Source organism: Lonchura striata, chromosome 18 (assembly GCF_050655825.1).
Source record: "Lonchura striata isolate lonStrDom1 chromosome 18, ASM5065582v1, whole genome shotgun sequence".
Classification (NCBI taxonomy): Eukaryota; Metazoa; Chordata; class Aves; order Passeriformes; family Estrildidae; genus Lonchura; species Lonchura striata.
In genome coordinates, this window is record NC_140720.1 from 2,362,571 (window position 1) to 2,493,079 (window position 130,509).

The 130,509-nt window shown below is 62.1% G+C and overlaps 15 protein-coding genes and 3 long non-coding RNA genes across 27 annotated transcripts in view; 7 read left to right on the plus strand and 11 right to left on the minus strand.

Moving 5' to 3' along the window:
* Positions 1-1,926: 1,926 nt before the first annotated feature.
* On the plus strand, positions 1,927-5,219 carry FSCN2 (fascin actin-bundling protein 2, retinal). Of its 2 annotated transcripts, XM_021534209.4 has the most exons (5): positions 1,975-2,906; positions 4,145-4,301; positions 4,385-4,506; positions 4,575-4,742; positions 4,823-5,166. In XM_021534209.4, exons 1-5 carry the CDS (start codon positions 2,084-2,086, stop codon positions 5,026-5,028), a joined length of 1,476 nt encoding a protein of 491 aa, XP_021389884.1. In that variant the 5' UTR covers positions 1,975-2,083; the 3' UTR covers positions 5,029-5,166. The 2 variants fall into 2 exon arrangements, with proteins under 2 accessions (XP_085412750.1, XP_021389884.1); XM_085556624.1 differs by having other exon boundaries at positions 1,927-2,906; positions 4,575-5,219.
* A 584-nt stretch (positions 5,220-5,803) lies between these two features.
* Positions 5,804-13,137, minus strand: FAAP100 (FA core complex associated protein 100). The gene is made up of 10 exons (XM_077787406.2): positions 13,080-13,137; positions 11,946-12,119; positions 11,195-11,313; positions 10,039-10,994; positions 9,393-9,543; positions 7,735-8,489; positions 7,330-7,466; positions 6,619-6,735; positions 6,152-6,238; positions 5,804-6,079 (listed from the first exon to the last, which is right to left on the minus strand). The coding sequence occupies exons 2-10, from the start codon at positions 12,108-12,110 to the stop codon at positions 5,945-5,947; spliced, it is 2,622 nt and encodes an 873-aa protein (XP_077643532.2). The 5' UTR covers positions 12,111-12,119; positions 13,080-13,137; the 3' UTR covers positions 5,804-5,944.
* A 910-nt stretch (positions 13,138-14,047) lies between these two features.
* Positions 14,048-15,443, minus strand: LOC146765806 (uncharacterized). The gene is made up of 3 exons (XM_085556627.1): positions 14,710-15,443; positions 14,446-14,575; positions 14,048-14,369 (listed from the first exon to the last, which is right to left on the minus strand). The coding sequence occupies exons 1-3, from the start codon at positions 15,239-15,241 to the stop codon at positions 14,168-14,170; spliced, it is 864 nt and encodes a 287-aa protein (XP_085412753.1). The 5' UTR covers positions 15,242-15,443; the 3' UTR covers positions 14,048-14,167.
* NPLOC4 (NPL4 homolog, ubiquitin recognition factor) lies at positions 15,435-41,215 on the minus strand. The gene is made up of 17 exons (XM_021534175.4): positions 41,055-41,215; positions 40,154-40,234; positions 37,238-37,350; positions 36,409-36,588; positions 34,464-34,512; positions 33,439-33,533; positions 32,564-32,687; positions 31,844-32,023; positions 30,902-30,988; positions 29,362-29,433; positions 28,348-28,474; positions 26,085-26,245; positions 19,913-19,984; positions 18,784-18,879; positions 17,999-18,115; positions 17,074-17,176; positions 15,435-16,750 (listed from the first exon to the last, which is right to left on the minus strand). Exons 1-17 carry the CDS (start codon positions 41,067-41,069, stop codon positions 16,593-16,595), a joined length of 1,830 nt encoding a protein of 609 aa, XP_021389850.1. The 5' UTR covers positions 41,070-41,215; the 3' UTR covers positions 15,435-16,592.
* A 405-nt stretch (positions 41,216-41,620) lies between these two features.
* TSPAN10 (tetraspanin 10) lies at positions 41,621-43,476 on the plus strand. The gene is made up of 3 exons (XM_031506391.3): positions 41,621-41,802; positions 42,096-42,643; positions 43,123-43,476. Exons 1-3 carry the CDS (start codon positions 41,740-41,742, stop codon positions 43,454-43,456), a joined length of 945 nt encoding a protein of 314 aa, XP_031362251.3. The 5' UTR covers positions 41,621-41,739; the 3' UTR covers positions 43,457-43,476.
* A 221-nt stretch (positions 43,477-43,697) lies between these two features.
* On the minus strand, positions 43,698-44,362 carry PDE6G (phosphodiesterase 6G). Its single transcript, XM_021534211.4, has 3 exons — positions 44,086-44,362; positions 43,970-44,010; positions 43,698-43,884 (listed from the first exon to the last, which is right to left on the minus strand). Exons 1-3 carry the CDS (start codon positions 44,229-44,231, stop codon positions 43,808-43,810), a joined length of 264 nt encoding a protein of 87 aa, XP_021389886.1. The 5' UTR covers positions 44,232-44,362; the 3' UTR covers positions 43,698-43,807.
* Positions 44,363-45,587: 1,225 nt separating this feature from the next.
* Positions 45,588-47,560, minus strand: OXLD1 (oxidoreductase like domain containing 1). The gene is made up of 2 exons (XM_077787447.2): positions 47,443-47,560; positions 45,588-46,782 (listed from the first exon to the last, which is right to left on the minus strand). Exons 1-2 carry the CDS (start codon positions 47,476-47,478, stop codon positions 46,423-46,425), a joined length of 396 nt encoding a protein of 131 aa, XP_077643573.2. The 5' UTR covers positions 47,479-47,560; the 3' UTR covers positions 45,588-46,422.
* A 59-nt stretch (positions 47,561-47,619) lies between these two features.
* On the plus strand, positions 47,620-49,792 carry CCDC137 (coiled-coil domain containing 137). 2 transcript variants are annotated; one of them, XM_085556626.1, is made up of 6 exons: positions 47,620-47,977; positions 48,293-48,420; positions 48,523-48,787; positions 49,051-49,133; positions 49,248-49,327; positions 49,468-49,792. In XM_085556626.1, exons 1-6 carry the CDS (start codon positions 47,637-47,639, stop codon positions 49,663-49,665), a joined length of 1,095 nt encoding a protein of 364 aa, XP_085412752.1. In that variant the 5' UTR covers positions 47,620-47,636; the 3' UTR covers positions 49,666-49,792. The 2 variants fall into 2 exon arrangements, with proteins under 2 accessions (XP_085412752.1, XP_021389887.3); XM_021534212.3 differs by having other exon boundaries at positions 48,577-48,787.
* LOC146765807 (uncharacterized) lies at positions 49,722-50,386 on the minus strand. Its single transcript, XR_014949281.1, has 2 exons — positions 50,265-50,386; positions 49,722-49,897 (listed from the first exon to the last, which is right to left on the minus strand). It is a non-coding gene; the product is annotated as an uncharacterized LOC146765807 (long non-coding RNA).
* Positions 50,387-51,222: 836 nt separating this feature from the next.
* On the minus strand, positions 51,223-57,925 carry GPRC5C (G protein-coupled receptor class C group 5 member C). Of its 2 annotated transcripts, none has more exons than XM_077787402.2 (5): positions 57,513-57,925; positions 53,091-54,111; positions 52,428-52,522; positions 52,081-52,224; positions 51,223-51,934 (listed from the first exon to the last, which is right to left on the minus strand). In XM_077787402.2, the coding sequence occupies exons 2-5, from the start codon at positions 54,100-54,102 to the stop codon at positions 51,902-51,904; spliced, it is 1,284 nt and encodes a 427-aa protein (XP_077643528.1). In that variant the 5' UTR covers positions 54,103-54,111; positions 57,513-57,925; the 3' UTR covers positions 51,223-51,901. The 2 variants fall into 2 exon arrangements, with proteins under 2 accessions (XP_077643528.1, XP_021389892.2); XM_021534217.3 differs by lacking the exon at positions 57,513-57,925 and adding an exon at positions 55,409-55,508.
* A 1,131-nt stretch (positions 57,926-59,056) lies between these two features.
* GPR142 (G protein-coupled receptor 142) lies at positions 59,057-60,645 on the minus strand. The gene is made up of 2 exons (XM_077787446.2): positions 60,375-60,645; positions 59,057-60,045 (listed from the first exon to the last, which is right to left on the minus strand). Exons 1-2 carry the CDS (start codon positions 60,505-60,507, stop codon positions 59,192-59,194), a joined length of 987 nt encoding a protein of 328 aa, XP_077643572.2. The 5' UTR covers positions 60,508-60,645; the 3' UTR covers positions 59,057-59,191.
* A 4,301-nt stretch (positions 60,646-64,946) lies between these two features.
* On the plus strand, positions 64,947-68,777 carry BTBD17 (BTB domain containing 17). Of its 2 annotated transcripts, none has more exons than XM_085556623.1 (3): positions 64,947-65,391; positions 66,362-66,685; positions 67,197-68,777. In XM_085556623.1, the coding sequence occupies exons 1-3, from the start codon at positions 64,991-64,993 to the stop codon at positions 68,275-68,277; spliced, it is 1,806 nt and encodes a 601-aa protein (XP_085412749.1). In that variant the 5' UTR covers positions 64,947-64,990; the 3' UTR covers positions 68,278-68,777. The 2 variants fall into 2 exon arrangements, with proteins under 2 accessions (XP_085412749.1, XP_021389893.2); XM_021534218.3 differs by having other exon boundaries at positions 65,036-65,391; positions 66,409-66,685.
* A 204-nt stretch (positions 68,778-68,981) lies between these two features.
* DNAI2 (dynein axonemal intermediate chain 2) lies at positions 68,982-75,190 on the minus strand. Of its 4 annotated transcripts, none has more exons than XM_085556621.1 (12): positions 74,255-75,190; positions 73,736-73,897; positions 73,534-73,655; positions 72,871-73,013; positions 72,248-72,361; positions 71,252-71,391; positions 70,941-71,063; positions 70,528-70,754; positions 70,261-70,396; positions 70,041-70,187; positions 69,735-69,949; positions 68,982-69,654 (listed from the first exon to the last, which is right to left on the minus strand). In XM_085556621.1, the coding sequence occupies exons 1-12, from the start codon at positions 74,435-74,437 to the stop codon at positions 69,087-69,089; spliced, it is 2,280 nt and encodes a 759-aa protein (XP_085412747.1). In that variant the 5' UTR covers positions 74,438-75,190; the 3' UTR covers positions 68,982-69,086. The 4 variants fall into 4 exon arrangements, with proteins under 4 accessions (XP_085412747.1, XP_085412746.1, XP_021389894.2 ...); XM_021534219.4 differs by having other exon boundaries at positions 69,425-69,654; positions 69,735-69,932; XM_085556620.1 differs by having other exon boundaries at positions 68,984-69,932.
* Positions 75,191-75,408: 218 nt separating this feature from the next.
* Positions 75,409-82,704, minus strand: TTYH2 (tweety family member 2). 2 transcript variants are annotated; one of them, XR_014949282.1, is made up of 14 exons: positions 82,557-82,704; positions 81,826-81,998; positions 80,528-80,639; positions 79,396-79,616; positions 79,222-79,317; positions 79,067-79,139; positions 78,913-78,982; positions 78,714-78,769; positions 78,542-78,634; positions 78,376-78,468; positions 78,153-78,295; positions 77,872-78,057; positions 77,291-77,792; positions 75,409-76,483 (listed from the first exon to the last, which is right to left on the minus strand). XR_014949282.1 is itself a non-coding variant. In XM_077787401.2 (14 exons), the coding sequence occupies exons 1-14, from the start codon at positions 82,683-82,685 to the stop codon at positions 76,406-76,408; spliced, it is 1,602 nt and encodes a 533-aa protein (XP_077643527.1). In that variant the 5' UTR covers positions 82,686-82,704; the 3' UTR covers positions 75,409-76,405. The 2 variants fall into 2 exon arrangements, 1 of the variants encoding a protein (XP_077643527.1); XM_077787401.2 differs by having other exon boundaries at positions 77,714-77,792.
* A 627-nt stretch (positions 82,705-83,331) lies between these two features.
* Positions 83,332-85,176, minus strand: RPL38 (ribosomal protein L38). Its single transcript, XM_077787400.2, has 5 exons — positions 84,872-85,176; positions 84,623-84,654; positions 84,322-84,382; positions 83,620-83,742; positions 83,332-83,429 (listed from the first exon to the last, which is right to left on the minus strand). The coding sequence occupies exons 1-5, from the start codon at positions 84,930-84,932 to the stop codon at positions 83,404-83,406; spliced, it is 303 nt and encodes a 100-aa protein (XP_077643526.1). The 5' UTR covers positions 84,933-85,176; the 3' UTR covers positions 83,332-83,403.
* A 4,068-nt stretch (positions 85,177-89,244) lies between these two features.
* On the plus strand, positions 89,245-90,817 carry LOC146765808 (uncharacterized). The gene is made up of 2 exons (XR_014949283.1): positions 89,245-89,555; positions 90,511-90,817. It is a non-coding gene; the product is annotated as an uncharacterized LOC146765808 (long non-coding RNA).
* Positions 90,818-91,849: 1,032 nt separating this feature from the next.
* On the plus strand, positions 91,850-94,515 carry LOC110472499 (uncharacterized). Of its 2 annotated transcripts, XR_013340960.2 has the most exons (3): positions 91,850-91,971; positions 92,691-92,759; positions 94,341-94,515. It is a non-coding gene; the product is annotated as an uncharacterized LOC110472499 (long non-coding RNA). The 2 variants fall into 2 exon arrangements; XR_014949284.1 differs by lacking the exon at positions 91,850-91,971 and having other exon boundaries at positions 92,647-92,759.
* Positions 94,516-127,405: 32,890 nt separating this feature from the next.
* Positions 127,406-130,509, plus strand: part of SDK2 (sidekick cell adhesion molecule 2) — a 47,411-nt gene continuing 44,307 nt past the window's right edge. The window contains exon 1 of the mRNA XM_021534176.4: positions 127,406-127,739. Within this exon, the coding sequence (XP_021389851.3) occupies positions 127,661-127,739 (79 nt within the window). The 5' untranslated portion in view covers positions 127,406-127,660. The remainder of the gene's footprint in view (positions 127,740-130,509) is intronic.

Consider the following 130,509-nt stretch of genomic DNA (forward strand, 5'->3'; position numbering starts at 1 on the left):
CCCGCGTGGGCCGCCCCCACCCGTGACTCAGGGAGGGCAGGGAGAGGCAGGGGCGGGAGGACGAGGAGGAGGAGGAGGAGGAAAAGGAGGAGGAAGAGGAGGAGGAGGAGGAGGAAGAGGAGGAGGAAGGCACCACCCCCGTCCCGCCCCGCCTCTCAGTGTCCGTCCGTCCGTCCCCGCCGCCCGTTCGCAGGGGCGGAGTGATGGGATGGTGATGAGGGGGTCCCACCTCGTAGGGCCCCGATACCCTTCCCGGTGCCCCAGCGGACCCCCCGAGCCCCTGCCGTGACACCCCCGGGCTGCTGGGGCACAGCTGAGCGCCCCCCATCCCTCTGCCAGTTCCCTGCCAGGGATCGGGGCCCCGGGTAGCGCAACAGCCCCACACCCCTCGCTGCACGGAAACCAGGAGGGGCTCCCCCAGCAGCACCCCGACACCCTCCTGACCCCGACCTCGACCCCCACCCCAAGACCCTGCCTGACCCCCGCGGGCGTGTGGGGCACAGCTGAACTCCCCCCTTCCCTTCTGCCAGCCCCCCACCAGTGCAGCGAACTGGGGACCCCCCTGGCAGCCCAGCACGCCCATTTTTCTCCTGGCAAGGGTGTGGGGTGGAAATCGGGGGGTCACCCACCCCAGCCCCCTGCGGTGCTCCGGCCAGAGGGGTTGTCACGAGCATGTCGGGTCTCCGCAGCCCTCAGTGGGGAGGGGTCTGGCTGTCCCCAGCCCGGGGGGGACGCAGGGACACGCTGTTCCTGTGGGACAGCGCCCAGGGCCCCCCCGAGGGGAACCCGACCCCGCCGGGGGCCGAGGGGGGGCCGGGATGTATAAATGCCGCTCCCGGCTGCGCTGCCGGGCAGGTGCCGGCGGGCACCCACCGAGAGCCACGCGGGCACCCCACCACCCACGGCCCCCCCCAGGACCCTGACCCACTTATTCCCCCCGCGGCGTGGCCCGAAAGCCGACCCGGCTCCGTTTCGGGGGTCGGTTACAGCGGCCGGGCGGGCGCGGCTCGGGTGTCGCGGCTCGGGGGGCCTCGGCACCTCCCGGCGCGGGCAGAGCCAGCCCGGCATGAAAAAGTCATGAGCAACCAAAGCTGGGGCTGTGTGCGGGAACAATAACCGGGCCCCGCGCTGACACCGGAGCCGCGGGGCCGGGGGGATGGCGGCGGGAGCCGGCACGGCATCGCCGCGGCACGGCCAGACCCCGGCACGGCCAGACCCCGGCTCGGGGGGTCGGGGCTCTTCGGGGGGCCCGGCGGTGATGGAGCCCGTCCCCGCCTGTCCCCAGGTGTCCCCAGCGGAGCATGGCCGAGGCCGGGGGTCCCAGTGGCAGCGCCTGCCCCGGCTGGGGGTCCCAGCAGGATTGGGGTTGGAGTGGGAACTGTCCCTTCACCGCTGTCCCCTCCTGCCCCACACGCCCCCATCTCTCCTGTCCCCCGCCAAGGGGCCGAGCTCTCATCTCTGTCATGAGTTCAGGCGGCCTCAGCCGAGGAGCCCACGCCCAAGGAGTTGGCTCTGGGGGCTTGGGGTCGTCCGTGACCCCGATCCCCAGCTGCAGGAGGGATTTGGGGCCACAGGACAGATGGAGGCCAAGGGCCCCAAAGCAGGATAAAAGGTTTACACTAATCAAAATGCCTGGCTAATTGGAAAAGGCGCTTAGGGGCTGGCCGGGAGGCGGCGCGGCTGGAGGTGACCCGCTGCTGAATCAGAGGGGCCGGTAACCTTAACCCGCCGGGATCGGAACGGATACGCCGGCCCGGATCGGGTTCCCACCCAAGTTTTCCACCCGCGGCTCCGCCACAGCAGGACGGGGCCGCGGCGAGGGACGGTGGCGTGGCCGGGGGCTGCCGCGGTGCCCCCTCGCCCGGGCGCCCCCGGTGCCCATCGCAACCCGGCGGGGCTCTAGTCCCACCCGCGGTTAATCGAACGGGTCGCAGCCCCCCGGGCCCCCGTCCCGCTCCCTGGGTCCGGGGCAGCGCAGCCGCCCCTGCCGCGGGCGCTCCGTCCGGCCCCGCCGCGACGCCCGGGCTCGGCAGCGCCGGGGAGCCCCCGCCGGCCCCCGGGGGCCGCCCCGCCTCGGCGGAAGATGCCAACGAATGGGATCCACCAGGTGCTGAAGATCCAGTTCGGGTTGATCAACTGCGAGAGCCGGTACCTGACGGCGGAGAGCTTCGGCTACAAGGTGAACGCCTCGGCGCCCAGCCTCAAGCGCAAGCAGATCTGGACGCTGGAGCAGGATGAAGCCGACAGCTCCATCGTCTTCCTCAAGAGCCACCTGGGCCGGTACCTGGGCGCCGACAAGGACGGGAAGGTGCGCTGCGAGGCGGAGCAGCCGGGCCGGGACGAAGGCTTCAGCATCATCACGCAGTCGGACGGGCGCTGGGCGCTGCAGTCGGCCCCGCACCGGCGCTTCTTCGGGGGCCGCGAGGACCGGCTGTCCTGCTTCGCCCCCAGCGTGACCGAGGGCGAGCTCTGGACCGTGCACCTGGCCATGCACCCCCAGGCCAACCTGCTGAGCGTCAGCCGCCGCCGCTACGCCCACCTGAGCGCCCACGAGGACGAGATCGCCACCGACAGCAACCTGCCCTGGGGGGTGGACGCGCTCATCACCCTCTGCTTCCAGGACAAGAAGTACAGCCTGCGCACGGCCGACGAGCGCTACCTGCGCTGCGATGGCACCCTGGTGCCCGAGCCCGGCGCTGGCACCGGCTACACCCTCGAGTTCAAGGCCGGCAAGTTGGCGTTCAAAGACTGCGACGGGAAATACCTGGCGCCCACCGGGCCCACCGGCACCCTCAAATCCGGCCGCAGCTCCAAGCCGGGCAAAGATGAACTCTTTGACCTGGAGGAGAGTCACCCCCAGGTGGTGTTCACGGCAGCCAATGGCAGATACGTCTCCATCCGGCAGGGTAAGAGCTCTCCACACCCCCCGCCCGCTCCCTGCCCACCCAGGGACCCCCCACACCCACAGCTCCGTGGGAGCACCCCTGGAACCCCCACCCCGGGGCAGACCCCACAGTAGCAACCCCACAGCGCTGTGCCTGCCTGGGGGGGATCCAACAGTCATCCTGGGGACATGGGGGACCCCAACCTGGCTGCTGGAGAGAGACACGGGGGTCCTGTCTGCCTGGGGGGGCTGAGGTCGGTGAGGATGGAGTGGGAGCAGCTGTGGGGTGGGCAGGGCTGGGGGGGAAGGCGTGGGTACGTGTGTACACACATGTGTGCATGTGCAGGGCTCTGTGGGCGTGCACAGGGCTGTGTTGTGAACACGTGCAAGGCTGTGGGTGTGCACAGGTGTGTACGTGCACACGCACACACACAGGTGTGCCATGCTCTGTGTGTGCACAGGTCCACACGCGTGCCTGTGCACAGCACGCATGATGCCCTGTGTGCGCACACGTGTGTAGAGCCAGCGGGCGTGCCCACAGGTGAGCAGAACCCCTTGTTCGAGACCCAAAGGACCCCACTCGCCCACAGGTGCCCCCCAGGGACAGTGCCACCCCTGTGCCAAGCAGCTTAGTGCCCGGTGACGAGGGGGACCAGCTATAAATAGGGGTTTGTGACCAGATGGACACGGTGGTGACAAGCTGATTAACCAGCCCAATTAGCACAATTGTTCGCAGGAGGATTTGGGGGAAGGGGGAGGGCGGCCGTGGGGCAGCAGAGGTGATGGTTGGAGTGGGACAATGGCTGGAATGGGATTGGTCCTGATGGCCAGAGCAGGATCACTGCCAATGGCCACAGCGGGATCAGTGAGCACGGACAGAGCGGTTTTGGTGACAGTGGCCAACAGAGTGGAACCGATACCCATGGCTGGAATGGGACGGGGACAATGGGCTGGACTGGAACTGATGGCCCGAGTAGGACTGGTGACAATGGCTGTAGTTGGATCAGTGCCTGTGGCTGGATTGGGGTTGTTGACAATGGCCAGAGTGGGGTCACTCAGGATGACTGGAGTAGGATTAGTGCCAAAGTGGGATCAGTGACCATGGCCAGACTGAGGCTGCTGCTCAGTGCCAGGGCAGGACCGGTGCTGGCAGAGAGGGACCAGTGCCGGCTGCTGGACCAGGAGTGGCGCTGATGGCTGGAGCGTGACCAGTGCTCATGTCCAGTGCAGGACCAGCACCAACATCCACTCTCCCCCCAGGCGTGAATGTTTCGGCAAACCAGGATGAGGAGCTGAACCACGAAACCTTCCAGCTGCAGATCGACCGCGACACCAACAAGTGCAGCCTCCACACCAACACCGGCAGCTACTGGACCCTGGTGGCCCATGGGGGCATCCAGGCCGTGGCCACCGAAATGTGAGTGAGGCTGCAGCGTGGGCTGGAGAGATGGTTTGGGGGGACACAGGCACCCCCAATTCACGGTGTGTCTCTGTCACCAGCGCTGCCAACACCATGTTTGACATCGAGTGGCGCGGGCGGCGCGTGGCCCTGCGCGCCAGCAACGGCCGCTACGTCTGCACCAAGAGGAACGGGCAGCTGGCGGCCGTCAGCGACACCGTGGGTGAGTGCTGGGGGGGGACAGGGAGGCCGGGGGGCGCCCCGGGGTGCTGAGGGCCACGTGCTGTGCAGGGGAGGACGAGGAGTTCACTCTGAAGCTGATCAACCGCCCGATGCTGGTGCTGCGGGGCGAGCACGGCTTCGTCTGCTACCACCGGGGCTCCAACCTGCTCGACTCCAACCGCTCGGTCTACGACGTCTTCCACATCAGCTTCAGCGACGGCGCCTACCAGATCCAAGGTGGGCGGGGTGGGCTATGGGGTGGGGTGGCTTGGGGGGTCCGTCCAGTCTGCACTGACCCCCCCCGGGGCTCCCTGCAGGCCAGGGGGGCAAGTACTGGTACGTGGCGAGCAGCGGGTCGGTGTGCAGCGACGGGGACCTGTCTGAGGATTTCTTCTTCGAGTTCCGAGAGCGGGGCCGCGTGGCCATCAAAGGGAAGAACGGGCGGTACCTGCGCGGGGACCCCGCGGGGACCCTGCGTGCCGACAGCGAGTCCGTGCTGCGGGCCACGCTCTGGGAGTACTGAGCCCCGGGGCACCCCCCGCCTGTCCCTGGCAGCTCTGCCCCCACCCCGCGACTCATGGCATTAAAGTCACCTGGATCACACCGGGGCAGCGTCGCCTTCCTCCTTCCCATCGAGATGCAGCTCTGTTTTCCTCCCAGGAGCGCCCAAACCTCATGGAAAGGGTGATCCGGGGGCCAGTGGGATGCAGGGAACCCCAGGGGTGCACATGGGATGGGGGGGGTCAGCAAAGCAAAGCCACTGCAGGAGCCCGAGGGGGTTGCTCCTCTGCCAGGCTGGGGGAGCAGAGGGGTGGCAGTGCGAGACCCCCCACCCCGAGAGCTGCCAGGACCCTCGGGGAGGATGGAAAGGAACAGAGCCAGGCACGGGGTGAGCAACAGGATCGTTTTCATGGCAGACGACAGAGTTACAGACAGTGGAGAGGTGCGGGGGGGGCTGGGGCCGGACCACGCCGCACCAGCATGGAGATACGAGATCATTTATAGAAACAACGGGGGAGCGGAGGCCCCCTCCCCTGCCCAGCAGAAAACGGGGCTCCCCCGGGCACAGCACCCTGTTTGTCCTGATCCTGAAGGCGGCTCGGGGGGGGCTCAGCCCACGGCCGGCCCGGCTCGGCACGGCCACTACACTACCACGGATCCACAAGACAGCGCAGCCCCGGGGGGCTGCCCCGGCCTGGCCGGGCTGGGGGGCGGCGGGGCAGGGCTGGGCCAGCCCAGGAGCCCCCGCTCCGCCACCGGAGCCCCGAGACCCCCCCGGTGCTGCCGACAACACGACCACGAAACACGCACAGACACACCCCCCGCCCAGACCGCCGCCGGCCCAGCTCCTGCTCGGTTGGGGTGGGGTGGGGTGGGGGGCTCTCCCGTGGGCCCCCACCCCGGCCGGCGGGGTTTGGGGCGGGCTGGCCGCCCCCCGCTCACAGCAGGACCAGGCTGGGGTTCCGCAGCTGCCGGTAGATGTTCAGGAGCTTCTCGGCCGTGGCAGAGCCCTCAGCCCCCTCCTCACGCGGGGGTGGCTGGTCCCGGAGGGTCTGCGCCTCCTTCAGCAGCATCTGCGGGAGGGGGCGGGGGGTGAGGGACAGGCTGGTGGTGGGGTCCCCTCGGGGAGGGGATGGGGGGCTCACCTCGTGGTTGGCCTGGATCTGACGCAGGTACTGCATGCGGAGGTCGGGGGGTCCCGAGCCCTGCGCCGCCTGCTCCAGCACCAGCGCCTGTGCGAGGGAGGCAGGGAGGGAGGGAGGGTGCTGGGGAGCTGCAACACCCACCCTCAGGGACCCCAACCCCAGGAGCCCCAGCCCCAAGGACCCCCAGCTCTGGGAGTCCCAGCCTCAGGAGCCACAGCTCCAGCAGCCCTCAGCTGTGGGGAGCCCCAACCTTGGAAATTCCCAGTCTCAGGGAGTCTGAGACCTGGGGAGCCCCAGCCTCAGGGCAGCCCAAGCCCTCAACCTGGGACCCCCAGGTCTGGGGACCCCCAGCCCCAGTGGTGCTGGTCTGTCACACCACACTGCCACAGAAACGCTCCCCACTATACCCCAGGCTCCATTCCAGGGGGTTTGGGGCCACTTTGGGGTGCCCCTGCCCCAGGGAGTACCTGTATGCGCCGGATGACGGCGTGGTGTGTCCTGCACATGTGGGCCAGGGACGGGCTCTCCATCAGGATCTCCACAGCCTGGATGGGACCTGCAGGGCTCAGGTCATTCATGGCCACCTGGACAGCGAGAGCAGTGTCACTGCCACCCTCGATGGCAGTGGGGGGTCAGAACCCCTTCCCACAGGCACCAGGTTCCCCAGAAGGCTCCAGACACCCCCAGTCCCTCCCACTCCTCCCAGGAGCAGCTGCCTCCAGCCCGGTGCTACCAGGTGAGCCCTGGCAGAATTAACACTGTCACTCATCACCCTGGGGACATCTGAGCTCTCAGGTGCAAATCCACCTGTGCCAGGTACCCGGGGGCCCCTCAGGTGGGGTCAGGCAGGACAGCTGGGCAGAAATCCCTGTTTTCCCTGTGCCTTTAGAGGGGAATTTTGCATGGGGTGGATTTACAAACCAAATCCAAGTGCATTTTCTAGAACCAAAGAAATGGGAACCTGTGGAGAGGGAGGGAAATGACCACAGCCTTTGAGAAGCCCAGGACTGGGAGAATGGACTGGGAATGCCGCCTGTCCAGCCCAGAGGAGAGGGTCAGAATGGCGTGGCCATGCACCCGCTTGTCTCCCTGGCTCCAGGAAGGAGCTGGCTTTGTGGGACAGGGAGCTTCCCCGCAGGCTGACCCATTCCTTGGCTCAGGGCTAACCCATTCCTTGCCTCTCGGACGAGCAGCTGGACGTGGCCACCGTCGGGTGCCATGCCACACACCGATGCCACCTCCGTGCTGCTCAGCGCCTCGGCCCCGGGGTTCTCAGCCAGCAGCCAGCGCAGGGTGGCACAGCAAAGTGGGACATCTGGGGACCAAAGGACAGAGCAGAGATGTGACACTGCTGACAGCGTGTGCCCGAGGCAGCCCCTGAGGAGGCAGGGGTAGCACAGGCTGGACCCCCCCCACGCTGGGACATGCTGAGCTCAGTCGTGCCACTGCCACATGTGCCAAGGCTGTGGTGGGGGCAGTGGGGTCAAACAGCCCTCCTCGCCCAAGAGAGGGGCTGTGACAGTGCCACCCTTGCCCCAGGAACCTCTCTGTCACTCCTGGGATCCTCCTCTGCAGGGACCCACCTGTTTCCGAGGTTTTGAGAGCGTTTTTCAGCAGCTCTGAGGACACCCGGATGGATGCTGCCGAGGTGGGCAGGTTCTCCTCTGCCGGGGTTTTCCCCTCCTCGGGTTCAGTCTGTTCCCGGGACACTTTGAGGAAGGTCTCCACAGGGTCTGAGGGGGCAGGGGGGGCGTTGGGCCCGGGGGGGCTGCTCCCGAAACGGAGGCACTGGAGCATGTCAATGGTGCATTGGCTGAGGGGCAGGCAGATCCCCTCTCTGTCCGGGGACAGCAGGGGCGAGTCGTCGGGCAGGAAGTCATCCAGGTCCTCGGAGGAGTCGGAGCCGCTGCCCAAAATATCCCGTAAACTGTAGTAGAGGGCACAGGAGATGGTCAGAGGCAGGTCCAGCTTGGTGTCCGCAGCGGGGCCGAGGGGCAGCGTCAGCTCCCGCTTGTTCCCAGGGAGCAGCTGGTCAATGGGGAAGGTGAAGGTGGTGGCCGAATCCATGGATTCCTCCTCTAAGGCACAGGGGCTGGCCAGGAGCTGGACACAGAGGGTCCAGCCCTCCTCCAGGCTGTACTCGCTGCAGTTTTCCAGCAAGCAGGAGATGGTGACGGTGTCCTGGAGCAGGAGGCAGCTCCAGTTGGCAGTGACGGTGCAGGCGATGGGCTTGTGGCCCTCCTGGCTGGAGAGCAGCGCTGCGCTCACGTTCATCACCTGGTTCAGGCTGGCCAGGGCTCGATTCCTCTGGTCCACGGCCTTCTTCAGGAAGGACACTCTGCAAGGACAATGTGACAGGGATGAAACAACAGGAGGGACGCCAGGATGGCGCTGTGCTGCCAAGCTGAGCTGCTCCTGGTATGATCCCTCCACAGGAAACCCCCAGCTTCTCTGCCATGGCAGCCACAGATCCATGTTCCCATCAGAGCTGACCCTCTGGACAGCCACACTTCAGGAATCCCCCTGTGGATGGAGGTGGGGGCTCGCTCACAGCCCCTCCCCACACACAGCCAGCCATGGAGGATGGAGGCATGTGCCTGCCCTGCCTGTTACTGCCGGCTTGGCACGCGTGGCAGGCGCCTGGCACCCTGCCTGTGCCACCTTCTGCTGCCATGGCTGCCGCTGCCAGCCCGCCCACAGCGCTGGGGGTGGCTGTGCCATGGGAGGGGGCTGCCCTCAAACACTGGTTTTATATTATCGAGGTTGGGGGGCCTTCCCAGCCAGGAAAGGTAAATGCTGGAGCAGTTTTCCAAGAGAAAAGCTTGAGGAGAGATGGGGGTGTTCAGCCTGGAGAAAAAAAGGCTCCAGAGAGACATTAGGGTCCCTTCCAGGGCCTAAAGGGGCTCCAAGGGAGCTGGAGAGGTACTTTGGACAAGGGCCTGGAGTGAAAGATAAAGAGGAACGGCTTCCCACTGCCAGAAAGCAGGATTAGTAGGGATATTGGGAAAGAATTTTTCCCTGGGAGGGTGGTGAGGCCCTGGCACAGGGTGCCCAGAGAAGCTATGGATGTCCCTGGATCCCTAGAAGTGTTCCAGGCCAGGTTGGATGGGGCTTAAATCAACCTGGGATAGTGGAAGCTGTGCCTGCCCATGGGGGTCTCTCTTATCCAAACCACTCTGTGATTCCATAAATAATTACTGGCAAGGACCTGTACAACCCCCAGCTTTGGTGCCACCTTTACCTCTCTGAAGTGTCCCCTATTCCCGACAGCAGCTCCTTGATCCTCCGGCCGATCTCAGCAGGGGTCAGCTCCACGTCTGGCTCCTCAGGGCTGCAGAGGCCACAGGACACGAGGCGGCCCTTGGCCGACAGGGCCAGGAGCTCCGACTCCCCTGCAGGCACAGACAGGGTGGGTCAGGGGCCAGGAAGGGAGCAGGGACTTCCTGCATGGCTGAGGTTGGGGGGACAGGGAGCGATGGCACTGCCTCCCCAAGGCAGTGGGATATGATGGAGACAGACATGGATCACCACAGCACACCCCACTCATGCACAGACCCCTGAGAGGGGACACCACCCTGTGCCTGCCACTCCCCAGCCAAGGCCAGCAGCACCCAGCTGTCACACAGGGGACCTGCTGGTGGCTCTGTGGGAAGCCAGTCCAGAGGCCCATTGGACACCCCCTTTTTGGAGGGAGCCCACAGCTGACCACTTCCTGCTATGCCAAGTTGAGGGACTGGGAACGGGCAGGGAAGAGCAGGAATCACAACGGACAGGACCAACTTACAAAACCAAGGGGAGCCAACAAGGATGAAAGACGGAGCCCCACCCAACCCACACGGAGCTGCAGAGAGAGGAGAGGCAGGATCCCACTCCGCTGCCCCCAGTACCTTCCGAGGCCCGAGAGGACAAGGAAAGAGCCACGACGCTACAGATACTCAGGCTGGCCGGGGACAGCACGGGGGGCAGCACGCCGGCGCCGCTCTCCGTGTCCTCGGGGTCCGAGGAGTCGCCCGCCCAGTCCAGGTCGACGGCGGAGATGTCCGAGTGGGTGCTGTAGTACATGCGGGAGCCGCTGCCGCAGGCCGCGCACAGGATGGGTCCCCGCAGGTAATATTCCCTGAGCTCCGGCACCGTGGCCTCCTCCCGCTGATCCGCCTTCACGGCCACCATCTTCCCGTAGTGGCCCACGGCCACCACGCAGTCACAGCCGGGCTCGCCCGCGGGCGGCTCGCCGTCCTCGTCGTCGTCGGCCGCGCGGCGCTCGGTGCGCAGCGCCCCGATGAACACGATGGGCTCCTCCAGGTGGTGCAGGATCTTCACGGGCGGCGCCGGCGTGGACACGTCGCGGCAGCCGTCGGTGGCGGGCGAGGAGCTGAGGGCTTTGAGGGGCACGGAGCAGAGCTGCCCGTCCGGGAAGCCGCACAGGATCATGGGCGACTCCAGCATGGCCACGTCGATGCCAAAGAGGAGGCTGAAGAGGGGCTCCTCCAGCACGAAGCCCCCCGAGCACCAGAGCCCCTGGGTGCCGGGCGCGGCCGCGCAGCACAGCACGGGCAGGAAGCAGGAGGGCGGCGCGTCCCCCGGCTCCCCGGGCGGGCTCCCGGGGCAGAATTCCACCTGGCTGACCTGCCGGTACGGGGGCCCGTCCTGCTCCGGGCGCGGCAGCTCGTGCAGCCGCATCCACCACTTGCCCTCGTCCTGGGCCAGCGTGATGACGAAGGTGCTGAGCAGGGTGAACATGCTCAGGCTGGCGTCGGGGAAGATGCAGGCGTCCGCTTCCACCGGGAAGACGCCGGAAGGGCCGTTGCTTTCTTGGCCGTCGCCGTCCGTCTGCTCCATTAACCTTTGGGAAAACAGGGAAGAGCTCTGAGCCAAGCCGTGGGGAGAAGCCAGCGTGTCCCTTGGCCGCCTCTCTGCCTGGCCCTGGGAAGTGAACTCCTGCAGGAGAGCTTTTAGCATGGCAGAGTTGGATCCACAGCCTCACGTTTCCCATGGCAGACAGGGCAATCCCGGGAGCCCAGGGATGGGGTCACCCCTACTCACCTGCTCTGCTGCTCCAGGGACACGCAGTAGATCCCGCTGTGGGCACACAGGATGTAGAGCTGCCGGGGCTGGGGCAGCAGCTCCACGTGCCACACCTGGTCGGGGCAGCGGAACACAGCCTGGCAGGGGGGACACAAGCAAATGTCACCTCCCACGCAGCCGCAGGGGTGGCAGGGACAAGGTGGCTCCCTGCAGAGGGGATCTGAAGCGATTTCCAGGGACAAATGGATCCCTGGGCAGCACCCAGCTGGGTGTTCCCGGGCGGGGGGTGGGACAGGGGCTGAGGCAGCCTGTCGTTCCCGCTCCCTGAGGGGAAGGAAAACAGGGAGCAGGGTACGTGCTCTACTTTGCTGAGCGGGAGCATAGTGTGGGAGGCAGATCCCGCTCTTACAGCGGTGGATTTCTTAGAAATGATAATCAGAACAAATTAACAAAGCAGCAGCATGTCAGTCAGGGCGCTGTGACAGCAGGGACAGCAGCCAGGCTTGGGGGGAGAGGGGAGAGAAGCCCTTGTGCTGGGGGAGACGAGCCTGTGGAGTCTGATCCAACGTGTGTCCCACAGGATTGGGAAAGGGGCCAGCTGGCAACACCCCCAAACCCCAACAAAGCCCAAAGCAAAGGGTGCTGCTTGTAGGGCTTGTTTGTTGGATGCTGACGGAGGGAATCCAGGGATGGGCAGTGGGGACATGTCTAGGGGGTGTCCCCATGGGATGGGGGACACCGTGAACCCCCACCCCGCCAAGCTCCTCACCTTGAGCACTTTGCCCTCCTGGTCGTACACATAGACGAACTCGGTGCCGTTGGAGAGGTAGATCTCGTTCTCGTGGCACAGCACCCGCGGCTTGCCCGCCACCAGCCCCCCCACCGGGCAGCAGAATCCGGCCAGGTAATCCACCCTGTGCCCCACCTGTGCCATGGTGCTGGCCTGGGGATGTGGGGAGGGGGCACTGAGGGTGTGAGGGGCTGAGCCGGGACCCCTGAGCGGTGGCAGCGTGTGGTGACACAGCCCTGCAGACCCCTGCGCCCCACAGCCCCTTCCCCCCCAGATGAGACCCTCAGACCCAGCCCCACAAGCAGCCCCCTCCCAAGCATCAACCTCAGCTCCTCCACAGCCCCCAGACCCCCCCACACCACAAGCCTTGTACCCCAGACCCTCCAGACCCACGCCCGACCCCCCACACCACAGGCCTTGTACCCCAAACTCTCCAGACCCACCCCAGAACCCCCCCACACCTCAGACCTTGTACCCCAGACCCTCCAGACCCACCCCCGACCCTCCACACCTGAGACCTTGTACCCCAGAACCACCCCCGACCCCCCACACCTCAGACCTTGTACCCCAGACCCACCCCCGACCCCCCACACCTCAGACCTTGTACCCCAGACCCACCCCAGACCCCCCATACCACAGACCTTGTACCCCAAACCCTCCAGACCCACCCCCAGCCCCCCACACCTCAGACCTTGTACCCCAGAACCACCCCAGAACCCCCCCACACCTCAGACCTTGTATCCCAAACCCTCCAGACCCACCCCAGAACCCCCCCACACCTCAGACCTTGTATCCCAAACCCTCCAGACCCACCCCCGACCCCCCACACCTCAGACCTTGTACCCCAGAACCACCCCCGACCCCCCACACCTCAGACCTTGTACCCCAGACCCTCCAGACCCACCCCCGGCCCCCCACACCTCAGACCTTGTACCTCAGACCTTGTACCCCAGACCCTGTCCCACAGCCCCCCCCACACTGAGACCCCCAGCCCCCCCCAGGTCCAGCTGCACCGGCAGCCCCCGCCCCAGCCCCGCCCCCGGCCCCCCCCCAAGCCCCCGGCCCCGTCCCCCCATCCCGCCCCCCCGTCCCTCCCGGAGGGGCCGCGGGTACCGGGCGGGGGGCGCGGGCGGCTCCGCTTTACGGCTGCGCGGCGGCCGCCGCAATGGGCGGGGGGGAGTTTACGACAGGCCGTAAAGCGGCGCGGGCGGGGGGCGGCTCCCGGGGTCGGTACCGGCACGGGAGGAGCCCCCGCCCCGCGAGTGACCCCCCCATCCCGGCACGGGGAGAAAGGAGCGAGGCGTGCTGGCGGCAGCGGCTTTATTGATAGAAAGAGGGGCCGGGTGCGACCACCGAGGGGGGCAGAGACCCCCCGAGCTGACCCTGACCCACGAGGATGGACCCCCAAAAGTCTGGCTGAGACCCCCAAGTGATAACCCTGAGCCCCCCGGTTTGAGACCCCCAAGTGGTAACCCTGAGCCCCCCGGTTGAGACCCCCAAGTGATGGCCCTGAGTCTCTCGGCTTGAAACCCCCAAGTGATGGCCCTGAGTCTCCCGGTATGAGACCCCCAAGTGATAACCCTGAGACCCCCAAGTGATGTCCCTATGTCCCCCAGCCTGAGCCTCTTCAGGTCTTTCCGCAGCCCGGCAAAGTGATGCCTCTTTGGCCCGCAGCCTGAGCGCCCCAAGCCATGTGCGTGCCCCCATGCTGAGCCCCCCAAGCCATGCCCGTGACCCCCGCCTGGCTGAGCCCCCCAGGCCATGCCTGTACCCCCAGGCTGAGCCCCCCAGGCCATGCCCGTGCCCCCAGGCTGAGCCCCCCAAGCCATGCCCGTGACCCCAGGCTGAGCCCCCGAGGCCATGCCCATGCCCCCAGGCTGAGCCCCCCAAGCCATGCCCGTGTCCCCGGGCTGAGCCCCCCAGGCCATGCCCGTGCCCGCAGCCCCAGCCCCCCAGGCCATGCCCGTGCCCCCAGGCTGAGCCCCCCAAGCCATGCCCCCGTGCCCCCAGCCCGAGCCCCCCAGGCCATGCCCGTGCCCCCGGGCTGAGCCCCCCAAGCCATGCCCGTGCCCCCAGCCTGGCTGAGCCCCCCAAGCCATGCCCCCGTACCTCCATGCTGAGCACCCCAGGCCGTGCCGTGCCCCCAGCCCGTGCCCCCAGCCCGAGCCCCGCCGCCCCGCCGCGGGCCGGGCTCGGCTCGCTCACTGCGGGGTCCCGCGGGCCCTGCGGGGGCTCGGGGCGATCCCTCCCCGGCGCGGGGCGGCTGCAGCGCCCCGGGCCCGGCTCAGCTGCTCCACGGAGGCTTCGATGTGGGCGAAGCGGTCCGAGAGCCGGCCCAGCTGCTCCTTCAGGCCGCGGAAGTCCCGGTACAGCTCGTCCAGGGCCCCCGACAGCGCCGGGATCCTGCGGGCGCGGCGGGGTGAGGACAGGGAGCCCCGGATATCCCCGAGGTGCCCAGCTATCCCCGCAGGGACCTCACCGGCCGTAGTCGGGCAGCACGCTCTGGTGGTCCGACAGCAGCAGGTTCCGCAGCTGGGACGTGATGGCGAATTTCCAGTTGTCCAGGACCAGCGTCAGGTTGGCGCAGCCCCTCGCCGCGGCTCTCTGGGCTGGAGGGGCCGGGCTGGGACCAGGAGCAGCCGCCAGCAGCAGGAGGCTCACCCGGCACCGCCCGGCCCCGCACCGGGCCAGCTGCCCGGTCAGCGCCCGCCCCGAGGGAAGGGGTCCCGCGGGTGGCAATTACCGTCCGCTCCATCGTGCCCCGCCGCAGGCCGCCGGCCCGGCCGGGCGGCGCAGCCCAGGGCGGCGAGCAGCAGCAGCGGCAGCAGCCGGGCCATGGCGGGGCCGTGTCCCCGCGTCCCCGGGCGCTGCTGTGCCCCGGGCAGGGCAGGGCAGCCGCCGCCTCCCCGGTCCCGCGGCCGCTCGCCGGGCTGCGCTCCCCGGCTCTGCCTCCCGCCGCTCCCGCTCCCCCTTTTCCAGGCTGCGGCTGGCACCGGGCCCGGCCTCACGCGGCTCCGGGGCTGATTGCAAACAGACCGCGGACACGAGCCCGGACCACAGTCCCGGCGGGAGCGCGGAGATGGAGTGCAGGTGGCACGGCCCCGGGGAGCAGGGTCCCGGCAGGTGACAAAGCACAGGAGGCACGGTGCTGTGTCCCCCTGTTCCAGTTGGGAACACGGGGCGTCCTGGTCCCATCCTGGCACAGATGACAGAGCAGAGGTGGCACCGTGCTGAGGCACAGCGTCCCACCCATTCCCATCGGGAACACAGAGCATCCCAGCCCCACCCGAGGTGACAGAGTGCACAAGACAGCAGTGGGACACAGGGTCCCCCAGATTCCACTGGGAACACAGAGTATCCCAGCCCCATCCTGGCCCAGATGAGGGAGGCAAACACTGGAGTGCAGCGTTCCCCAGTTCCTGTTGGGAATGTGGAGCACCCCGGGACAGGTGACAGAGTGCAGGAGGCTCTGGTTTGAGGTGCTTTTATTCCACGTTACTTGCAGCCCCCGTGCCTGGGTCAGCCCAGCCCGGCCCGGGCACCCCCAGCGCTGCACCCCCAAACCCCAGCACACCCAGGGGAAAAGCAACCGCAGCCCGGAGCCGGGCCTTGGGATGAAGCCTTTGGAAAGCCCTGGCGAGGGGCAGGGGATTCCTGCCCCACTGGGGTCTGGGCAGTGCTGTCCTGGAGCAGGACAGGCCCTCCGGACCCCTCCCATGAGGGGACTTGGGGCAGTGCTGGAACTGGTGTCCCCGGGATTGAACCAGAGCCGGTGGAGCCAGGGCTGGGGAGCTCCAGGGTGGGCCTGGGGGTCAGAAGCCCTCTGGGAGAGGAGGCCTGAGCCCCTCCAGCATCCGCCTGCCCCTCTCCCCTGCCCAGCAGTGCCCAGGGCAGCCCCAGCTGGGGGCTGAAGGGAGGCTGAGGGCAAGACCCCCGAGCCCCAGCTCCGGCCAGGACACGCTCCAGAGGGATGGGAAGGCACCAACTGAAGGACTGGCTCCCAGGGCACTATGGAGGCGAGGTGGGTGCCTGAGTTACGTGGCTGCCCCGCAACCCTTCCCTGGGAGCCCAACCATGCACACCCAGAGGGGACACGGCACCCGGAGGGGACACCCCTCCCACAGCGCCCACGGGGTGCCAAAGCTCACCAAGCAATGCCAAGCCACGAGCTGGCACGTGCCCACCCCATGCTCGGTGTCCAGGGGTGCCTGTCCTGCTCTGGGAACGTGACAGCCACCTGCCCGTGCCACCGGGGCCGGCCAGCGCCGGAGCTGTCGGGATCCAGGCACTCAGGCGGGCAGGGAATGAGAGCAAAGCTGTGGGCAGGGAGATGCCAAAGCCTCCCTCTCCCCTTGGGTAGGAAGCGGGCACAGGCAGCTCCCTAAGCCTCCCAGCTCCCCCAGGGCAGGCTGGCAGCAGCTGAGGGTGGTGGGGGGCCAGCCCAGGCACGGGCTGAGGAAAGCGTTGGTTCTCCGGGCTGGGAGCCCCCAAAAGGGAGCGAGGAGTAACTGGGGGGCTGGAGCCACCCGTGCCTGGCTCCGCAGCCCGGGCTGGAAGCTGAAGGGAGGAGCGGGAAGGGACGGGCGCCACGCCGGCCGCTGCGGGTGGCCCCCGACAGGAGCGGGGCTAGGAACGGGGCAGGCTGCACATCTCGCAGTGGTCCGTGCCCGGCTGGTTCATGAAGGTGCAGTGCTGGCAGGGCCACATGGCCGCGGCCACGGCGTGCGACGAGCCCCCCATGGCGCCGTACTCCTGCAGTCCCGGGAGCGGGACACCCACCGTGCCTGCGGGAGAGAGCCCGGGGCAGTGCTGGGATCCTGCTGCACATCCCACCCTGCAGCCCTGCCCCAGCCCTGGGAATGCTCCAGGCCAGCTTGGATGGGGCTTGGAACAAGCTGGTCAGGTGGAAGATGGCAGGGGGGTGGGATGAGCTTCAAGATCCCTTCCAACCCAAACTATTCCAGGATCCTGTGACCAAGGAACAGCCTCCTCCACGTGAGCCTGCAGTTGCCTCTTTGGCAGCTTGGGAGCAGCTCCCAAGCCAGCTCAGCCAAGGGACACCCCTCCCTGAGGGACACCCTGCCCCAGGGAACTCTCCCCCTCTTACTGCAGAGCTGCTCGATGGTCGCCCACTGCTCCGATTTTTTCCAGGTCTGTGCAAGCTCCTCATTTTTAGTCCTCACGGCTTCCAGCAACAAGCTGATGCTGTCCTGGAAGTCACAGGTAGGAAATGAGCACTGGGGACCCCTCCAGTGCAAGGCAGGACCCTGAATCTGAGCTGTTCCCCCTTTCCCAACATCCCTGGGGTGCCCCAGTTTATCCCTCTGCTCCCCAGCATTCAGACAGATCCCAACACCCCAGAAGCTCCTTTCCTCTGCTTCCAGAACGTCTTCCCTACCCCTGTGGGCCAGTGTCCCAGCACTGCGGGCCAGTCCCAACTTCCAGAGATGCAATCCTTCTGTGCTGGAGTGCTCCAGCCCCCATCCCTGTTCCCATCCTGATCTCCAGCTGCCCACGGTCATCCTGGCTGCCTCGCACATGCGCAGCCTCTGGCAAGCCCGGCCCAGCTGCATCTCACTGGGAAGCTCCGGCGGTGCCGGGGCAGCCACCGGGGCCCCGGTGCCCAGCCAAGGGCAGCAGAGCTGCACAGCCAGGACCTCGCTGGCCTTGAGCTCTGGGGGCTCTGATCTCCTTATTGTTCCCACCAAATTCCTGATTCTGAGATAATTTTTAAAACATTTCCAGCTCTGGAAGCTGCAGCCAAGTTGGCTCTGGGATCATGTGGACAACCACCCCCCACAGTGCTCCCAGCAGCTCAGGGGCTTTGTGTTTAGAGTTCAAAAAAGCTTTTAAAACTCTTTAAACCTTCTCCCAACAGCTTGGTTGGGAAAAGCCAGCACGAGGCCCTGAGCAGGGTCATGGGATGGCAGGAACAGTCACCTCCACCCTCTTGAGGGACTCCTGGAGTGGCTGAGGGCCCCGGCATGGGGGGAATGGTGTGGGGACAGGACCCTCCCAGCCCCGTTACATACCCGCAGAGGCATGACCTCGTTTGTGACCAGGAAGAGGAGCAGATGGAAATCGGAAATGATGTCTAAGAAAATGGAGGAAGTATTTTGGGACAGGTACGTGGCCAAACTGTGGAAGTCCTGGGGAGAGGGGAGAGTAATGAAGAGAAGTCAATTCCTGTTTGGCCACTAACAGATATTCCTGTCCCTCTGGATAATGTCTGCAATTGTCTGCAGGGACATTCCCAAAATCAGGTCTCTGCCTGGCTGACTGAATCCCAGCTAACAACTTTCAGGGAAATCTCTGGACCCACAGGAGCTCCTCTTGACCAACTCCAGCACCCACAGAGCTGATCACAGATCCAAGAGGTGCTGAGGGGGAGCCAGGCAACTCCAGCCTTGTTCCTACAGAAAAGAGGGAGAAGAGGACATCCCATCCCACCCCCTGCCTTGGCCTCTTGCAGGAACCGCTTTCTGTGCTTAAAGATTCCATCCAGGAAGAGAAGACAGGAACAGACCCCAGTCTCTGCAGGTCTGTGCTGTCACCATGGGGCTGGAGCCCCCTGGTCCCTCTGGAGCTGCCTGGCAGGTGCAGGGAGCCCGGATCCCATCGTGGATGTGGCAGGAGCTCAGCACTGGCCGGCAGTCGGCATTGGCATGCAGACACTGCTCCGTGCAGGAAGGAACTTGGCAGGCTGAGCCGGGAAGGGGTGACTTGAGGGCACAGCTGTCCCTCTGCAGATGTCTGAGCACGAGGGAAGCAGAGCCCATCCCCAGGGAACCCAGCTCCGTCAGGAATTGCCCCTCACCTGAGTTTCACCCAGCACATCGCGGTTCTCGATGGGAAATGGGTTTTGAGAAATAGAAAAAGTGTAGACTGGATCCTTGGGGAAAGTTGTAGTAATCTAAAAAAAAAAAAAAATCCAAGGAAGGATGATCAGAATCCAGTGGGATAAGGGAAGCCAGTCCAGATAGCTGAGAACAGCCACAGCCATGATCCCAGCTCAGCCAAATAGTGAGGCATCCTGCAGGGATCTGATGGCTTTTAATTGAATTTGAAGTGATATTCCATCACCACACCTCTTGGCTCCCTTTCTAAGGAAGCTGGAGGGACATGATGGGTTTGGTCTTGACAGTTGCCATGGAGAGCATCCCTCTTTGCACAGGTCACAGCAATTCTGGCACAGCTGTGCCCTGTGCCAGGCAGCTGCTGCTTCAGGCAGGTCCTGGGGGGATCCTAATGCATGTTCCACCCCTCTGTTTTCATCCCAGTGACACCCCAGGTATCCCAGGAACAAGTGCCTTCATTCCTGCAGGAATTCCTTTGCTCTGGCACTGCCTATGCCAAGGGCAGCTGGACCTGAGAGGTTGCTCCAGGTGGATCTAATGGTTGTTGGCACAACCCCCAACTCCAGCAATATCATCTGGCATCCCAATTATTTGCTTTCCTGCCTTCCACGCCGTAACTCTGTTTCCCAGCCCCAGGGCTGAACTGTGCCGTGCCTGGCAGCAGCTCTGCTCCGGCCAAGCTGTGCCAGAGAGCAAATTCCCTCCTCCAAGAAAAGGCATTTCTGGACGACCTGCTGAGTCACTCAAAGGAGATGGATCCCTAATTGCTGCTCTGGAGTTTCCTCATTAGGCAGTCCCCGGGACACGGGTCTGTGGGGCTGCTGCTTCCCGGCCATGTGGCTCTGGGCCAGCTCAGAGCCCTGATAAGGCACCAGGCAGTGCTTTCCTGGAAAACAAATGTGTTCCTGGCACCACACCGACCCCACAGAGCAGGGCAGCCACCTCCCTGCTAGGAATGCTTGGCAGCAGCAGGCAGAGGAGGATAATCTGTCTCAGGAATCCCTTCCACTGGGAGTTTCAGAGGTGGGTTAGGAGTTTGCTCCCCTGTGGCCATCTCCTGTGGGAAGCAAACGTGCAGGGAATACTCACATCTATGATGAGGTACTCGACCGGCAGCGGACGAGCTAGCTGGGTGATCTCGTTCCCAAACTTGTCTATGTCCTGAAAGAAAAAAAGTTGGGTTATTCCTGAGCATGGAAGTGGTGTGAAACCCAAAAGATGCTCATGCAGAATCCTGTGCTCTGGCACATCACTGAGGGTGTGGAAAAGCACGTGGATGGGTGGTGCAGGGCTGCCAAATTCCCTGCTGCTCCCTGGGGCTGGAGATCTTGTCTCCTTGTGAGCCAAGAGAGTGTGGAGTCACAAACCACCTTGGCTTGTCTCCCACTAGAGAGAGGCTTGGAATTATCCACGGAGTGTAAAGGTGGGATTCCTGGGGTTGTTGGACTCTGTGATCCTTGTGCATCCCTTCCAACTGCAGATATCCTGTGATTCCCTGATTTTAAATGCCTTTTAGGCAGCAGCTCCATCTTCAAGAGAGGAACAGGTCACCTCTGCCTCCTCAGCCCAAGCAAACCTGCCTTTCTGCAAATCCAGGAGTGCCTCAACCAACTCTCCATCTGGGAATTGGGAATCCAGGCCCTTTCTCACACCCAGACCCTTGGAACCAGCACATCCCATGGCGTAAACTTGTTTTGCTTTGCCAGACGAAGGGAACATAAAGTTTAATTAGGCAGACAAACGGCCGGCATATGTTCATTAATCATAACCTGACAATTAGACGTGATTGATGTCAAACACGACGGGTTCAAACGCCGCTTCGGAAATAAATCCCGGAGAACTGACACTTTTCATTAAAGATTCCGTACAAGGGGGTTGTGTTTTCTCCCTAAATCATCACTTAACGTGGCATAAATCATTCATGGAGCCCCACATAAATCATACACCCGTAATTCCCAGTCAGGGACGTTGTACTGGACGATCCAGGGGCTCTCAGTGGTGGAAGCTGGATCCGGAGCTGTCACCCCCACAAAGGTGACAAAGCCCCGCTCTTCCCGTGTGGGATGGGAGCAGCATTCCATGGGCTGAGCCAGGGAGCACCATGCAGGGCTCCGCTGCCCACGGCTGACTCCAGGACTCCCTCCCCTTTCTCCCAGCCGTGTTTTCTCCCGGAGAGCACCACTCCCCCGCTCTCCCTGGTGTTTACACAGCACAGCTATGCGGAGCAGCAGCCAGCACCATGCCTCTCCCAGTCAGACCTCGCCCCAGCAGGCTCCAGCACGCTGCTCCCCTCCAGGCACAGCCCCCCTTCCCGACCCCCTCCCCAAGCAGCCCCTGTCCCCAGGAACTGTTCCCCCTATAAAAAAATCTCCCTTCCAGTCTTTGAAGCGCCTTTGAAAGGCAATCCTGATAAGGATCTTTGCTCCTCGCACATGACAGGTTGTGGCCTCAGATCTCTCTGGCTCTGACAGGAGCTGGAGGAGCTGTGGAGCCTTTTTTTGGGAGATCACAAGACCCCAGAGCCAACCTGCTTCTAGATCTCAGTGATACCACAAGAGACAGGAATCAGATCCAATCAGCTTCCCAAACACAATCCTGCCCCTGCATGAAGGGACCTGCAACAACTCATGCATAATTAGCCCATCTGGAATTTATTTTCCAATCTAATTAAGTTCTAATATGCAGAAACATTTTCCCAGCACCTGTTGGCTTTAATCTCCCACCATGGGGATTTCCATGTTAAATGCCTGCTTTTTCATGGCATGCTGCTGAGGCCTCCAAGACATCCACAGACTGGAACCTCGCTCTCCCCGAGCTGAGGACATGCCCTGATCCTGACAGGACAGTCTCCCCCAAACCCCAACATCCCTTTCCCACCACCACGATTATTTAATTATATTTTAAAGGCCTTAATGAACATCAAGTTGGGATTGTTGAGAGAAAGATGCTTCTCCTGAACTTGGCATCACCAGGACCCTCCCAGCATCCTGTTATTGCTGCAGCCTGAGACCTTCAAAGCCCAGTGGCACCAGCTCTGGGAAGCCAGGAAGAGGTTAATGGAGTGAGAAGCATTTGGCTTCAGGACAAAAATCCAGCATCAAGGCCTGGAGGGTCTGGACAATGTCTCATCCCAGTGGAGACTGCATCAAGGCTGGGGTTAGAGCCCTTCAACCCACTGTTTGGAGGCAGGAGCTGCACAAGGATGAGGGAGAACGGGGAAAAGGGTAGGAACACAGACACCTTGGCAGGATGGAAAAACATCTGGGTGGCCCCAGGATTATCCACGGAGGATGAGGGTAACAGCCAAGTGAGGAGGCAGGGGAGCTGCCAGCCAGGAGGGAGGCTCGGGATCCGCATCCCAGGACAGCTGTGAGCGTCCCACGCTGTCACCATCCCACGCTGTCACCATCCCGTGCCGGGAGCATCCCGCATCCCACGCCGTTATTCCCGACCTGCTCCCTCTGCTGAAGGCACGGCGGAGCTCGGCAGCCATCTGTCCTTCCCATGTGTGAGTAAATCCCAGCTTTGCTCTTCCCTCTGCTGGATCCAGGCGCCTTCCCGGGCAGTCCTGCCCCTCGCACGCGCAGCGCGGCTGAGGCGCAGAAACGGAGCGACTTCTCCAAGAGCAAGTGACAGGTCAGGGAGGGTTGAAACCCTCCCCAGGAGACTCCTGCTGAGCTAATCCAGCGTCCTCCTCCCAGGAGCATCTGGGACATTTGAGGCTAAGGCGGCTCATGAGCCGGTGGGAGGGCAGCCAGGGAAGTCCTTCCCCGTCAGTGAACACTCCCCGCAGCCTGGCTCTCCCTGGGAAGAGGATTTCCAATGCCATGGTAGGACAGCCTGCCTCAGAGGTCCTGCTGGGCTCTCACAAAAGCAGGGCCTTTGGCTTGGGCTGTCCCAGGGAGGGATGGGACACATGCCACTGGTGCCAGGCCACGGCTCAGCCATGGCTCAGCCGCAGGAGACTCAGAGCACGTGCAGGACTCGAGGGCAAAGGGCTCTTGCAAAACGCTTGTAAAAGGCTTTTGTCTTACACCATCCCAAAGAAACTCTGGGGCAATGTTAAACCATCCCATCCCAAAGAAACTCTGGAGGCACATTAAACCATCCTAAAGAAACTCTGGGGGGATCTTAAGGCAGCTGGAAAATGCCATTCACTGCGAGGATGACGATGACATTGTATTTGCACTGAGCTGTCACAAATACCTGTCATAAGTGACAAAGCCCGCCAGCCCCCAAATCCAATTATCCAGGAGTTTTAAAGTGTCTGTAAAACACCAGGAATCTCTTCCCACAGTTGATGAAGTTAATGCTGGAGCAGTTCAGCACTGCAGAGTTCCAGTGGACTGGGAGGAGGTGACAGCTGGGATGTGGTGCAGCAACACCACATCCCAGGGAGGGATCCCCCAGCTGCACCCTGAGCACTCCCTCAGTGTTGAATATCAACCCAAGGTACATTCTCAATGAAATCCAAATCAATCCAGCTGCTTCCTAAAACCAGATGGACAGAGGAGGCTGCTCAAGGACAGAAGACAGGATGGAAAATCGTGTGGAATATTCAGCCAGGCTCACCCTCATCCAGCTCAGAAACTGGGTGAAGTGGCTGTTGCAACATCATCATCTTCACTCACAGGGTCTTTATCCCAGCCTGTGTCTGTCTGCACATCATGGACTCGTCCCTGAGCTCTGTGTGCTGAGCTGGCCAAGCAGCACGTGCTGGTTTTGCCCCGCTCCAGCTGGAACCAGTGCTGGGCCATGATGCTTCCCAGACACCCCTGGAGGTCAGCAGGGATCCGTTTTTCCTCCTGGCTAATCTTACCTGGGAGGAGGCACCTCAGAGCAAAGGAACTTGTTTTCACAGTGCCCAAACCCCTCGAGATCCCCACTAGAGCAGAGCTCTCCCTTCCTGAGCCAGGACAGCAACGGCTGCATGTCCAAAGCCAATTCCATGGGGGCGGCTCCTTGGAGCAGCAGGCCAGGAGCCAATGTAAAGGGAATGGTAAAGAAATACAGAAACAACCCAGATGCAGGCTCAGGAAAACCACAGGACAATGCCAGTGCCATCAGCTTTCCCATTTCCATGGAAGAAAAGCAGCTCCTTTTCCCATTTGTAAGCTGGAGGTGAATCCACTGTGCTGCCCTCGGACAGATCTGAGTTCCACGGATCCTGCCTCACATCTGGCTGTTCTATAAATATATCCACATGCCACAAACATCAGTCTCCTGGTCCTCATCCAATCAGAATTAATTTGTAGAGCTCCTTTCATCCTAAAGGGCTTTTCAGAAGAATATTTGGATATTGTATGGGAACGCACATGGACTTTTCTCTGCACAGTCCCAAAGAAAACAGGAACTACTCCAAAGTGCAGCTTTCTCCCCAAAACTTGCTGCTGGGGGGGGCAGCACAGAGGGGAACTCCACATCTGGGGACAAAGGGAGAGCAAGGTACTGGACCCCAAAGATTCCATCCTGTGCCGCCAGATTCCTGCTCCTCCTGGAGCTCACTGGGGCTCGGACACGGCTGTCACCATCCCAGGATGAGGCAGTTTCTCTGATCTCAACCCCTGCACATTTAATGGGACCCCAAAGGTTTCCCAAGCCAGGAGTGACAAAGCTTTCCACAGAATTAAGAACATTCAAAAATAATTGAAGGATCCTAGAGCCAAATCTGCTGGAGGCTGAGGGAGAATCCCACCCGGCAGGGCCATCCTCGAGCACTCCTGAAAAGCGCAGTCAGGGAGAGAAGCTCTGAAACATGAAATCAGCTGCAGCCTGACCCAGTGAATCAGTGGATGATGGAAATTTCCACGGAAGGCTGGAGCCATCCATTCCCATTTTGTTTATCTCCCTGCTTTAGATTAGAGATGGGAGTGAAGCCCTTCTGGGAACACCCCCCGGCTTCCTGCTGCTCCCAGCACCCCGGGTGGGCCACATGTGGGCCACAGAGCTGCGGGACCTCCTGTGAGGCTGCCCGAGTGTGGCACAGCCCGGGCTGCTCCTGAGCAGGATCAGGGCACGCCAGGAGATGATCTCACCCTCCTCAGGTTCAGGGCCAACCTCTGCACACCCAGCTCTGCTTGGTTGTGATCAGCCCTGGCTTATCAGCTCCTAGGAGGAAGCTGCCTGCTCCAGAGAGAGCAGGATTCCATCTGCTCTCCCTCTCCAGTGCTGGAATCAGCCCAGAGGTGTTCCCTGTTTCCAGGTGGGGCCAAGGCAAGCCAGCAGTCTGGCACCAAGGAGTGGAAGGCTCAGAGGGAAAGCAGCACTTCCCAGTTCCACATTCAGGGCATGCAGGAACACCCTGATCAGCTCTATTCCCATTGCTGAAGCACAGTCCCCTCATTCCACTCCTTCCAAACAAAGGCAGCTTTCCTTGTCCTGTGCTCCTTAAAGGACAGCATTACCACAGGCAGCAGGAGCAGACAGGACAGGAAGGAGATAACTAACGGGGTGATGGATGGCTAATTAGCCAGCCAGCAGTGCCATTAATTAACTCTCTGTCCCTGCTCATGGGGCACCAGGAGCCCTGGGCTGGAGCAGCAGCGCTATCGGCATAGGCAGGGAGCCTGATCTAGAGCTCCCAACTCGGCCATGCAGGCACAGGAGGGGCTGAAGGGCTCCAGGAACAACTGGCAAGAGAATAATGTCATTCCATCCATCACCAACAACCCCCAAGTGCAGCAGGCAGGGACAGCAGTGACACCTCATGTCCTTCCAAGACCCCTCCTGCAGAGCTGCTCCAGCTCTGGGCTCCTCAGCACTGGGAGGATGTGGAGGGGGTATTCACCTGGAGATACTTACTTGGAGAAGTCTCCAGGGAGACCTGAGAGTCCCAGTGCCTAAAGAAGCTCCAAGAAATCTGGAGAGGGACAAGGGGTGGAGTGACAGGACAGGGGGAATGCTTTCCCACTGCCAGAGGGCAGGGTTAGATGGGATATTGGAAAGAAATTCTTCCCTGTAAGGGGGATGAGGCCCTGGCACTTTACCCACTATACCACTTTACACATCCCTGGAAGTGTCCAAGGCCAGGTTGGATGGGGCTTGGAGCAACCTGGGATAGTGGAAGGTGTCCCTGCTCACGGCAGGGGTGGAACAGGATGAGCTTTAAGGTCCTTCCCAACCCAAACCATTCCACGACTCGAGGACACCGAGTTATTCTGGCCCTGCTCTGGATGCACATTCTCCCTGCTGCTCCTCAGGATCAGTGCTTGGATGCAGGGGCACATCCTGGAGCTGCAGAAGCTCAGGCCTCAGCGCTCACCTTGTAGAAGACATCAGGCACGTACTGCTCGCTGCTGGACTCCTTGGCGTAGCCCAGCTCCGGCGCGTCCCGGCAGGGCAGCAGGCACTCGTCCCGCACCAGGGCCATGCACTGGTTCGACACCTGGTACCCCTCAAAGTGCACCTGGTTGTCAGGACCACCTGGAGGAGGACAGGATGGTTAAAGATCCCAGGATCACCGAGGTTAGAGAACAGCTCCAAGACTCATGTGTGACTGATCCGCACACTGTCACCCAGGCAGACATCCTTGGGCACCCCCAGGGGTGGGGACTCCATCTCCCAACCCTTCCCATGAAGAAATTCTTCCTGAAAATCCTGCACAGGGGTGATTTCCCTGGTGTAACTCCAACTGAAACAACTGGAAGAGCAGCACAAAGGTTGGACTCGATGATTTTGGAATTCTTTTCCAACATTAATTCAAAGAGTCCATGATTAAGCACAAAGCTAACAGTGATGAATACTGAGATGAAGCTGCTGGTGCTGCTGCATGGCAAGAATCTTTGGCAAGAATTCCCTCTTAACTCCGTATTTTTATAGCCACACACATTTCCACAATTATCCCAAGAGCACAGAGCCCAGGGAACAGCAGGGATGCTCTGCCAGGAGCTCCAAGGAAGAGGAGCTGCTTTTGGGGGCTCTGACATAATCTTCCACTACCCTGCAGGTATCTCCTCCTCTTCCAAACAAAACTCAGGCATGCAGCTCCTGTGGGCCTGTTTCACTGCCAAGGATCCCTGAGCTGCAGATCACCTGGTCATGCCAGGCCTGAACAGTGTTTTCTCAGCCTGTACTGGATGGTTTGGTGGAAATCTGACATGGAAAGTGGGAATTAAGAGCCTGGCTCATGGAAGGATCACATGCTTGGCGCTTTCATCTGGATAATGTAAGCAACATCAGGTCATGTGTCACTGGAATACAACTGGAAAGAGAGGAGGGAGGCAGATGGCAGGAAAACATTACTATTTCCAAAGCTAGGAATTCAGGAGGGAATAGGAATGAATCCATGTGGAGGATTTAAAGGCAAAGTTGAGGCAAACTATCCAAATACATTTCTGCAGCACAAAAAGAGGGACTTGAGTGTTTAAATAGAACCTGCTGGGCTGATTGAACAGAGGAGAATTAAATTAGCTGGAACAGCAAAGAGGAAATATTTCTTTTCTACCCTTTGATCTGTAACCTCAATCACTCACTGCTCCAGAACAAACACTCCTAGAAATTAAACATAGACCAGGATGGAGGAAAGCCTGAACGCAGTGTTTGCTCAGTAAAACACCTTGTTTTTTTAAAAAAAAATTAAATAAATAAATATATAAGAAAGAGAGATACAGATCTATATTTAATGAGAGATGGATGTGTTTTGCAGTCTGGAACATAATGAAACTAAACTAAAAAAAGAACTTTTTCACTGAAAAAAGGCCCTGGGAACCCTTACAAAGCCAGGCTCAGGGCAGGCAATGTCCCATCCCACTTTCACTTTTCACTCTGGATGTTATTTGGAAGTCATGAGGGTTTTTTCATTGTGTTAAACAGAGCCAGAACCAGCGATTCCGCTCCAGGGAAGGTTTAAATGAAGACATGTGTCATCCCATGGAGAAGAACAGAGTGAACTGGGAACACTCCAGCCCTCCCAGCACATGCCAGTGTCCCCCCTCCCAGCCCAGCCCATCTACAGTGCCTCTGGAGACTCCCTGAAAACAGCTAAAACCAGAGGATTTAACCATAAGCATTTTGCAGGAGCTTCTGTTTTACTCAGCCAAAAAAATGTTTCCAAACATTTTTTTTTTACCCCTGACAGACTTTTTTTCCCCTGTCAGGTTTCCCTGACAGCAACATGAGGGAGGTAAAGATCCCTCCTGAAGGAGGAACTAATCCATAACTCTGGAGTGTTGTGGTTCTGCACTGCTGCTTCCAGGCAACAGAATTTGGAGCTTAAGGATTTGAAATAAAAAGTGAGCAACAGTTGTTGCCCTGGCTGCAGGCAGAGAGTGATTTCTGGGTCACAGAGGTGGGGCTGAGCCTCAAATAAGTCTCTTTAAACAGTTGTAGAGTAAAAACCAGGCAAATAAATAATGAGTGAGTATTGTAGAGAGGATAAAACAAAGAATGAGGAAGTATTTCAGTTGATAGAGCAAACCCCTTGTTGAATAGGACAGATGGGGAGCAGGACATGTGATTTTTGACATATTTTTCTACTGACAAGAGGTAATTCAGGTGAAGCCTGGAGAGCTGAGGCCAATTTGTACCTGTAGCCACAACTGTGACAAACTTGGATCCAAAGTGCCCATCGGGAGAGAGGCGACAGATGTTGGGCTGCTGGTTCTGGAAGTTGCCAGCTGTGATGCACTCCTCTGCACTCAGGAAATACGTGTCCTGAGGGGAGAGCATGGACTCCAATCAGCCAAAGGACAAGGTGACGTAGCCCAGACCTATTTCCCTGAGCTGCAGCCAAGGAAAACGACCAACACCCCAGGAAAACAGGCTTTCGTGGAAAGCTGCTGTGGAGCCCGGGACAAGAATGTGACCTATCAGCTCTCCAGCTCTGGGCTGGCTCAGGACTGTCCCATGTTGAGTCCCACCCACCTCTACACACCTTTTTTTTTTTTTTTTTAAATCAAGTTTCACTTTCCAAATATGGGTATCACTGGGTTTACAAGGACAGGAAGCTGAGGAGGTTGAAGTTTGAGGCATGTATGTGTCACAAAGCCCAGCCCATGGGAACATTCTCTGAGTCACTCTGCCTCACTGGGTTTGTCCCTCACATCCCACTCCACTCCCTGGAGTTTTCTTAGCCCTAAAAAGGGCAGGGATAGATGAGATTTCGGGGAGAAATTCTTCCCTGTGAGCAGGGTGAGGCCCCGGCTTAAGGTGCCCAGAGAAGCTGTGGTTGCCCCTGGATCCCTGGAAACGTCCAAGGCCAGGTTGGACAGGGCTTGGAGCACCCTGTGAGCACACAGTGAAGTTATCCCTGCCCATGGTGGCACTGTATGGGCTTTAAGGTCTCTTCCCACCTGAACTATTCCATGCTTTCATGAGCACCATTTCCTCAAAGCAGGAGTGTGAAGGGCTCCAGCAGCCCTACTTCCCAAACAGCTCAATCCCTAACATTTCCAAGGGTTCCAGCTCCTTTTCCTTCTGAAGTGCCTGGAAAACCCCTTCTCCCAAGAATTCCAGTGCCACCTGCAGCCATGGCTCAGCTCTCTGCCTGGCTCAGGAGCTGGAATTCATTGGGAATTTGCTGGGTCACACCTGGATCTCACCTTGTTCCTGCTGTATCGAACGGTGCCTTTCCGTGTGTCTTCCGAGACCAGGTCAGTAAATATCCAGCCAACCTACAAAGGGGATGGAGAACGTTGCTTTGAGGGAAAAAGGACAAAAAAAAAGAAGAGGAAACCAGAAGAGCTCAGACATTTTCTGTTCACAGGACACGATGTTCTTGGCTCCTCTCGGCCCTGTGCACACTGCCTGCAGGAATGGCTCTCCCAGCTGTGCCGGGCTCCTTGGAATCCCATTTCCAGGAGCAGCAGCATGCCAGCTGGCCAGCCAGGGCACCTGCAGCATTGGGTTTCACTATGGAATATTTTTTCATGGAAAGATCTGGAGGCTGCGAGAGGCCTCTGTGCCACCAGCCGCTCCCACCCCCAGCATTTCCTACGGAGAGTTTGGAGCGGGATCCGGCACCTGGGGCTGACAGAGCACTCATGTGGCCCCAGTGTGAACCTCTCACACAGTCCCACTCTGAACCCTGCATGCACTGGTTAAGAGAAAGCTCGTACTGGAGTGTGCCTTGTTCCAAACTGGAGTTGGCACTGACCCCAGAAAGCACACTCCTGCTTTTTGTGGTACAAACACACCTCGGAGTGAATCCTTTCACACGTGTGTGACGTGTGTCCAAACACCTTGGGATCAATCCTTCCACAGAGCTGTGACATGGGCACACACCTAGGGATGATCCTTCTCCACCCAGGTGCCAATCCCAACTCCCACAGCATTAACCCTTCTAAGGCAGAACTGATCCCAACTCCCCCAGAGCCCAGGCAGACCAAACCCTGCAGCCAGCACTTGGTGACATGCTAAGTCCCATGGATTAAAAATATCTGATGGGAGAACATGGAAATAAATAACACTCTGAGTTTTGCTCCAGCCTCTGGCGAGGGGTGGGATCTTATCTGAGAGAACAAAGCTCTCCCCAGATGTTTACAGTCTGCACTGAGCCTTCTGCCAGGCGGGTTTTCTCCAGCAAGTCAAATCTTGTTTGTGTACATCCCATTCCTGGCATTCCCACCATACCAGCGCTGCTCCCAAACCGGAAAACATCAGCGCAGGTCGGAGGGCTCTCAAGAAATCAGGGAATTCTGATGGGATCACTGCAGCTGAGGGGGACCTGCACCCCTAACCCCACACAGCACTGACTCCCTGCAGCACCAAGGAGGGGAACACAATCCAAGGGCAGCCTCTGCTCCTGGAAATGGAGCACACAGGCATCTCCAGCTCCATCTGGGCCAAATTAGCACTTGCCAGGGAGATGCTTCCAGGAATGACTCCTGTTGGAGGGGAAAGAATGGGAAGATAGAGTTTGTGCTGTTTTGTCCCTGCTACTGCAGCCACACAGCCCTTTGAGGGGCCTGTGCTCAGGAAAACCCACTGGATTTGGGTTTCAGACCTAAATATTTACCAGCCGATGACACCTTAGCAAGATTTAGGTAGCCTAAAGGGTCTTGGATAAATCCATGGAGCTGGAGAGAATTGCTGACCACCTCCCTGTCCCACACAGACACACGAGATCCGACACATCCTGACCTTTCTCAGGCCGAGCTTTGCTGCGATCTCATCCACAACCTCGGCTTTGGGATCCTCCAGGATCTCCAGGCTGTTCTGGGTGCCAATCTGCAGCAAAGAGACACAGGTTAGTGACACAGAACTGGGGAAAAACCAGAGCAGCCACTGTGGGCAGTGAGGCAGAGGCTGGGAGCAGAGATCTGGGCTTCCCCTCAAGCATCACCATAGACTGGTGTCACCCCAGAGACCTCCCTGTGCCACTCTGCTCTCAAGCCACACTCCCAAGGATCCATTTGTTCCTTTTCCACTGACAATCTGTTGGATTTTACTTGGCAGCCGTGCAGAAACCATGAGGAGGGAAATACATGAGGAGCACTTGGCTGAGGAGTGGTGCCGTGCCCCACCTAGTGGGGATTCTGGCTGCTCCAGCCAAACTCATCAGCTTCTCCATCATTTTGTCTTCAAATCATTTAGACTTCATTCTATCTGATTAAGCTGCTTCAGTTTTCCCAGAGAGCTGGTAAGGAACTGAAAGAAGGGATGCAACTGTTTTTTCCTAACACAGAATCTGCTGGAAAACCAGGAATCAAGAAAAGATTAGAAGTGAAATCCGACATTACAGTCACCATGGATTTCAATCATCTGAGGGTAAAAAACAATAAAAAGCAAAATAAGAGTTTAAAATTCATTCTGTGGCTGCAATGGATGGTGATGTTAAGGACATAAATCATGTCCTTTTTTCCTCAGGACAGTTTTCCTTGGGGAGCTGCAGCTGGAAATACCAAACTTAAAAGCAGTTTGTGTGCTCCCTGATCCTGAGTCAGCACTGAGGGCCCTGGGTCTCACCTTTTCTCAGAACAGTTTTCCTTGTGGACCTGCAGCTGGAAATACTGTGGGAAGTTTTCCAAATTAAAAAGGTGTGTTCCCCAATTCCCAGTGGCCCCCAAGGGCCCTGCCTCTCACCTGGGGGGGTTCATAGATGGCCGCCACCTCCGCCCGGATTCCCAGCGGGATGTCTTTGTGCTCCGTGTACCGGCCGTACAGATATCCCAGATGCTGGTTCCCTGTCTTCCTCCAGAAGTCTAGGAAGCGATCTGCAATTGTGTGGTTCTCAAACATGATGTTGTCAACATGCCTGTATTTCTGTTTGACAAAGTTCAAGCGTCAGGCCGTCCTCCGCTGGCTCCGGTCCCTTCCCAGGACACACGCCACCCTCCGGAGCTGGATCCTGCACAGCAGGGCTGGGGGAGGCTGGGGACTCCCTCCCTCTTCCCTCTGCTCAGCTCCCACCCTCAGCACTGCTCCCTGCTCAGCCTGGGGCGTGGGATGTGCTCAGCACCCCCAGCGCCTCGGGGGTTTCACTGGGACCAAGAGCCTCTGCAGGGAAAAGGACACGGAAATTTAGGAGGAAACCAGCAGGACCTGAGTGGCCTTTTGGATGATCCCGTGAGGAAAACCAGCGGGATTAACCAGCAGGATTCATCACCAGTGCTGCTAGCTCAGTCCTCACGCTGGGAGGAAATTCTGACCCAGGACATTTTGAAGCCCATTTAGCAAGGTCTGAAGACCTGGAGAGGATTGCCCTGACACCTGGAGGCTTTGTGCTCCTGGCTGGCTTTTTTGGAAGTCACCTTTCCCAAACCAAAAGCCAGGTCCCCTGGCAGGTGCCCAAGCTCCTCTCACCTGTCGGTTGAGGGTGATGGCGCTGGGCTGGCACTTGGTGCAGATCCCCTCGGGCCAGGGAGGGTGTCCCTCACACCCCGACTTGATCTTACAGCTGATGTTCTCCAGGGCTACAAACTTCCCTCTGGGAGAGGAGGGAGGAGAAACAGGGAAGAGAAACAGGGAACAGAAAGAAAGAAATAAGGATGAGAAGGGGGAGAAGAGAAGGAAGAGGGGGAAGAGAAACAGAGAACAGAAAGAAATAAATAAGGATGAGAAGGGGTAGAAGCAAGAGGGTGAAGAAAATGAGGAGGGTGAAGAGAAGGCTGCTGTTAGCACAGTAAATGCTTTTGGAGCAATCATTTATGGAGCCTGTGGGAAGTAAGAGATCGTAGCACCACAGCAAATCCTCCTTTCATGTGCACAAGGCTTCCTGGAAAGGGAAATTCCCTTCAAATGGAAGTCTCATGGACTTGAGCTGCATCTCCCAAAGAGATTTTAAAAGTCTCAATGGTATTGAGGAATGGCAGGGAGAAGATTACACCTCTGTGTAACTTATGTCCACCAAGTCTGAGAAACAGGCTTGGAGCTTGGTGTAATTAGGGAACTTCTTTCCTTCCATCTGGCCTTCCCTCCCATCAGGAGTGTTTCCTGGAAGGAATCATATTGCCACAGGAAAAGAATAAACTGAAATAAAATTGGGACATAAAATAAAAAGACAGACTTAAGTTTTCCCTCCTGCCTTTTCCTTTTAACTTCAACTTTTTAATGTGTTTTTTCCTCCTCCGTTTGCCATTCAATCCTCGTGTCCAACACTGAGATCTGTCTGTACTTCCATTTGTGCTAAAAAAACCAAAGCTCCAACCAGATTCTCTTAAACCCAGAGATTTCCTTACTTGTCTGCCCCTCCAGTCAGCTTCCTGATGTAGGCATGGAATGACATGTGCTTCACAGGAGGCTCCAGATGGTTCAAATAATCCTCATCGAAGGGCTGCCAAAAACACCACACAGAGCAGAGCCAGGTCACACACCTGTCTGATAACACCCTGATCCCTCAGCAAATGCATGTTCCACACTCAACCCTACCAATGTGGAAGCAATCAAGGAAATTCAGGCTCATTTGCAAGGCAGCTACTACTGGGATGCAAACAGTGGAGCTTTACAACAGGGAGTTTTATGGTGGCCTCCTGCTCCGGGAACAGATTGGCCCCACAAATCAGAATCTCAAAGGCAAAAGGCTTTTTCCTTTCAATATCTAACAACAAACAACAGACCCAGCTGTTCCAACACGGTCAAGGACTCCCACAGCATTTCCAGCAGAGGGGAAGAGCCATCCTGGCACAGCAGGATCCCCTCTGGAGGGGTGGCTGCTGCTTCGTGGCATAAATTACACAGCCCAGAACGTCTGGAGGCGTGACTAAAGCTGCTAAACCATGGAATGGTTTGGGTTGGGAGGGGCTTTAAAGCCCATCCCTTCCACCCCCTGCCACGGCAGGGACACCTTTCCCTATCCCAGGGTGCTCCAAGCCCCATCCAGCCTGGGCTTGGGCACTTCCAGGGATTCAGGGGCAGCCACAGCTGCTCTGGGCAATCTGTGCCAGGTGGGAAGTGCTGGGATCCAGGAGACAGGGGACAAAACAAGAAAATCCAGGGCAAAGTGAGGACTGAGGGAGAATGGAGCTTTTTTGAAGCACTTTCGGATAAACTCATTACTGCAGAAAACCAGCTTTTAACCAGGATCAACCCAGGGCCACAAAGATCTCAAACTTCAATGATCCCAGAACCCAGGAGTGCAGCTGTGGCAGTGGAGGACAGGATTCCAGCCTGGAGCTGCCACCTCCTGGCAGGCACCATTCCTAGGAAAAGTGTTCCTACTGGGAGGAACTGGGGTGAGTCTGTAGCACCTTCCTGGGGCTCTTACCTCCAGTGGGACACAGTGCACACATTTGCCCAAGGGGCCGTGGCGACACCTGGGCAGAGAGAGAGAACTGGGGTTAAATCTCATTTCACCTGGAAACTGAAGGAGGAATAAATCTTATTTAAAGGCTGAAAAATCAGCCTGTAAAAGTGTCTCTGGAGTAAGTTTGGTGTGGAAGATCTACACAAGCTCTGAGCAGTTCTCCAGTCCCAGCGTGTCAGGGTGATTTTAACAAAAAGCCACCCAAAATGTTCCTCCTTTATCAGGCAGGGCAGGAACAACCAGGGAAGTGTGTGTTTAACAGGCAGATAAAGTCCTGATGGGTAGAGTTACAGAGGGGAAAACATCTCCTTTTGTGGTGACTGCTTTAAAAAAACCCCTAAACTAACGCCAGGTCGGTGCTGGTTTCCAAAGGAAGGGCCCAGGAGAGGAGCAGTGAGCTTGGGCTGTGAAACAATGGATGGGATCCAGTTGCAGGAGTTCTTTTAAGGATGTTTTGTGGCAGATAATGTACAGAAAGGAGAGTTAAATGCTGCTGAAGCACTCAGCATCCTTCACTGGAGATTGATCCACACTCCCAAAGGCAGGAACCAGCCCAGACAACTCCTTTTATCCTCAACACCCTCCCCTGGGCCTCGGCTCCCTGCTAGGAATAACTCCATCAATTCCTCTGGAAAATGTGGGCAAGTTGAAGGCAATATTTCTTCCACAGAGTGCTGGGGTTGCCTTTTTGCTCCAGTGATGTGACAGCCCATCACTTACACTCAGCTGGGAAGGTCAGGGAGGATTCTCCACAAACTTCCTCATTGCTGCAGCACTGAGGATAAACCACATGGAGCACAACCCCAAGGGGAAGGACAAACCATCCTGTTTTAGCAGGAATTCCTGACTTTAAAAGTTTCCCTCCAAATTTTCAGGAGTTTTAGTCCAGAGGGTTCCAGCCCCAAGGCCACAACCAGTGCAGATATCAGGCCAGGACCCAACTGGGTCATTAACACTGAGCAATAAAAGACCCCTCCCAGCAGAGGATGTTTTAGCAGCACCAGAGCAGATTTTGGGTGGGTTTAGCTCGTTGTTGTGTTATTTTTTGCATAAAGAGAAGCTGCTTTGTTTCCCTAAGCCTCTTGCAAGGAAGAGCTTTGAGGAAGTTGGACTTTGGTGCATTTTTGTGAGCAAAGGGGACTCCCTGGTTTCCTGGAGAGGTCAGGCAGACATGATGAAGGGAAGCCAGAGCAGGCAGAGACCCAAGTCCCACTCCCAAACCTCTGCCATTGGATACCTCCACTCCTTCCCCTCAATTCCATGTGTTCCCTTATGAGGAGTGGCTGAGTCTGAAGGCAGAGTCCTCCTGCTTGGGACAGCAAATCCTGGAATGCTTTGGGTTGGGAGGGACCTTAAAGCTCCTCCTATTCCACCCCTGCCATGGGCTGGGACACCTTCCCCTAGCCCAGGGTGTTCCCAGCCCCATCCAACCTGGCCTGGGGCACTGCCAGGGATGCAGGGGCAGCCACAGCTGCTCTGGGCACCCTGTGCCAGGGCCTCACACCCTTACAGGAAGAATTTCTTCCAAATCTCATCTACCTCTGCCCAGGAAAAATGCAGAATGTTCATTCCAATCTAGAGAATTCCGGTGCTTTATGAGCACAAAATCCAGGAGCACAAGAACCAGGGTCTCCTCCATCAGAGCAATGGTTGCTCTGAGCAAGTCCTTCCTGCCAAAAACCCTGGGATTTGGGCATCTGCTTCCTCCCTGGGCTCACCAGGACTCCACTGAACCTCCTGGGACAACAGCAGGGGCTGTTTTCCCTTGAGAAGGTCCCCAGAGCAGTCAGGATGGAGCCAAGGGCAGCACCCACAGGAATTTCCTGACTGCTGGGCTGGGCTGTGACACTCCAGGCTCTGGTGAGCCCCAGCTCCATGGGCAGGACCACGACCCAGCCCCACTTACAGCTGCTGGTCTCGGTTCCGGTAAATCTTCCCATCCTGTTTGATCAGGTACTGGTCAATCTCATCTTCCACTACCTGGGGAGCCCCCCCAGGCCGGGAATTTTGGGAGACAGAGGTGTCCATGGTCTCTGAGGAGGAGCCAGCTGGGCTGGAGGGATACAGGAACAGCATATCCCCGTGCCTGCAGGGTGGGAAACAGCACATGGGAACTGTGGGAGACAACAGCCAGGAAGCTGGAGGTGCTTCCCAGCAGGCAGCCAACTTCCATGGAAGAGCAGGGAATGTGGCACAGGTTCTAACCAGGCCAGCACAGGTGGCACTTGGGAGCTGAGCCACCTCTTCCTGCTTTTATTTGCCATAAATGCAAATCCTTCCAGCAGGAAACAAAGCTGAGGGAAAAATACGGAGGAGGGAGTGGAGATGAAGGAGTGAAAACAAGGATGTGGGAGAGAAAGCTGGGATGAGGTAGGGAAAGAAGGGTGAGGGAGGGAAAGTGTGTGAGGGAAGGCAGGGGTGAAAGGGTGAAAACTGGGATACAGGAGGGCAGTGGGGGAATAAGGCAGGGAAAGCTGGGGATGAGAGAGGCAAAGTGGGGATGAGGCTGGGAAAACTAGGACAAAGAGGTGAAAGCAGGGATTAGGGAGGGAAACTGGGATGAAGCCTCCCCACAGCAAACACACCCCAAGGAGTGACCCAAGGAACAGCCACCACCTCTCCCGTGTCCCTGTGACCCCCAAGGCCCAGGAGTGACACTGGAAGCTGGGAACTCCTGGGATGTGACTTCTCCCATTCTGGAAGCTCCAAGCAGAGCCTGTGTGGTGAGGACTCACTTGATCTTGAGCAGGTTGAGGGATTTGTTCTGTGCCGCCGTGATCTCGCCGGTCCTGTTGCGGTTGGTGTACACGGAAAAGCCATTATTCCTGAACCCAAACTCCTTGGCCACCTGCAACACGGGGAAAAGAGACAAGGTGTGAGGTGTGAGCCTCCTGAAAGGGGCTCAGAGCCACAGCTAGCCCCAGAGACCTTCTCCTCCAGCAACTCAGCTCAATTCACCCCCATTCCTGAGCTCGGGATAACAAGAGATGGAAACACCAGGAAAAACGAGCAATGGATTAAACAGGAGCTGAAACAACTTCACCAGAACTGTCCCTGCCTCACACAACACAAAGGCAGAGTTTCAGCTGCAGCCAGGCAAGCACTGCACTGTGGGAACCCAGAGCTTCCCTCTGGCTGCCCTGGCAGGGGTCAGGAACCCCCCTGGACAGAGCCCCCAGAGACACTGTCTGTGATCTCTGTCTGTGGAAAAGAGTTTTCCATCTTACAGGATGAATTACCAGCTCTGAGTGTTTGATATAAGTAATAATTAAGTGTGGCACGGGCGCAGAAGTAAAATTTTAAGTTTCTAGATTAGGGGTTCAAAGAGGACAAGATGGAGGAAATTGGGTGTGCCTTGTCCTTTTTCTCCTCCTTCATGCCCTCCATGTCTCACTGTGGTGTTGGCATTTTTCTGTTGGTTCAGGCTGGGGACACACTGCCCAACGTAGGTGACAGATATTGGCACGTTATTGTAAATGCAGCCCAGGGAGTTTCTGGTATTGAATGTTTGTCACATCCCACTGAGGGCAGAGCCCCACACGCTGCCCTGCAGGACAGAGCTGGGCAGGGCAGCAGAACATGTGAGAGATAAACAGAATAAACAACCTGGAAACCAGCACAGACCAATTATGGCTTCTGCTTTGGCAGGGGGCTGACAGAGACTTTCTACAATCTCAGGATCATCAATACCTCAGATTCCAACACTACACAGCAGCAGGGGGAAACTTCTCCACTATCCCAGTGTTCTTGCTCCAGCTGCACAACACACACCTCCAATCACTCCCATCCTCCTGCCACCAGAATTCCACAATCCACACCTCCACCTCTGTGGATCTTCTGCCCTCAGCTCCATTCCCACCTCCCAGCTGCTTCACTCAACCTCTTCCTGCTGTTCTGTCTGGTTTTCCCCCCTTTTCTCCTCTCTCCCATGGAATTCACTCCCACAACAGCCACCCCTCAGTCCCCAGGCAGGTTCTCCCAGCTCAGATTAAGTCTCATTTACTTGGAATCACTCCAACATCTCTTCCCAGCAAATAATTGGCAGATTTAGCTCCTTGAGAACTTCATCAAGTGGTGTTTAAAGTTTGTCCATTTGCCGGGTTTTGCCCTAAATTCTGAAGGGAAAGGCCTTTATTTTTATTAACAAAACCAATCCCCTTGCCTTTGCTCCGAGTCAGGGACGGGATCCTGCCCACAGGACAAATCTGATGAGCCACAAAGAGCTGTCACATGAGCACAGCCATGAAAAGCAGTTTTTTTTTCCTGTCAGCTGTGATTTGCAGCACTGAGAGATCCCTTAGAATGGGATCCTTTCACAGGGATCAGCTCCTGTTCCCCAGGCCACAGAATTCCATTTTTGGGGGCAGACAAATCTCACAACACACTACCAGCAGGTTGGAGCTGGTTCCTGATCCTGAGCACAGCCAGAGTGACTTTTTTTGGTGCTTTTCCCTGGGATGTGCCACAGGAGACAGGGAAGATTCTCCAGCCCTTTATTCCTTGAGCACTTCTGGAGCAGATCCAGGTTAATTCCTGGTATGGAAGCAGCAATCTGACACCTCTCTAATTACAGCTGTCCCCCTAAACACCAAACCCAGCCCCTGGCCGAACAGTCCAGCATTAAAATCCACAGTACAGGTAGGAGAGACCCGGATTAAGATAAAACACAGACCTCAGGTGGGAAAATTTGCCACTTTCCTCTTTGCAAGCAAACCCTGTGGCAGGAAATAAACCCCAACATGTGTGTGCTGCAGCTCAGCCAGAGGCCAGAGCCCTCCCCAGGTGAACAGGCAATTCCAGGTGCCTTTGTCCTGGCAGGAAATGTTTTCCAGCCCGAGTAACCCGAGCTCTGGAAAGCAGCAGCTCGTTCTGCACAGGCTCCAGAGGTCCTGGAAGCTCCTCTTGCCTTGGCTGAGGCTGCAGGGAGTGTCCCTGAGCCAGCCCTGGAAAAGAGCAGGATTTTCCTGGCCAGGTGGGAACGCTGTCCTGTCTGGGCCACAGCTCCAGCCCAAGCTGTGACTCACAAAGGGAAGGTTCCCACTGCTGCCATTCCCTTCCCTGCAGGAATACACATCATGGAGCAAAGAACCCCCAGGCGAGGGCTCCAGAGGAACTCCAGCAGGGGAGCAAAGGGACAGCTGCTCCCTCCTGCAGAGCACAGAGCAGCTGCACCACAGCAGGCCCAGCCCCATCCCCAGAGCTCCCACCTGCCGTGCTCCCCTCCCAGGAGCTCCTGGGGGCTCACTGCATCCCTCCCCTGCTCTCTCCAAGCCCAGACTGGAATCCCAGGAGAGCACACAGCCCACCCAAACGATATTCCAAGCCCCAACCCAGCAGCTGAGCCAGCCTGGAGCAGCAGGTCTGACCATCCCACAGCTCCCCTTCTGCTTCCCAGCTGCCACTTCTTTGGGAAAACCCCAAAAAGTCCTTCCCAGGAAAGTTCCCATCCTGGGAAGCTGCAACAAAGAAGCTGAGGGAGTTTTTTCTTTAAATTTGTCATTTTCCCTCTGGAGCAACACAAGGTACACCACCCAAAGTGTGGTTTTCCACATGGAATGCTGCTGCCAGGGGGGTTAAACACGGATCTGCCAAGGGACAGAGGCAGGGGAGCCCTGCCCCATCCCTGGGGAGGCACTGTGCACCCGGGGTACCTTTTTGAGGAACGTTCCCACCGTTTCTCTCTTGGTGGCCGTGATTCTCTTCACTCCCTCAGGCGACTGCACACGGATAATCTGGGAACGAGGGAACAGCGGGTCAGGAACGGGGACTGAGCCCACCCTGAGCCCCCAGCCTGCTGTCCCCTGCTCCTCCCTCCTGCTTCCCTCTTCCACAGGGCCTGGAAACACCAGGCAGCAGCTCTGGGGCAGCTCTGGGAGATGTCTGTGAGCACGGGGGGAATCATTCCAACGCTCCAGGCTCTGGGCACGAGCTGGCACCAAGGAAAGCACCTTTGGCCAAAGCTCTGACCTCAGAGATGGAACGAGACCTTCAGGAGGCTGGATCTGACCTTCTCAAGGGAGTTTTCCACACAGGCACCGGCCCAGCGGGTGTTCCTGGGCACTGCCCCGGTCGTGGCTGAGCCCCGGTAGCGAGGGAGGAGGGAGAGACTCCAGCGGCCCCCGGGAAACCGGAGCTGCTGGTCGGGGGAAACAGGGAGGGGAATCCTCCGGGGACAGGTAGGGAAGGGACAAATTAAATCTCGGTGTCCCCGGAGCGCTGAGGAGCAGCGCTGGGACTCGGGCGGTTCTAGAAGGGACGCTCAACCGCGGCTGGGTGACACGGGGACACGGGCAAGGCACAGGCACGGGAGGGGCCACGGCGAGCTGCCCGTGTCCCGCCGTCACCCCTTTCACTCCGCCGCTCCCTCCCGGGCACCAGCCCGCCGGGATTCCCTCACCGGAGCGAGCAGCCCCGAGCCCCCCGCCGCAGCCCCGCGCCCGCGGCGCCGCTCGGGGCCTGCCCGGCCCGGCCAGCGCCGGCCCCGGCCCCGGGCCCCCGTCCCGGCCCCACAGGAATCTGCTGCCTCATCGCCCCTCCCCCGGCCGCACTCACAATCGTCTCGGCCATGGCGCTGCCCGCGGGCCGGGGCTCGCCGCGCCGCACTGCCACGGCCCGCTCCGCTCCGCTCCTCCCGGCTCCTCCCGGTCCCTCCCGGCCCCTCCCGGCCCTTCCCGGCTCCTCCGGCCCGGCCGCCGCCTCCCGGGACCGGCCCGCCCTCGCGCCCGCCCCCCCGGCCCCGCGCCCCGCGCCCGCGTTCCGCCGCACCAAGGTTCCTACCCGGCGTCACCGCCAGTCGTGCCCCCCGTGCCGCCTCGGTGTCACCGACACAATGGTCCCCCATGCTGCCTCGGTGCTACAGACACAAGTGTCCCCTCCCAGCCCAGCGCTCGCTCTTTAGTTCCGCCCGCAGCCAGCGCCCCCGGTGGCCTCGGAGGGGTCGCGCGGTGTTGGAGGGAGGGAGCGGGGCCAGCTGTGGGGCAGGGGGGATCGGGGCCAGCTGTGGGGCAGGGGGGATCGGGGCCAGCTGTGGGGCAGGGGGGGATCGGGGCCAGCTGTGGGGCAGGGGGGATCGGGGCCAGCTGTGGGCGTGGGTGGGTGCGGGATCGTTCCCAGCTGTGGGCGTGGGTGGGTGCGGGATCGTGCCCAGCTGTGGGGCGGCACGCACAGCCCCATTTAAGCCCGCCCGCAGCCCCTCACATGATGGGAGTGTGACGGGTCCGGGCACGAGGTAGCGGCGATGGCGCTGAGCAGAGTCCGCCTGTTCCAGCCCCACGGGGAGGGCGCCCGGCTGCTGCCCCAGGTAACCCCGGGGTCCCGCTGCTCTGCCCACGGGACCCCTTACCGGGCACCCCACGTTCCCCCACCCCTGGGTAGCAGCGTGCTGCATCCCTGGGGGTCTCCATAGGGGTGGGTCTGGGGGTCCCTTAGGGTCAGAGTCCTTGGGGTGCTCCCCTGCAGACCCCCGTGATGAGCGGGGTGGGTTTGGGGCGAAGCAGGGCTGTGTAGGGTGGCTCCAGGAGGCTGTGACAGTGTCTGGCTGTGGGATGGAGGAACATTTCCGTGGGGCTGTGAGTGGCTCCTCTGTCCGTGCAGGCATCCAGGCTGGTGGAGCTGCGCTACTCCTCCTTTGATGACGATGATGATGATGACATGGCTGAGCAGGACCCCCCCAAACCCTTCAGCCGCTGCGTGCGCTACCTGGCCTTCCTCTGGAACCTCCTCTTCCTCCTGCTGGGGCTGCTGACCCTTGCCGTGGGGGTCTGGGGGCTGCTGACCAAGAGCCCCCTGCTCGGGGGGGAGCGTGGGGTGTCCCTGGGCTCGGACCCCATGCTGCTGTTCGTGCTGGCGGGGCTGGGGGCCAGCACCGTGTCCCTGGCTGGCTGCCTGGGCGCCTTGCGAGCCAGCCCCTGCCTGCTGCGCTTCTTCCTGGGCGCCGTGCTGGCTTTTGGGGGGCTGGAGCTGCTGGGGGGGCTCCTGCTGCTGCTGCTGCGGCGGCGGCTGCGGGACGCGCTGCGGGACCTGCTGCTGCTCTGCCTCCTGCGCTACCAGGAGGATCCCGACCTGCAGTTCCTGGTGGATGAGGTGCAGCAGAGTCTCCAGTGCTGCGGCCTCGAGTCCTACCGCGACTGGGAGAGCAACCCGTGAGTCGGGGTCAGGGGGGTGTAGGGGGGACCCCATCCCCACCACGGGGCTGAAAGCCTCCTCTGTGGGACCCCATCACCACAATGGGGCTGAAAACCTCCTCTGCGGGACCCCAAGCCCACCACAGGGCTGAAAGCCTCGTTTTTGGGACCCCAAGCCCAACACGGGGCTGAAAACCTCCTCTGTGGGACCCCATCCCCACAATGGAGGTTAAAGCCTCCTTTTTGGGACCCCAAGCCCACCACAGGGCTGAAAGCCTCATTTTTGGGACCCCCAAGCCCACCACAGGGCTGAAAACCAACCTTTCCCTTGTGGGGTGTGTGCTGGGGACTCGTGTTCGGGGCGGTGGGAGCCCCAGAACGGAGAGGGACGAGCCAGAACCCACAGTTGGTGTCTGGCTGTGTGGCTGGAGGGGTGGGAGCCCCCATCCCCAGACCCCAAATGTGCGTGCCCCCACATCTCCGTGTCCCTCCCGCAGGTACTTCAACTGCAGCGGCGCGGGCGCGTGCGGCGTGCCAGCCTCCTGCTGCCGGGCGCCGCCGCGGGCCGGCTCCGTGCCCGATGCCCGGTGCGGGTTCGGGGCGCTGGCGCCGGGCGCGGCGGCCGGGGCCCTGCTGCACACCGGGGGCTGCGGGGCCGCGCTGGCTGCCTGGCTGCGGGGCCAGGCCGGGGCCATCGCCGCCGGCGCCACCGCCCTGGTGCTGCTGGAGGCCGTGGGAGCCCTCCTGGCTCTGAGGGTGCTCGGGGAGGTGACGGCCGTGAGGGCACCGCAGGGATTGGGATGTGCACGGGGCGGGTTTGGTCCCAAATAAACCTTGTTGGAAATACTGAACCCCTCTGCGTCTCGTCTGTGCCACCGTCATCGCCGTGGGTGCTGCTGCTGAGGGTGTGCAGGGACAGTGCAGCTGTCTGGGTGGGGATTTGGGGGTGTCTGGGGTGCTGGTCCACCCCAAATAAACCTTGTCAGAATCCTGAACCCGTTGGTGTCCTGCCTGTCCCACCCCAGGCCCTGGGGAGCCGCTTTCCCTCCTCCCCAGCTCACAACATTGACTCCTGTGCTCGTTAGGGTTTAATGAGGATTTTTCCAAACTGAGCCCCCTGACAGCATGGGCAGGGGGGCCTCGACCTACATAGCACTACAGGGCTGGTGAGCTGCCCAAATCCTAAATGATTCCGTACTGAGCCAGCTCGTGCAGCTCCAGGTGGCTGAAGGCTTCCCAGGGACAGATGACGGTGATGTCTGCGGAGAGAGAGGACAGAGCTTGTGGCAGTGTGAGCCCTCCCCAGCCCTGCCCCTCGCTGCCACAGGGATGCCATTCCCATACCTGTTCCCAGCCCCTCCATGCCCGGGATGTCGTCACCAAACCTGCAAGGAGAGAGGAATTGTCTGGCCTGACCCCAGGCAGGGCCCACCCCCTTCCCGGGGCCCTTCCCCACTCACCCCTGCACCCCCTTTTTGGGGGGTTTGCTCTTGAACTGCCTCGTCTGCCTCTGCTTGAACTTGGGGGGTCCCTTGCGGGGGGTGGCAGGACCCCCGCTCACCCTCGTGGCCGATTTGACCTCCAGCTTGGGAGGCTCCAGGCTCATGGCTGGGGGGAGGCTGACAGCCCCGGGGCTCTCACGGCGTTCCCCCAGAGCTCACGGTGTTCCCCTGGAGCTCACGGTGTTCCCTGTGGATCACAGTGTTCCCCGGAGCTCACGGTGTTCCCTGTGGATCACGGTGTTCCCTGGAGCTCACGGTGTTCCCTGTGGATCACGGTGTTCCCTGTGGATCACGGTGTCCCCCTGGAGCTCACGGTGTCCCCCAGAGCTTATAGTGTCCCCTGTGGATCACAGTGTTCCCTGGAGCTCACAGTGTCCCCCTGTGGATCACGGTATTCCCTGTGGGTCACGGTGTCCTGTGGAGCTCACGGTATTCCCTGTGGATCACGGTGTCCCGTGAAGCTCACGGTGTTCCCTGTGGATCACGGTGTCCTGTGGAGCTCACGGTATTCCCTGTGGATCACGGTGTCCCCCGGAGCTCACGGCGTTCCCTGCAGATCAGCGCTGCCACGGGACAGCTCCTCACCCCCCTGGAGGGAAATGTGGCCACCAGCTTCTCCTCCACCCGCCCCAGGTGGGCTCTGTAGAGCCCCCTCCCCACAAGGCTGGCTCAGCCTGACCCCCCAAAGGCAGGAAGGGCACCCCGAGGTGCTGCTGCTCCTCCCTCCTGTTCCCCACCCCACCTGGGACCCCTCGGGCACTGCCAGGACCCTGCAGGGTGTGCCCTGGTCTGTGTGGGGGTGTGGTGGGTACCCCGGGCTGGGAAGGGGGAGCAGGGATGGCCCCTGGCACCAGGAGTGGGAATTTTGTGGCCAGAGCCCCGCTCTGGGATGGGTTTGGGGGATCTGGCCCTGCTGCAGAGCAGGACACGACCCTGGGAAGGAGGATCTGAGGCAGGGAGGTGCTCCTGGATGTTCCTGGGCGCAGGAGGAGCAGCAAACAACCCCAGGTCCCCTCCCGGAGAGCCCCGACTCACGGAGTGCCACGATTCCCGATCCCAGAGCTGCTCCCTCCGCCCGGCCCGGCTCCCTCCGGCCCAGAGATGCTCCGGGACTTTGTGGGGAGGGAGATTTATCCTGCCTGGGGGTAATAGGATTATTTACCTCCCTGCTTTCCCCAGGGGTAATCCCGTGTCCTTCCCCTGCTCTGGGGGGGAGGAGGTGTCAGGATTAGCTCTGCCCGTGCCGGTGGGCAGCAGATCCCACGTGGGGGAATCCTGCTTCCCATTCCCAAAGAGATTCCCCCAGTGTCCCCTGATCCCAGAGGGAGCAATGGGACCCCCATTCCAGGCTCCAGCCCAGCCTGGGTGGGGGTCCTGATACCAGAGAGCGTCCAGCAGCCCCTGCTCGTGGCTGGTGTTGCTCCAAAGCTTCCCTAATCCAGCAGTAAAGCAATTAAAAATGGACTAATCTCGGCACACTTTAATTGAACTTCAGCCCCTACCACTAATTGCAATTAGTTGGGCTCCAACAAATAGGATTAAAGGGATCCAGGAGCGTTTTCCATGGAGAAACACCTACTTCTCTGGCAGAGAGCAGAGCCTGGCTGTTAATTGGGGTTCATTAGTGACACCCGAGGGCTGGGTGGCTTCCTGGGGACTTTGTCCTGGGATGACGTGCAGGGGTCTGTGTGGGTCTCAACAGCTGCGAGTCCCCCAGGATTGGAGGGGGGAATTTGGGACAAGTTTCTGGGGATTGAAGACGGAGGCAGAAAAGGCACCTTGCAGAGCAGCCCGGCAGGATGTGACACCAGGGACAGGGCCGGTGTCCTTGACAGGAGGCTGCTGCTGCCCACGTGCTCGGTGCCACACGCTGCCCTCCAAGCCCCCACGGAGAGGCCCCTAAGAGGCTTTGTGGTGCCAGTGGGGAGGGGTCTGGCACAGCCCTCCCCATCACCAGGGCATGGCCAAGGTGCTGAAAATCCCCCCAAGGTGCTTAAATTCCAGCTGGGAGCACAGGAGGAGGAGGGCTGGGGGACCGCCCAGCCTGCCCTTGGCAGGGATTTGCCATGCTGGGGAGGGCACAGCATCCAGCTCCTGGGAAATCCGGGGCTCAGGACAGCCCTGAGTCACCGCCTGTCCCCAAGGACAGCTCCCTGTGAGACAGGAGGTGACCTGGCCTCGTGTGACACCCCCGGGATGCCGTGCTCAGCACACAGCAAACACTACAGACAACCCAGGCCCGGATCCTGCCACCCCAGGGATGTCCCCCCCAGGGCTGGGGAGCCCGGGGGAGGCTCAGTCCTTCCTGGCACGCAGCCTGATCTCCATCCTGAGGATCATCTTGATGTTCTCGTCCTCCACGTGCTGCTCCACGGCCACCAAGGCCTGGGCGCCGCCGTCCCGGTGCCGCTCCAGCAGCTCCTCCACGTATCCCACCCAGACGCAGTTGGGGCAGCCGGTCCCGCAGCAGTGGGTGGGCGGGGGGGGCATCGGGGGCGCTGCAGGAGGGTCCCCCCTGTCCCCATGAGGGGTGGCTGTCCTGCTGTCCCTTCCCGGCGTGCCCGAGGTGCCCCCGGCCTCTGCTGCGGTGTCCGAGCGCTGCCGGGGGCTGCAGGCGGTGGTGGGCTGGGGGGTCCCCCTGGGGCCGCCTGGGGGCTGCAGGAACCGAGACCCCCGTGCTGGTGCCAGCCTGGGGGGCACGGCGGGGCTGCTGCACCCCCAGCTCAGCCACAGGAACCCCTGCTCCTAGGGTACCCCCACTGCCACCTCCAGCACTGCCCTGTCCCCTTCCAGCACCCCAATTCCTGCCCCCCACCCCATTCCCTGCTCCCAGTGTATTCCCACTGTCAGCACTGCCCTGTCCCCTTCCAGCACCCCAATTCCTGCCCCCCACCCCATTCCCTGCTCCCAGTGTACCCCCAGTGTCAGCACTGCCCTGTCCCCTTCCAGCACCCCAATTCCTGCCCCCCACCCCATTCCCTGCTCCCAGTGTATTCCCACTGTCAGCACTGCCCTGTCCCCTTCCAGCACCCCAATTCCTGCCCCCCACCCCATTCCTTGCACCCCCATCCCCATCCCCCTTGTTTTCTCCACATCCCCCAGCCCCAAAGCCCCCCTTGTCCCCTCATGTCCCCCACATCCCCCCTCGTCCCCCGCCATCCCCAGCACCCCCCCTGACGCCCCAGTACCCTCACGTCCCCCGGTCCTCGCTCACATCTCACGCCCAGCACCTCTTTGTCCCTCCCGAGGACTCCCCCCGTGTCCCCCGTGTCCCCCGTGTCCCCCGTGTCCCCCCGTGTCCCCGGTCCCGCTCACCCCCCGGCGCGGCCCCGCCAGCCCCCGCAGCAGCATCCGGCCGCAGCGCCCTGGCCCCGCCCCCGCCTCGACTGACAGCTCTCACAGCCAATGGCAGCCCGGCGCGCTCAGCTGCGCGGGAGTGGCGGGGAAGGCGGGGCCAATAAGCAGCAGGGGGCGGGGCCTGGAGCCGGAAGTGGCGGCGGAACGGGCACATGAGGGGTGGCGGAGCCATGGCCCGGGGACCGGCCCGGGGCCCGCGGCGAAAACCGGGACCGGGACAGAGACAGAGACCGGGACCGGGACCGAAACAGGGACAGAGACCGGGACCGAAGCAGGGACAGAGACCGGGACAGGGACAGAGATCAGGACCGGGACCGAAACAGGGACAAAGACCGGGACAAGGACAGAGACCGGGACCGAAACAGGGACAGAGACCGGGACCGGGACAGAAACCGGCCCGGGGGCCGGGACAGAAAGCGAGACCGGGACCAGGACAGGGACGGAAAGCGGGGCCGAGATCGGAGCATGGCCCGGGCGTCCCGCTGCGCAGCAGGTCAGTGCCCGCGGGATCCACTCGGGGCCGCTCCCGGTTGGGACCCGCACCCACGCGCGGGGGCCCTGGCGGGGGTCCCGCTCTCGGCGTCTGCGTCCCGGTCTCTGCCCGGGCCCCGGTGCCGATGCCTGCCCGTGCTGACCCCGATGCCTCGGTCCCGGTGTTCAGCCATGCCCAAGTCTCAGTTTCCCACCGTGCTCAAATCCCAGCATCCTTCCGTACCTGGATCCCGCTGTCCCGGTGCCTGGGTCCCGCGGTCCCGGTCTCCAGGTTGTGGCGCTTCCCTGGAGTCCTCTGACTGTGCTTTTTCCCCAGGAAGGAGAAGAAGGACAACATGAAGCCCAAGCACCCCGAGGAGCAGGAGATCCCGTTCCGCCTGCGGGAGCTCATGCGGAGCCGCGAGGCCCTGAAGCGCCCGGAGCCTGGCAGGAGGCAGGCGGCAGGTGGGACCCGGAGGTGGCCCGAGCAGGTGGCCAGGAGCCTGTGGCATGGCCAGATCCTGCCGTGGGACATCCTCTGGTGACGTCCCACCCGCGCTCTGCCAGCCGGAGGGACCCCCGCCGTGTCACCACTGCAGAAATGTCACCCGTCTCTCCTAGAGAAGAAGCAGCAGCAGAAGTCCAAGGGCCCCAAGGCCCCGGGGGACATCCCCGTGCCCAGGTTCCGGAGGGGCCGGGGCGAGTCGGAGCGTTCCTACATCTGCCGCATGGAGCAGGAGGTGCAGCGCGTCCTCTTCCTCGCGGAGAACCAGCTCCAGAGGGAGCCTGAGAAGGAGGCAACAGCTCCAGAGAAGTCCAAAAGGAAAAAAGAGTGAGAGCAAGGCCCTGGGGCCAGATGGGGCCACTCCATGCCTGTGGCCTGTCCCCTTGCCCAGTTCTGCAGGGCACATCTGGGGTGCAGGCGGGGGGGCAGTGGGGCCCCTGGAAAGGGAATGAATCCCTGGGAACAGAGCCACAAGCCTGCTTCACCTTCCTGGGGGAAAAGCTGTTTGATTTGGGGGGCTCCCTTGAGGTGGGGACTCATTGCTTGCTCCTTGTTCACCCCTGAGCCCCAACTGTAACGTGGCTCTTCAGGTTTCAGAAAAGGAAGCTGGAAAGGGCTCGGAAGAAAAAGGAGGAGAAGAAGGAGGACATGCTGGAGAAGAGCCTGTTGCAAGGTGAGGATGGAGCGGGGCTGAAGTGACCCCAGCCCTGGGGGCAGCACATGGAGGGGTGGGGGGACCTGCACTGGGCATCCCGGGGGTCTCCCGCTGATCCCGGCTCCCTTGCAGACACGGTGCCTTTCGGAGAAGTGGTGACACAGCCACCCACCATCACCTCACGGCCCAGGGGACAGGGTCCTGTCGAGCAGGTGAGCTCTGGGGACAATGCCACCCACCCCTCGGGTACCTGGCAGGGCAGCGGTGGCCTCAGTGAGCTGGTGACAGCTCCTTGGAGCGCAGTCCCGGTGTCTCACCCTTCGCCCCTGAGCTCCCCCGTCTCTGCCTGCAGGCTGGACGGAAGCAGCTCCTCCTGACACCCCGCCTGGGCCAGAGCCAGGCGTCCCCCATGTCCCCCGTGTCCCCCGTGATATCGATGGCTCGCCGGCGCATCCTGGAGGAGGAGCGGGCGCGCGTCATCCGGGCCTACCGGGACATCCAGCGGCGCAAACAGCTGGAGCGGGAGCGCGCCCGGGCCGGCCCGGGCTGAGGACTCTTGGGGACATTGTCCTGGTGGTCTTGTGTCACTGCTGAGCCCCAGGGCTTCCCACAGCTCAGCACTGGAGTGGGGTCCCTGCGGTGCCACGGAACTGCTTGGAGTAAAAACGCCCGTGGGAGCCGGTGGTGTGAGTGTGTCTGTGCTCCCAGCTCCTGAGGGATTCCTGAGGGACGCTGCTGTGCTGGCAGATGGCATCCCAGGCATGTCACTGTCACCACAGGCTCTGCTGGGGGCAAATTCCTCGTTCCTCAGCTGTGAGAAGACCCCAATGCCTGGCCAGCTCAGCACCGGGTGGGAGGAAAGTGAGGCAGTGCTGGGGACATGGAGCATGCCACATGGTGTCACTGCCTTCATTGTCCCTATTGGTGACCCTGCTTGAGCCCCGGGGCTGCAGCCACACACAGCCCTGCCCTTGGCACCCCTGCCCAGCCCTGGTCACGGTGACCCCGGTGCCGGGTGTGCTGCCACGTCCCCGCCGCTGCGCCCGCACCACCCCGGTGCCACCTGCCACCGCCCTGCGACCACCCCCGGGCAGCCCCCGGCTCCGGGGAGGCCCCGGGGCTGCTCCCGGCGCGGCGCAGCCGCCTCACCTGGCCGGACAAAGGCTCTGCTGTTCGCGGCCCCGCCGGCACAAAGCGTTCCCTGTTGGAGCGGGGCCGCCCCGCGCCGCGGCCGGCGCTGGCGGGGCCGGTGGGATCCCGCGCTTCCGGAGGGGCTGGGCACTGCCCCCTGCCACCCCTGCCCGCGGCGGGCTTGGCACCTTGTTTTTCGGGTGGCTCTGCCGTCCCCGCAGTGTCGCCTCTGTGTCCCCGGGAAGGTGGAGGTGCCCTAGGGGGGGTCACGCGCTGTGCCATGCGGTGCGGTGAGAGGGAGGGCGTGCTGTGGTGACAGTGGCCCTGGTGACACCGAGTGCCTGGTGCTGCTGGGCAATGTCCCCGCTGCCGCTCGGCACCAGGTAAACACAGGTGACAGGTAAACACGGCTGGGGGCACGGCCACATCCTGCTGTGACACCCACGGCCGTGTCCCCGGAGCCGGGAGCGTGGGCTTGTGCCAGCTAAAGCACAGGCGGGACGTGCCGAGTGCCACCCTCCCGCCGCGTGTCCCTTGTGCGGGCACCGGGCAGGGCACGCGTGCCCACCGGCAGCCCCAGCGCCGCCATCCCGGCTCCGGCTCAAGGAGAGTCGGTCACCCGCTGCCCCCACGGAGCCATTCCAGCCCTGAATAATTCATGGCACTGCTGGCCGCAGGCTTCCTGCCCGGAGGAGGAGGAATGGCTCTGGAGGGGAAGGCAATCCGAGCAGGAAAACCACCACGACCTTGGCACGTCCTCCGTGCTGTGCCACCTCCTGCCCGGCAGCCCATCTGCCCGCGGGATCCCTGCCCAGCAGCCCCGGCTGGGGGATGGGGGTGCCGTGGAACCTTCCCGAAGCCCCCCCGTGCTCCCTGTCCCTCCCCTAAATGGGGACACGGGGCTGAGCCCGTGGGAGCAGCCGGTGGGATTGGGAACACCTGGGACCCCCACCACAGGCCACCTGTGACAGCATCATAGGAAAAACCACCTTTATTGGGCTGTCCTGAAAAAAATGAAACCTGACACAAGGAGGGCGAGGGGCCCAGCTCCCTCCCCACTCCCTGCAGGGGTCCCCGAGCTCCGAGGGGGGAAGGCACCGAGAAGGCGGCCAGAGCTGTGGGGGCCCGTCCCCAGCCCCAGCAAGGCACTGATCCCCTGAGCCCCAGCAACGGGGAAACAGAGGCACAGAAGGAGGCAGAGCTGGGGACAGCTTGGCGTCCCCCTGTGCTCTGCGGTGGGATGGGGCCAGCTCGGCGTCCCCAGGGCTGGTAGGGGTCAGTGTGGGGCCAGGGGCTCGGCGCTGAGGGTGCCCTGGGTGGGGTCCCAGGGCTGCCCAGCTTTGGAGGGTCCATGGCCTGGGGAAGGCGGGGGGTCTGTGCATCACGAAGGCAGTGAGGCGACAACCGGGGGTGTCCTCACGGGAACCAGTCCTTGAGGCAGGGATGGGGGGCTCCATGGCCAGGTGGGCCGGGCAGGTGGGAGTGCTGGCTCTGGGACCGTGTCCAGGCGTCCCACGGGCAGGAAGCAGCTCTGGCTGCCAGCCGGGGTGGGACTCGCACGTCAGTCAGGGTGGGATGAGGCTTGGCGAGCCCTGGGGCAGCAGGACAGGACGGAGGGGCTGTGCCGGCGCTGCGGGAGCTGCGTCACCGGGGCTTCACCACCGGTTCCTGCTGTACGGGGACTGCACCTGTGGGCACGGCGAGGTGGCACCGCGGTGGCACCAGGACCACGGACGTGTACCCTGACCTACCGGGGGGGGGCTCTGGGTGCTGGGCAGAGCCGTCACCATGGCAGAGACGAACTTTGCCCCTGCTGCAGGCACCGCTCACCCACCTGGCAGCTCCGGGTGTCCCTCGGGATGCTGCAGTGCCGGGCCTGCGCCGCGAAGGCGTCCTCGGCTCGCAGCGTGGAGCTGGCGCTGCCGGGCACGGGGCTGGTGGAGGCGCGGGGCAGGATCACGTCGTAGGGACCTTCGCTCTGAGGGACAGACATGGGGCTGGAAGGTCATGGCACCAGGAACACCCCAGCCCCATGGGGTCCCGGGGATGGAAGGCTGGGAAGGTCCCCACCGTGTTTGAGCAGCCATTGGGACACAGGGGTCCCAGAACACCCCACCCACAGCCTGTCCCCCGTACCCATCGCTCCTGGCAGGGTGTGGCCGCCCCTGGTGTCACACTCACCGTCCCCTTGTGCATCAGAGCCATCTCGGTGGGCTGGTAGACACTGGTCAGCAGCTGCCCGTTGTAGCCACTGTATGGGGACACCGGCTTCTTGGCTGTTGAGACACGGGGACAGTCACCATGGAGCCACTGCCACCCCACTGGGGCTCCCCGTACCTCGTTAGCAGGTTTAACGAGCTGACTCAGCAGCTGCGTGCCTTTCCCGCGGGACACTGCTGTCCCCAGGGATGGCATCGCTGCTGCCTGGCCGTGGCTTGTTATTGTAGGGTCTCTCGGGTGCAGGTGCTGCTCAGGGGACCCTCCCTCCCCCCATGGGGAGCAGACACCTGCCATGCCCGCCCACGATACCCACTGGGACTGTCACCACCCCGTGTTATTGCAGGGTCTCTGGGCCTGGGGCGGAGGGGCAGGAGCCGCGGGCACCCCATGCCGGGGAGGGAGCTCCCTGTGGCTGCTGGGCTCAGCCCAAACTGGTACACCCAGCCCGGCCAGTTCTCGGGAGCCACAGGAGCAGCAGGCGCCAGTGCCGGGCAGGTCACTGCCAGACGTCTCGTCACCCACCCACCGCTGCCATCCCCGCTGGGGACATCCCCCAGGGTCCCCAAGAGGATGGTGCCCGCCGGCAGCCCCGCCATGGGGTGAGAAGGTCCCTGGCAAACCCACCGAAGGACGGCTCGTCCATGGAGAAGGCCTTGTTCTCCACGAACATGCTCTGCGACTTCTGCTCCTTGAGGATGGTCTCGTAGCCCACCCCACGTGTGGGGTAGCCGTCGTCCTCAAAGGCCTGCTCGGGGCTGCGCCGCGTCACGTGCGTCACCTCGGGGATGGCGTAGAGCAGGAGGAAGGCGGCGGCGTTAGAGACCAGCGCGACGGCCAGCGTGGGGTCATCCCAGCCGGGCTTGTGGCCAGCACGCTGGTTCCCGTACAGGTACATGATGGTCCACGCCAGCCAGATGGCCACGGAGAGGCCGGTGGTGGCCAAGATGAAGGCGCCGTGCTTGCGCCAGCGGCCGTAGCGGCCGCAGAGGGTCGGGCAGGCCGCGCCCAAGGCGGCCGCCAGCAGGGCCATGACGTAGATGAGCGCCATGACGAAGTCAGCGTCCGCCAGCTGGCAGGGGTCCGCGGGGCCGCCCTCGCGCCGGGCCACCGTGATGATGAGCCACTCGGTGTTGATGATGACCTCCACCGAGGCGAGGGACAGGGCCACCGCCAGCGTCACCCAGCCCCGCGGGGCCCGGTTGCGTCGCGCCAGGAAGTTGAGGGCCACGGCGTGGGCCAGCAGGCAGGAGAAGCAGATGCCAAAGAGGACGCCGAAGAGGAAGCGGCGGGAGGTGCAGGTGGAGAAATCCGGCCCCACGATGAAGTCGAAGGTCAGGCAGAAGAGCCCGAAGGTGCCCAGGAGGAAGAAGACCTGCGTGGCCACCAGGCTCTTCTTCTGGTGGTCCTGCACAAAGGGCAGGCTGGCCACCAGGACGATGGTGAGCACGAAGGTGGTCACCACGCCGAGGCTGGCCACTGCTTCCACCCCGATGCCCCAGCCGGCTGAGAGGTCGCAGAGGTTGTAGTAGAGGGAGGAGAGGTCGTGGCCGCAGCCCGGGGGCGGCGTGGGCTGCGCGGCGGCCGTGGGGAGCAGGGCCAGCAGCATGGCCCTGGTGCCCATCCTGCACCCTGGCATCCAGGGACCCTGCGGGACACAGCGGGGTCAGGGCACAGGGGCTGGAGATCAGCTCCTGGCTCAGAGCATCCCGACCTGTGGTCCCCACTGGATGTGCCACGGTGAGCAGCAGGGGAGCCCTGCCCTGCTGGCACAGCTGAGCTCACCCAACACAGAGCTCGCCCCTTGGAGCTCCAGATGGGACCAGGCAGCCACGTGTCCCCCACTGGCTCCTTGCCTGGAGGTTGGTGGCAGCTGAGGAGGGGCTCAGCCCCTCCGTGCCCCATACGATCCCTCCCAGCATGAGGATTCTCTGGGAATTCTCCTGATCCTTCCTGCAGTGTCAGGAGCAGCACTGTGCCTGACGGTTTCTGGGCAACACTGAATGTGTGCCCACACCAGATGGCAGAGGGGATACTGGGGGACGGGGCTGTCCCCTTGCCTTGTCCCTGAGTGCCACCACGTTCCTCTTTCCACTTCTCCTGTCCCACTTCCCTCTGGCTTTGGGCACTGGCCCAGTGCAGGTCGCATGTCCAGCCTGCTGGCACGTAGGCAGCCGCAGCCTGGCACAGCACAGCACAGCATGGCACAGCACGGCACGGAGTCCCAAGTCCCTGTCCCCACCGTTGCCACCCCATTCCTGCCACCTCATGGTGGGCACGGGGAAGAGAAGGCAGCGAGGACAGCGCAGCCTCACTGCTGGGGGAGGAAACCGGGAGGAGACCCCAGCAAGGACATGCCGGGGTCGGGACCCCCGGTTCCCCGAGGGGCACCCCGAACCGGGCCCCCCTAGACCCGGGACGGGGACAGGGACCCCCAGCACCACGCTGGGACGAAGTCCCTGTGCCCGCAGGTTCCAGGAATTCCGCCGCCTCCGGTTCCCACCGCGTCCCCCAGCCCGGTTTCCCCCCCACCTCCAGCCCGGTTCCTCCGCACCCTCCGCCCGGTTTCCCCCGCGCCGCGGGCGGCTGCACCCGCGTCCCCATGTCTGCTCCTCCTGCAACCCCGCCCGGTCCCTCGCATCGCCCGTTGGCTTCCGCCGCTCCCCCGGCCCGGTGCGGCCGCAGCACTCCCGTCCCGCGTCCCCTGCCCCTCCGCCGGTGCCCGCCGCCCGCTCCTCCCGCACCCCCGTCCCGCACCGTCCCGGTGCTTCCCGGCGCTCCCGCCAGCTCCTGGCCCCGAAACTCCGCCGGAGCCGCCCCCAAATCTCCGGCCGGAGGAGCCGCGGGGGCGGACGGCTCTCGGTCCCGGTCCCGGTCCCTTCCCGTCGGCGTTGCCGGTGCCCCCCGGTCCCGCAGGGCTCGCCCCCCCACCCCGCCCCGCTCACCGGCCGCAGCCCCCGGTGCCCGGCGCTCCGCTCCCCCCGTGCCCAGCCGAGCCAGCCCCGGTGCCGCCGCACCGTGCGCCTGCCCGGCCCGGCCCCTCCCCGAGGTGCGGCTCAGCCCCGGGAGCGCGATTGGGGCCGGCCGGGACCTGCCCCGCCGCACCGGGCGGGGACACCGGGGTCCCGCACCGGCGGGGGTACCGCACCGGGGCACGGAGGGGGCTGAGGGGGGGAAGAGCCCGCACTGGGGGGCGGAACGGGGGGGAGCCCACCCGGTCATCGGTGCGATGAGTCAGTGGGGCCTCGCCATCGGTGTGATGGCCTGGGGGGCTCAGCCTGGCTCTGCCGAGCGCTGGCCCCCGGGAACGACTCTCGGGGGACAGGGGACGGAGCGGGAGCTGCCCCGGGGCATGGGCAGGGCCGAGGGGGGCTGGGGGCGAGGCAGGGGCGAGCCCACCTGGCCATCGGTGTGATGAGTCTGGGGGTCTCAGCCTGGCCCTGCTGAGCACTGCACGTCAGGAAAGACCCTTAGAGGACAAGGGAAGAAGCAGCGGGGTCTGTGTCACCACACCGTCGGTGTCACCCACACGGTCGGTGTCACCCACACGGCATCTCCCAGCTCCGGCGGGCTCGGGGATGGGAGCCGGGAGCGGCGCTCCACAGGCGGCCCCACCGTGTAAGGATCGTCCGGCCTGGAGCGGCCTCCCGGAGGAATGTCAGCTGATGGATAAAGCCGGAGCCCTTGGCAGGGCAGCGGGACCCAAAAACCCCCAGAAAACCCCAGAAAAGCCGTTTCTGCAGAGGGCTATGGACCAGGGCAGCCCCAGCCCGGGGCACTGGCAGGATTTGGTGGTCCCTGTCCTGATGGGGGTGACCGCGACCCTGGAGTTGGGATGGGCACCCCACAATCACCCCATTCATCCCTGGGGAAGGGGAAAAGCCCTGGGAGATTTGGGGCACCCCGGGGGCCCCGCCAGCCCTGGGAGAGGTTTCCAGGCGGGCGCTGCTATTTCGGGAGGGTGAAGCAAGAGGGTGAAGGATGCAGAGGAAAGTTCAGTGTGCCTCCGGCGGGGGCTGCCCCGATCCAGGCCGGGATGAAAACAATCCGGGGAGAAAGGGCGGCAGAGCCTCCAGCGGCAGGACCGGCTCCCACCGGAACCGGCGGCACCCGTGGCACAAGGACCGGCGCCCGCCAGAGCCCCCGGGGACAGGACGGTGTGTCCGGGCTCAGCGCTGCGGCACCGCCACCTCCCGCCCTCTTCCTAAGGATCGTTCGGCTCCGGGATGGTGTTTGGGACTGGATCATCCCTGTCCTCGCACGGGGCAGCGCGGGGCAGGCGAGGGGCTCTGCAGCGGCCCTCGTGCCTCAGTTTCCCCAGCGATCCGGCTCCAGGATTGGACAGCCCTCGCTCTCCGGGAAAGGCTCAGCCTTGGTAAGCGGTGCCGGGAGCGGAGGCCGCTTGTCCTGCCGCCCCCACACCGCAGCCCGGCCTCTCCACCGGCCGCTTCCTTCCGCCGGAGGCTTTCCCGGCTGCTGACTCAGCACGAGACCCCCGTGACCCCCGTGGGGCCACCGGCAGGCGCCCGTCCCGCCGAGGCTGCGCCGCGGCCGCGCAGCCTTTGCTTTTGTGTCGCCCTCCTTGGCGGGAGATTTCCTCATCCCCTTCCCATGGGAACCCCCCCATCCCCCCACGGCGGGTGATTTCGGCCCCCTCCCCACGGAGACCCTCGTGTTCCACCCCCTGTGGATTCCATCGGGACCCTGCCCGCCTCTCCAGCCCCATCTCCTGCTCCCGGCGCTCTTGCAGCTCCTACAGCAAGACCCCAGCAGGCTGCGGGGTCACTGGGGGGTGATGCCCACCGTGTGCTGCCCTCGGTTTCCCCCCGGGCCGGTGGATCCCTGAGCTCCGGGCACGGGCAGAGTCCGATCCCAGCTGCCGGTGCTCTGGGTGGGCTTGGGGCCGCGATCCCAGCGGTGGAACTGGGCAGGACTGGTCCTCCCAGCACAGAGGCCACACTGGGGGGCTGCGGTGTCGCTCAGCACCGGCACCTGGACCCTGGCCAGGCTCTAGCCGAAAACACCAGCACGCATTTTTTCCAGGCTTACCTTTCCTGGGGAGCCGCAGGGACGGGCGGCTGGCACGGCTGGCACGGTGGCACGGCTGGCTGAGCCCCGTCTCCGCGGCGGCTCCCTCGGGAAGGCGAGAGCCGTACCGGGAGCCGGGGGTCCCTGCTGCCCTCCCGGAGCCTCCCGCCGCTCCGGCCGGGGCTCGGAGCCGTTCCCAGCGGAGCCCCTCGCTCCGGCGGACGCCGTCAGCACATTTCCACCTCCTTTGCCAAGTAAATACGCACCGGCTGGCACAGCGGGGCCGCTGGCGATCGGGGGCACCGGTGGCAATCCCGGAGCTCCCGCCGAGGGTTCCCGAGGCAGCCGAGCCCCCCGCCCCGCGGCCCCTCAGCCCCTGCCCGCGGCCGGGTTAATAACTAATCCCTTCCCGGTTCTGCTCTCCTCACGTGCCGGGATTAATGGAGCGAGAACCTCCCAGGTACCCCCCGCGCCACCGGCTCCGGCTTTAACCCTGTCCCCCGGCGGGATCCGGCCTGGGATGAGGTGACATCCCCGGAGGGGTCTGTCCGCGCCGGAGAATGACCCGGGGGCAGGGTGGGTGAGTGGGGGAATCAGCCCCACACCCTGGGGGCAAGGGCTGCGCCCCATCCCACCCCAGTGCGGGCACAGCCAGGATCGGGGGTGGGCAGGGGGTCTGCTGGAGTTTGGGGTGTCTCTGTGCCCTGCCAAGAGCCAGCTGAGGTCCTGATCCCCCCCGGGCACCCCCTGGGTCTGTCCTGCCCCGTCCCGGGAATCCGAGCGGAAAGGCTGGACGGTTTTTGGGGATTACGCTAAGGACCTTACGAGGAATTAGGGTGGCGGCAGGGCTGGTTTGGGGAGCTGGGGGTGCCAGCTCCCTGCCCCGTCAGTGCCAGCTCCGCAGTGTGCCATCCCTGCCCTCTGCCGGCGGCTGGGGACAGGCTGAGACGGCGCGGCCACTCCTCCAGCGTCACACCAGTTTGGCACTGGTGTAACTGGGAGGGCAGCACTGGGTGCAGGCGAAGCAGGGGGGCATTGCCCGGGGGCTGCAGCCTGGCTGCTGCCAGGGGGATTAATGGGTGGCGGCCAGGAGCTGTGATCTTACCCTGCGTGCAGACCCCAGCACAGGGACTGCAGACCCTGTGGGAGCTCCCTCCAGCGCTCCCGGGCATCGGGGCACGGGCACGGGGGTGGGCAGGGCAGAGGGACCCTGTGCCAGAGAGGCTGGTGCAGGGTGCCTCCGCTGCACTGCCCGCAGGGAGCCGGACCCAGGCAGAGTTTTGGTCTCAGCATGGCAGTTTATGGAGTGGCACCCAGCGGGCACCACATCCTTGTCAGGGCTCGCAGGAGCTCACTCGTGCCCTCCACCCCTCGCTACGGGCAGCCCCTGGGTGCACCAGGGCCCTCGGTGCCACTCAGCTGGGGCGTGTCCTGGATGAGTTCCCTGGATGAGTTCCCTGGATGAGTTCCCGTGTTGTGCCAGGGGCTGAGCATGGGCAGGGCTGAGCTGCCCGCTCTGGAGTGCTGCTGCCAGGCAGGCACCACGCTACCCCCAAATGAGTGTCTGGGCACGGCCACCTCCTCCTGCCAGCCCCACCAGCAGTGACCCCAGCTCCGTGGAGGGTGGGGGTCTCCCTGGTCCCCGTGCAATGCGTGGGGCTGGGTGGGCAGCAGGGCTGCCAGCCGGGCGCTGCCCTGGCTCAGAGCGTGGTGCTGCCCAGCAGCTTCAGCGCTTTCAGGGCCGGGGGTGGGAAGTGACCTCTGCCACGGCGGGGGACCGGCCGGGGGTGGCCCCGCAGCACCTCGCCCACCGTGCGGCGGAAGGTCTGGCTGACGAAGCAGTAGAGGAAGAAGTTGAGGGAGGTGTTGAGCATGGCCACCATGTTGGCGATGTCCAAGGCCAGGTGCACGCGCCAGTCCCTCCTGACCGAGGCCACGTAGAGGTGGCACATGGTGACGATGGTCCGGGGAGCCCAGAGCACGACGAAGACGGTGGTGACGGCCAGCAGGAGGGCCGTGGTCCTGCCGCCCCCCGCGCGCCTCCGCCGCTTCAGCTTGCGGATGATGATGGAGTTGGTGGCCAGGAAGATGCTGCAGGGCAGGAAGTAGATGGTGACGCAGTGCAGCCACTTGAGCGCCGTGTCCAGCGCCGTGGGGGGGTCGGCGTCACGCCACATGTCCAGCCACCAGTAGAAGGGGATGCCGGTGGCCAGCGCCGCGGCGAAGACGGCCGCGATGATCCTGCGGGTGCGCCGCGGGTAGGACACGGCGCGGTAGCGCAGTGGGTGGCACAGGGCCACGTAGCGGTCCACGGTCAGCAGCACGGTGACCCAGGTGGACGCGTGGTTGGCCGTGAACTCCAGCACGGTGACGGTGTGGATGAAGGCGCTGGGCACTGCCCGTGCCAGGATGGCTGTCTGCAGGATGAAGCCCACGAAGATGATGAAGACTTGGGTGAGGATGTCGGAGGTGGTCAGGGCCAGCAGGTACCAGTACGATGACTTCTTGGTCCTGGTGGCCAGGCGGGACAGGGCCACGGCAGTCAGGATGTTCACTGGAGGGAGGGGAGCGATGTGCGGAGCTGAGAGCTGGGGGCTCACAGCCCCCCTCCCCCCGCAGCACCCGGACCCCGGGGCTGCCCAGGCTCCAGCTGAGGGGAGCTATAAATACCCCGGTGCCGTGGGGATTTGTTGGGCCGATTAATCTCTTCCATGTGCCAGCCCAACAACACAAATACCATCTGTCCCTGTGGCGGTGGCACCTGCCCTGGGCCGGGCAGCACAGCCGGGCACTGGGGCCAGGTCTGAGGCTGGGGGGAGCAGGTAAACTCCCTCCATCTTGAGGACTTTTCTTTCCAGCCCCACTGCCCCCTCAGCCCCTCACCTGGCAGCCCCAGCCCCAGCAGGACGCTGTAGTACACGATGGGGATGATGCCAACCAGGCAGGGTGAGCGCTCCAGCTCTGGCTCTGGCAGTGCCCACGACTCCGCCGTGCTGTTGGGCACGGGGACCGTCATCTTCCACCACGGACCGGCTGTGAGGAGAGACAGGCAGAGTCCTGATGGCACCTGGGCAGGAGGTCAGCTGTGACACGCCACTGGGGTTTGGGGACAGGGACCATCGCCTGGGTGTCCCCGCTGTGGCTGCATCCCAGCTCCCTCGTCCTGTAGCATCCATGGGCAGTGGGCAGCTCTCAAATGTGCCACCGCAGGCAGACCTGGGGCTGCTGCACCCATGGGAGACAATGCACCCCAAGCCCCCTGTGCCACGTCCCAGCAGCGCCCTGGCTGCCAAAGCTGCTCCTTCGTTATCTCTCAGCCCCATTTTTGTAGAAAACCGATTAAAGCATCACGGTCTTGGGCAGCTGACAGCAGAGGGAGCCTCTGGCCCCCAGCCCGGGCTGGGTGCCACCAGATGGCTCCCAGCGGTGGCAGAGAGGACCCAGAGGTGCCGATGGGGGGGTCCTAGTGGTGCCAAATGTGGGGTGGTCCCCTCCGGGCTGCCAGCTGGGTCGTTTTCCGGCTCCTCAGGCTGAGACAGCGGAGTTGGAGGAGCCTGGCAGCGGCCCTGCCCACGGCCCTGCCCATATTGGGATCCGTATCCGTATTCCACATTCCTATCCCTACCCTGTCCCTGCCCTGTCCCTGCCCGATCCCTTTCCTATCCCTGCCCTATCCCTGCCCGTCCCTGCCCTGTCCCTGCCCTGTCCCTGTCCCTGCCCTATCCCTGCCCTGTCCCTGGCTGTCCCTGCCCTGTCCCTGCCCTGTCCCTGTCCCTGCCCTGTCCCTGCCCGGTCCCTGCCCTGTCCCTGCCCTATCCCTGTCCTATCCCTGCCCTATCCCTGCCCGATCCCTGTCCTATCCCTGCCCGGTCCCTGCCCTATCCCTGCCCTGTCCCTGCCCGGTCCCTGCCCTATCCCTGCCCTGTCCCTGCCCGGTCCCTGCCCTATCCCTTCCCTGTACCTGCCCTATCCCTGTCCTATCCCTGCCCGGTCCCTGCCCTATCCCTTCCCTATCCCTGCCCTGTCCCTGCCCTGTCCCTGCCCTGTCCCTGCCCTGTCCCTGCCCTATCCCTGCCTGATCCCTGCCCTGTCCCTGTCCCTGCCCTATCCCTGCCTGATCCCTGCCCTGTCCCTGTCCCTGCCCTATCCCTGCCCGATCCCTGCCCTGTCCCTTCCCGATCCCTGTCCTATCCCTGCCCTATCCCTGCCCTGTCCCTGCCCTATCCCTGCCCGGTCCCTGCCCTGTCCCTGCCCTGTCCCTGCCCTATCCCTGCCCTGTCCCTGCCCTGTCCCTGCCCTATCCCTGCCCTATCCCTGCCCTGTCCCTATCCCTGCCCGATCCCTGTCCTATCCCTGCCCTGTCCCTGCCCTATCCCTGCCCGGTCCCTGCCCTGTCCCTGCCCTGTCCCTGCCCTATCCCTGCCCTATCCCTGCCCTGTCCCTGCCCTGTCCCTGCCCTATCCCTGCCCTATCTCTGCCCTGTCCCTATCCCTGCCCGATCCCTGTCCTATCCCTGCCCTGTCCCTGCCCTATCCCTGCCCTGTCCCTGCCCTGTCCCTATCCCTGCCCTGTCCCTGCCCTGTCCCTATCCATGCCCTGTCCCTGCCCTGTCCCTGCCCTGTCCCTTCCCGATCCCTGCCCGATCCCTGCCCTGTCCCTGCCCTGTCCCTGCCCTGTCCCTGCCCTGTCCCTGCCCTGTCCCTATCCCTGCCCTGTCCCTGCCCTGTCCCTTCCCGATCCCTGCCCGATCCCTGCCCTGTCCCTGCCCTGTCCCTGCCCTGTCCCCACGCCCGGGTCGTGCCCTCGCTGCCCTCGCCCATTCCCAAACCAGGGCGGCTCCACCCCCTCCCGAGCTCTGCGCTCCTATTGGCTCACGGGAGCCAGGCCCTACCCAATCGGAGAGGGGTTCCCAGGGTGTGGTGAGGCCAGAGCTGAGCGCTGCCTTCTGATTGGTCAGAATCCCCCCAAATTTGCATCCCCTGGGGACCGCCCCCCCCCGGTCCCAGTGCCGGGGGAGGGTGGGAGATGATGGGAGATACTGGGAGATCCTGGGATAGGGGGTTTGGGGGTGCGGGGGGCTCCTGGGATCGGGGATTGGGGGTGCAGGGGGTTCCTAGGATCGGGGATTGGGGGTGCGGGGGGCTCCTGGGATCGGGGGATTGGGGTGCGGGGTCTCCTGGGATAGAGGTTTGGGGGGGTGCGGGGGGCTTCTGGGATCGGGGGTTATGGGGTGCAGAGGGCTTCTGGGATCGGAGTTTGGGGGTGCAGGGGGCTCCTGGGATCGGGGGTTGGGGGGTGCAGGTGGCCTGGGGGTTGTGGGGTGCTCTTTGGGAGCGGGGGTGTCTTGGGTATGGGTTGCAAAGGGGGGTCCTGAGCTCAGGGAGGGGGTACGGGGCACCACGCTGCTCCCAGTCTGACCCTGGCCCCAGGGGCACCCCGAATTCCCCTTGTCCCAGACACCGCCGACACTCGATGGCTTCGGGGCCGGGGTTGGAGGGGCGGTCAGGTTTCTCTGCTGCTCCGGGGCCCCCGGTGATGGATCTGCTCTCCCAGAAATGCCCGAGGTGTGTGTGGGATGCCGGGGGTCCCACCTCCCCGACCCTGAACTCCCGGCCGGAACCCAAGCAAGATCCTGAGCGCAGCCCGAGGGAGAAGAGGGGGGGGCTGGGGGAGCAGAGGGATGCCAATTAAACTGCAAATTAGCTGCGGTTCATCAACAGGAGGTCCCGTCCACCCACGTCCCCCGCGGAACTGAGGCATCGATCGGCTGCAGCGCAAGCCCTTAACCCTTTCCCCGCCCGATCCCCTTTGTGCTGCTGGGAGGGGCGGGTTCGCTCTGAGCCCCCTTTGCTCGCCCTGCCCGGGCTCCTGAGAGGGACTCTCGCCTGGGTGGCCCCAGTGCCACCCGCGGGCGTGCAGTGCCACCTTCCCTGGGCTCGGTGTTTCCCACGGACATACCGCTGTCCGCGTCCCCGTCAGTGTCCGTGTGCCGCTGGTGTCCGTGGCCGTGTCCTCTCCGGGGTCCGTGTCCCTGCCAGCGTCGCCGTCCCCGCCGGCACCCGCAGCACGGCACAGGGGCGGAGGGAGCGCCGGGGGCAGAGCCGCGGGCTGGCCACGGGGACGTCCCCGGCCCTTGGCTCCCGCGGAGGCCGGGGAAGGGGTCGCCTGGACAGCTCCGAGTGACCGTGACAGAGCTGCTCCCCGCCCCAGAGCAGCAGGGATGGTGGACCGAGGGCGAGCGGGCAGCTGGACTGGCGGCCACCTCTGGGGACCCGGAGGCGCGGGCGTGCACAGGTGTGACGTGTGGCTGTGCACACCCGCTGAGCGTGAATCCGTGTGCGCTGCCTGCGTGCTCCTGCTGAGCTCTGCCCTGGCTGCTCTGAGGTGCCCATTGCCAGGACACCGCGCCCGTGCCTCAGTTTCCCCAGCAGCACAGGGAGGGGGCTGCTATCCCCTGCCGGCCCCTGGGTCCAGCTCCATCTCTCCAGGGCTCCCCCAGCCCGCGGGGCGATGCCCTGGCACAGGTCGCTATGGTGAGCCAGCTCTCAGCACAGCTGCTCCCTCACCTCACCACACACTGGGAGATGCCACCCTGTCCCTTGGCGACCTCCAGAACCTGCCCCATGGTCCCTCGTGTCCCCCATGGTCACCTCACCGCCGTGAGCAGTCGCCCGGGTGGCTCGGTGCGGGCGGCGCGCCGGGCACACGCTCCCGCAGGCTGTTGTTTATCGGGCCGCTGGTGAAATGAGGACGCGCTGAGCCGTGAACCGGCTGTGCCGTGCCGGGGGCCCTGTCCGCCGCGCCCCCGCGGTGCACGGGCTCCCGCCCGAGCCGGGCCCTCTGTTGGCACCGCGATTTTGGGGGTCCCGTGCCCAGCAGGGGCACAGGGCTTGAGCATCGCCCACCTGCCCGACTCTGCAAGGGGTCAGGGAGCCCCAGCAGTGCGGCATGGGGGCGATCGGTGTCGTGTCCTGAGTATCCACGCCCATAGGTCAGGGACAGATGTGATCCCGCCCCCTCGGCAGCTGAGGCAACATCTGCCCACGCTCAACATCTGGAAAGCGTGTCTAAGCCCGTGTTCAAACCGCTGTGCAGGGGATGGGGCTCCTCGGCAGTGGGTAAGGGGCTGCTGTGCCCTTGCCGAGCTGTGCTCCTCCTCTGTGGGATGTGTCCCCCCGCCTGGAGTCCTGCTCCTGGGTCCCCACCCCATGGTGCCACCGGGCCACGGCCCAAGTGGTGTTGGCACCACTTGGCTGACACCCGCTGCCCCTGCCCTGCTCACCCTGCATCACCCCAGCCCGCAGCTGTGGCGCTGGGGCTTTGGGGGGCCCCAGCCCCGTGGCGAAGCCCCCCAAGAGGTGTCGAGGCGGGCGGCGGGCCAGGGAGGCCGCGCAGGGCGCACGGGCGGCCTCTTGGCTGCAAAGGCTGGGAAAAGGGCAGGCAGTTCCTGCCGGCAGCGCGGATGCCATGGTGATGGGCTGCTGCCGGCATGAATACCCATGAGCCGGGGGGAGCGGGAGGCCACCGAGCTGTGCCCTGAATGCAAAGACCCCGGCACAAAGGGCCGCGGCCACGCGTGGGGCTCCGGCGCGGCGGTGCCAGCAGCAGGTGCCACACGGCGACATCCCCGCGCCGCAGCACCCCGGGGTGCGGGCCGGGGTCCGGGTGGGATGCGGGAGGCTGGAAGCCGTTCCCGTGGCAACGGCCGGTCCCAATTTCCACCAATCGATGCGGCGGCGCGGGTGCGTGGCCTACATAAGCCCCGGGCGCGCAGCGTGCGCCGCACCCGGCAGATGCGCCTGCGACGCCATGGCCAGGCTGACCGGCACCCGGGCCCTGGCCACCCGCCGCTGGGGCTGTGCCGCCGCCTTCCTCCTCCTCCTCTTCACCGTGCAAGCCGGTAAGGGTGGCCGTGGCGGGGGGAGGCGCGGAGGGTCCCCGAGCCGTGGGTGCGGCTGCCCTCGCCGGGTGCCGGGGTGCGGCTCGGCGGCTGATGGAAGCTGAGCGCGGCTCTGCGGCTGCCGTCGGGGCGCCGGGAGGGGATGGAAGTGGCTCCTGGACGTGCTGCGCTCTCGGAGCCGGGCTGTGCTCGCTGGTGGGTGCCCGGGGAAGGCTCGGTGCCGCCGGCAGACAAGTCCAGCACCGCGGGGTACAGGGCGCCTGCTCCCCCTCCTCATCCCCGCTCCCCTTCCTCATCCCCTGGCCTTAAGCCGGTGCTGGGAAGGGTAATCCGTCGGCAAGACAGGATTTGAGAGGCAAGATGGATTTGAGACAGACGGGGCCAAATTCCCCCTGGGGGAAGGATGCTCTGAGGAGCGGGTGGGAGTGATGTCAGGAGGGAGAAGAGGAGAGGAAAGAAGGATCCCAGTGCCCACAGGAGCATGGAGATCCCTGTTCCACATTCCCAGATCCATCTCCAGTCCCTGTTGGCATCCCAGCATGGACCTGAAGGGACACCAAGGCAGCTGGTGTCCCCAGGCTGCTCGGGACCCCATTCCTGGCTGCGGGGCAGAGCATGCCTGGCTCCCCACACCCACGGGGTCTCTGTCCCCCCACGTATCCATCCGGGATGTGAGGGATCAGGGCAATGCCCGGGGCTCCCTCTGCCCACAGCGGGGACGGGATCAGGACAGGCAGACTGGGCTGAGAGCCAGTGCTGCCGGCACCCGGCCATTTCCCAGCACACCCCAGCCTGGGACATGGTGGTCTCAGCCCTTCTGCTGCAGAAAGGCAGTTTTTTGGCTCTCAGGGACACAAATGTCCCCATGTCCTTTGTTCCCCCATGCTCCCTTGGCACCAGCAACCCTTTGGCACTGGGGGAGCGGAGGCAGGAGGTGCACAGCCCCCCCAGTAACCCCACCTCACCTCAGTGCCTGGCACTGGGGTGCAGCTCGGGGATGGTCCCATCTCCCTGCAGCCCAAAAAGGCGACTTTAGCGGGGACTCCACGGCGGCCACCATCAACCACTCGCTGACGCTGCTGCAGCGGCTGCAGGAGCTGCTGCAGAACGGCAATGGCAGCGACTCGGTGCTGCGGGTCCGCTCGGCCACCTCCGAGGAGCCCAAGGTGTTCCACACGCACCAGCTGCTGCTGAGCCTCCAGAGTGAGGTCTTCGAGAGCCTCCTGCGCAACCAGAGCGTCATGACCCTGTACGAGCCGCCCGAGACCGCCGCGCTCTTCGAGAAGTTCATCAGGTGCGTGGGGACCCCGTGGGATGGGGAGGTCGGGAGGATGCAGCTCTCCTGGGAACCATGGGGAACTCCTCGGGATGGCGATGCCCAGAGGACAAGGAAGAGAGGAACCACAGGGGTCTCATGGGATGTACGTTTTGGGGAGGATGTACGTTTTGGGAAGGATGTACGTTTTGGGAAGGATGCAGCCCAGGAGGGAGGATTCTCCCCTGGTGACCATGGAGGTGCTGTGGGATGGATATACCTGGAGGGATGCAGCCAAAGAAGGTGGATGCCCCACTACGGACTTCATGGGATGCAGCCAGGGAAGGAGGATGTTCCCCTGGGGACCATGGAGATCATATGGAATGGGAGGGAAGCATCCAAGGAGGGGGAATGCTTCCCTGGGAACCCCGGGGGCCCCTTGGGGTGGGAAAACTCAGTGGAAAGAAACCCAAGGCAGAGGCTGCTCCCCTGGGAACTGAGCTGCCAGGGATGGATGTCCCCAATGTCACCACCCCATGCTCTGCCCCAGGTACCTGTACTGCGGGGGGGTCTCCATCCTGCTGCACCAGGCCATCCCCATGCACCAGCTGGCCAGCAAGTACCGGGTCTGGGGGCTGCAGCGTGGCGTGGCTGAATACATGAGGACCCACCTGGCCAGCGAGTCGAGCCAGGGCCACGTGGTGGGCTGGTACCACTACGCCGTGCGCGTCGGGGACGCGGCGCTGCAGGAGAGCTGCCTCCAGTTCCTGGCCTGGAACCTGTCTGCGGTGCTGGGCAGCGCCGAGTGGGGCTCGGTGAGCGTGGAGCTGCTGCTGCTGCTGCTGGAGCGCTCCGACCTGGTGCTGCACAGCGAGCTGGAGCTCTACACCGCCGTGGAGGGCTGGCTGAGCCGCCGGCAGCCCGAGGCGCCCGTGGCCGAGCGGGTGCTGCGCGCCATCCGCTACCCCATGATCGCGCCCAGCCAGCTGTTCCGGCTGCAGGCGCAGTCGGCGGTGCTGGCGCGGCACCGCGGCGCGGTGCAGGACCTGCTCTTCCAGGCCTTCCAGTTCCACGCTGCCTCCCCGCTCCACTTCGCCAAGTACTTTGACGTCAACTGCAGCATGTTCCTGCCCCGCAACTACCTCGCGCCCAGCTGGGGCTCCCAGTGGGTCATCACCAACCCGGCGCGGGACGACCGCAGCACCAGCTTCCAGACCCAGCTGGGGCCCAGCAGCCACGACGCCGGCAAGAGGGTGACCTGGAACGTGCTGTTCTCGCCGCGCTGGCTGCCCGTCAGCCTGCGCCCCGTCTACTCGGACTCGGTGGCGGGCGCCATCCAGCCCGTGCGCATCGAGGATGGACGCCCGCGCCTCGTCATCACCCCGGCCACGAGCAGCCCCGACTTCGCCGGCGTCAGCTTCCAGAAGACCGTGCTGGTGGGCGTGCGGCAGCAGGGCCGCGTGCTGGTCAAACACGCCTACAGCTTCCACCAGAGCTCGGACGAGGCGGCCGATTTCCTGGTGCACGCCGACCTGCAGAAACGCAACTCCGAGTACCTCATCGACAACTCCCTGCACCTGCACATCATCATCAAGCCTGTCTACCACTCCCTCATCAAGGTGAAGAAGTAATGAGATGCAGCTGGATCCTGCCATGCTGGCCCCAGCACCACGGGGGGAACGCTTGGTCCCGTAGGTAGATGGGGGTCCCCTCGCTGGGGGGCTCCAGGACTGAGCTCTGCACTGCCCACCCCTCCCTGAGTGTTCCCTGCCATGTCCCGTCCCCATCGCTGTCCCTGGGGATGGAGGATGCTGGGAGCGCCCCAGACCCATGTAGGGGGTGCAGGAGGTGAAATGTGCGGCCCATGGACACATCACAGACCCGAACGGGTGTGGGGTGGGGACAGGGACAGCCCATCCTTCCCGTGAGGCAGCCCCAGGGTCCCTCTGTGTGGGCAGCTGGGTCCAGCTCAGGAGCAAACGGAGCTGCCCAGGCTGGGGGTGAGGGGCCCATCAGCCTCCCCCAGGGGAGGTCGGGTAGGGGGCACCATCCCCTCTGGCAGTGGCAGCTGCCCCATCCCTGTCCAGGTACCCCCACCCCTTTCCTAATAAAGCAGAAAATGAGTGTGGGACGTGTGGGGCATCTTTGGGGTGACGCTGCTCCCCAGCTCAGCTCCTTCTAAGGGAGCTCCTGGAAGGAGCACACCCATCCAGTCATGGATGCATTTCCCTGTGGGGATGTGGGTCCCTGCTTGGGATGGCTTTGGGGGGGTGATGGCCCCTGAACTCTGTCCTGGCATTGCTCACCCATGGGTGTGTTCAGCCCCCGAGCAGAACCTGGGAAAGGGTCCTGCTGGGGGCTCCCCCTCAGCCCACAGAGAGCCACCTGTGTGATGTGCCCATCGCTGTGACAGTGCTTCGACAGTGCTGCTGGCAGCTTGTTAATGATTAATTAAGGGGGGCGAGGAGTCGGGGTGGCTGCCGGTTCTACCAGCAGGGCTGTGTTTACCCAGCACTGATAACCCAGCCTGGGGCTGCTCCTGTGGGGACACAAATGGCCCAGAGGGGACTGGGGCCCCCTGCTGCCACCAGCCACCCTGCTGTGCCCTGCTCCATGGCCTGGGGACACTGAGGGACACCCTGTGCTGCCCTGGGTGCTTGGCTGTACTCAGCCACTGGCTTTGAGTGTCCTGGGTCAAGGAAAGGAGAGGAGGAGCAGGAGGACTTGACTTTCCCACCCTCTGCTCGATCTTGCTGTGACAAAAGAGGAAATGTGAGGTGGGAAGCACCACTTTATTCACACCAAAGAAAATAAAGATGCAAAGGTAAGAGGGCTGTGCAGGGTCCCCCAGGAGAGCAGAGAGCCCAGGAGATCTGCCTGGCTCGGGGACGGTGGCCTCGTCCCTGCAGCAGCTCTGGCACGGAGGGGAAAGGAAGGTGCAGCTGGAGCACACTGACCTTGGCATCCTCCTATGCTGTCTCCTGGGCAGCTGCCTCACCCTCTTCATCCTGAACGACAGAGGTTCACCCTGTCCCCTGCCCTTGCTGGGGTCCCTGCCGTGGTGGCCAGGCTGTCCCCTCCCCGTTACCTCTCTGGGGCCTTCCAGGCCCCTCCGCCGCCGCTCTGCCTTGATGCTGGAGAGGAAATCTGCTTGGGCCTGCTTGAACACCTGCTGGGGATCCTCCTGCTCCTCTGGCTGGGCCCGCAGCTGCTCCTGCTCCCGCAGCAGCCGCTCCCGATATTTCTCCTGCAGGACCTTCTCCCGCCTCGCCTCCCGCTCGAACATCTGGGGCAGATGTGGGGCTGAGGGCCAAGGGGGACACAGGGCACCCTGCGATGTGTCTGGGGACAGCGCAGGGCTGCAGGCAGAGTGGGGCTGGGGTCTGGCACATACTGAGGAGGTCAGGGTCTTCTCGTTCTTCCGGAGGGTGCAGAGCCCTGGGGAGATCTCCAGGAGGGAGACAGTGCCCTGCCGGGTGCCACAGGCAATGATGCGCCCATTGTCCTGAGAGCTCAGGCTGAGCAGGGGATCGTTGGACACCTGGGGACAGGCCACAGCAGGGTGACACTCAGCCCTGGGCTGATGTTGGGTCGCAGAGGTGCTGGGGACCCACCTTGAGGCTGAGGGAAGGTTCCTTCTGGTGGAAGAGGAAGTCCCAGATGTCCAGGGTCCCGTCTGACCTGGCAGTGAAGAACACGGCCGGCTTCATGGGGCTCCAGCAGGTGTCCAGCAGGTAGGAGGTGTGGTACCTGCCAGCAGAGCCAGCCCTCAGCCACGCTGGCACAGCCCTGCCTCGGTCACCAGCCCAGAGCTGACCAGAACCCTCTGCCACCCACCCTGGGGATGATTTCTGGCTGAGTAAACACCCTCTGACACCTACTTGGTCTCCATAATTGATGATGAATCATTGAGCTCCTCTGTCCAGATCCGAGCAGTCCAGTCACCGACTGACAGGAAGACTTTGGGGAAGAAGGGGTTCCTGGTCACCTTGTAGACAGCCCCGATGTGGCTTCTGAAGATGTTGGCGATTTTCTCGGGAGGTGTCTTGGCGTCACGGTTGCAGGAGATGATGATGCCCTGCTCTGTGCCCACCAGGAACTTGGTGGGCTGGGGGTGGGAGCAGGAGGGTGCAGCTGTCAGCAGGAGGGAGACCCCATGGTGTGGGGGGCAACGGGGGATCCCGCTGCAGCCAGAACCCCACCAGCACCGTGGGGGTTCAGGGACTGAAACCCCTGGGCTGGGCTCCCCCTCCTGCCCGGTCGGGGTGTGGCTGGTGGGCACAGGAACACTCACCAAGACAGGTGCGAAGTCCAGGGAGATGGCACCCAGAGCGTCCTTGAGCTGATCTTGCCGGGTGATGTCCAAGACCAGCCTCTCGCTGGGCTGCGACATCTTGCGGATGTCCCACCACAGGACCTGCAGGGACAAGGCGTGGCAGGGGCTGTGGGGGCTGCTCCCAGCACAGTCAGAGGTGCTGGCAGTCCTACAGCTGCCCCATGCTGGGAGACAGGGATCTTGTGCTGCTGAAGGGCGGAGCAGTCCCAGGAAGATCCTTCAGGAACCCTCAGGAGCCCCTGGCGCCTTCCCCTGTTGCAGCCCCTCACCTGCCCATCAGTGGAGCCTGAGAAGCACTCGGTCCCTGTTCGGGAGGTCAGCCAGCACGCTCCATACACGGGGTCCCTGTGGCTGAACTCCACAGGGGTCATCTCCATGGGCAGCCCCCCTTTCCTGGTGTCCCAATACACTGGGAAGGAAAAGAAAAGCTCTTGCCCAGATCCTTTCTCCTCTCCTTGTCATGTTTTCCCCAGTGTCCAAGCTGGAACAGGGAGCAAACCTCACCCAGTGCTTCCCAGAGATCATCCAGGGTGGTGGGAGAGGTGGGAGCACAGCACCCATCCTGCTCATCCCCTGGATCCATCCATCATCCATCCATCATCCATCCATCCTTCCATCCATCCATCATCCATCCATCCATCCATCCATCCATCCATCTATCCATCCATCCATCTATCCATCCATCATCCATCCATCCATCCATCCATCATCCATCCATCCTTCCATCCATCCATCATCCATCCATCTATCCATCCATCATCCATCCATCATCCATCCTTCCATCCATCCATCATCCATCCATCCATCCATCCATCCATCATCCATCAATCCGTCCGTCCATCCGTCCATCCATCCATCCATCCGTCCGTCCGTCCGTCCATCCGTCCATCCATCCGTCCATCCATCCATCATCCATCCATCTCTCCATCCATCCATCATCCATCCATCCATCATCCATCCATCATCCATCCATCCATCCATCCATCCATCCATCATCCCTCCATCCATCCATCATCCATCCATCATCCATCCATCCATCCATCCATCCATCCATCCATCCATCCATCATCCATCCATCCATCATCCATCCATCCATCCATCCATCTCTCCATCCCTGCGCTGTGCAGGGCTCCCTGGCAGGTGTCCTCTGGTCCCTGGTGAGCACACAGCTGCCCACAGGTGAATCCCAGGGCTCCCGCTGTGCTCCCAGTGCTGCTGGCCGTGCAGCAGGGCAGGAGCCAGGCCGGAGCAGGGTTAACCCTCACCTATCTGCCCGTTGTAGCAGCCTCCCAGCACGTGATGCCAGTCCTTGGAATTGTACTCCAGGGTCACCACAGGGGACGAGGGCTTGAGGGTGAGCTCTGGGCTGTAGGGTTTTTCTGCCAAGGAGGGATGAGTGAACGGTGAAGGCAGCCCCACAAAAGCAGCCCCCAGCCCACCCTGCTGTGCCCGCCCTGTTCCCTGACACGGCTGTGCAGGATGAGGTGCCTGTGTCACCAGGAGCTGGCCTGGGGACAGACCCTCAGTACACAAATCTGCATTCCCAGCCTTCTTCTTTGTCCTTTTCACTCCAAAACACATCAGGTGTGAGGCAGGCTTGGACAGATCAGGGCAAGTCTCACCCCGGGCTCCTGCTGCCTCTTCCTCCCTCCATTACCAGCTGAACCACATCAACACAAGAACCTCAGGTGAGGCTCTGCTGCCTGGCACAGCTGGGGAGCGTGGAGTGGGACCTCAGTGGTTATTCCCACCTCCCAGCTCCCATTTCTCCCTGTTTCTGCACTGAGGCTCCCCCAGTGACCCTCCCCGGGGTGCTGCAAGGCCTCATCCCCATCTCTGAGACACAAATGCTTCCCCCCTCGCCTGGTGGGTCTGGCCTTGCCCTTACCCAGATCCCAGATGTAGGAATCAGAGTTCATGTCCTTCCTGCTGTCCTGGAAGTCCAGGCTGCAATAAGCCACAGCCACGGCCCTGTTGCTGTCGGGGTGCCAGGAGAGGTGCGTGGCCATCCTCTTGGGCGTGTTGGGGTCCCTTTGGGGTGACACATCAGCCAGGACGGGTCAGTTTGCAAAGCCCCGGGATGAACATCTCCCAGAGGGAATTGTGGGAACCACAAGGAAACCAATCTGCAGCCCTCAAGCCTTGAGTGCAGGAAATGATTCTCCTGAGTGGTCGGGCCGGGGGAAAGAGTTGATGATTTCATCGTCTTTCCAGTAATACCTTTCTAAAAATCCAATTATCTTACTGGATCTGACTCCTAAACACCCCTGATGGTGGAAATTAACCTTTGAGGCACCAACAATAAGAAGGAAAATCCAAAAGCACCGTGAGGAGATGCTCAGAGCTGAGTCTGACCCTGGTTCCCATCCCCAAATCACCTGAGCAGGGAGTGGTGGGACAGGAAGGCTTCAGCTGGTCTCTCCCCCCACAGACTGCACCAGGACCATCCCAAACCCACTGGAATTTAACTCATAATGTTCTCCCATTTTCTTGGAAGGTTGTTTGACCCCACTGAGGCTCTGGTGAACCCCCCCCCCCCCAGCTGCGCTACCTGATGACATTTATGGTTTTGGCTGAGGGATGCTCCTCCTCCTCCTCTTCCTCTTCTTCCTCCTCAAAATACTCCTCGTAGATGTCGATGGTGTTGTTCTGCCTGATGTAGTGCTCCATCACCTGCAGGGACAGCACGGCCGTGGCTCTGGGGGGCTCTGGGGGGCGCGGGGGGTCTGGGGGGGATCAGGGCAGGCTCTTACAAAGCCGAGGCGCTGGATAGTCTTGGTGTAGACCTCTTCCCTCTCCACCTCCTCCCGGTAGCGGGAGGTCAGCTCCGAGTTCTTGGGGTCGATGTGCTTGGGCCAGCCGCCCTCCACGTGGTTCACACCCCGGCTGGACACCTGAGTCCGCTCCGTGTTCACCTGGACACAGAGGAGGGGTCAGAGGCCCTGAGCCCAAAAGGGCTCTCCCAGCTCCTCACCCTGGAGCCCTGGAAATGCTGGATGAGCCTCCCAGGCTGGCAGGTCCATGTTGTCCCTTCCCAGGGATCCCCCAGCAGCTCCCGTCCCTCTTCCAGGGCATGTGTGACCACTCCAGGGCTGCAGGAGGAGGGGAGCCTGCCCCAGCCCACACCTGCCCGGGGGAGCCAAAAAGAGCCTAAAGCCACCCCAAAACCTGCTACGAGGTGCCTGTCACACCTTGTCCCCTCGGGCCAGCTGCCCCCCGCATGGCTGCCACGCCGGGACATCCCCTCACCCGGCCAGGGGGTGTCCCTGTACCTCGTGCACGGCCATGAGGGGACCCTCCTGCACACCGAAGTCCACGGGGTCCTGGGGGATGAAGTCGTCGGCCAGGCTGGGGTCGGGCGGGATGTCCACGGTCACCTCGGCCAGGAGGTCCGAGAAGCTGCAGGGCCGCCCGAACTCGCTGCGCTTCCGCGAGTACTCGTACTTGATCTCCATGGTGGGAGGGAATGGACAGGACTGGGAGGGCTGGGGAGGGAGGGGCCTCCAAGGGAGCCCCAAAAAGGAGAGGGGGCCTCAGGGATGGAGAGCTCCAGAGGGGATGGAAGGCCTTGGGGAGGCCTAAAAGGAAGCAGGGGCCTCAGGGAGGAAGAGAGAGCTCCAAAGGAGAGTGGGAGCCTCTGAGAGGATCCCAAAAGGGAGTGGGGTTTTCAGGGATGGAGAGCGGGGATCTCAGGGAGCTCCAAGAAGGAGTGAGGGTTTCAGGGATGAAGAGCCCCAAAAAAGAATTGGAACCTCAAGGAGACCCAAATGTAAACACAGACCCTGGAGAGGGAGGATGCTGAAATAGACTGAGAACCTCGGGCACCCCAAAAGGGAATGGGGTCTTGGATAGAGGAACCCAAAAGGGAGCGGGGACCCTCTAGAGCCTCAGAAGACTGTGTGGTCCTTGGGAATGTCCCAGAAGGGAACAAGAAGCTCAGGAAGCCCCAGAAGATCCCAAAGAGAATGGGAACCTCGGCAAACCCTAAATGCGAGCAGGGATGCCGCACAGGGGGGAACTTGAGAGGCAGCGAGAGCCTGAGGGAGCGCCACAACGGAGCTGAGGCACAGGGACGGAGTGCTGCAGCAGCCAGGGGGACTCGGGACCCCGCGGAGGCGCCGGTCCCGCTCCGGTCCCGCTCCGGTCCCGTTCCGGTCCCGCTCCGGTCCCGTTCCGGTCCCGTTCCCGTCCCGCTCCCGGCGCGGCCTGGCCGGGGCCGCGTCGCCGTTGCCAGGCAACCGCGTGACGCCCGTCACGTGACGTCGGCACAGCCGTCACGTGACCCCGACCTCCCCGCAATGGCGGCGGCGCGCGGCGTCACGTGACCTCCCGCCGTGTTGGGAAGGTCAAAGCGGAAGCGCCCAGAACACGGAATAACCCCCAAAAAAATGATTATCCCCCCAAAAACCCGCACGGGAGACGGCGGTTTAGTCCAAATGTTTATTATCTTTTCTCCCCAAGAGGGCACAAACAAATCCAGCCGGACTCCAGCTCCCAGCCGGAGCCCTTCTGTTAGTTCACATGCGGTTACAACAGCTCTTCTACCAGTACCGGTACATGGAAACGTTAAAAGCCAAAAAAATAAACAAAAATCCCTCGGAATTTCGCCAAGGGGAGGGATGCTAGTCACAGGGAATACGGAGACGAGGAGTCAGGGGCATGTCCTGGCCCTGTCTGCACCCTTTGGGTCTGGGTGGGTGGGGCGGGGGGTCCATCCCTGCTCCAGGGGGAAGGGGCTTTCCTGGGGATCCGTGTGCCAAAGGGCAGCCCCAAAGGGCCACCTTCAGCTCGCACTGCTCTCCCAGCTGCTCACCCTGGAGCCCTGGAAATGCTGGATGAGCCTCCCAGGCTGGCAGGTCCATGTTGTCCCTTCCCAGCAGCTCTCGTCCCTCTCCCAGGGGACGTGTGACCACTCCAGGGCTGCAGGAGGAGGGGAGCCTGCCCCAGCCCAAACCTGCCCGGGGGGGGAGCCAAAAAGAGCCTAAACCCACCCCAAAAACCCGCTACAAACCCCACTGCAGCGACCCCTTCCTGGAACAGAGCCAGCACCTCCCAAATCCCGGGGGCGAAGCGCAGGGAAACCAGCAAGGCCAAAACATCGGTGATTCCTCATCCCGGGAAGGCTGGGGCAGCGAGGGGCGCTGGGGCAGGGCTCGGGAAGGGGCTGGCATCACGAGTGGTTGGTGCTGCCCCTGCCCGCACCCCGGGGCAGCCTGGCCCGGGCTCTGCGCTCCGGAACGTTCCGAGCTGCCGCGGGGACAGCAGGAGCCGGCGGAGAGCCCCCTGCGCTCCGTGGGGCAGCAGGACGCGGGGTGCCCAGGGCAGCGGCTGCTGGAGGGCTCCAGGCTCATCCTCCAGCCCTGCCGTGTCTCCTACCCCGTGCTCTCCCTCCAGGCTCTTTGGTTTCCCGGCGGGATGTCCTCCTAGGCCGGGAAGTCGCCACGGTGCCGCACGTGCTCATCGGTGACCGCCAGGTACGTGGCCCTCATGCTCGGGGAGTACTGGGGGGGCACACGGGGGTCAGCACCCCAGAAGGCCCCACGCAGCCCCGTGGGGCGTTCCCATCTGGGCTAATCCCAAATTAATTTGGGATTAATCTGCCAGGTGGGCACGGAAAGGGTCAGAGCCTGCTCTCAGCCCCTGAGGGCTGGGGGAGACAAAACCCCCCCTCTCCCAGCCAAAACCCTTCCAGCCCATCCAGCTCTGCTTTGTCCCTTCCCAGGTTCATCCACCTTCCCAAATTCATCCCAAATCTGCCCGTGGGGGTGTGTCTGTAGGATGCCAGCGAGCCCAAGCCTCCAGCCCCTCCCCAGACCACATTCCTCCAGGATTTCCCAGCAGGGAGCATCATCCCGGGCAGGCATTAAGGAAGATTATTCCGAGTTTGTTATTCTGGACTCAGAAAGCCTTTCCTCAGGGATCTGAATCCAGGGTAAATTAGACTATTCAGGGCTGGGAGAAGCGTTCCAATTAATCCCCCCACTCGTGTTCCCCCCCTGGGAGGAGGCTCTCGCCAGCTGCCAGGTCTGGGAGATGGGATCCAAGCTTCCACCTGACAGAAAAAATCATTCCCTGGAGGAGAGTGACAGTATTCCTGCCATGGCAGCATTCCTGGAGCCATATCCTGCCTGGGAGGGGTTTCACTGCTGCAGGGATGGAGACAGGGACCTTTCCCCCCTCCCTGAGTCTCTGCACCCCAAAAGCCAAGCAGGAAAAGGGGATGGTGGGAGGTGTGGAAGGGTGAGGAGGAGGGGAGAACCTGGCTGCTGCCCCGGGATAAGGAGGGAGAAGGAAGGGGCTGAACTTACTCTTGATGGGCAACTTAGCTCCAAAATAATGGATGCAAAAAATTAAAAGAAATCACAAAAAAAAAAAAAAAAAGAAAAAACAAAGAAAAAAAAAGGGGGAAAAAAAAGACAAGGAATAAAAAAATGAAGCAGCAATACCAGACAGGGCAGGATTAACGAGCAGGGAAATGGGAATGTAAAGGGTGAGACTGCGAGGAGCATCCTCTGAGAGCCAGGATGGAGAGGAAGCACAGGGAAGGGAGGGAGGGGAGGCTTCTTTTGGTGTCCCCCAGCATGTGGCTGTGCCCCCTCCCCGCGGGTGGCTGGGAATGGCGCTAGGCCTGGGCAGGAGGGACCAGGATCTCCTGTCCCTGCCCTCCCCAGCAGATGCAGAGTGACCTCCCCGGGGTGTCACAAGGGTCTGGCCTCGGCCGCCCATCGTACCGTGGGGGGAGGAGAGCCCCTGCCGATGAGGGGCACGTTCTCGTAGCGGGGGTTCCCTCCGAAGAGCACGGCCTGGTTCCTGGGGGCACAGCGAGACCCCCGTCACCCCCGTCCCCAGCAGGGCTCCCTGACCATGCTGGGGGCTCGGGGGGTCTCACATGTACTCGGAGACGGGGGCGTTGGACACGGTCTGCGCCGGGGGCTGCAGGCTGCTCTGGCTGCCCAGGCTGCTGCTGTAGCTGCAGAAGCTGCGCAGCTGCCCCCGGGGCGGGCGGTGCGCCGCGATGCGCCGCGCCTGGGGGTTGAACGGGTCCTCCTCGTCCATGTCGTCGTAGTCCCGCTCCCTGCGGGGACAAGGCGCTGGCACTCGCGCCCCGGCTGCCAAAGCGGGGGTGTGTGTGTGCCCAGGGTGAGGGCAGGGGTCTGGGGGCACACGCACCGCCCGGCCAGCTGCTGCCAGGCGCGCGGGGCCGCGCAGATCACGGTGGAGAAGGCAGCGGCCGCCAGCAGGGAGAAGAGCCCCAGGTAGAGCAGCCCCTCCACGCCGTCGTAGCAGATCCCGATGAGGCCATCCAGGTAATCCTGGTGGGACACAGGCAGGGCAGCGCTGGTGGCACCGCAGGGGGACCCCAGAGGTGGTCCCCAGTCAGCTCCCCCCTCACCTTGTGCAGCCCCCGGCAGTCCAGCAGGGCTGTCAGCTGGTGCAGGCTGGTCTCCGAGGAGTTGAGGAGCTTCTGGACCCCCAGCAGGTCTTTCTGTGGGAAAAGGGGGGTTAGGCAGCTCTGGGGAGCAGAGAGGGATGGGGATCCCTGCTCGCCCCTCCTGTACCTCAGCTGTGGGGAAGAGGGGCAGTGCATACTGGATGAGTCCCTGGATCTGGATCTGCATGGTGGTCAGCGAGCGCTGGAACATGGTGAGAGCCTGCAGGGGGGAGTGGGGAACAGTCACAGACCCCCACCAGCCCCAGGCAGCACCAAAGGGGTGCCCAACCCCCCTGTACCTGCTGGAAGGGGCTGCTCAGGCTCTGGTCACAGTACAGGTAATAATGAACCACCTCTGCAGAGAGAATGGGAATGTCAGCAGGAGCACCCTGGGGCACAGGGAGCTGTGGCGGGACAGTGGCAGTGGGGGGCACTGGACCCCCAGGTGGGTTTTGGGGTCCTGCCCGTGCTTGCCTCCACCTGACAGCCAGCCCTCACCTGCGCTGATCTCATCATCCGTCTGGTTCATGATGAACTTGTCCGGGGCCACGCAGAAGTCGCTGGTGCCCTGTGGGGCAGAGGGACGTCACTGACGGCCGCAGCGCTCGGCACAGCCCCAGGCAGCCCTTCCCTCCCCTCCTGCCCCACTCACCACCGCGGCCGCCGTGTCCACGGCCATGGAGGCCCAGCTGAGGACCAGCATGAGCAGCCCAGAGCACAGCATCCTGCAGGGAGAGTGGGCAGCACGAGTGGGGAGCATGGCTGGGGGTCCCCTGAGCCCCCCGAGGCCGTGCCCAGGGTACTCACATGAGCAGGAGGCAGCGGGAGTGCTTGGCCAGCCCCAGGCAGGCCAGCAGGCAGACGGTGAGGACGAGGATGAAGAAGAGCAGGTAAGCCAACCACCTGGGTGTAGAGGAAGGCTCTGTCACACATGGCCACCTCCCCAGCCCCTCTGGGACATCCCAGGACGCTGGAGCTCACCGGTAATACTCGACATAGGCCACCTGTCCCGACAGCTCGGTGAGGTCAGCGCTGACACCCCGCCAGGCCGGCAGCCCCTGGAGCTGCAGGACAATGCTGCCAGCCAGCTGCTGGGTGAACTTGAGGGTCTGCAGGTAATCCCCCCGCGAGGCCAGGAGCTCGTTCAGCCGTGCCAGGTGCTGCTCCAGCGCTCCCTGCATCTGCAGCGTGGTGCTGGCAACCTGCGGCCACCAGGATGGTCAGTGCCCTGGGATGGTCAGTCCCCTGGATGGTCAGTGCCCTGGGATGGTCAGCCCCTGGGATGGTCAGTGCCCCGGGATGGTCAGTCCCCGGGATGGTCAGTGCCCTGGGATGGTCAGTGCCCCGGGATGGTCAGCCCCTGGGATGGTCAGTGCCCTGGGATGGTCAGTGCCCTGGATGGTCAGTGCCCTGGGACGGTCAGTGCTCTGGGATGGTCAGTGCCCTGGATGGTCAGTGCCCTGGGATGGTCAGTGCCCCTGGATGGTCAGTGCCCTGGGATGGTCAGTCCCTGGGATGGTCAGTCCCCGGGATGGTCAGTGCCCTGGGATGGTCAGTCCCTGGGATGGTCAGTCCCTGGGATGGTCAGTCCCTGGGATGGTCAGTGCCCTGGATGGTCAGTGCTCTGGGATGGTCAGTCCCCGGGATGGTCAGTGCCCCAGGATGGTCAGTCCCCTGGATGATCAGTGCCCTGGGACGGTCAGTGCCCTGGATGGTCAGTCCCCGGGATGGTCAGCCCCTGGGATGGTCAGTGCCCTGGGACGGTCAGTGCTCTGGGATGGTCAGTGCCCTGGATGGTCAGTGCCCTGGGATGGTCAGTACCCTGGATGGTCAGCACCCAGCAGCCTGGCAGGGCCGTGTGTGCCATCCCTGGAACGCTTTCTCCAGGAGAGCAGCTCCACCCCAGCCCGCAGTGCCCTCAGAACAGCCCTGCCACGGCCCCGGCCCGGCCCTGCTGGGCCACAAAGGTCCCATTCTGTGGGGTGACGTCACCCTCCCGCGCTCGGCCGGCACAGCCACCCCGGGGGCTCGGCCGGAGCAGCCGGACGTCCCTCCCTGGTGCTTCCCAAACCCAGAACAGGGCGCTGAGGCACCCTGGGGGCCATGGCCCTACCAGGGAGTCGATGCCAGTCAGGGTCTGGTTGGCATGGTCCAGGGCATAGAGCAGCTGGAAAACCCCGTCGTTGGTCTCGCTGTTCCCATAGAAGCCGATGCCAACGGCCGCACTGTGGGCAGAGAGGGGACCCTGATGAGAGGGGTCTGAGAGGGGAGGGACACGCTCCCCCTGCGACGCTGGCCGGACAGGGGACACTCCCCTGCTTTTGGGGGACAGCCCACCAACGGCCGGGCAGAGACGGGGGACAGGGACAGCACCATGATGGAACCTGCTCCAGAGCCAGCAGCCAGAGCTGCTCCGTGGGCACGGTGGCTTGGAAGCTCCTCCTGCCAAACCCCGGGAGATTGAGGGCGGAGGGGCTGGGCCAGGCAGATTAGGGGAATCCACTGGAAGCGCCGTGGCTCCAGGCCCTGTGGCGAGCTCCCTGCAGCTGCTGCAGAGCTCCCCATGCAGCTGGGATGGAGCTCAGAGCTGGCTCTGAGGACAGAGGTGCCCACGGCCGTGTCCTGGCTGTGCACGTGCCCACGCGTGGCCGGTGCACACGGTGCTCGCCAAACCCCGGTACAACCGAGAGACACCAGCCTGCTAATGGCCAGCATTAGCCCTTGGACGGCCACCAACCGGCTGCTGGGGGGGTTGAAGCCCCCAGGAGCTGCAGAGTGGCCCCCTGCCATGGCTGGGAGCTTGCTGAGCTCATCAGTGCCGTTTCCCCGTCTCCCTGTTTCCCTGCTCCCTGCGAGGCTCGCAGGCAGCCATCACGCTCCGCCCCAGCACAGCTCCCTTTGTCTGGAGCGAGGGTCGTGGCCAGGCAGCCGAAGGGGCTCACGGCCCATCCTGCTCCCCCCCAGGCTGGCCACGCCGGGGGACATTTGGGATGGCCGCCCTGGGGATCCTCCCAGCCACGGCCGCCCCAAGCCGAGGTGGGCTTGGAAAGCCCCAGAGCGGCGCTGGGTGAAGAAGCGTCCCGTTGTCTAATTGTTGTGGTTGCAATTAAGGTCGGGCACAGGGGAGCTGCCAGCTGGGTCACGCTGCCGCCCGCCATCTGCTCTGGGCTGGGATTAGCGACCGGCTGCGCTCCCGCCCGGGATTAGCCGGGAAGGCGGCACAGCCGTGACAGGGACACGGGGCTGGGGCTGGCCCGCAGCTGCTCCCTGGGGCTGCCCCAGCAGCTGCACGGGAGGAGGCAGGGATGGAGCACATTTACTGCACAGATCTAATTAAAGCGGCTCGTGGCTGGAGCGCAGAGTCCCCTCTGTGACAGGGGGACAGCAGCAGGTCCCTGTCCCCGTCCTCACCAGCAGATGAGCCCGGCGGTGACGGCCATCCAGGTGACACAACACGAGTGGGGCCGCTTGGTCTCGGGGTCCTGGTCCCTCTTGCAGCAGCACAGGCAGATCAGGTACACGGTGAGGAAGAGGAGGTTGAGGCCGAGGCACACGGCGGCCACCAAGCCCAGGAAAAGCAGCGACTGGCAGGAGAGAGGGGACAATCAGCAGCCGTGCCCGTGACCCGCTCGCGTGGCTGGGATGCGGCCGCGTTCCGCGCCCCACGGGACTGTCACATGAGGAAGAGGAAGAAGCGTCCCCGTCCCCGTCCCCGTCCCTGTCCCCGTCCCCGTCCCCGTCCCTGTCCCCGTCCCCGTCCCCATTCCCACGCAGGGCCCCCAGGCCGCGGTGGCCGAGCCGGCGGTGCAGCCGCCCCTTGCCGGGACGGTGGGCACCGGGACCGCGGCGCTGCGCCCCCTCCGCACGCAGGGTCACGGCGGGCTGTGCCCCGGGATGCCCGCGGCCGCTCCGGGGGCAGGCGGGGGCTGAGGAGCAGCGGAGGGGGCGGTGAGGCCGGGAGGGCAGCGGCGGGGCCGGGGTGCCGGTGCCGGGCGCCCGGGGGGGGCCGGGCGATGAAAGGCGCTTTGTGCGCCGAGAGATCAGAGCGCACAAAGGGAGAGGGCGGCGAGCGGCGCGGGGGGCGCGGGGCGAGCGGGACGCGGCGCGGGGGGCGCGGGGGGCGCGGGGGTCCCGCCCGGTACCTGCTGGTAGTCGGGGTCCTGCGGGCGGAAGGCGCTGGGCACGGGCTGCAGGCGCGGGCCGCGGTGCGGGAGCCCGTGCAGCCAGGCCGCCCACCAGGGCGCCAGGTAATCGGCGCGGCCGGGCCCCATGGCGGGCCGGGGTCGCCGCGCTGCCGGGCGGGGGGCGGCGGTGCCGCCACGCCGCGGGCTCTGCCCGCCCGCCCCGGACACGCCCCGGGAGCCGCCCACCGGCACCGCCCCGCGCCCCGCCCCGCCCGCCCGGCAGGGACGGCGCGCCGCGACTGCCCCGCACGGTGACAGCCCCGCACGGCGACAGCCCCGCACCGTGACAGCCCCGCACGGTGACAGCCCCACACCGTGACAGCCCCGCACGGTGACAGCCCCGCACCGCGACTGCCCCGCACGGTGACAGCCCCGCACGGTGACAGCCCCGGACCGTGACAGCCCCGCACGGTGACAGCCCCGCACGGTGACAACCCCGCACGGCGACACCGCGCCCCAACCCCCTGCTGTAGGGGCAGTACAGCACCTGCAGCCCTGCTGCGGAGGACACCGCGCAGAGGACACCCTGCGGGCCAGCCCCAGGTCCCGCTGGCCCCCTCCCCAGCTGCCACCCCAGCGCCACCACAACAATGGTGGCCCCAGGTATGGTGACTCCTCCGTGCCCACAGGTACCAGAACCGGCCCCTGCGCCCCTCTGCTGGGAGCAACATCAGCCCCAGGACGCCCAGAGTGGCTGCAGGGCCAGGAACAGCAAGTTGTGAAACAGCAAACGTGACACCAGGAACAGTTTTTTATTTCTTTTAACAAACACAGAGAATCCAACAGGTACACAGCTGGTCCCGGCTCATTTCAGCTCCTTCACGGCCAGACCTGGGGAGGAGAGAGAGGACATGGACTTTGGGGAGGGCTCAGGCACGGCAGGGGTGCCTGGAGCCCTCCAGCCCCGGGGGAACACCACGCAGTGACCCAGGCCAGGCACTGGTGGTGACACCAATTCCAGGGACCCTTCCACAGGGAGGGGACTCCTCAATCCCAACCCAACAGGAGACTCCCAGGATACCTGGGGGCAGGGACTGCTTCAGCTTCTCAGCCTTCTCCTTGTCGGTGATGACCAGGGTGTAGAGGTACCGGCTGCAGCGCACCTTGAACTTCACATTGTCCTTGTTCTTCTTGATCTTGACAGCTGTGGGGTGGAGGGGACAGCAGGGACACCCCAATGTCAGCCCTGGGAAAGCCAATCCACTGCCCGCCCCGTGCAGAAACCTCCAGCTCCATCCAGAGCGAGGATGGGGAGGAAAAAGCTCTGTGAGGGCTCTCCCAGTGCTCAACTCTCCCTTCTCGCAGGATTCCTGAGAGATTCTGCGACAGCCAGTTCCAAACAAGAGGGAGAAGAGGGAAAACTCTTCCCGTGTTGCTCAACAGTGAGACACGGTTAAATTATCCTCAATCATCCTCATTTTGTGGTGGCAACAACAATCTCCCGTTGAGGATGACGAATCAATCACCTGTGGTGACAGAACTCCAGCACTCCACACGGCACCACCCCACAAAGCAGGGGAATATTTGGGAATTGCTGCCAGGGAGCCGCGGTGGGAATGCACAGCTGGGAACAGCATTCCCCGGGAAACCCCCCTGGAGCCCCACAGGAGCGACCTGGGTCACGGAGGCACAGCCACACCGGGCCAGCCCCGAGCCCGCGGCGTTCCCCGGGCAAGGAGCCCCCCGAGCGCAGCCCCAGCCCTGCCCAGAGCCCCCCACTCACACTTGGCGTCCTTCCGCCGCGCCGTCAGCAGGAAGTCCTTGATCTCCTCAATCTTGCGAGGCTGCGGAGCCAAACACAAGCTCGTGCAATGTCGGAATGCCCCCCGTTGGAAGGGCCCCCAAAGCTCACCGGGGTGCAGCCGGTGCCACGGGCAGGGACAGCGTGCGGGCCTGCAGCCCCGCCGGGGACGCGCTCTGCTCCTTCCGCAGCCGCAGACCCGCCCTGCACCCCAGAGACCCCCGGAGCCGCCCCTCCCTCACTCGGGGACCCCTCCCTCCCCTCCCTGCCGCTCCAGCCTCACCATGGTCCCAGCCCGGCTTCGACAACTCCAACCTGCGGCAGAAACGGGCCAAGATGGTGTCAGCGCATCCCCTCGCCATCGCGTCCCCCGCCCCCGCCCCCCGCCCGCCATCGGGTGTCCCCGCGCCCCCTCCCCCGCTCCGATCCGCCGCGGGGCCGCCCGGTGCCGCGAGGCCGCGGATGGCGGCGGATTCCCCTGGGCACCCCCCCCCCCGCTCCAGCCCGGTTCCCCCCGGCCGCCATGGCTCACCCGCAGCCGCTGCGAACAAACCGGAAGTGGAGGCGGCACTTCCGCATCCGGCACGGTTCATTTCCTACGGCGCGGGCGGCGGACAAAAAGCATCGGATGGCGGCGGCGGCGCTGAGGCGGCGGCGGCGGCTCAGCCCCGGTGCGGGCGGCGGGGACGGGCGGCTGGGCACGGCCGGGAGCTGCCGGGCAGGGCGGGCTTCCCGCAGTTTCCCGAGCCGCAGCATCTCTGGGGACGGTCCGTGCGGGGTTGCGCCCCGCGGAGCCCCGGGAGGTGCCGCGCTCGGTAACCCGGGCAGGGCTGCAATGGATCGGGTCTGCCGCAAGAGAGAGCTTCGATCCCGCCGAAAGCCCCAAAGCCGCGCGAACCGCCCCAAAACGCCGGGCAGGACCCCCGGGAGGCAGAACGCCATCCCCATCCCCATCCCCGTCCCCATCCCCATCCCCATCCCCATCCCCGTCCCCATCCCCGTCCCCATCCCCATCCCCATCCCCGTCCCCATCCCCGTCCCCATCCCCGTCCCCATCCCCGTCCCCATCCCCATCCCCGTCCCCATCCCCGTCCCCATCCCCATCCCCATCCCCGTCCCCGTCCCCGTCCCCTCCTGCCGAGCCCCGGGTGCGGCTGGCCCGGCTTTTGGGGCTGCTGGGACGCTCCCAATGTGTCACAACCCCCCAGGAGCTCCCAGTATCGCTCCAAGCCCATTTACTGGGGTGAAACCCGCAGCTGCCAGCCCAGGGCTCCCAGCCGGGAGATGGATTTGGGCTGGGACCCTTCTCCCTCGCCGCCGAACCAGCTTTTTAATGGTTTGATTTACTTATCTCCTCTCTGATGGGCTGATCTACTCCGCTGCCTTTTAATTGCTCCCAAACTCGAGCGGTTTTTCATGTTTTAAGAAATGCTGAATGGTGTAATTAAACCCCTGGCGGCGTAAATCAGCGGCGCGGGAGGACGACAGCCCCGAATTAAAGCTTTTGGCATAACAATAAAACTAAAGTGGCGTGAAAAGCGCCCGTTCTGGCACCGGGGCTGAATGCTGACGCCGAATGGGGCTGAGGCACCGTCCAGGCACCCCAGAATCCCGGGATTTTGTGGGATCACGGGATGATTCGGGTTGGGAGGGACCTTAAGGCTCACCCTGTTCCACTCGCTGCCCCATCCCCGGCAGCGGCCGCGGGGTTGGGTGTTTTGGAGCAGCCTGGGATAGTGGAAGGTGTCAGGGGGTGGAATGGGATGAGTTTAGGGTTTCTTCCCACCCAAACCATTCCGTCACTTGGTGATCCCTTCATTTGTGTCATTAATGAAGATGTGAAGTAGCCCCGGCCCCAGAGAGGACCCTGAGGGTCACCGCTGGTCCCTGGTGGCCATCAGCGCCCTGAGCCATTGACCCTCCGGAGGGGCCATTCCAGCCGGCTCCTTGTCCATCCACAATCCCATTTGTGTCCCAAAACGCAGCTCGGCCTCGCCGTGGGAGCAGGGGAAGGGGCTGGTGCCTGTCCCCCCTCCCCTGCACCCCCGGGGCGGCGTCATTCTCCAGGGAAAGTCATCACTTTTCCTTTATTAATAATATTTAAAGCCGAGTGGGTGCCTAAATCAACAAAAATAATTCATGAGAGTCGTTAGCTCCTCAAAGTCGGGCTCTTTTTACGACCGACTTTAAATTAAAAAAAAAATAATAAAATTAAAAAATCCCAACCCCAAACCCCACCACGTTCGGAATCCGCAGCTTTTCTAAGACATCAAATGCGCTTCCTGCCGCCTCCCCCCGGCCCGGCTCCGCCGCCGGAGGAAATTCAATTAACGGCCTTAATTCACCCTCCGACTGCCAGATTTAGATTAAAAAATCCTTCGCATTCTGCTCGGGAAGCGCCGTGAAAGGATCGGGGGGTGGGGCGGGGGGGGGGGGGGTCGAACCTCGTGGTTTTGGGGTGCCCTGAAGCCCCTTGCTGTGGGGTTTGTGAGGACAGTGGGGACCCTGCCCCTTCCTCCTCCTCCTCCTCCTCCTCCTCTTCTCCAGCAGCTCCAGAGAGAATCCTTGGAGCCACATGGAGGAAAAACGGGATTCCAGAGGCACCCCAAGGCACCCCAGCGTTCCCAGCACCCCTCCCAGGAGCTGCGGGTGCCCTTGGGCACCTGGTGGCACTGGGGGGCACCTGGGGGACCTGGCACACAGGTCCGGCTCTGTCCCTCGGCCCCCCTGGGGACCCCAGGGACCCCAGCAGCCCCCGCGGGGGGCAGGGAGGTGCCGCAGGGTGTCCCCGCTGATGATATCACCTTCTCAATCACCTTATCACCTTATCAATCACCTTATCACCTTCTCAATCACCTTATCACCTTATCAATCACCTTATCACCTTATCAGTGTTGGCAGCACGAGGCTGGAACTGGGTGAGCTTTGAGGTCCTTCCAAGCCAAACCATTCCATGGTTCTACAGCCAGCCGCAGTTTCGGGGTCCCACGGGAGGTGTCCCTGTCCTCGGGAACGGGACTGGAGCCCCAGTTTGGGCCGAGAGGAGCCGGGGGGGACACGAGTGGCTGAGACACGGCTGGGGTGTGGCAGGTGGAGCCGTGCAGCCCAGCGCCCGGCAGAATCCCACCATCAGGTGGAAAAAGACCTCCAGGAGAGAATCCAAGCTGTGATCCCCACCTTGTCCCCAGCCCAGAGCTCTGAGTGCCACCTCCAGCCCTTCCTTGGGCACCTCCAGGGATGGGCACTCCAAACCTCCATGGGCAGCTCCTTCCAGGAAGGAATTCCCCGTGAATTCTTCCCAACAGAAGAATCCCAGCTGTACACACAGAGCAGGGTGTCCCCACACCGTGCCCAGGGTGGTGGCACCACGCTGGCACCTCTGTCACTGTCACCTGGTTTGTTCCTTGGTAAAGGAACCCTCAGAACAGCGATTGTGCGGGAGGTGGAGGTGGGAGCTGGCAGAGGGAGCAGCAGACACGACAGGACACGTTCACTGGAGATTTGGGCACAAACTGCAGCAGGAATTGATTTCTCCCCGAGTTTAGCAGAGGAGAAAGGTGGATTGCCCTCCCTTAGCACTAGCAGGGACAGGAACCTCTCCCTATTTCCCTCTTTTCTCCCCTTCACTCTCATTTTCCTGCGAGCTCAGCTCTCGGTGCCGGGCCATCAATCGGCTCCTGGGGCAGCTCCTGGGCCCATCCATCAGCCCGGCTCACACCGGGCAATTTGGGACCCAAACCAGCCTGTTTGGGCAATTTGGGGCCCAAACCAATCTGTTTGGGCAATTTGGGGCCCAAACCAATCCTTTTGGAGGCTCCGTGGTGTTTTCCTGTCTCTTCCCCCTTTGTTCCCTGTTTGTGGAGGACAAAGGCTGAGGGGGGAACAGGCAGCGGGGGCAGAGCTGAATCCCAAGAAACAAAGCGCCTGTTTTCATGGAAATGCCCTGGAAATGAGGCAACAAATTTGGGGAAGGGGGAGCACAGGGCTGGGGGTTTGGAGTTGGCACCGCAGCGTGGCCAGAGCAGGGGGAAACCGGGCTGGAAGTTTTCCTGCAGGCGCCGGGCACTGCTGGAAGCTCTGGAATACAGAGATATTTTTAAATTAGGGATGGGCTGGGCTGGATCCTGCCCGGGCAGAGCATCCAGACGGGAGCCAGGAGCAGCATCCGGATGGGGAGCGGCCCCTGCTTTGCCTCCCATTGTTTTGGGGGCTGTGGGAAGCTGGAGCCGGGGGGTGACACCCCAATGTCCCCCTCTGTGCCCCTCAGAGGGGATCTGCTCTGTGAGGTGCTGTGTGTCCCTCACATGTCCCCCAATGTCCCCAAACCCACCGGGGTCACCAGTAGCGACCCGGCGATGACACAGGACACATCCAGGACCTGATGGGGTGCAGGGAGCCCCCACCCACCATGGGGCTGCCACGGGCGGGCAGTGCCAGGCGGGCACGGACCAGGCCCCGGTGGGTGCTGGCACCACGGCACGTGGAGTGTGACACGGGTGGGTGACACCGTGGTGGCACTGCCGGGTGAGGACAGAGCAGCTCCCTGTCACCCCTCTCGGCTCCAGCCGAATTTGGTCTCATCCTGCAGAGGAAGATTATGATAATTTTCCTCCCCCCTTCCGCATAATTTTCCGACCGGGCTGCAGCAGCGGCGGTGGGAGAGGCTGGGTGACGGGAATGTCATCTGCGATTCCATTATCTCCTCCTGCCTCCCCGCTTTCTGCTTCCTTGTGAAACCTTCATCAAAACCTGTCGATCTAATTAGGACAATTAGAGCGCGCGGACAGCTGAAACCCGCCCAGAGCCGCAGCAGCGAGAGGGGCACCAGGCTTTGGGGGCGGGGTTTGAGGGGTTTTTTGGGATTATTTTGGCTCTGCGGGGGGATGGATGGGATGGGGGGAGGGTCCCAGCCCCATGTGCTGCTTCCCGGAGTTGCTTTTGGGGTGCAGGGCCCCAAGAGTGACCCCACGGCTGTGTCCTGCCAGGGGACGGGGAGGCTGTGCGTGCTGGCGACACCGCCGTGTGCCACCTCGCTGGCTGTCACCAGGGAGTCTCAGCGCCTGGCTGGGGGCAGCTGCCACCCCTGCCGGTGGCACACGCTGTCCCCCATCCCCGGGGCGCCTCTCGGCTCCCGGATCCTCATTGGCATTCCGCGGGCGCGCCGCAGCAGCTGGCGGGATGGCAGCGGGATGGCAGCGGAGTGACAGCGGTGACAGGTAACGCCAGCCACGGCCGCGGCCGCAGCCGGCGGGCTGGCAGCCGGGCCGCGGCCCCGCCGCGCTCCCGACACGTCTCCATGTGCCGGGGAGGAGCGGGAGGGCGCCGGGGTGCGCTGGGAGCTGCTCCAGGACCGCCCGCCCCGGGGTGCCGGGGATGCTCCAGCAGCCACGGGCACGGCGGGGACACGGCGGGGACACAGCGGGGACACAGCTCTGCTGCACCCACACGCGTGTCCCCACGGTGGGATAAGGCTGTCCCAGGATCCAGGGGATGCTCCACGAAGACAGCGGCAGCGAGGGCACGGCTCCTCCGGGATCCAGATGCGTGTCCCCGCGCTGGGATGTGACAGCGACAGCCCCCGGGGATGCGCCAGGCCCCCGAGCTCGGTGCGGGCGCAGCGATGCTCAGCCCGGGGCGCTGGGGATGCTCCGAGCGGGGAGTTGGGGACCAGCCCCTCCTGCCACACCCAGACGGGGACAAAAAGCCGGGCGAGGACATTCAGTGACCGTGCACCCATCCCGGGGGGCCGGAGGGGGAGGGACGCGGCGGGCAGAGCCGGCTGCACGGGCAATTAAGGGAAGTGCCAATTGTCAGCGGCCGTGATTAACGCTGCTCCGAATCCGCATGAATATTAACGGCCGACACGGCCCAGGCTCCCGCGCCATGAATTCTGGATGAATCTTAAGATAAATCGTTTGGATAACTTAGCGGCAGCTGTACTCCCTCGCCACCCACTGCTTCCCAAAATCCGCTCGCGTCAGGCGAGAGGAGCCGGCACGGGCCGGGAATCGCCGCCGGGAATCGCTGCTCGGGGCCGGGGTGTCGGCATCGAGGGGGGAGCGGGGTGCCCAGGGCTCCCCAGAGGCGAGGGCAGAGGCTGCGCGGCTCTGCCGCCTTCCCAGGAGCCGGTGACAAATCCTGTCACTCGCCACGCCGCTGTTGTCTTTGCAGGGAGATATTTGCATCGCCTCGGAGGCTCCTTCCCGGAGGGATGGCATTTGTCACCGGCGTTATGGATGCAGCGCGTCCCCTCTCCTGACACCACATGCCCATTAGCAGGAGCACATCCCGCTCCTCCAGCCCTGCCGCGAGCATCTCCAGGCACGGGAGCAGAGATCCATCTTCCCGGCGGGCCCCGCCGCCCCGCTCCCCATCGGCATTCCGCCGCCGCGGGCTCCCGGTCCGAGCTCCGCCGCGTCCTCCGGGGCCGCGGCCTTGATTGCATCCTTGTGCTTCCATAAATCAGAGATTCCATAAATCAGCCTGGTGGCGCGAGGGGGGAATGGCAATGGCACAGGCAGGGGACGAGCACAGCCTTGTCGCTGGGGTGAGACACAGGGACCACCCTGTCACTGAGATGGGACACAGGGACCACCCTGTCACTGAGATGGGACACAGGGATCACTCTGTCACTGGGACAGGATGCAGGGACTGTTCTGTCACTGCAGTGGAACACAGGGACCACCCTGTCACTGGGATGGGATGCAAGGACCACCCTGTCACTGGTATGAGACACAGGGACCCTTCTGTCACTGGGGTGGGACACAGGTACCATCCTGTCATTGAGATGGGATACAGGGATCACCCTGTCACTGGGGTGGGACACAGGGACCGGCATCACCCTGTCACTGGGATGGGACACAGGGATCACTCTGTCACTGGGGTGGGATTCAGGGACTATTCTGTCACTGGGATGGTACGCAGGGACCCTTCTGTCACTGGGATGGGACACAGGTACCATCCTGTCATTGAGATGGGATACAGGGACCACCCTGTCACTGGGGTGGGACACAGGGACCGGCATCACTCTGCCACTGGGATGGTATGCAGGGACCCTTCTGTCACTGGGATGGGACACACGGACCAGCATCACCCTGTCACTGGGATGGGACACAGGGACCAGCATCACTCTGCCACTGGGATGGTACGCAGGGACCCTTCTGTCACTGGGATGGGACACAGACCAGCATCACCCTGTCACTGGGACGGGATGCAGGGACCATCCTGTCACTGAGATGGGATGCAGGGTCCCTTCTGTCACTGGGATGGGACACACGGACCAGCATCACCCTGTCACTGGGACGGGATGCACGCTGGCATGCCAGGAGCTCTCCCAGGAGGAGAACAGCTTCTCCCATCCAGCACCTACACCCCAAGGCACCTTTGTGTCCAGGGATGCTGCCGGAGCTGGGACCTGCCCCGATGCCCTCTGGATCCCCAGGTTTGAGCAGCCTCAGGAGTTTTCCCTTGGCAGGGATCTGCTGCCGCCTCCTCCTCCTCCTCCCCCTGCCATCCGTGGCTCTGCAGAATCCCTCACAGCCCCTGCGTGACCTGCCGTGGCACCGTGCCCGTGGAAAGCTGCAAACCCGACCCTCAGCTGCCAAAACGCCGTCAGAAAAATCAGGAAATCAGGTGCAAACGGCAAGAGGAGATTAACGGGAGAGGAGCGATTGAATCAGGGGCCATTAGCAGATTAAATCATTACACGGAGTCAGATCAGCACACAAATAATATGAATAATAAACGTGGCTCGGGGGCAGCGGCTCCCGCTTCGCGTTTGTCTCAGCCAGAAGGCGAGGGCTGGTGACTGCCACCACCCACGTGCTGCAGGGACAGGGGACACTCGGAAGAGCTCTGGGGGTGGGGACAATGACACCAGATGTGCCAGTGTGACCCTGCCCCTTTCTGCGCGTCCCTTGGGGACCCATCAGCATCCTGCTCACCCCAATGAGGCCTTGCAGCCCCCCCAGCCCTGCAGGGACCCCCGCTCCTCATCCAGCCTTTCCTTCTCCTCCCAATCTCCTTCCCTGCTGAATTTCCTTCCCTGCCCAGGTTCCCCTCTGGAGAAGGGGAGCAGCCACCTCCCTGCTCTGCTCCAAAAGGTTCAAAGGCAGTGCAGACACGCCAATAAAAGGCTCCCAACATTGGGAAAATGTCTTTTCTCCCCAACTTAATTTCATTCCCGTCACCAAAAACCCCGAGGAGTTGGAAACAAAGCCTGAGCAGCCTCTGCATGGGCACGGGGAGGGGGTCGAGCCCTCCCTGGGCTGCCACAGGGTTAATTCACATCTCAGCACGTCACATTTATTCTGCTGGCGAATCCTTTCTTCCCGAAATTCCTGCTTGCCCAGGAAGGCTGGGGAAAGTCTGAGCTGCTGCGACAACACCTGGGAACGAGCATTATTATGTGGTGTGACAAGGTTTGATGAATTCCTGTGTGCCTGGGGGAAGGGACTAAGTAGGTGAATGAAGTGCGAATATTCTCCGTGACAATCAATAGGCTCGATTGAGCCGTCTGGCAGATGTGACATTTGGATTTCACTTCCCTGGACGGACTAACTGGATTTGTGTCCTCGGAAAGCGGGAACAGCAGGGAGGGAAAGGCTGCAAGGGCTGGGACAGCGCAGGCACAGGGGTGGGGTGGGGCGATGGGCTGGGGTCGTTGGTTTGGGTTACGGAGATGGGGTGGTGGATTTGGGATGGTGGGTTTGGGTTATGGAGATGGGGTGGTGGATTTGGGGTGATGGGTTTGGGTTATGGAGATGGGGTGGTGGATTTGGGATGGTGGGTTTGGGTGATGGAGATGGGGTGGTGGATTTGGGATGGTGGGTTTGGGTGATGGAGATGGGGTGGTGGATTTGGGGTGATGGGTTTGGGGCCATTTGGAGATGGGGTGGTGGATTTGGGGTGATGGGTTTGGGTGATGGAGATGGGTTGGTGGATTTGGGGTGATGGATTTGGGGTCGTTGATTTGGGTTACGGAGATGGGGTGGTGGATTTGGGGTGATGGGTTTGGGGCCATTTGGAGATGGGGTGGTGGATTTGGGGTGATGGGTTTGGGGCCATTTGGAGATGGGGTGGTGGATTTGGGGTGATGGATTTGGGGTCGTTGATTTGGGTTACGGAGATGGGGTGGTGGATTTGGGATGGTGGGTTTGGGTTACGGAGATGGGGTGGTGGATTTGGAGTGATGAATTTGGGGTGACAGATTGGGGATGATGGGTTTGGGGTTATAGAATGGGGGTGATGGGTTGAGAGAGTGATTTGGGGTTATGGGTCAGAGTTATGGAATGGGGTGATGGGTTGGGATGAGTGATTTGGGGTCATGGGTCAGAGTTCTGGATTGGTGTGATGTGTTGGGATGCATGATTTGGGGTCATGGGTCGGGGTTACGGAATGGGGTGATGGGTTGGGATGAAGAATTGGGATCATGGGTGGGGTTATGGAATGGGGTGATGGGTTGAGATGAATGATTTGGGATCATGGGTGGGGTTATGGAATGGGGTGATGGGTTGGGATGAATGATTGGGGTCATGGGTCGGGGTTATGGAACGGGGTGACGGATCTGGGGTGACACGTTTGGGTGGGGACAATAGGTTGGGATAACGGTTTGGGGTGATGGTTTGGGGTGCTGGGGCTGATGCCACAGCCCTTGCAGGGAGGCCTTTTCCCCAGTGAGGGGATTGCCCGGGCCCCATTGCGGAGCCTCAGCTGCCGAAAGGGAAAGAGGAAGCTGGAGCAGGGGCACCCCACAACCACAGCCTGCTGTGGGGGAAGCCACTTGCCACCGGATCCCGCCCTGCCACCCCCATGGACCCCCCAGGACCCCCGACTGTCACTGCCACCCCATCCCAGCCCCCCACAGCCCCCATCCGCCGCGGCTCCGGGATTCCCATCACATCCCGCGGCCCCGGAGCTGCTGCCTCATGCCCGGCACGGCCATTTGTTTGTGCTGGTTTCAGGCAGACTGATGGTTTTAATGGCACATAATCATTTTTCAGGAGTCATTTGATGCCACTAATCATGGCTGTGATCCGCCACGCCGGGATGTGTAATGACAACGCTGAACAGGAAAAATGGCACTCGGATCCTCCGCTCTTCCCGCTCTAATCTATATTTTACCACATCTTTCTACCTAATGATACTTATAACTGTTAATAAATGACTACTTAGGCACTTCCTTTTCTCTTTAAATTTAATTTTTTTTTTTTTTTTGTGACAGTGGGCAATAAAATAATTCTGGGTTAAAATATCAGAATGGGAAAAGGAAATGAGGGGTCAAGTGTCTGCCTGGCCATTGGAAGACACTCACATGGTGGGAAGTTCAGAGAGTCTTTTGCTGCTCAGAACTTTACGGCCTCTGGGTTAAAATAACAAATGTTAAAAAAGAAAAAAAAAAGGTAAAAGAAACACTTTTAAAATGAAATTTCCTCTCTGCAGGAAGAGGATCCTCCTGGCATGGTGCTCAACACCTTCAGGATGAATTATTGTGCCATTCCTCACACTCCAACTCATTTCATCACAAAATTAAAGAGAATCTGGCAATTAAAAAAAAAAAAAGAAAATAAATTCTTATCTTAACACGTTGTCTTCCCTGAGCTGCTAAAAGCCAGGGATCACAGACAGGGAATGAACTTGAATGAAGCATGGAGAGTGCCCTTCCCTTCCCTTCCCTTCCCTTCCCTTCCCTTCCCTTCCCTTCCCTTCCCTTCCCTTCCCTTCCCTTCCCTTCCCTTCCCTTCCCTTCCTTTCCCTTCCCTTCCCTTCCCTTCCCTTCCCTTCCCTTCCCTTCCCTTCCCTTCCCTTCCCTTCCCTTCCCTTCCCTTCCCTTCCCTTCCCTTCCCTTCCCTTCCCTTCCCTTCCCTTCCCTTCCCTTCCCTTCCCTTCCCTTCCCTTCCCTTCCCTTCCCTTCCCTTCCCTTCCCTTCCCTTCCCTTCCCTTCCCTTCCCTTCCCTTCCCTTCCCTCCCCTCCCCTCCCCTCCCCTCCCCTCCCCTCCCCTCCCCTCCCCTCCCCTCCCCTCCCCTCCCCTCCCCTCCCCTCCCCTCCCCTCCCCTCCCCTCCCCTCCCCTTCCCTTCCCTCTCCTCTTTATTCCCCCTCCTCTTCCTCTCTTTCCCTGCCTCCCTCCTCGGAAGCAGCAAATCCCTTTGATGGTGGCAGGATCGAGGTCCTTTGGCCCTGCCTGGAGTCACCCCTCTGTCCATCACCCCTAATTAATTACAAAGTAATGACTCATGGCTTCCTCCCTCATTATCCACAGCCCCCAATGCTCAGGGTGAGGATTCCCTGGGTGAGGATTCCCCGGTGAGGATTCCCTGGGATGAGGATTCCCCAGGGGAGGATTCCCCGGGTGAGGATTCCCTGGGTGAGGATTCCCTGGGATGATTCCCCGGGTGAGGATTCCCCAGGTGAAGATTCCCTGGGATGAGGATTACCCGGGATGAGGATTCCTTGGGTGAGGATTCCCCAGGTGAGGATTCCCTGGGTGAGGATTCCCTGGGATGAGGATTACCTGGGTGAGGATTCCCTGGGTGATGATTCCCTGGGATGAGGATTCCCCACCTGGATGCTCAGGGGGATCCAGGCACAGCCCAGCCTTGGGGACTGTCTGTCCTGGTGATCCCAGATTTCTGGGACAGGCTGGATGTGGCTTGGAGCAACCTGGGGCAGTGGGAGCTGTCCCTGCCCACCACAGGGCTGGAATGGGATAAGCTTTAAAGCCTCTCCCATCCCAAAACATCCCATGATTCCAGGATCCCATCATCCATCACCCATCTTGCTCCGTCAGCAGAGGCAGCGTCCGGGTGAGACCCGTGGGACCTCCTGGATCCCACCTGGAGCTCATTCCCAGCCCTTCTCCCCCTGCTCCTGCCCTGCCTCTGCCCCCAGAGCTCCCGGGGAGGCTTTTCCTGCTCTAAAGGAGCAGCTCAAAGCGCTCCTGCTGCCCTGTCCCTGGTGCTTGGATCATCCCATCAGTCGGAGCAGGGCTGGAGGTGGCAGCAGCCAGGCAGGCTCGGGGGGCAGGTGAGGAATCCCTGGTGCTGCAGGAGAGATGATCCAGCCTCAGCATCCTGCCTGGGCTGGGAAAACCTCCCCAAAACCTCCCAGGGCAGGGCCATCCCGGCCTGGATCCCTGCTGGCCTTGAGGCAGGGCTCTGGTGACACTTCCTGGCATCCCAGTGGCACTGCCAGGTCCTGTCCCAAAACACACGGCTCTTCCCAGCATGGCCACCCCGTAGCTGGGAAATCCCCTTTGGTTTTCCCTCCTTTTTCCCCCCTTAGAGGCAATTTGGCTGTGCAAAGTTGATACAGGTACCTGCACATCCCTCCTGCAGCTGAAACCCTGGTGTGCCCCAGGATTGTCCCGGGACCGTGGCAGGATTGTCCCGGGATTGTGGCAGGGTTGTGGCAGGATTGTGGCAGGATTGAGGCAGGATTGAGGCAGGATTGAGGCAGGATTGAGGCAGGATTGTGGCAGGATTGTGACAGGATTGTCCCCAGATTGTGGCAGGATTGTCCCAGGATTGTGCCAGGATATTCCCCGGATTGTGCCGGGATTGTGGCAGGATTGTGGCAGGATTGTGGCAGGATTGAGGCAGGATTCTGGCAGGATTGTGGCAGGATTGTGACAGGATTGTCCCCAGATTGTGGCAGGATTGTCCCAGGATTGTGCCAGGATATTCCCCGGATTGTGCCGGGATTGTGGCAGGATTGTGGCAGGATTGTGGCAGGATTGTGACAGGATTATGACAGGATTGTGCTGGGATTCTGGAAGGATTGTGGCAGGATTCTGACAGGATTGTGCTGGGATCGTGGCAGGATTGTGGCAGGATTGTGGCAGGATTGAGGCAGGATTGTGGCAGGATTGTCCCGGGATTGTGCCAGGATTGTGACAGGATTGAGGCAGGATTGTGTCAGGATTGTGACAGAATTGTCCCCAGATTGTGGCAGGATTGTCCCGGGATTGTGCCAGGATATTCCCCGGATTGGGCCGGGATTGTGGCAGGATTGTGACAGGACTGTCCCAGGATTGTCTCGGGATTGTGGCAGGATTGTGCTGGGATTGTGGCAGGATTGTGGCAGGACTGTGGCAGGATTGTCCCGGGACTGTGGCAGGATTGTCCCGGGACTGTCCCCGGATTGTCCCCGGAGCCCGGGGCTGGCAGCTGGCCCGGCCCCGGCGCCTCCCGGCTGCCAGCCCGGGATTATCCCCCTGGATCCCCGGATCCGGGGCTCGGGGCTTGTGGCCGCCCCAGTGCCCGGCGGGGCTCTCGGCCACCACGTCGCGCTCGCCACCCGCTCCGTGCTGCCGACACGTGGGGACACAGCCAGTGTCACTCGTGCTCCTCCTGCAGCACGTGGCAGCTGGTTGAATGTCCCCTGAAGAGCTGGCATGTGGCTCTGTGTCCCCCTGCGCCCCGTCCTTCCCCTGTGCCCTCTGGGGACGTGTCGCTGTCCCCACCGCTGCCAGCATCGGGGCTCTGCTGCAAAACATCTTTGAATTATTTAAAAAGAAGGCACAGAATATTTTCGGTTCTTTTCTGGGGGATTTTTTGGTGTTATTTTTTTAAAAAACTCTGTTTGTAGCAGGTTTCTCTTCCCTGGGAAGGTGACAAGAGGTGTCCACACCAGGGGGATGGGGACAGGGACATGTAGGACCCCATCAGTGACCAGAGGCAAGGAGGTTGGAGGGTGACAATAACTCCAGCCCTAATAAATCACAGTGACACCATTACATGGGGCCACATCACATCTCAGCAGCCACCTAATTAAAAACTGGAATAAAACAGGGCAAGAAAATAACTAAATTTGGGTGCCTCTGCATTGCTCATCTGGGGACAGTTCTCTGCAGGGGGGAGGGTTTCTTTGATCCTAATTAGGCTCCAGATTGGAACAGGGATGGGGACAGGTGGCTGTCCTGGTGACCTGGGACACTGTGACCCCACAGAGTGGGACTGCTGCTCCCAGGGGTATTTTTTAACACTCCTTCTTTTATTTTTAATCCAACCTTCAAACTGGACCCAAAGCAGATATTTATAACCCTGCCAGGACCTTGCAGGTTTTTGGGGAGTGGGATGCTCACAGCTCTGGATAAACAGGGTGGAGCTGGCACAGGGCCATTGAGGGACGGGGCTTGGGGACATTGTGGCACAAGGACCGACACAGTGGCACACAGGCCTTGGGGCATCTTGAATCTGATCTTGGGGACGCTGTGGCACAGGACTTGGGGACTTCACAGGATGAGGCTCAGGCACATGAGGGCACAGGACTTGGATTAAAACACAAATTCCTGCCTGGCTTTGCTGGTTCTCATCCCAACTTGTTCTACAACTTCCCAATGAGAGGAAAAATTTTTATATTGGGCCCCTGGGGAATGGCTGGAACAGGAGCCCAAACTTCCCTGATCAGCCCCTTCTGCCACAATTCTCTGCTGCTTTACTTCTCCCAAGGAAAATTAAACCATCAATGGGACTGGTGCCTTCCCCTCCCTGGATCTCCCCGTGTCACCCCCGTAATTTTTCCTAATTGCCCGGGAAGGGGGAGGTAAAGCCGGCCCCCCTCAAGGGGAAATGTGGGATGTGTCTCTGGAGGAGCAGGGAAGGGAGATGGAAGTGAGGAGAACACAAACCCTTTCATGTGGCGCTGTGGAAAGGGAATGAAAATCTCCTGGATTATTCCAGGGAGAAAATCCAGCCCTGCCCTCCTGATCCCCGTTTTGTGATAAAGCTTTTTTTTTGGGGGGGGGCGGGCTTTGGAGAGGAGAATTCCAGGGATGTGGGCACAGCCACCCGCTGCTGGCTGCTGCTTCTGCCCATGATGAGGAATTCCTGGCATGTCCCCAGCTGTCCCCGCATCTCCTGGCATGACACAGCATTTCCCAGCTTCTCTGGGCATCTCACGTCCCAGATCCTCCCAGCACGTCCCCGGGGTCCCAGGGCTGTTCCCACGTCCCAGTGCTGCCCAGGCAGATCCCAGGGCTCCCCCAGTTCTCCCTTCTTTTATTTTGGGGGTGCAAGGAGTGTGGCTCCTTCTGGGCTGGCACTGGTGGCACTCGGAGCACTCGGTGCCATCCTCAGCCCCTGTGGCCACGGTGCTGATCCCAACCAGCAGCTGCAGAAAATCTCCAGGAATTGTCCTCAGAGCTGGGTGATTTTCTGCTGGTTTGGAGCAGAGCCACGAGCCTGGGAGGAGGCGCAGGAACGAGTGATTTTCCGTGCAGATCATTCCCTAATTAAAGCACATCCCGAGTGGCTGCGGGTGAGGGGGAGCGCCGGGAAGGCGACGGCATCCCGGGATATGGGGTGTGCCCCGCCAGCCCCCATGGCCCTGCCAAGCCTGGAGCTGCTCCAGCCTCACTGCTGCAAAGCTGGAATCCAGCTGCCATGGCCATGCGAGGAAGAGGCAGGGACGGAGCAGAGCCAGCCCCGAGCCTGCCACAGCTGGAAAATCCCCTCGAGTTTCCATCTTTGCCATTAAAACCAGGCCCTTCCTGCAGGAGCACCACGGGCTGCTCCCGGCCGAGCGGATCCACCCTGGAAATGATGCTCAGGACGGGGGATGAGTCCATCCAAGCCCCCCGAGGGTGGAGGAGCTTTATTATCCCTGCTCCTTCCCGGGAGGGGAGGATGTGGCTGCCAGCCCCAGCTGTCCCCATCCCTGTCCCGCCCCCACTGGAGTCTCCCCCTCCCAGCCACCCCTTCCCAGGGAGTCACAGCACGGCCTCAGCGGTGCAGGGACACGTCCCTGCCGGAGATGCCACCGAGCCACCGCATCCCTCCACGGTGATGTCCCCAGGGGTGGGGACGGGGGTCAGGTGAGGGACACGGCGTCCCTGGGCTCACGGAGCATCATTGGCAGCCGCTGGCACGGAGCCGGGCGCACGGAGGAAGGGGCTGCAGTATAGGGGAGGAATATTTTTAGCTTTCTCATTAACCGAGTCCTTTCAAATTAGCCTTCCATTAACCTCAAAGCGCAATGAAAGCGCTGCAAAGCGAGCGTGGGATTTTTTCCTCTTCCCTTTCAGGGCTTAAGGCTCCTGCAGAATATCAAGGTTTTCCTGATTAGCGCCGCATCTGCCTTGAAGCTCTAATGAAGGGAAGTTGTGTCAGGGACGACTTTTGGGAAGAGCTGGGCTGGTGACGGTGGGATTGAGGCAACCCAAACCCTGCCTGGCTCTTCCAGCGAGGATCCATCGGGATTCTGCGGGCATTGGCACCTCCGTGCCCATCCTGGAGATGCCCGAGGTCAGGGAGATCCATCAAGCAAGGGAGGATCACCCCAACGGGGCTCGGAGCTGCCCAGGTGATCCCTGTTGGCAGCGGCTCTCCCCACCCCACACTGGGATTTTCCCTGGGTTTTGGGGGTGCCTGTGGCTGGTTTGGGGTTGAATATTCATCCAGGAGCTGGGAGAGCTGGTTTGAAACCCAGGTTCGGCATCCTCCAGTGTGTTCTTGGGTGTGATGGGAGAGAGCTGAGGGGAGGGAGATGGAGGTGGAGGGATGGAGAGGAATGAGGATGTGGAGATGGAGACAGTGGAGATGTGGGTGGAGGAAGGAAGCAGACAGAGGAGGGATGGAGCAGAGCCCGGGACAGGATTGGTTCCAGGTGCAGCAGCTCCTGGTCCTGTCCCTGCCATGTGTGAGGCTGCCCCGAGCTCAGGGGACCCTCCCCAGCTCCGAGCCCACTGTGGGGCCAGGCCAGGAACCCACGGCCCTGGGATGCTCCTGCAGCCCCTTGGGATGCCCCAAATCCCCCCGGCCCCTGGGCACTCCGGGACCCAGCACACCCTGAGCCGCCTCCAGGGCCGCGTGGGCAGCGCTCACACACCCAGGGCTGATTTCCATTCAGTGGAAAGCAGAAATAAGGGGAACATCAAAGGGGAATTGGAAAGACAGAAGAAAAAAAAAAAAAAAGAAAAGGAAAAAATGAAAAAAGAAAAAACCGGGGAGGAGGAACGGGAGATGGAGGAGAAGAAAAGGAAGGAGCTGCTCCGCGCCGGCGCCCGTCCTGTAAATTGGAAGAGCTGCTCGGAGGTGTCCACAGGCGACCCTGCCAAATCAATTGATTTCATCTCTGGGCACAGAGGCCTTTTTTTATTTCACACCAATTTTCACGGGCAGCGTCGGATAAAAATGGCAGAGACGCCGGGAAGGGGGAGTGGCGGGGAGGGGGAGAAAAGTGGGGGGGACAGGAGGGACCGGCTGGTGACAAAAAGAGGCGGAGGGGAGGGAAATTCTCCTGCCAGGACCTGCCTGGGGATGGTCCCCTGCTGTCCCCCGCTGCCCCACGCGTGTCCAGCCCTTCCCCACCTCCCCCTGGGGACCAGCGCTGGGCATTCGCGTCCCCTCCCCGCCTGGGACACGGGAATGAGGGCGAAGCCCCGGATCCCGGCAGTTTTCCCGAGGTGCGGTGGGAGCATCCCTGTCCCTCTCCCTCCCGCACGCAGCCGGAGACTCAGGCAGAGAAAAATACCCGCTGACATCAAGGTTATGTAGTCCTGGGCTGACAAGATGGATTATCTCCCGCAATCCATCATTTCCCTGGCTCCTATTGCAGCTTTTCTTTTGCTCTTTCTCTTCCCCCTTTTTTTCTTTCCTCAACCTCTATTTTTTTTTATGAGCAGAAAACGTTTTTAGCAACCGTAATAACCACGGCTGGAGGCAGGAACGGGAATCCATCATTTATTTGGTGGGGTTGGATAATAAGTAAGCTCAGGCCTAAATCCCATGACCTTGAGAATTAAATAATAACAATAATAACACTAATGAAATCCCACGGAACTTCCCACTCACAGCAGCCCCTCTCCCGCCCTGGCAGGTGGAAAAGGGCTTGGGATTATTTTTCCAGTAATGAGGGTTGTGAGAGCTCCCATGGAAACGCTGCGGATGAAGGGATGGGGCTTTGTCCTCCCTCCCTCCCTCCCCCTGCCCTTCCCCAGCCCCCTCGGGTGGCACTGCCAGCAGCAGGGAGGCTCCGGGGATGGGGGCAGTGAGACATTTCCCTCTGGCAGTGTTTTGCTTTGACATTTCCCAAAGAAAATTCCCCGGCTCCTGGTTGCACGCTGGCATTTTGCTTTGAAATCCAGGATGTCCAACCTGTGCCTGGAGAGTGGGACTCAGAACATTTTCCCTGCCTTGATGCCGCTGCCTTGCACTGCTGCTGCAGCCCCCAGCTCCCCTTTTCCCCCCCTGTCCCCAAGGACTGGGGCAGTGCAGGGGCAGACCCAAGGCCCGGACTGGCTGATCCCCATGGATTTCTTCCCTCCGGAGCTGCTCCGTGCTGCTGTCTGCAGCCTCATGGCCCCTGCAGGGAACAGCGAGGCCAGAGCCAGAGCAGCAGCGTGGAAAATGGAGAGGGATAGTCCCCACTGCTTAAAGATGGGGATAATTTCCTCAGTGCTGCTCCAGGCAGCTCTGGGGAGCGCAGGCGTGGCAGGGGTTGGCGGCAGGGGTGGCACATCCCCCCAGAGCGTGCCCAGCTCCCAGGGCAGGCCGATGGAAAGGTGAGGGTAATTCCCACCCTTCCTGCGCTGCCCAGACCCAGCCTGGCACAGGAACACTCTGGAGGGGCTGCGATGGGGACAGGAGGGTGAGTGGCACAAGGGTGGCAGTAACAGGGTGTGAGCTCCGGCACCGTGCGCTGCCGAGACCCAGATGAGCTCCAGGGAACTTCGGCGGAGGAAAACGTAAATTCCGGGAATACAGGAGTTCCCTCCCTGCAGCGGGAGCAGCGATGGAGCGCAGCCGCTGCCAGCGGGGCTGTTCCGTCTGGTCCCCTCAGGGTGGTCACGGTGTCACATCAGCCCTGCGGCCCCCCAGCCTTGCCGGGGACCCCCGGCATTCCAGGGATCCCCAGCTGCTGCTGGGGGTGGCTGGAAAATGAGAAATCCAACAGGGCCTTTGCACGAGGCTCTGCCGGAGCCCCGGGGTGGATGTGCAGCCACCGAGGCTCTGGGGGCTGTGGGGAGGACGTGCACCCCGCTTTGGGGCTGGGTATCCCCAGCTTGGGGCTCAGCATCCCGTCCTGGCTTGGAGAGGGACTCAGGGGTGCCCCAGGAGAGCCCCCAGAGGATTCCTCCAGATCCAGAGGCTCCTCTTCCTGCAGCGGGGCTTCTGGCACTTGTAGCAGCATGGGGAGCGTGCGAGGGATTCGCTGCAGGATTTGGGGTGCTGCGCCCCACTGGGACCATGGCTCTGTCCCTGCCCGGCCCGGCAGAGCCTCGAACGCTCCCCATCAATGATTCCCAGCCCCGGAGCGTTGTCACCCGGTCGGGGTTGCGATTGCAGCGAGCCCCGGGGCTGGAGGCGTCGCCTCGCTCGGCTGCGCCGGCGGAGCCCCGGTGCCACCGGGCGCACGGAGCGGGGCCAGGAGCGCACGCACCCGGCCTCTGCGGGGACCCGGGCTTAATTAATCTTCTGCCGAGCAGAGAAGTGGGAATGGTCCCGGAGGAAGCCGGGGAGATGATTGTGCTGGAGTGAGACAAAAGAGAACAGTTAGACTGTGACAGCTGATATTAAAATGACTACAACTCACTTCACCCCCCAGTCGATGCATTATATTCCTTATAAATAATGGGATACTCCAGGTTAACTGTCTGTTGCTGCATTCCAATTGTTGATATTTAATTAGCTCTAAAATTAAACTGTTCTTTTATTGCCCTGTCGTTAGGGCTGCCTTATTTCTGATTGATTGAGATGAAAGAGCCGGGGGCGCGGCGCTGGGGCCGGGTGTGGTGACACCGTGTGACACCGGGAGGTGTGACAAGGGCAGAGCTCTGCGACACGTCCCCAGGGCGTGGGGGGCCTGGGCTGGGCCCTGTCCCCAGAGACGGAGGGGGACACTCTTTCCCCCAGCCCCTTCCCCACTGCATCCGTGGGGGACCTGGAACCATTGCCAGGGCTGGATTCTGCCCTGCAGATCCCAGTTCCCACTGGGATCATCCCAAATTAACGAGCATCCCTTTTCCCTGGCTCTCGGTGTAGATCCACGCTGACAGCGGGCTCAGGATCCTCCACACCTTATTGCCTTCATCGAAAATCACCCCAAAAACGAATTCTGGAGCACTCCAAGGAGGAATGGGGCTCCGGAGCCGCAGCCTCTGCACCGCAGTGCCCAGGGGCCAGGAATGGGAGGAATTAGGAGCCCTCTGGTCACGCTGGGATGAATCTTCCGAGGCCGAGCTGGGCACCAGGCACTGCCACAAAACTCCCCCAGCTCCCTCTGAGCCCAAACGGCTCTTCAGAACCCTGCTGCATCATTTAACTGGAGCCATTTCAAGCAGGAATGTGGGAAATCCTCACCCCCACACTGCGGGAGAACATTCCCTGCTCCCCAGAACCCCAAATCCCCTCTGGAGCAGGGACCTCTTGTTGCTCCATCCATCCATCCACGGCGGCTGGGGGAGGTGAGGATTTTTTTGGCAGGGCCGGGCTCCAAGCCCGAGGAAAAGGCAGTGGAATGCTGCCTGCGGGTGCTCCCGGTCCCGCTCCCGCCGCGTCCCGGTGCGGGGAGCGCGGGATGCGGAATTTCGCGGTGCCTCTTTCATGTCAGAGCAGCGCCGGAGCGCTTGGGAGAGTTAATAATAGAATAGCAGCGGATTAAACAATGAATAATGGAGGAGGGTAATAGAGAGAATAAATAATATATTTACAGACTCGCCGTCCCGCTCCCCGCCCTGGGGCTGGCAGCGATGTCCCCGTGGCACAGCAGGTGCCACCTCGGGGCTCGGTGCCGCTTGGCAAAGCCAAACTTTGCCGGAGGGTGCCAGTCCCCACGCTGGGTGACGCGGGCACGCAGTAGGGCAGCGGCTCCCCAAGCGATGCTCCCGAGCAGGGCTTGCAGGCAGAAATCCTCTCGCTGAGCCGTCTTTTCACGCTCCCTGGCTCCTGACGAACCCGATCTTGCTTGGCTGTAATCCCCGAACGCTTTAAGCGGGGTTTGTTTTCCCGGCAGCGCACGCAGTGACAAGGGCGGCTGGCACGGGCTCGGTGCCGGGGGACAGCAGGGTGGCACGGGGGTGCCTCGGCTGGCAGCGGGCAGGCGGCAGCGCGGGGCAGGTGCGGGGTACCGGAGGATGGCGATTCCCGGGCTCCGCTCCCGGGCACGCTCCGCCCGCTCCCCAGCTGCTCCCGGTGCCGGCCGCCAGCTGCTGCGGGCTGCCGGTGCGGGCTGTGGCTCTCGCCGTGGCACAGGGCCGCCGTGGGGGCCCTAACGAGCAGCCCGGGCTGTGCCGGGAGCCGGTACTGCCGGGGGTGCCCCGGGGCACCCCCGGGGAGGGTCACGGTCCCCGCGCGGGGCGCAGGTGGCAGGCGGCAGCGGGACGGGGATGATGGATGGGGCTCGGCCGGTGACACCGAGGGCTCCGGCTGATTTGTCACTCACCCAGATGGGCCTGGAGGTTGGGAGGCTGGGTGGGAGCCAGAGGGAGGGAGAGATTTCCTTGGGAGTGGGTTCGAACCAGGGCGCTGCACTGAGCACCCCAAAATATCCGGGGGGCTCTCATGGAGGGGCTCCTTTCAGCTCCCAGTGCTGAAACCGCTCCGAGTGCGGGTCTGGCAAAGGGCTTTGCCCCCTCAAATACCCCGGGGTGGGCTCTGCCCGCCCCGAGCTGTGTGTCCCCGCGTGTCCCCCCCTGGCTCCGTGTCATTCATCCGCCTGTCACAGGCTACCGTGGGGTTGGGATAATATCGATGTGGCCATCGAGCGCGGGGACGACGAGGCACGGCGCCGGTGCCACCCTCAGTGGCATCATCCCCGCCTCCCCTGCGGTGCCACAGGCGTGTCCTCCCCTCCGTCACCTGCCGGGACAGGTGTCCCACCCCCCTCTGCCGCGCGTACCTGCGAGAGGAGGCAAAAACACTGGGAGCCCTTAAAATAACACCCAAGTGTTTAAGGATGTGAGCTCCGCACTAAATCTCGGGGAAAAGGAGCAATTATCCTGTCAGGGAAGGTGAGAGAATTTTGGAGAGCTGGTTCCGCAGCTGTAATTTTTCCCCAACCATTTCTCCCCCCAGAGGGATTTAGTGGCCAATTATCCACCAGGGAGAGGGAAGGTGCTGGCTGCCAGCTCCGGGTGCCATGTGCCATGTGCCATGTGCCATGTGCCATGTGCCATGTGCCATGTGCCATGTGCCGTGCCCTGTGTGCCATGTGCTGCTCTGGAGAGGTTGCCCCGTGCCAGGATGCAGCGTGATGGCACTGCTGCGGCTGCTGGCACTGCTTTGGGTGCTGCCTCTGTTTTGGGGACTGGTCCTTGTGTGTGTGCTGGCACTATTTTGGGCATTGGCACTGGTCTGGGCACCGGCACTAGTTTGGGCACTGCTGTGGGTACTGGTTTGGGCACTGGCACTGGTTCTGGCACTGCTGTGGGCACTGGTTTGGGCCCTGGCACTGGTTTTGGCACCGCTGTGGGTACCAGTTTGGGCCCTGGCACTGGTTCTGGCACTGCTCTGGGTGCTGGTTTGGGCCCTGGCACTGGTTCTGGCACCGCTGTGGGTACCGGTGCTGGCACTGGCACTGGCACGGGCAGGGGTCAGGAGGGTGAGCGCTCCCACCCGTTGGGCTGCCGGGGAACGTGATTAAGTGCGAAGTTGTCATTTTTTTAATGAAGTGCCAGCGCTGGAGTTTATAATTGCTAATGAGCCCGAATAATAATTAGCTGGGTTTTAATGAGGGCGATGATCACTGGGAGGGAGAGAGCGGCCGGCTTTGGCCTCGTTCCCTGCCGCGCTCCCGAGCTGTGCCCGGCAGCCGGGTCACCCATTCCCGGCGCTGTCACCTCTGTGCCATCCCCCAGGGCAGGGCCACCATGTCACGGTGCCACGCTGGGGTCACGGTCCCAGGAGGTGCTGTGGGAATCCCTGGGTGTCCCTGCACAGTCCGGTGTCACTCAGGAACACCGTGGCACTGGGGGCCTCCAGGACGAGTCTCTGCGCTCCGGGTGTCCCCACAGCCCTGGCACATGTCCCCACAGCCCGTCAGAGGGTGCCACGGGGAGATGCCACCGCTGTGGCTCATGTGGCTCTACAGGCAGGCAGAGGGCACCAGGACACTCGTGTCCCACCGAGGGCCACACTGGGGTGATGTCTGGGAGCACCCGGGTGCAAAGGGGACGTGGAGGGTTGGCCACCCAGCCTGTCCCTGCCCGGGGACACCCGGGTGCTGTGTGACCCCACGTGTGGGTGCAGCTCCTCCTGGCTGCTGCTGTTCCCATCCCATCCCCAGGGAGTGAGATGGGAACGGGATCAGAGGGCAAAAATCAGCCAACTAATTAGGCAACTGCAGGTGATGCTCGTTCATTAGAGAGAGGTGTGAAAGGATGGGGCTGCGGAGGCCGCCAGGGAGGTGCTGAGCTGCTTATCCCAAATGTGGAGTCTGGGACTGCCGAGCCTCCAGCACCCCGGCTCCCGCTGAGTGCCTGATCCTCGCTCTGGAAAATCTCTCTAATTGCAGCAGAAACCTTGAGAGCCACCGATGACTGCATCCAAAGGTTCATAAAGCAGGAAGCAAATCTGGGAGACAGCTGTGATGTTGCTTCAAAGAAAATTAAAAAAAAAAAAAAAAAAAAAGAGGGAAAAACAGCAGGGATGGGAACAGGTAAAGGTGGCTGGGCAGCTCCATGCTCTGTGTTTTTTATGGAGATAAATAATTCACCCGTGCTGGGGGACCTCCAGCACGCCCAGCACGGAGCTGCACCGTGCCGGTGCCGTTGTTTCCTCTGGATGCTGCTGGATTCCCAGGAAAAGCGTGCAGGATGTGCCCTGGCATGGGTTTGCTGCTGGTGGAGGAGGATGTCCCCATGCCGAGGCCAGCTCTGCTGCTGGGGTCCCGGAGCCCTGCTCAGCCCCAGAGCTGCCACCCCACCCTGGCAAACGGTGTCACCACGTCATGGATGTCACCCCTGCTCCACCCGGGAGTGGGAGGAACCCGCCCCGCTCCAGACAGGCCCATTAACACAGCGCACGCTGTTATTTCTCAGAGGTGTAATTAAATTTAATTGTCAATTACGGAGTGACAATGCGGGATCGGCACAAGCCCGCCCATCCCCCGCAGCAGGGAGCGGATCCAGCGCCGGGACCCCCCCGTGCCCCCAATGCCCGATCCCCCAAGAACCAGGAGCTGCGGCTCTTCACGCTGCTCTGCTTTCTGCCTCCTCGCAGAGCTGAAATCTGACCTTTTTTAATATACAGGGCTGCGGTTCCGGAGCCGGGAGCGGCTCTGGGAGGGAAAGGTGGGAGAGAGATGGAAAAGGGGGAAGCATCGGAGTCTCCAGACAGATGGAGGGTGTAGAGGTGCCCACCGAGGGCTGGGCTGAGCCGGTGGCAGGGATGCTCAGGGAGCATCTGGGGGGATTCAGGAGCCTGTCCTGGTGTCGGTGGGATGAAGGACGGGAGGCAGAGAGGGAAAAGTGCCCGTTTAAAAATCAATGGAAGTGTCACGCGCTGGGAGCGCGGCTGTGCCTGGAAATTGCAGCCGTGCGCGGCGCCGTCGCCGAGGCCCCGATAATTGCGCTTTTCTTCTCTTCTTTTCTTTCCCTTTCTCCCGCTGCGCTGCAATAATTGGGAGCTGTCGCCGGGCTCATCCGCTCGGCTCTGGGCGGCAGCGCTGCAATTATCCAGCGGCTCTGGAAGGACGCCTTCAGCAGCCACACACACGGCACACGCTGCCCCCGTGCCAGCCCCGTCCCCTCTGTCCTGTGCCCATCCCCGGGACAGCCACATCCTCGTCTTCATTGCCATCCCATGCCCGTCTCATCCCACTCCAAACTCATTCCCATCTAATCCCATCCACGACTCATCCCACTCCAGACTCATTCCCATCTAATCCCATCCCCATCCCATCCCATCCCATCCCAAACCTATCCCCTTGCCCACACGTCTTCATCCCAACCCCATGTCCTTTCCCATTCCCATCTCCGTCCTGCCCCTGTTCCCATCCTATCCCAACCCCATCCTGCCTCCTTTCTCATTCCCATCTCCTCTTCATGCCATTCCCATCTAATCCCATCTCAACCCCATCCCCATCCCCACACATATTCATCCCAACCCCGTGTCCTTTCCCATTCCCATCTCCATCCTGCCCCTGTTTCCATCCCAACCCCATCCCGCCTCCTTCCTCATTCCCATCTCCTCTTTGTGCCATTCCCATCCCCACCTCCATCCCCACCCCATGCCCACCTCCATCCCCATCCCAGCCACGGTGCAGCAGCAGGAGTGAATCCCTGCTCCGGGCTGCACCGCCGAGGCCACAGGTCCCATCCTGACCTACTTTCCCAAGCAAATCCCTCTCCGTCAGCATTCCAGAGCTCCTGCCTGGGAGCCCCGTGTGGGGCCGTGGCTCCCGGGGAGCTTCCTGACAAACGCTCACAAGAGTGTAATTATGGGAGAACTAATAAACGAGTCAGTCCTGCAGGCAGGAATTCCTCGGGAGCAGGGAACTGTGCCGCCGTGGCCGTGGACATTCCCCGAGCATGGAATTAACTGGGAAAAGCCCTCCCAAGCCCCGAGTTTGTGCAGTAGTGATGAACCTCTCAGGGCAGCCATGACTTGTGGGCTCTCCTGCCTTGCTTTTCCCTTGGGTTGGTGGGATCTGTGGCTGCCCATGGCACGAGGGAGGAGGGATGGCTTTTCCATGATGGAACGCCAAGGAACAGCTGGGTGTCCCACCTGCAGGCCCCTGCCTGCATCATTGGTGGGTCTGGGACAAGTGTGGGGACAGGGACAGGGGTGGCTTCCCAATGAAACCCCCATCCCCAAGGTCCTTGGCTTGGCTCTGCTCCCACACAGCCCCGGCAGCCGAGGGATCTGCATTCCCCAAAGGATTTTCTTAATTAGGAGACTTGACAGCCACGCTGGCTCCTCACCCACTCAGCCTGGTGCTTCAAAGCTCTGCCCACCCCCTGCCACAGCACCGAGGGGACACCGTGGTGGCACCAGCACCGCGCTGAGGAGGGGACGGAGACCCCAGCCCCAGGGTGGGGCGGAGCTGGGAGAAGAGTCTGGAGATACTCCCGGGATTTGTTCCCCTCTTGAGGTTGATGCTGAGGGATTGAGAACTTCGGGGTGGGTTTAGGATTGCCCCAAGAGGGGAACGCACTGCCACCTTCCACCTCACACCAGGGTGGAGCCTCCTGCTCCATCATCCCTGGCATGTCTGGGTGGGTTTGGTTTGATTTTGGAATGCCATGGGGTCGGGGATGGACATGATGGCCATGTGTGTGCCATGTGTGTGCCATGTTTGTGCCATGTGTGTGCCATGTGTGTGCCATAGCCACCCTACCCGTGCCATAGCCACCCTACCCGTGCCATAGTCACCCTACCTGTGCCATAGCCACCCTACCCATGCCATAGCCACCACACCTGTGCCATAGCCACCACACCTGTGCCATAGCCACCCTACCCATGCCATAGCCACCCTACCCGTGCCATAGCCACCACACCTGTGCCATAGCCACCCTACCCATGCCATAGCCACCCTACCCGTGCCATAGCCACCACACCTGTGCCATAGCCACCCTACCCATGCCATAGCCACCCTACCTGTGCCATAGCCACCACACCTGTGCCATAGCCACCCTACCCGTGCCATAGCCACCCTACCTGTGCCATAGCCACCACACCTGTGCCATAGCCACCCTACCCGTGCCACAGCCACCACACCTGTGCCATAGCCACCACACCTGTGCCATAGCCACCCTACCCGTGCCATAGCCACCCTACCTATGCCATAGCCACCCTACCCGTGCCATAGCCACCACACCTGTGCCATAGCCACCACACCTGTGCCATAGCCACCACACCTGTGCCATAGCCACCCTACCCGTGCCATAGCCACCACACCTGTGCCATAGCCACCCTACCCGTGCCATAGCCACCACACCTGTGCCATAGCCACCACACCTGTGCCATAGCTGCCATAGCCACCCCCCGAAGCAGCAGCACGTAGGCACAGGTGCACTCCCATGGTGAGGATTTGATCCTCGCTGTTCCGTTTATGAGGTGGCGTAATCCCACAGAATCGTCTCTCTAATATCCCAAACTAAATCATTTATTCTTGCCAAAAATCCAATAAAGAGCTCAGGCCTCCTCCATCGGCAGATAAAGCCCAGATTAACGGGGCTGCCGAGATCAAAAAAAAAGGAAAAAAAGAAAGAAACAAGGAGGAAACTCTGGGAAAATGAGCACGGGATGGAGAGGAGACTCCTGCCACCTTCTCCTCTCCCAAGGCTGCTGCAGCTCAGGGTTTTATTACAAAAAGCCACCTAAGTATTACAGACTAATCCCTAAATCCCAGCCTAGTAAAATATGGAATGGATTTTGTAAATTGTGCCCTTTACAAAGCTGATTGAACTTCCCCCCCCCCCCCCCCTTTTCTTCTTCTTCCCCCTCCTCTCCCAGGGGATCTTTTTTCTTCTTGGGGACCAGGATGGCTTTTGGTGTCCAGGTCCTGGCTCTGCTCCTTCTGCAGCCTGAGCCACCTGGTGCCAGTCTGGGGCTGCTGGATGGGGGAGCAATGTGGCAGGAGGCCTGGATTATGGTGGGGATGATCCATTGGGATGGGATGGGAAAAGAGGGGTGATAAGGGACGGGGAAAGGAAAAGGGAGGGAAAGGGGTTGGGAATGGAGATAAGGATGGGAAAAGGAAAAGGGATTGGGATTTGGAACGTGCCAATGGCCCTGTGGCCAGACCTACTCATCACCTGTGCTGTCACCTGCTCTGTTCCCTGCTCCATCCCCTCTGCCCGCTGGCATCCGGCTGCGCTGAGGCAGGGATGTGCCTGGGAACACCAAGCCCTGTGGAAAAGCCCCTCCTCCTCTTCTTGGTCTGATTTTAGGACTTTCTGAACCCCTGGAGTCCCCCGAGGTGATGTGGGGCTGGTGGGGGACACAGAGGTCCCCGTGGGGGTTGGTGTCCCCTGGGGGTGCCGGGTGCTGGTCGGGACAAGGGCACCATGTTCCTGGGCTGGAGCCAGGGCTGGGGGAGCTGCTGGGGTCACACAGGGACCGTGGTGTCCTTGGCTCCTCCTCGGAGCCTTGGCTGCCTGTCCAGGCAATAAATCCGGGTGTCAGCCGTGGTGGGTCAGCCTGTCACCTCTGCGTGGCTGTGACTGCAGAGTGTCACCAGCTCACACAGCGCCGGGCCCAGCGCCCTTGGGCTCCTCAGGATGCTGGCATGGTCCCTGGGGCTGTGGGACCTGGAACTGGGATTCCCTCTGGGATGAGCCCCGCATCACAGACCCTGTGCACGGGATGGGGATAAATCTGGGCATTGCTTTCCTTCCTCCAGCATGATTTCCTCTTTTTTAATATTAAAGCAAGATGCTGCTGGAAAAATGTTCTCCCTTCCCTGTTTTTCCATCAAATTATTTTGCAGAGGAACATCTGGCAGCAGCTCACACATGGGCTGCTCCCGCCTGCCGTGGCGGCGGTGCCGGTTCCCCGCAGCGGCCGGGGCAGCTGGCAAATGCCACCTGCCACCACGGCGCCCATCGTCCCGTGCCACCGGGTGACACAGGGGGCAGCAGGGACGGGGAGCCGCCAGCATCGTGTCCCACGCAGCCAACGGGGAGCTGGGGAGAGGAGAAACATCTGCCACGTCTTTCCTTTGACTCCGTTCCACCCCGAGCTGCTGCTTCCTCTGGTTTGAGGGTGACGCGGAGGCTGACGGAGACCTGGGATCAGATCCCAGCCCTGAGCCGGGCTCAGCCCGCGGCAGCTGGAGCCAAGGCCGGATCCCTGCTTAGGCTGGGATCCTGAGCAGGATTTAGGAGCGTTTTGGGGGTGATTGTGCATTGAATCCCCCCCGCAACCGAGCCGGGGCTGAGCTCTCGCTGCTGCTTGCTGAGGGCAGCCTCGGTTTTCCCCAAAACCAAACGGCACAGCCGGGAGCCATCCATCCCTTCCTTCCCTGCCACAGCCCAGCCCGGCGATGCCACACCGGAATTTCTGCTCGGAGCCCGTGCTGGAGGATGTTAGGTGGTAACCATGGCAACGGCCAGGTTTCTCTTTCCTTGCCCTTGCCAATCACCTTGAGATGCCACCACGTCCTGGCCACCAACCGGGCACCTCGCGTCCCCCCGCGCAGAGCTCCCTGAGCTGTCCCGGTGTATGTGGCAGTGCTGGGCATCCCCACCGTGCTCCAAGGACTGGATTCAGGCATCCCGCACCCCCACGGACCCCTCGCTGTGGGGGTGGAAGGAGCAGGGACCCCCAGCCGGTCCCGCCGCCGTGTCCCCGCGCTGGCAGCGTCCCTTGCCCGCAGCCCCGGCGGAAGGAGCCCGGCGAGGCGCTCCAAGCAACATCTGCAAGTGCTTATCCCCGCAGCCGGCCTGGCCCTTCCCGAAATAGCTCTCCGGGATGGCTGCCCATGCCAGCACTGATGTAATTTGCTTTTATTTCCCTCCCGTCTGCTCCTTCCCCGCCGAGCCGCGGTTCCTGTCAGGCACGCTCCGCTCAGCCAGGGCACTCCCGGATGAAGCTCCCGGTGCCACGGAGGGACCGGGGAGGTCACGGTGCTCTGGTGGATGTGATGCCATTGGAAGCTTCTCATTTCCCTCACCAGAGCGGGGACGAGCCTTATTTGCGCAGTGTGGGGTGAAATCAGGGAAATCCGGGTTGTCAGTGGGGGTTGGTGCAAGTGGTGCGGGGGGTTGGAGGACAGCAAGCCCCAAGGAGAATCCCGATGTTGCCACAGCTCCAGCTGTGCCTCCACCGCTCCAGGAGCCCCGCAGAGGGGTGATTCCCTGGTTCTGTCTCTGGGACGGCAGGGTTTGCCCGCAGGGTGCCACTGGGCTGGGCAGCACCAGGGCTGGAGACGCCTTTGCTCCGCAGCTCCCGGCCCCTCTCCATGCGCGGGGGTTTAACTTGGCCACTTCCATGCAAGCAGAGACAGCCGGGCGCTGATCCAGCGTGGAGCCGGCCAGCTGGCGGCCTCCCCTCGCCTGGCTCCGGCTCCCTGGCTCCGGCTCCGGCACAGACCTCGGGAGCAACGTGTCCGTGCAGCTCCCGCCAGCGCAGCTCCGTCCGTCCGTCCGTCCGTCCGTCCCGTCCCGTCCCGTCCCGTCCCGTCCCTCCCTGCCGCCACCGCGGGCTCCCAGCCTGGGGTCCGGCCTCTCCCTTTCACCAGAGTCATGGAGGAAAAGAATCCCGGGCAAAAACCCATGGAGAAAACACCGTGCCCCCGCCGTGCTCTCGGTCCCTTCGGGGGATGGCGGTGTCCTTGTCCCCTCGGCTCACGCGGTCTGTGCCCGCTGCCAGCTCTGAGACCGCGTCCCCCGCCCTCTCTCCCTGCAGGAACACATGGAACCACGTCCTCAAATAATTGCTTCATTACGGGCTAATTACTGCAATTAGCTGAGCGGGGCTCGCGCAAGGCGAGGCGCGTCCCTCCAGCCCCCAGCCCGTGGAGGTGGCAGGGATGGACCTGTGGGTGCTCCCGCCGGGTCAGGGGGTTCCAGCTTGGCACCCTCAGGGTGCTCAGTCCCTTGGGGACTCCGGCAGGAGCCCGGGGCTGGGTGTGGGGGTGTGTGAGGGTCTGTGGCCATCCAGAGCTGCCTCGGCCATCCCCAACCCCGGCACTTTGCCATGGGATGGGCACGTGCCAATGTCCTGTGGCAATCCACGGTGCTGGTCACGGGCTGCACGTGAGGTCGGTGACATCCAGCACCAAGGTTTTGCTGTTCCCTTGTGACCTTTAATGGCTTTTGCCCTCTGCCTGGCTCCTGGCACTGCTGCAGGAGCCCATGGGGGCTCTGTGGCTCTGCCAAGCAGGAGCAAGGCCAGGCTCACCTTTAATCCCTCCCCAGAGATGGGGAGCAGAGCCAGCTCCAGCTCTGGGCACTCCAGAGGTCCTGGGGTGGTTCTTGCACCACTCAGCAGTGCCACCACCCAAAGCCACTGCAGGACATGGGGTGCAGCGGGCACAGAGCTGATTGTCCCCATCTGTCCCCCAAAGCAGGATGCACAGAGCCCCCATCCTCCAGTGTGACCCTGGTGTTGTCACTGCTCTGGTGCCACTGTGAGACCTGGGAGTGCCAGGACAGCCGTGTCCCGTGCCAGCAGTTGTGCTCAGCTCTGCTGCCATTGTCACGGCTGCGCTTATGAATAAATGAAGTGCGAGCAAAGCGTCTGCCTAATGGCACGGTGACAAATGTGTACCAAAACCAGAGGGAAAAGGGAACGATTTGAGGAATTCAATTATTTAACAGAAGCTTGTTACTGCCATTGCACTGGGGACCCTCCTCCAGCACGGCCCTGGCTCTGGTGGGGGGTGGCAGGGAGTGTCCTGGGGTGCTGTGGGGGCTGTTGGGGGCCACAGCTCCCTGGGACTGGGGGCACACAGCATGGGGGGGTCTGCAGCGGCTGGTGGCAGAGGGGGGGATTTATTTGCACCTCGGGAGATGCAGATGGACTCAAACTGTCTTGTGCTCTGCCTGATTGCTGAGGCTGGACGTGGCCCAGGGTCTCATCCTGCTCGGTCAGGACCTCGTGGATCCAGCCCTGGTGTTGTCACAGTCTAATGTCACATGAGATGTGGGCTCACAGAGAGGGACTGGCGCTTAAAATGGATTTTAATCAGTCCCACTGTCCCCAGTGCCCAGGGATGTGTGTCCTCACAGCCTGGCCATGGTCATGTGAGTGTGGCACAGAGGACAAGGGGCAGCAGCTGCCTGCCCCTGCTGCCTCGAGCTGGGGGCTGGAAGGGTCCGTTCCTCCCTTTTGAGGTCACGGAGACCTCGAGCTCCATCCTGCACGGCAGCCAGCGCTCCGTCCCCGGGGCTGTGGGGCTGTGCCATGTCCTCCTGCCAGGAGCTGAGGCCAGCACGGATCAGTGCCCACGCCCCTCCCCAGGCAGCCGGCGGGGAGGGATCCTGGCAGGGGACGGGAGCGTGTGGATGTGGGCAGGCTCTGGCAGGGGCCGTGGGCTCAGGGGCAGCTCCCCGTGCCCGCCCCGCCGCTGCCTGGGGACAGCTCGCTCCGAGCTCCATATGCTGGAGGAGATGAGCTTTATCCACCTCCAGCCTCCTCTGGCTGCAGCCCAGGCTCCGGCTGGAGCAGGGATCCGGGGCTCTGGCACAGCATCCCTCCATCTCTCCTTTCCCTCCCCGCAGCTCCGTGGGGCTGGAGCAGATCCGGCTGAGCCCCGGTGGATCTCAGCGTCCTCTGCTTGATCCCCCAAGCTCAAAATCCGACAGGAACGTGGCCCGTGCCGAGCACCATCCACAGCCAAAGCTGCCCACCGGGGACAGCCACCGCCCTTCCCGGCCCCGGGGGACACCGCTGTGAGATCTGGGGCTCCTCTGCCAAAGGAGCTGCCAGCAGCCGGGATTCTCTCTGCAATCGTCAGCCCTGGCGGCAGGCAGGAGGAAGCTGCTGTTTGCCAGGGAGCAGAGCCTGGCAGAGCCTGGCAGAGCCTGGCAGAGCCTGGCAGCCCGTGCCAAGCCCCGGAGCTGTGCCGGGACCGAGCCCCGGCTCGTCCGCAGGGCCGGGGGGAGCCGCGGCTTGGCCGAGCCGCAGGAAGGCGCAGGAGCGGCGTTGCTGCGGGGGTGGATGCCTGGGCACCCCCTTTTCCAGCTCGAAGTGCCCCATGGGTTAGGGGCCAGCTCGGAGCCCCTCTGTCCCAGCCCTCCCCCTCGGGGTCCCTGCGGAGCCGCAGCCAGCGGGTGGCTGCTCGGAGAGCAGGAAAACCGCGGCGTCAATCCCAGCGGGAGCAGGGGCGGTGATTTAGGGGAGCGGTCACCCGCCCGAGCTGCTGATGAGCTGCGAATCGAGGGGAGAGAAATCAGGCTGTGACACAAAGTGGCATCTGCTCGCACGGGGAGGGGATAAATCCCGGCCGGCACGTTCCTGCTCTCCGGAGAGATGGATTTGGAAGGGCGGCAGAGGCTCGGGTGTGAGTTATTGGCTGAGGAGCACTCGTGCCAGCTGGCAGGGGAGCCCAGGGATGATGGCACTCCGGTCTGGGACATCAGGGGTGACGGGACTCTGGTGTGGGACACTAGGGATGACAGGATTCCGTCACAGGACCCCAGGGTGCTGCTTTCCAGTGTGGAACCCCAGAGATTCCAGGCGTCCAGTGTGAGATCTTTGCACCACACAGTTCCTTCTCTTCCTCCCAGCCCTCCCAGCTTCCTTAACTCTCATTTCCAAACAGGCCAAGATGAGGAAGGAGGAGGAAAAGGAGACTCCAGAGCCAGGGGTTTTATTCCTGCACATCTCTTCCCTGGCTGCCAGATGGGCAGTAGGAAATTATCCATAATTCTTTATCTGGAAGTGCTACAGTAGGGCAGAGTCACCTTCTCCCGGTGATTCCAGCTCCAGGGTAGGGGGCTGGGGAAGGGGGGTACCCCCACTCCCAGGCCCCCCATGTCCAGTGCTCTGCCTCAGCAATGGGGTCCCAGCCAGGGGCCCTCCTCCGTCCCCTCTCTCCAAGCCACCCCTGCCTCTCACCTCCCCGAGCCTGACAAATGATTTACAGGAGATGATGTCGACTTGCTTGCTCATCTAAGTTTTCCTTTAAATGAGGTTTTTTTTTTTGGAGCAGGCTCACAAATCGATCCCCTGTCACCCGTGCTCTGCTCGTGCCGTGGGTAACGGCAGGGAAATGGATCCCTGGGTCCTCGGGAGGGGTGGGGGCTCTGTCCAGAGCCCCTCCGTGCACGTGGGCCAGGGCTTGTGGCACACGTGGCTGCACATCAGCATTTCGGAGTGTGCACCCTGGCTCGGGCTGTATATCTGGGTGTGCAGAGCTTTATGACAACTGAAATGGAAAAGACAATTGGATGTCAAAACCTATCCCAGGAACCCATTTATACCCACTGACTTTTATGGGATTCCCACTGATTGATTCGAGCACCATAAAACTTCCCACAGCGGCTCCCAGCCCTCCCAGCCTCGGTTCTGTAGGGATGGGATTGACTCCTCTGCCTGTATCCAGCATTCCTGGGGGTGCAGCTTCTTCCCAGCTCCCTGTGGGAGAAATTCCAGGTGAGGGATGCAGCCACCTTGCCATCCATCCCTGTGCTGGAACATCAGGCAGGATGGGGTTGGAGGCCACGGCTGAATCCTGCACATTTTCCTTGGGAAAATCCCTCCTAAGCCTCAGTTTTCCATTCCCAGTCACTTTTCCTCGTTGCAGAGGTGAACTTCACACTTCACTGACGGTCTTCAAGTGACAGCCCTCAGTGCCACCAAGGCAGGAGCTGGGATGCTCCACTCTGTCCCCAGCGGGATAATCCATCACCCTGCACGGGTGCCACATGTGCCACGGGCAGCTGGTGGCTCCAGGAAGCCAAAATTCCATGTGTGGCCACAATTCATCACCCCCAAAGCCTGGTGAGCCTCTGGAGTCCTCCAGAGAATGGGACAGGAGGCTCTGCTCACCCAAATCCTAATCAGAATCTCCCAACCTCCCATTTTTTCCCTTTAATCCCCCAAATCCTAAGCAGACTGCAGAAATGAAGCACTTCTGGATAGAAAGGAGTGGAATATTTCCAGCTGGAAGGAATCTACATGGATCACCTCCTCACAGTCCCCCAAACTGGCCTGAGCAGAGGATGTCCAGGGAACCTGTGCCAAGCAAGGCCTTCCCTGAGCTCCCAAAAATAAAATATTTCCATGTCAGAAAGCTTTGAAAAAGGAAATGGGAACCATAATGGAAAAGATGAGGAGTAAGGAGAAGAAATTGGAATGTTAAATGAAGGAAAAGCAGTGAAAGGAGGGTTCTGGTGGGGGAAGGAGCGGGAAGGATGGGGGGATGTCCCCAGGGAGGGCACAGCAGGGGGCTGGAGCAGGTCACCAGTGCCACCAGGAGCCATCGGTGGGCGCGGAGCTCGGCACGGCCCGCGGGGCTCCAGCGGCCCCCGCGTGTCCCGGAGGGCGAGGAGCCCTTCCCCAGCACCCCGGGGCCCTTGGCACGGGTGGGAGCGGCTCAGCCGCCCTCCAGCGCTCTCCTTGCCACGGCTGAGCGCGCTGACCTTTCCCGGCGCTTCCCGGCTGCGCTGCCGGCTGCCGGCTGCGCTGCGAGCCGGGGGGAGGCGGCAGCCCCGGCCCCTTCCCCCTCCCCAGCGCACGGAAACCTCCGGCTGTGCGCGGAGAGCCCGGACACAATCAGGACACGGGAGCTGCAGCACGGGGACAGCCCGTGGGCGGCTGGCAGAGTGTCCCCAGTGCCTGTGACAGCATGGAGTGATGGTGGCAGTGAGGGTGACAGGCAGAGCCTGGTCCTCCCAGCCTCTGGAGCGGATGGGGGCACAGCCAGGACTTCCACGCTTTGGGCTGGGAAGGTTCGGTGCAGGTTCCTGCCACAATTCCAGCCAGGGGTCAGGCAGGGCTCGGCGTGGGGGGCAGCTCTTGCATCACCATGGCACTGCCATTGTCACAGTGCTGCGCTTTGTGGCACCGTTGTGTCACCATTGCAGTGCCGTTGTGTCACCATAGTGTCACCATTGCAGTGCCATTGTGGCACCGCTGTGTCACCATAGTGTCACCATTGCACTGCCATGACACTGTGCTTATGTTGCCATTGTTGTGTCACTGTTGTGTCATCATTGCAGTGCCATTGTGTCACCGTTGCACTGTTGTGTTGCCTTTGTTGTGTCACTGTTGTGTCACCATTGCATTGCTATGACGTTGTTGCCATGTCACCATTGCAGTGCCATTGTGTCACCATAGTGTCACCGTTGCATTGCTATGACACTGTGGTTGTGTTGCCATTGTTGTGTCACTGTTGCAGTGCCATTGTGTCACTGTTGTGTCACTGTTGCACTGCCATGACATTTTTGTTGTGTCACCATTGCAGTGCCATTGTGTCACCATAGTGTCACCATTGCAGTGCTGTTGTGTCACCATTGCACTGCCATGGCATTGTTGTTGTGTTGTCGTTGTTGTGTCACTGTTGTGTCACTGGTGCATCGCCTGACATTATGGTTGTGTCACCATTTTGTTGCCGTTGTGTCACCTTTGTGTCACCACTGCACCGCTACACCATCCCTGGAGCACCATCACTCCACGACCCTCCCTCTCCCATCCCACCACCCTTCCCACACCCCGCCCCGCCCAGAGCCCCCTGGTTTGTCCCAGTGTCCCCAGCCCGATGTCACCTCCCGCTGGCTTTCCCCACTCCCCGCGGGGCCGCTCCGCCCCGCTCCGGGCTCGGGAAGCCGAGGGCAGCCCGGAGCAGGCTGAGCTCCCGGTACAGCACGTCCCGGTGTCCCGGGAAGGGCAGGCACACACCGCCCCCCTCTCCCGCCTGTTCCCACCCCTCGGATAAAAGCTCTGCTCCTGGAATAAAGGATTTCAGGACCCGCTGTGCCTGTGTGGATAGAAACTCATTTGTTTAATAGGCAGCAGTTTGGCTTTGTCATGTTCATTTAGTTTTTAATGACGCACAGTTGTGCCAATATTGATTTTAGCTTATAGAGACTCAAAAAATTTACTATCTGGAATTATCTGAAATGTAGCTGTTTCATCCAGCGGGCAGCAAGATGGATCTTTCCCAGCCTCACTCCCAGCAAGGTGGCGGCACCAACCAGCTGGGAAGGGCTCTGTGTCATCTCTGTCCCCATCTCACCATGGCGTAGCCAGGTTGGCCCTTATCCAGGGAAACTGAGGCACCAGTGTGTTCCCCCAAGCCCTGCCTGCGAGGCTGTGCTGGGGATTCGTGCAGCTGTCGGGTCTTTCCCCCTGTATCCCATAGGGATGTTTGCTGAGGGAAGGAATGTGCTGGGAGAGCAGGGCCAGGGCTCAGACCTGCCCCTCCACCCCCCACCCAAACCTCGTCCTGCACCCACGGTTAAGGAGCCAACAGCTCTCAGGGGTGACCAGAGGCAGCAAATCCCACCCAGACCCCCTTGGAAGCAGGATTCCCTGGTGGGAGCCAGCCAGAATCCATCTCCTGAGGTAACACAGGGCCATGCTCGGGGTGTGGGGACCCCAGGAACACCCTGGGGGAGCAGAGCCGAGCTGGCTGGAGCAGCAAATGCAGCAGGATGGGTGGGCTCGGCAAGGGAGGGGCTGGGCAGGGACCCTCCCCTCCCCTCCCGCCCGGGTGCCCCCAGCCCGGTCCCAACCCAATTATGGGATAATTCACTTTGAGGTTTGGCTGCTGCTGACGGGATTGATTGAGGAGCTGGTAATTACATCTCCCTAAAAGGGCCCTGGGGCTTTGTGGGAACACAAGTGGGGAAAGGAAAGGCTGATTTTTATGGGGGGACAGGCTTGGGGAACCCACCAGCACCACGTGTCCCCCTCACCATGCCCTCACTTGTGCCCACCCCCCTGCCAGGCAGGGATCTCTCACCTCAGCCTGAGCTCGGTGTCATCCATTATGCAGGTCTAAAAATATATTATTTACTATTTCCCCGATTTCCACTCATAATTTATCACCTGCAGGCAGGGCTGGAGTCCCCAGCCAGGCTCCTGTCCTGTTCTCAGGAACGGGGCTCCCCCCTGCCCTCGGCAGCACAGGAGGGAGTTGGGAAGTAGTGGGGTGAGCACACCTGAGGGGGCTCCAGCTGCAGCTGGGTTAAATCTCCTCCCTGAACACACCTGAATGAATTCCAGCTGCAGCTGGGTTAAATCCCCTCCCTGAACACACCTGAACGAATTCCAGCTGCAGCTGGGTTAAATCCCCTCCCTGAACACACCTGAACGAATTCCAGCTGCAGCTGGGTTAAATCTCCTCCCTGAACACACCTGAATGAATTCCAGCTGCAGCTGGGTTAAATCCCCTCCCTGAACACACCTGAATGAATTCCAGCTGCAGCTGGGTTAAATCCCCTCCCTGAACACACCTGAACGAATTCCAGCTGCAGCTGGGTTAAATCCCCTCCCTGAACACACCTGAATGAATTCCAGCTGCAGCTGGTTAAATCCCCTGCCTCAGTGCCCAGCAGAGTTGGGATGTGGGCTCTGTGCAGCTGCTCTGGGATGCCCACCCTGTGCCAGGCAATGAAATGCTGGAGCTTCCCCTTTCCAGGAGGGATGAGCCACAAGTGATGCCCACTGGGCACTGTTAAGGTGGGTTTTGGGCTCTGTTGCTTTTGTAGGGGTTCTGCTGGCAGGAACTCCAAATTATGGGGTATGAGAAGTGCCCAGGGCTGCTGTGGGCACCCACAGATGTGGGGGTGCTTCAGGTGGTGATGGCAAGGTCAGGGGTGCTGGGAGGGTGAGAGCACACGTGATGTCTCCTAAAACCTGATCAGGTGTCCCCCACAAAGTCTTTTTGAGTCTGGATTTAAAAAAAACCCCACTTCTCTGAGCTTTGTGTATGGGAATCAGGGATGGGGTCACTACAGGCACTCTGGCTGAGGGGAGTGGGTCTGGGGGGCTCTGGCACCCCCAGCCTGGCCCTGGCTGCTGTGGGAAGGTCAGCAGTGAGCCCCTCGAAAAGCTCAGCTTCTGGAAGCTGTGAGTAAGTGAGAGTCTTGGATGCAGCCCCCAGCAAACCTGGCTGGTCCCCAGCTGCTGTTCCCGAGGAACGCTCCGGAGGTGGCCTTTAAATGTTAAGAAATCATGTTAAAACGAGCCAGGGCTTTAGTTTAAATTTTTAATCTCCTGATTTAAAAACTCAGCCCTGAGGTCTGGGCTGTTGGTGGGGGCTGGTGCTGCTGAGTGGGTGTCTCTGTGCTGGTGGTCCTGGGGTGTGGGGTCAGCTCTGAAATGGGGGCTGCACCTTTGCCCTCCTGCTGCTGAGTGGAGACAGCTTTTCCCATGGCTCATCCTGGGCCTTCTCTCGACCCTTCCCAGCCCATAGGAAAAGGAAAATTTGGCTTTGCAGGGCAGTGGAGGAGCACTGGGGGCTGGGGGGGGTTCTGGTTCCATGGTTCCAATATTAGAAATGTTTCTTCTCCCCAGTACCTGCAGCCTCAAAGGTGCTTTGGAGGAGGATTCACCAGTGTGAGCTGAGGAAGGGTCTGGAGCAGCAGGAATGGTGTTTGCCCCCCCTCAGCCCCTCTGACACGGGGATCCAGGTGGGAACCCCCACATCCTGCTCGGTATGGGGGAAGAAGCCCCCCTGCTCTGGTGGGAGCAGCTCTTGCCACGCTGCCCTGAGCTCCTCAGGAGGGTGAAAGATTTTCAGGGAGCAAAGGCTCACTCTGCCTGCCTCCCTGCCAGCAGGATTAGTGCTCCCCACCCCCAGAGGCGAGGAGCTGTCTCGGGGTGCTCCGTTGGAGGGCTTCAGAGCAGGAGAAGGACCCCCAATGCCAGCCCTGGGATGGGTTTGGGAGTCCGTGGTGGTGCTGCATGTGCCAAACCCTCGTGTTCGAAGGGGAAGCAGCGCTGGTTTGGCTCAGTGGGTTCCCACGGTCCCCATGGCCTCCCTGGAGGTGTGGGACCCTTAACCTCCCGTTCCAGAGGTTTGTGGAGGTGCCGAGGTGGAGCAGAGGGGTGGCAGCCACGGCCAGGTCTCCCTGCAGAGTCTCTGTCTCTTTGTGACTTGTTCCCAGAGCTCTCCAAGGAGAGAGCCAGACCCCGCTCAGCCGTGGCAGTCCTGCCCCCAGTGCTGGTGGTGCTGCTCTGCTCTCTGCCAGCTCAGAGCCCCCTCAGCACTCAGCAGGGCCTTGAAGGAAGATTTTAATTGGGCTGAGATGCCCCAAAGAGCTGATGCTGGGAGACAGCCCCAGGGCAGGGAAGAGGAGCAGCCCTGGCAGGAAGGAGAGGGCAGGGCGTGCTCCTGGTGCTGTTCCTATCCTCGGGATTTTTTTGACTCATCAAAGATTTCAGATGTTTCTGTTCTGAGCCTGTTTGGAGGCTCCTTGCACAGCACCCGAGGGCAGCGTGGAGCCCTGTTTGATGCCCTTCGAGGAGAGGCAGCTTCAGCCCTGCCAAAAATGGGGCGTTTGCCTGCGTGTGGCCTCCCGGGGCCCAGGGAACGAGGAGGTGGCTGTGACTCAGCCCCAGCTGCAGCTCCGGGGAGAAGGGACCTGTCCTAAACCCAGGTTTGAGGAGAGCAGTGAAATGATTGCAGAGGCTGCTCTGGCCTGCAGCGCTGCCCTGGATTGACTCTTCCAGCAGAGCTGATGCTTCTGGAGAAAAAAGCCCCTTTCAATCTTAATTACAAAACTGAAAAGGTGTTAGGGAGCCTCGCTGCAGCCGGAGTTATCCTCCCCGTTAGAAACGTGCACGTTATTGCTGCTCTGGATCCTTCTGGCTTCTCCTGCTGCCTGTGGGAGCTTGTTACCCTGCTGGCCGTGAGGCTGCCGAGCCTCCCGGATCCGATTTCTCTTCCTGCGCCGGTGCTGACAGCCGGAGGTTACATCCATCTCCTCTCCCCTTTGATAGCCGAGAAGGACCGAGCTCCTGGAGTCTCTCACTCGCCGGCAGCGCTTCCGACCTCTCCTTGCACTTCCCCGCCCTTCCCCGGCGCGGGGAGCGTGGATGCTGCCCTGCTCCAGGAGCAGGGATGCTGCTGGGAGTCGATGCCTCCTCTGAGAAACACGAGGGATGCTGAGGACAGCCGAAACTCTTGGCTGTTGTCCTGTAGCCTTTGGATAGTGCTGATGGTCCCCAAAGCTCCTGACACAGCCCAGCAAAGACTTTTTACATTTCAAACAAAGCCTTGATCTTTTTTTGGAGCTTGCCTTGGTTTCAGACAAGAGTTTTTTAATTCAAGCCCAGCGCCGTATTTTGGGTTTGACTTTGATGCGCCCTCTTCAAGCAGGAGGCAAAATAACAGCGTTCACATCCGCAAATAGCCCCGGGCGGGCTCCTGCTGCCCGCGGCTCCGCGGGGCCCGCCCCGCCTCGGCCGGGCTCCGGCCGCAGCTCGGGGATGCGCAGCTGCCGGTGCGGGCTGGAGAGCCCCGTGCAGGGCCGGCGATGGAGAGAGGAGCTCAGAACGCCCTTTTAGAGACAGGCGGGAGTCCTGTGATGTGGCTCACGGGGGTCTGTAGGGGTGTGCTGTCACGATTCCTGGTGTAATTACAAGCGGTGCTGCCCCGAATTGTAGGTTAAGTTGGGATTCTCAGTAATGTCGGTGGAGGAGGGCGTCAAAACTCGTGGGAGATGAAGTGCCCTGTGTGGGGCAGGGGTGACCCAGCAGCACGGAGAGGACACCCGGGCATCACCTGGAATGTCCTCAGGGACACTGGTGGGTGGCAATGTGAGGCCACCGCTGCCCTCTCTGATCCCTGGGATGTGCCAGCAGCTCCGGGCTCTTCCACACGTTCCTGGAGACAGGTGTGGTGCTGCCTGCTGGAACTTGCTCCTGCTTGGAGGGGTTTGGGCAGAGGAGAGCTGGCACAGAGCGGGCAGGACCGGGAGGGGGGGATGTGCTCTGGTGGGAGCACTGATGTGAGATCCAGACTCTATCAGTCTGGGTGACCGTGGGGAACCAGGTACCTGTGCAAGTGGGTAATAAACTACTCACTGCTCAGCAAGATTAATGGTAATAACCATAAATCAGTGCAGGCACCAGGGTCAGACCCGGATTTATGGCCCTGGAGACAGGAATTCCTGTTCTTCATGGAACAAAGCCCCGATCCTGCAGGGGCCTGGGAGCGTGCTGAGTGTTATTGTGACTGTGGCGTGTGTGGAGGTGCCTGGGGAACGGTCTGAACCCCCGATGGGGGCTGAGCTCGCCCCTGGCAGGGCAGCCTCTCCCTTTGCTTGCTCAGCCGGCAGTGGGAAACACCTCCCTGAGGGGTGAGCCAGGATTGCTGCCTCCCACAGCACATTGATCCCGTCAGCTCGGTTGCGAATGCCAGCCACGGAGCTGATTAATGCCGGGGTGGGCAAGAGCTGGGTTATTGTTCAGTTTCTCTTCAAGAGGTCGATGGGAAATTTGGCAGTAGCTCTCCAAATATGCAACGTGCACGCAGGCTTTGTCCCCCCAAGGGCTGTGCAGGATTTCCACGTGAGTCTTACATTGCAGTGGAAATGCACACCGGGGCCGGGCACTGTCACACGCAGTTGTTTCAATGCCGGTGGGAGAGTGCTCCCTCTGTCCCTGCCCCGGTGTGACCCGGCGCTGCCGGGGCCGACTCCAGGCTAATCTGCTCATGCTTTCGTTTCACCCTGATCCTTGCAGGTCCCTTGGCTCAGAGGTGCCGTGTGTGCTCAGGAGGCTGATCCAGAATTCCGGATGGATATTTCCTCCTGTGCAGATGGTGCAGGTCCTTGGGTGTTAATGCTCGGCAGCAGCCGTGACTGAGCTGCTTTCCCCCACCTAATGCAAGGCACTGTGCTAGCAGAAAGCACAGACATCTTTGAAGGATGTGTGATCCTGTTGGGAGCTCTGGGCTTGAGGAATTGAGGCATCAGGCCTGATGAGGTGGTGTGTCAGGGAGGTGCTGCTGGGTCATCTCTGGGGTTAAAGGTTTTGTTGGGTTTTTTGGGCTTTGTTTTTGAGAACCCTAAAACGTTTGCCCTGGTAATCCTATGTCATTGAGTTCTGCCTTAGAGCTACCTGAGGGATGTGCTGCGTCCCCTTCGCAGGGGTCGAGTGCTGATGCTCTGAGTGCTGTCGGAGGGACTGGGGCAGCGCGGGGTGGGTTAGGGTCGAGCTGCAGACCGGAGCCGCCGTTTCCATAGCGGGGGCACCGGCAGCGCGGGGCACCCTCCCGCTCCGCACGAACCGGGGGCGGCCGGCGGGGACGCGCCCGCTCCCTCCGCGGCCGCTGGGTAGCGCTCGGGGCCGCGCCGTCTCCCCGCCTCCCCGGCTCGTGCTGCCCCCGGCTCCGCCGAGCGCCGCCGCCGCCGCTCACTCCGCCGCCGCGCAGCGAAGGAGGAGCAGCAGCGGCCGGAGCGCCCAAAGGGGTCGGCGCGGCGCCGCCAGCCCGCCCGCCGCGCACCGCCGGCGGCTCCGAGCGGGACCCCGCGCCGCCGCCCGCACTGCCGCACTTTCCCCCGTTCCCCGCTGGGGACGAACCCTCTCCCTGTCGCCCGGAGCCGCCGAGGAGGGGATGTCCCTAGGCAGGAGCTGAGCGCTGCGAAGGGGCCACCCCCCGCCCCCAAACTTTTCGCTCGGCCCCGGAGCGGCGGGGACCCGGCCCCCATGGAGCCCGGGCGGGCAGGAGGGGCCGGGGGCGCGGCGCCCTGCGCTTCCCGTCCCCTTCCCTGACGCGGGCGCAGCGCTCGGGGAGGGGCTCGGCTGCCGGCTCCGCTCCGGATTTGGTGGTCCCGGCTCCGCACGTCCCTGGGGAAGCTGCCGATGGTGGGGAGCTGCCTGCGGACCGCCCCCAGCCCCACGAGGAGCCCTTCACCCCGGCGCTTTCGCCTCCCCCTGAGCAGCGCTGCTGCGGGGATCCCTGCGCCGGAGCCGCCCGGATTATAAAGTCGGGGAAGTTCTCCCTCCGCAACCCCCCCAGCTTGTCTCGGCAGAGCCATGGCCCCGCTCCGGAGCTGGGGGCTGCTCTGCTTCGCCGTGCTCGCCCTGCCCGGCCCCCCGGGAGCCGGCGCCCAAGGTAAGGGGATGCGGGGGGCGGCGGAGATGGGGGGACCCCGGGCTGCACCCGTCAGCCAAGGCTATTGCTACCCCGGGCTGGGAGACCGGTGTGCCAGCCGGGGGATGGGAGCGAGGCGGCTCTGGAGCTCCTGCTGGGGGAAGAGCAGCATCCGTGATATTCGCAAAGCCTCCACGGAGCCAGGACTCGGGGCCCGCCGGTGCTGGGTGCAGCGCGGTGTTCGTGGTGGTTCAGGGGAACGAGCAGCGTGGCTCTGCTCTGCCTCCCCCTTCCCCATAACTGCCCTCAGGCTGGGGATGGGGGAACGTGTTGCTCTGAGCATGAGGTAGAGCCTGTGCTGGATCACCTTCGGGAGAGTGAGCAAGCACGAGGGGTAAGCGTCGCTCATTCCCCCCCTCCGCGGGTGCCCCCGTTGTACCACGAAACCCGGGGTGCGAGTTTGGGGGATTCCCAGAGAGCAGCTCATACCCTGATCTTGGTCTTATCCGCTTCCAGCCGCTGGTACGAATTGGCAGGGGGCTGGGGGAGTCTGCACCCCCGAGCCTCTGTGGGTGCCTGGGGCTCCCACTGCACCCCAACAACCCCCGGGTGCTGCCGAGCAGGGTGAGCCCCTCTCTGCTCCTCACCCTTTGGGCTCGGGCACAGCACAGGCTGCGTTTAGCTGCTCCGCTAGCCCTCAGGGATATAAAAATAGTTTGTGGCCCTTCGGGGCGCAGCTGGGGTTCAGAGGGGCCGGGAGGACCCTGCGGTCTCCTTCCTGGCCGTCAGGGTCCCTGCGGGCCCAGAGAGGAGGCTCCCGGCTGGCAGGGCTGCAGCGCGGCTGCCTCCGTCCCTGCGCTTGGACTGAGCAGATCCAGACGGGAAATGGGGGGGCACAGCTGAGCGCAGCGCCGGGGGTCCTCACCCACGACATTTCTTGCCCTTGTTTGTGGCAGCAAGTGGAGCCAGAAGTCCCTGAGCGCTCCCGTGCTCCCGCTCCCCCTGAGCCTCCCCCAGCACTGCTATAATTTCTCAGTAATTAAGTTCAGAACATAACATCTAAAGCGGCAGTATATTATCCGGGCAGGCCCTGTGTGGGGAGCTCTGAAGGTCTCTTTGATTGATTCACTCCCTTGCCGAGTTTCTCTTCTCCTGGCTGGCGTCTCCGGCTGGCGGGTCCCCTGCGAGCCGTTTGTTCCCTGCCTGCGGGACGGGCTCCTGGGGTGACCCAGCCTCCTTCCATTTATTTACCCGTGGGGCTCCGGGGTCTCGCTGTGGGGTGGAAGATGCGGGGCTGCCTGTGCCCCGGCGCTCCGGAGGGGTGGGGAAGGGGCTTTGCTCCGCTCTCCTGGCGCAGGAGCCGAGCTTTGCAGCTCTGGCTCTCTGCGTGTCGCGTCCTCGCGGGCGCTGTGACATTGCTCGGTGCCCGGCCCCGGCGTGGCAGCGGCCAGCAGGGAGCTGGATGTGCTGGAGGGATCATTCCCAAAGCCTGGCATGTGCCCGCCTCCCCTGCCGTGGGTGGCACTGGGGACGTGCCAGCAGGGTCACCTCGCGGCTGCGGTGCCCGTGGGGCGCTGGCGCTCTCCGCTGCACCCCGCCGGGATGGACAGGAGCGGGGTGCCGGAGCTGGGAACAGCCCGGCACGGGGCTCCAGGCTCTGGTTTGTCCCACTGCGGTGGGGCACACAGCAGCGCTTTGTGCCGGGGCTATTGATTCTGGCGGCCAAGCAAAATGGGATCAATCGGAAAGGAAAGGAGGAGGCGGCGGCGTGAGACCTCCCCGGCCGGGGCGCAGGGGCTGCCCGGGCACGGGGTGAGGCACTTTCATACCTGTGCTTGGTAAAAAAAGGCCCCTTGCTGCCCGTGAGAGAGAGGATGGAAGTTTAATTACAGCCCGTCTGTGCTGTGTAATTATTAATTACCCGTGGCAAAAAATAACTTATTGATTAGGGGCCTCGCGCTAATTACCCGGAGCCCAATGCGGAGCTGGGGGAAGGCTCAGCCGGCAGCGCTGCCCGGGCGGGAGCTGTCGCAGTGCGACCTGTGCCAGGGCTGTGCCAGGGCTGGGGGCACGGGCAGCCCACCCCTCCGTCACCCCTTTGCCTGATGAACAAGGCAAGAAAGGGATCCCCAAGAGCTGGGGGAGGCTGGGGGTCCCCAGCCCCCTCCCTCTCACTCTGTAGATTTTCTGACACCCAGAAGATGCAGTTTCCCCACATCCAGTGCTGGGGGCACAGCCCGGACCCCCCGTGCTGGCACAGCACCCATAATGGGATTGAGGAGCCTGTGGCCAGTCCCTGGAGGGATTTGGGCAGCTTAAGGTTCCAGACGGGATTTGGGGCAGGGGCCTGCCACGGGCAGCTTCCACCAAAGAGGCTTATTAGAGGTGGCAGGAGGGGAGTTCCAGCATCTTCTGTCCCCGTGCGTGGAGCCCGGGCACGTCTGCACGCACTGTGCCCTGTGGGGCTGGGCAGGAGGGGGACAAGGACGAGCCCCTGCCCTTCCTGGGGGCGATGCTGGTGCCAGGCTCACGCCAGGACTTTGGTGCTGGGAGCTGCTGGTTCCTCTGTTCCTCTGGCATCAGGGCAGGAGGGGGTGGCCCTGGCTCTCCTGTCCCTGCCAGCACTGCCACATTCGCTGGTGGCCTTGTGCAAGGCACCAGCTCAGGAAGGAGAGTGGCTTTTAGGGGAGAGGAAGGGAAGATTAAAATTTGATGCTGCTTGGGAAGCCATTAGTGCCTGGGCACAGCGATGATGAAATTTTGATGACCTGATCACCGTAAGGAAGGGGGA

Bases quoted from the DNA above. Each gene is read 5' to 3' on its own strand.
- RPL38 (XM_077787400.2), bottom strand. From the start codon at position 84,932: ATGAACCGTGCCGGATGCGGAAGTGCCGCCTCCACTTCCGGTTTGTTC. The intron at 84,655-84,871 runs GTGAGCCATGGC...TTTCTGCCGCAG, and splicing joins TTTGTTCGCAGCGGCTGCGG to GTTGGAGTTGTCGAAGCCGG. The intron at 83,743-84,321 runs GTGAGTGGGGGG...TCCACCCCACAG, and splicing joins GCGGCGGAAGGACGCCAAGT to CTGTCAAGATCAAGAAGAAC.
- CCDC137 (XM_085556626.1), top strand. From the start codon at position 47,637: ATGAGGGGTGGCGGAGCCATGGCCCGGGGACCGGCCCGGGGCCCGCGG. The intron at 47,978-48,292 runs GTCAGTGCCCGC...CTTTTTCCCCAG, and splicing joins GGCGTCCCGCTGCGCAGCAG to GAAGGAGAAGAAGGACAACA. The intron at 49,328-49,467 runs GTGAGCTCTGGG...CTCTGCCTGCAG, and splicing joins GACAGGGTCCTGTCGAGCAG to GCTGGACGGAAGCAGCTCCT.
- GPRC5C (XM_077787402.2), bottom strand. From the start codon at position 54,102: ATGCCAGGGTGCAGGATGGGCACCAGGGCCATGCTGCTGGCCCTGCTC. The intron at 52,523-53,090 runs GTGGGTTTGCCA...GTGTCTCAACAG, and splicing joins CATGGACGAGCCGTCCTTCG to CCAAGAAGCCGGTGTCCCCA. The intron at 52,225-52,427 runs GTGAGTGTGACA...TCTGTCCCTCAG, and splicing joins CTCTGATGCACAAGGGGACG to AGCGAAGGTCCCTACGACGT.
- TTYH2 (XM_077787401.2), bottom strand. From the start codon at position 82,685: ATGGGGCCCGGCCGCGCCGATTACCTGGCGCCCTGGTGGGCGGCCTGG. The intron at 79,140-79,221 runs GTGAGTACCCTG...CTCTCCCTGCAG, and splicing joins TCCCGCTGCCTCCTGCTCAT to GATGCTGTGCTCTGGGCTGC. The intron at 78,635-78,713 runs GTACAGGGGGGT...TCCCCCCTGCAG, and splicing joins TGAGCAGCCCCTTCCAGCAG to GCTCTCACCATGTTCCAGCG.
- TSPAN10 (XM_031506391.3), top strand. From the start codon at position 41,740: ATGGCGCTGAGCAGAGTCCGCCTGTTCCAGCCCCACGGGGAGGGCGCC. The intron at 41,803-42,095 runs GTAACCCCGGGG...CTGTCCGTGCAG, and splicing joins GCGCCCGGCTGCTGCCCCAG to GCATCCAGGCTGGTGGAGCT. The intron at 42,644-43,122 runs GTGAGTCGGGGT...TCCCTCCCGCAG, and splicing joins CGCGACTGGGAGAGCAACCC to GTACTTCAACTGCAGCGGCG.
- PDE6G (XM_021534211.4), bottom strand. From the start codon at position 44,231: ATGAGCCTGGAGCCTCCCAAGCTGGAGGTCAAATCGGCCACGAGGGTG. The intron at 44,011-44,085 runs GTGAGTGGGGAA...CTCTCCTTGCAG, and splicing joins CCCAAAAAGGGGGTGCAGGG to GTTTGGTGACGACATCCCGG. The intron at 43,885-43,969 runs GTATGGGAATGG...CTCTCTCCGCAG, and splicing joins CATGGAGGGGCTGGGAACAG to ACATCACCGTCATCTGTCCC.
- FAAP100 (XM_077787406.2), bottom strand. From the start codon at position 12,110: ATGGCACAGGTGGGGCACAGGGTGGATTACCTGGCCGGATTCTGCTGC. The intron at 9,544-10,038 runs GTACTGGGGGCA...CTGTGCCTGCAG, and splicing joins GTCCTCTCGGGCCTCGGAAG to GGGAGTCGGAGCTCCTGGCC. The intron at 6,080-6,151 runs GTGAGCCCCCCA...CCCCTCCCGCAG, and splicing joins AGATCCAGGCCAACCACGAG to ATGCTGCTGAAGGAGGCGCA.
- OXLD1 (XM_077787447.2), bottom strand. From the start codon at position 47,478: ATGCTGCTGCGGGGGCTGGCGGGGCCGCGCCGGGGG. The intron at 46,783-47,442 runs GTGAGCGGGACC...CGGTTCCTGCAG, and splicing joins TGGCGGGGCCGCGCCGGGGG to CCCCCAGGCGGCCCCAGGGG.
- GPR142 (XM_077787446.2), bottom strand. From the start codon at position 60,507: ATGACGGTCCCCGTGCCCAACAGCACGGCGGAGTCGTGGGCACTGCCA. The intron at 60,046-60,374 runs GTGAGGGGCTGA...CCCTCCCTCCAG, and splicing joins GCTGGGGCTGGGGCTGCCAG to TGAACATCCTGACTGCCGTG.
- DNAI2 (XM_085556620.1), bottom strand. From the start codon at position 74,437: ATGGAGATCAAGTACGAGTACTCGCGGAAGCGCAGCGAGTTCGGGCGG. The intron at 70,188-70,260 runs GTGGGTCCCCAG...GCCTGTCCCCAG, and splicing joins AACCTTCCCTCAGCCTCAAG to GTGTCCAACGATCCCCTGCT. The intron at 69,933-70,040 runs GTATGTGCCAGA...CATCTGCCCCAG, and splicing joins AGAAGACCCTGACCTCCTCA to ATGTTCGAGCGGGAGGCGAG.
- NPLOC4 (XM_021534175.4), bottom strand. The intron at 37,351-40,153 runs GTACCCCGGGTG...CCCGTGTTGCAG, and splicing joins TGGGAACGTTCCTCAAAAAG to GTGGCCAAGGAGTTTGGGTT. The intron at 30,989-31,843 runs GTGAGAGGCAGG...TCTTTGCTGCAG, and splicing joins CCATCTATGAACCCCCCCAG to ATTGGCACCCAGAACAGCCT.
- LOC146765806 (XM_085556627.1), bottom strand. From the start codon at position 15,241: ATGCTCTGTGTTCCCGATGGGAATGGGTGGGACGCTGTGCCTCAGCAC. The intron at 14,576-14,709 runs GTAATTGCCACC...CGGCCCCTCCAG, and splicing joins GGGGCACGATGGAGCGGACG to CCCAGAGAGCCGCGGCGAGG. The intron at 14,370-14,445 runs GTGAGGTCCCTG...CCGCGCCCGCAG, and splicing joins GTGCTGCCCGACTACGGCCG to GATCCCGGCGCTGTCGGGGG.
- BTBD17 (XM_085556623.1), top strand. From the start codon at position 64,991: ATGAGCCGGGGGGAGCGGGAGGCCACCGAGCTGTGCCCTGAATGCAAA. The intron at 65,392-66,361 runs GTAAGGGTGGCC...ACCTCACCTCAG, and splicing joins CCTCTTCACCGTGCAAGCCG to TGCCTGGCACTGGGGTGCAG. The intron at 66,686-67,196 runs GTGCGTGGGGAC...GCTCTGCCCCAG, and splicing joins CTCTTCGAGAAGTTCATCAG to GTACCTGTACTGCGGGGGGG.
- FSCN2 (XM_085556624.1), top strand. From the start codon at position 2,084: ATGCCAACGAATGGGATCCACCAGGTGCTGAAGATCCAGTTCGGGTTG. The intron at 2,907-4,144 runs GTAAGAGCTCTC...CTCTCCCCCCAG, and splicing joins ATACGTCTCCATCCGGCAGG to GCGTGAATGTTTCGGCAAAC. The intron at 4,302-4,384 runs GTGAGTGAGGCT...CTCTGTCACCAG, and splicing joins CAGGCCGTGGCCACCGAAAT to CGCTGCCAACACCATGTTTG.